Below are 121,896 nucleotides of genomic sequence, written 5' to 3'. Positions count from 1 at the left end.
CGATATTGGTCCTTTAGACCAATTTGGCAGCTTATTTGCACGTGTATGGGGGCTTCCGACGGGTCTCCCCGATAGATAGCTGGCCACGATATCGATTGGGTTCATTTTTCAACCGATTGACCCGTCAGACCCCATTGCTCCTCGCTATAATCCTAGGGCCGAACGTTCGGAATATAGGCCTGTGTTGGTGGGCATATTGGGGAAAGTTGCACTCGTTTGGCGGTCACCAAACGAGAGGATCTTATAGTGTATGGCCAGCTTAAGAATTAACTCAGATTTCCCTTTGAGATGCAATTGGCGGAGATGAAGTGATACAAATCTATGGAAACCTGGACATGCTAAATACACATCTTCTTGGGAGAGGTATTTAAAAAATGCAAAACAAATCAATTTTTTTTTTTAAATGACACATTTAATGTTTTCACCACTGAACTTCAAATCTACATTTTACAAAGTGACCAGCAAATATCTCAAATCACCATTGTCAGGTTTCACCTTTCCTCAGCCAGCCTTGGGCTCCATATTGCTTATTGTTTCCTTCTGGTGACACCTATTTCCTTACACCCAAAGTAAAAACACTCCCGTCAGGGCGTCTGTTTAAGGAGCCGCTTCATACAAAAGAATACTAAGTAATTAAGAAAAAAAAAAAAAAAAAGAAAGAAAGACTTCATATCTCTGATATTTGGAATTCAAACACACATTGGTTTTCACAGCAAAAGAAAAATGACTTCATTGAAGTTGAAAAACAAAAACTTCCCATACAATAAATCTTGAAAACAAAAAAAGGGTAAAAAATCCAATTAGGTTTAATTTATTGTCCTCCTATCTAATTCAGCTTGTTCAGGATCAAAAATAAAATATTCTTCTAGGATAAATGACAATAAGTTTAGCAGTTAATAGTACGCTACATAGACCACCAACATGTTGATTTGTTTTTCTGGGAGGGGGGGGGATCCAAAGTAATTCCTTAATAACGGTGAGAGTGATCTTCTGCCTTCTTGTGTTGCGCGAGTGGAATATGCTTTCATAGAAAAACTGGAAGGAACATTCAAGTTTCAAGTCTGCACACTGAAGCTAAAAAATAATCATTTGGAGTGAAACAAGCTGAGCTGTCAACTCCAGGAGGTAGAGGCCTTAAGTTGTGTCTGTATATACATATGCACAGGAGATTTCAGTGTTAAAAAGAAGATGGAAAGTATAGGTTTCTTTAGCTGTGACATTTCCATGTCTTCTAGCCTACACAAACATAGGTTTTCCCTCAGTTCTCAGGGTTGCCGCCTTTCCTTGCCTTTGAGCTGTCCAGTGTAGGAGGTGGTGGGGCTCGGGGTGGGGGAGTCACAAAAACCTTTTTTCTTTTTTTCAAATCTAAAATGTGCAAGCTATCTCGCCTTTATACAGCCGGACATTAAAAAGGACCTTTACAAATGGCCGATGATCAGTGGAACTATTTACACAGATGGAAACGATGCATGCCCAGGACTTCAAGGTAAGAAAAAAAAGAAGTCTAAGAAAAATAGAATATATAATTTATATATTTATACTGGGAAGGGAGAACTTCCATTCCCTCTGGTCACAGATACACTCCTCTCCGCCGAAAGCCTTCTGGTCTCAGAACATATAAATAACATGGTTTCTAGTGCAGCACTAGGAAAGGGACGTCAAGCTACAGACATTGTCAGCCCCTGGTCATTCTTCATCATGGGAAGTGCTTTGTGATTGGTCTCCAGAACACGTTCTCTTTCCGTACTCGTTGCTTGGATTAGCAGAAAATTCAGGGGGTCGTCTTATTTGGAATGGCTCAGTATAAAAATGCTTTGCACACAGCCACGCTTTAATTAAAAAAATAAATAAAATAATATTTAAAAACCTAGAACCAACCTCTACAAAAAAAAACCCATTTATTACATCATTTGGTGCAATTTGTTCTGAGCCTTAAAACATCATATATTTGATAAAATAAGCAATTCTGAGTTCGATCCATTCAGAAGAACAACCACCAACGGCAGAGCTGAAAGTCACCAGTAACCACTTTTGTCTTAAATATGATATACCTTTTTACACATAGTGGTTGGTAGATTTAACCTTAATTTGTTAGATTACAGTACAGGCGCAATCACTCTCCAGAATTGCAATTCCCAGACTCCAGTGGAAAGCTACACAATGGTCGTCAGTAGTAAGTCTTCCACTCTCACTCCCAAACCAGTGGAGATGGAGGCATCTCAGAGGGTTGAGCAACAGTGGAACTGGAAGAGAAACAGTACGTAAGTCGTAGGTACAATTCTGATGCAGTAAATCCCATACAGGGTAGCCGTGCTGCTGCTTTATTTGGGAAGGGGAACATCAGTCCTGTGCACAGATCTCTGCCTTTGCTTCCACTATCAGGAGGATTTAGGGTCAGGGCACACAGGCAGATTCGGGAGGATTAGTCGCCCGGCAACAAATCTGCTCTTCTTCGGGTCGACCAATCTCCCCAAACTGCCTTCCCTTCCTTCAAATGAATTGTTCCGAGTGCCATCCCACCGGCGATTTACATTTTAGCCGGAGGGATGGCACTCGGATCGATTTGTTTTCCAAAGTCGCCGAAGATTCCTCGTAGGGCGACTTCGGAAAATGAATTTCTCTGAGTGCCATCCCGATGGTGATTTTCATTTTAGCTGTCGGGAAGGCAGTTCGGGAGATTAGTCACCCTGAAGAGGAGATTTGACACCGGGCGACTAATCTCCCCGAATCTGCCTGTGTGCCCTGGGTGGGATCACACTGCACTGATTACAACTATCATTGTAATTTCACTTATGCCTCTAAAGTTGATTTTTGCAATGTATAGATAAAACAATCAGCTCCCGATTAGAAATCACACTGATTCAGAGTCTACATTTGCCATTATTTGCATATCTTCCCTTCACCTATTCAAATACAGGAAGGGGGTCAGTTATCCAGAAACCCATTATCCAGAAAGCTCTAAATTACAGGAAGTCCATTTCCTATAGATTCCATTTTAAGGACATTTAAAAAAAAAAAAAATTATTCTCTATAATAAAACAATATACATGATCCAAATTAAGCTTCAATTAATGCTTATTGGAGGGAAAAGCAATTGGGTTTACTTAATGTTTAACTGATATTTTAGTAGACTTAAAGAATAGAGATCAAAATTATGGAAAGATCCCTCATCCAGAAAATGCCAGGTTCATTCTGGATAACAGGTCCCATACCCAACTCATAGATTCCCAGATTGGCCTTCATAGGTAACCACATTAGGGTTAGTCCACACAAGGAGATTTGGGGAGATTTAGTCACCTGGCGACTAATCGCCTCTTCCTTCCGGGCGACCATCTCCCCATCAGCTAAAGCACACGCGACGCTTCGTTTTCTGAAGTCGCCCGAAGTTTCAACGGGCGACTAAATCTCTCCGAATCTCCTCATGTGGACTAACCCTTAGTGTAATACAGCAGCTATTGTTTACTTTGCAACTTGAAGGAGACTACTCAAATAAACAGCTGAAGCCCCACTGAGTATTTCTCATAATTCTCTCTCCTTATGTAAAACGTTCACAATAGCTTCTAGTAATTTGCCAATTACTCGCCCCAGGTTGCTAGGCACAATGTATTCTTTTGCTGCCATTGTTAAATAAGAGCATGCTGTAATGTTTCTGCATTGTTAGATGATGTTACTTTCTATCTGTTGATAGCACTGAAATTCTTATTATGGATTGATACATATGGCGGAGAGTCGCCGTACTGCTTGCCATGCCCAGGCATTGTCCGACCTCAGAAGATTCACCTCCTTTAGTTGCCTATTGATTATACGCATGTACTAGAGTCTCTTGAGTAGGTCTTCTCAGAAACAAAGAGCAGCCGTGCTTAATATTTACTAATACGGATATCGAGAGAAAGAATTTTCTGTGCATACTAGACATTGTGATATGATAATAAAAGATGAGGTCTGCTTGTAAATATGTCACAGCTTATATTTCACTGTACAGGACTTCATGTCATAGTCAGGAGTCCATTAGCAATATAGAAAAAGATGGAACACAACTGCCTCATGAAGCTATTTATTGCCAATTGACATGGCCGGATTTGTGGAAAGGCCACCATGGCCCGGGCCTAGGACGGCAGGATTTTGGGGGGCGGCATGCTGCCCAACCACACCCACATTGGTTCAAAAACACCGGGGATGCACTGGAGATACAATAATTTTTTAAACCCCCATTGCTCCAGTACAGATGATGAAAATTTGCACAAATAAAGGGGAGGAGACAGGGGCGACGAATGTCAGTGGGCCTAGGGGCGCCCACTATGTAAATCCGGCCCTGCCAATTGAGGATTTACTAGTCAAGGTGACATACCTTATAAAGCTTTTAAAAGCAGCAGACTGAGGATTGATGCACAGAGGTACTCGGTTTCCTTTCTGCTGTTCCAATATAAACTGATGAATTATTTCTGCAGCGGAACAAGAATGGGGGGGAAGAGAAGAAAAATAGATAATAGGTACAAAAGCAAGCACATTAGCAAATATTTCACAAGGCATTGCAGTTCTACACTTTAGATACACATGAGCAGTGGCGTAACTAGGGAGGAAGCAGACCCCGCAGCTGCGGGGGGGCCCGGGAGGAGAGGCGGCCCGGCCGAAATTGATGTCCTCCTGCTCGATGCAACGTCCCTGATGAATGCAGCCAGCATCGGGCAGTGTCGGACTGGCCCACTGGGAAAAGTCCCAGTGGGCCCCAGTCCTTGTGGGCCCCCACGAGGCCCGACCACACTCCTATCTATTTTTATGCCAGCGTCCGGTTTTGCAATGGGCCCCGCAGCGCTGCTACTACTTAACAAGGGCTCCTAGCTGGCAAAGGTAATGTGCGCTGCGCATGTTTCAGTGTGTGACCGTGCGCTGCGCCAGATGATGACGTCACAGACTGCGCGGCATCCAATGCGTCCTTCATGTGGGGGAAGAGAGAGGTGCGTGTGTAACGCGTCAGAGGTATTGCTGGACTGGACTGGTGCGGTGGGTGGATTCTCCTGGCTGCATTCGCTTTTGCTGCCTGCACCCTGCCTGTGCCAGGGCAAGTTAAAGTGGTGCTGATGGCTGATGACTGTGTGAGTACCTATTGCAGTCTTCTCTTTTGCCTACTCCCTGTCTGCTCTGTCAGCCTAGTTTTGTTGAACAACATACTACACACTACAGTGCTGGTGAGCAAATGGCCTTAATCACCCTGGGGGGTTAGGGGGGGCAGGGGGGGCATGGACTATGTCGGCCATAAAGGAAAACTATACCCCCAAAATTAATACTTAAGCAACAGATCATATTAAGTGGCTTATTAAATAATTTTACCAAACTGTACTATATATGTAAGTAAATATTGCTCTTGCCTTGAACCCCCATTTCGTGATGGTCTGTGTGCTGCCTCAGAAATCACCTGACCCAGTGGCGTAACTACCGAGGAAGCAGACCCCGCATTCGCCGCATCAGCAGTGCCAGATTACCCACAAGGCGCCCTAGGCTACAGCCCGCCTGGTTTTAGGGGCCCGGTCCAATGGATGGCGCTGGCAATCCGGACCTGGGTCATGCGCCATCCCGTTACCCTACAGAGCCAGAGAGTAAATGCTGTATTAGGCAGCTTTCTCTTCGTAGACTGTAAAGCTTTTCCTGGCCTCTGATCCCGTGTGTGGCATCAGGTCACGTGAATCTTTGCCAGTAGCTCAGAAGCAGGGCGAGAGAAATGCGCCAGCTGTCACATGCCCCGCCCCCTCTCCATTTTGAAACAGATAACAGATTGCGGCAAGACAAGTTTGGGAGGAGAAGGGCAGCAGAACATAGAATATGAGTGCAGAGGTAAATGAAAAACTAAAAATCAATGTGTGGGACTGTGTTGAGAAGGTTACATTAATTGTAAAAAAAATAGCAGGCACATGATAAAAAGTAAATAAGGTACATGGGGTAGAAAAGGAGACACAATGTGAAAGGCTTAATTGTCTTAATCAGAAAAGTAAGTGATTTGGAAAAGTAAGTGTGTAATGATATGGCAAAAACATCCTACTATGAGTTCTGGGGTATTTATACATGAAATTGCCTTTGTATTATCCTGCTATGAATTCTGGGGGTATTTATAAATAAAATAATCCCTGTGCCATCCTGCTATGAGTTTTGGGGTATTTATACATGAAATAATCCCTGTGCCATCCTGCTATGAGTTTTGGGGTATTTATACATGAAATAATCCCTATGCCATCCTATGAGTTTTGGGGTGTTTATACATGAAATAATCCCTATGCCATCCTGCTATGAGTTTTGGGGTGTTTATACATGAAATAATCCCTGTGCCGTCCTGCTATGAGTTCTGGAGGTATTTATACATAGAATTGTCACTGCGCCATCTTGATATGAATTCTGGGGGTATTTTACATGAAGTTGCCACTGCATTCATTCTGCTAAGTGTTTTATGGGAATTATAAATGAAATTGCATCAGTGGCTTTTTTTCAGAACAATGAGATTTTTAAGGAAGAGGTTTAGAGGAAGAGCTAAAATAGACGCCTTGCTATCTATATATTCAAAGTGGGCATGGTCTTACTTCTGCAGTAACAGCCCCTTAATTTGCTCATAGCCTTTACAGAGAGATCTGTGAAATTGACACTTTACCATCCTTCTATAGTTCTGGGGTATTTATATGTGAAATTACGACTTTGCCATCTTTCTATGACTTCTGGGGATATTATACATGAAATTCTCACACTATTTTGTGCAGAGGGGGCCCTGAAAATTTTTTTGCAGGGGGGCCCTGGCATCCGAAGTTACGCCACTGCACATGAGATGTATGCAAACATAGTGACGTGTAAATGGGCTACAGCCGGTTTTATACTGAACCCTCTTCGGGGCTATAGCACATGGGGATTTTGATCACCAGAAGAGAACAGCAAAAGACTAAGGGGGTTATTTATCAAGGTCCGAATTTATCTGAGTATTTCTAAGTTAGAAATCCAAGCAACTCCGATTGCCCGAATGGACCTTATTCATGAAGAAAAAAACCTGGAAAAATAGAGTTGGGCAAACTTTGGAGCTTTCCCTGAAAACTCCGAATCGTTCGTGGTTTCTGCACAAAAAACTCAGAAATCTACGAAAAAAATCGTAGTTTTCTAATCGGATATCAGTACGGACATCAGCGCAGACACTGGGACCTTCCCCATTGACTTATACAGGACCTCGAGAGCTTTTAGATGCCGGGGTTTCGGATTCTGAATTTTTAGACCATCGGACTACGAAAAAATCTTAGTTTTTTTTCCCTCCGAAAACCACAAATTATTCGAGGTTCGGATATTCGGACCTTGATAAATAACCCCCTAAATGTTGTCACCACTGATGGGAATGCATGAAAAGTGCTGTATTCAATGCATAGAGATTGCTCATAGGTGTAACTCGGAGACAAAATACTGTCACAGCTCCGTGTGTTTTCATTACGGGACTATTCATTCATTTTATCTGGAGTACTGACAGGAAGAGGAGGGTTTTGTCTGTCGTTTTCTGCTGTAGCAGACCAAATGCCTCGTGTGATATAATCCTAAATAAGCATCTCATGCCTTTAGAAACAGTGACCTATAAATACAAACAGTAGTAAAGGAACTCTATCAGTAAATCACACAGTATTTACAGTAGGTGCATCTTCTCATCGTCCCACATGTACTTATATTATATTCTAGAACTAGAGTGGCACCAGCATCCAACCATCTAAACTCTGAATATGCAGTCACTGTATGAATGGAGCCCAACTCCTCATTAGTGTATAGTTTAGCATTAACAGCAATTTAACACCTATTCTTGGCACTAACATGGTTTAATTCAGTTTTTTTCTCCCAAACCGTTTCTCTTGAGGCTACTGCAGCCCATGGCTTTTATAAAATGATTGTTTAAAGGGGAAACTATCGCGAAAATGAAAATTTACTATAAACTTCCTCATACTGAAATAAGAAACGTTCTAATTCTGTACAGTTTCTGAAATAATCAAGGTTTAGCTTCACTATTCCTCTCTCAGCATCTGTTTCTTTTCATTCTGTCTTCGTGCAGCATTTGGGTGTCAGATGAATGATCCAATATATGTTATAGGGGGGCTCCTTTTTCCTAGAAGATGTATTAGCGCTCACTCTATTCACCAGAAATCCTGTCTCTCTACAGAATTTGTGCAAAAGGCAGTTATTTTGTTAGATTTTGTTTGTACTGCAATCAGTTATTTGAGTGAGCTCTAATACATCTGCTAGGAAAGGAAGCCTCCCTATAAGATATATTGGATCATTCATCTGACAACCCAACTCCTGAATGAAAAGGAGAAACAGATGCTGAGGCAGGAATAGTGAAGATAAACTTGATTATTTCAGAAACAATGCAGAATTTTTAATTGATTGTATTTAGAAAGTTTCTTACTTCAGTATGAGGAAGCTTATATTAAATTTTCATTTTCGCGATAGTTCCCCTTTAAGTTATTATCAGTTATTTTACAAACATTATGAAATGATTCACTCTGGGGTGCCACCTAATAACCGTAGTCCCACGCCCCAACCTATTTATTTTACAATCTTCACTCAAGTTCTTTCCATATTATCTTCTATCCTTCGATCCATTGTTTCTACTTCTCCTCATGCAAAATAGGTAATGGCCATGGAATAGGCAATATAGTTGGGTAAGAGTGAAGGTTTATAGATACCTGGGCCCATTGGGAGTTTCTGGAACCATAGTAAGCCAGTCCGACAGTGCAATCAAAGTCAGTGTCATATATACTTTGTATATTGCCCATTGGCCCATCTAACCTGAACATTCCATTCCTGCCCGTAAACCTCACATTGGGTAATTTACTTCTAATGCTTCACCTTGAGATGTTTCGGAAAGGAATGTTAACTCCACTGCAGTAGCTGTTGCTTTTGGTTGTACTACAGTCACCATCAAATTTGGGATTATATTTCTTAAAGGGATTGTAGCCAAGAAAAAAAGTTAACTGATGAATAATGTGAAAATCAATTACTGTAATTTCCTTTTTGTCACACTTCAAACAAGATGAACGCCAAACGTTCCAGTACAACCCAGTACTTGCCTTTCACCTGCCGAACAGAACTGAGGTTCTTTTCAAAAGTGTCGTCAAATTTTGGATCTGTGATAGGCTCAAAATCACTGGTGTAGACCCTCCCGGAAGAAGTTGAAAAACAACATTTACACATGCAAGTGTGATATCGCAAGCGGCCTTCATCCAGGTATGGGTGAGCCAAGGCATCTTTAGCCGATATCCGTTTGGACTGAAATAAACGAAGAAGAAATAGTCGTCTATAATCCAAAGCAGACACGTTTATAAGGATTTGCTTCTGGGGTCATTTTTATCATTTCTGACAGTTGCATTTCTTCAAGCTCCAAAAATGTTTTCCTCACATTCAAGGGATAGGGTTACATTGACATCTTGAGCACATGGAAGTGCACAGTTGCGCATAATAAAAACTAACTTTTTAAATCTAGTCTAGTAGGTAAAATGGTCACTAGGGGGCGATAAAGACTTTAACATGATAAATCAAAACATTATAAATATATTTGAAAAGCATTTAGCCAAATGATTAGACTTTTATTGGCATTTTCTTATTACTTTTAAATACTGCTTATAAATATTACTTTTTTAAATTCGGCAGAACCAGCATTTGAATTTTATGGATGGGACACGCTGGGGTTTAGAGATGTTGTAAGCATTCTCATATGAACTGTTCATGAGCAGTTAGTTTTGTAACACTATTAGGAGCCAGTTGGCAAATAAAACACCAAGAAACACAGCGACAGAAATCCTGTACGTGACCTTTAATCTGAGTGAGTAACAGAGTAAGAACAAGCTACACGCTGTTATTTATTGAACTTTATTCTGTTTTGGTATAGTCATGCTTATGCACAGAACCCAGTGTACTGAGAGGGCTCTCATGCTTTGCTTCAGGCATGAGTAAACAAGGAACATCAGGTTTAATGCTTGAGGAAACAAATGGCATTCAAAGTACAATGCACGAAGGGGATCTGTGCCTCACGCCTCTGCTAAATCAGGAAGGTTCTATGGATTGGTTAGGTGGCCCAGAATGAACTGTGAGTGTTACAGGGCCCAACAAACGCAGCAAGCTTCTGGCACTGAATAAGATGCTGACATATTTGTGTTACTGGATGACTAGACTTTTTTTTTTATGGTAGTAGAGGGGGGAAATTACCCTGTGAATGGGGAGGTCTTACTTACTGGATCAAAGACCAGCATCCTGCAGAGTAGATGGACAGCTTCATGAGTTGCCTGGCTGGACAGTGTGTACAGGACAGGAAGAGATGGCTGTAAAGACAAAAAGAAATAATGAAGAATAAAGAAATAATGAAGAATAAAAAAAATAATGAAGAATAAAGCCTGCTGTGGCACAGATAAAAGGGTTGCTCTGTGTAACTGCTCCGGCTTAATAAGGACATTCCAACAGTCAGCAAGCACAGCACTCCTGTCATTCTGATTAAGGGAGAAGCAACGTCCTACCGCAATGAGCATTCCTCATCTCCCATTGTTCCATCTAATCGCCGTAATAACCTTTGGCACTCAGGGGGAATCAGGATTTCATGGCATACGCTGTAATATGTTTAAGTAACGACAGATGTACATAAGCGAACACTGACTTACAAAGCCACCAACGTATGTATAATTAACATAATACACCGAAACCAGGGAGATGCCAAGAGAGGTACTTTTCTAGTAGAGTAGCACAAATTGTTATAAAGGGAAACTGTCATGGCAAAACATGTTTTTTTCAAAAAACATCAGTTAACAGTGCTACTACAGCAGACTTCTGCACTGAAATCCATTTCTCAAAAGAGCAAACAGATTTTTTTATATTCAATTTTGAAATCTGACATGGGGCTAGACATATTGTCAGTTTCCCAGCTACCCCATTCATGTGACTTGTGCCTGCACTTTAGGATGGAACTAATTTCTGGCAGGCTGTTATTTTTCCTACTTAATATAACTGAATCAGTCTTGGTGGGACTTGGCTTTTACTATTGAGTGCTGTTCTTAGATCTTCCAGGGAGCTGTTATCTTGTGTTAGGGAGCTGCTATCTCGTTACCTTCCCATTGTTCTGTTAGGCTGCTGGGGGGGGGGGGGGAGAGGGTGATATCACTCCAACTTGCAGTACAGCAGTAAAGAGTGACTTAAGTTTATCAGAGCACAAGTCACATGACTGGGGGCAGCTGGGAAACTGACAATATGTCTAGCCCCATGTCAGATTTCAAAATTGAATATAACAAAATCTGTTAGCTTTTTTGAAAAATGGATTTCAGTACAGAATTCTGCTGGAGCAGCACTATTAACTGATGCGTTTTAAAAAACAAAAACATGTTTTCCATTGACAGTATCCCTTTAAGCATGGCCAACATGTCCAACAGCACTGTACAATAAATGTATGCCACTTCATTCATTTATAAGGTACAAGGAGGCCAATAAATCATGCAAAGAAGCTATAAGGCAAGCTAAAATTGATATAGAAAAGGATGTTGCAGCAAGCAGTAAAAAAAAAATCAAAAATTATTTTTTAAATATGTTAATAGTAAAAAAATTAAGCAGGAAGGGGTAGGACCCTTACTATCAGAGAGGGGTCAGCTGGTTGATGAAAACAAAATAAAAGCGCAGATTCTGAACTCATATTTTTCATCTGTCTACACAAATGAGGAACCAGTAAGTGAAGGTTTCCTTCTTAATAGTCCCAATTCTAGTAATACAACTAATGATGCATGGTTCACACATGAGGAAATTCAAAACAGACTAGAACATGTTAAGATAAACAAAGGTCCGGGGCCAGATGGTATTCATCCCAGGGTACTTAGCGAGCTTAGCTCTGTAACATAGTGACATCCATCAAGTTCAAGTTTTTGTTTTTTTTCCAATATCTGCCTAACTGCCAGTTGATCCAGAGGAAGGCAAAAAACCCATCTGAAGCCTCACCAATTTGCCTCAGAGGGGGAAAAATTCCTTCCTGACTCCAAAATAGCAATCGGACTAGTCCCTGGATCAACTTGTACCGTGAGCTATCTCCCATAATCCTGTATAATTTAATAAAGGATAAGATACTGGACTTCATAGCAAGTCATAATACTATGAGTTTGTGCCATCATGGTTTTATGCGTAATAGATCTTGCCAGACTAACTTAATTTCTTCTTATGAGAAGGTAAGTAGAGACCTCGATTCTGGGATGGCAGTGGATGTGATTTACTTAGACTTTGCTAAAGCATTTGATACAGTGCCACACAAAAGGTTACTGGTTAAATTAACGAATGTTGGCCTGGAACATAGTATTTGTACCTGGATAGAGAACTGGCTAAAAGATAGACTACAAAGAGTGGTGGTAAATGGAACATTTTCTAATTGGAAAAGTGTTGTTAGTGGAGTACCACAGGGCTCTGTACTAGGTCCCTTGCTTTCCAACTTGTTTATTAATGACCTGGAGGTGGGCATTGAAAGTACTGTTACTATTTTTTCAGATGATACTAAATTGTGCAGAACTATAGGTTCCATGCAGGATGCTGCCACTTTGCAGAGTGATTTGTCTAAGTTGGAAAACTGGGCAGCAAACTGGAAAATGAGGTTCAATGTTGATAAATTCAAGGTTATGCACTTTGTCAAAAATAATATAAATGCAAATAATACACTAAATGGCAGTGTTTTGGGAGTTTCCTTAAATGAGAAGGATCTATGGGTCTTTGTAGATAACAAGTTGTCTAATTCTGGGCAGTGTCATTCTGTGGCTACTAAAGCAAATAAAGTTCTGCCTTGCATAAAAAAGGGCATTAACTCAAGGGATGAAAACATAATTATGCCTCTTTATAGGTCCCTGGTAAGGCCTCATCTGGAGTATGCAGTGCAGTTTTGGACTCCAGTCCTTAAGAGGGATATAAATGAGCTGGAGAGAGTGCAGAGACTAAGTGCAACTAAATTGGTTAGAGGGACAGAAGACTTAAATTATGAGGGTAGACTGTCAAGGTTGGGGTTGTTTTCTCTGTAAAAAAGGCGCTTGCGAAGGGACATGATTACACTTTACAAGTACATAAGAGGACATTATAGACAAATAGCAGGGGACCTTTTTACCCATAAAGTGGATCACCGTACCAGAGGCCACCCCTTCAGACTAGAAGAAAAGAACTTTCATTTGAAGCAACGTCGGGGGTTCTTTACAGTCAGGACAGTGAGGTTGTGGAATGCACTGCCGGGTGATGTTGTGATGGCTGATTCAATTAATGCCTTTAAGAATGGCTTGGATGATTTTTTGGACAGACATAATATCAAAGGCTATTGTGATACTAAACTCTATAGTTAGTATAGGTATGGGTATATAGAATTTATGTAGAAGTAGGCAGGGGTGTGTGTATGGATGATGGGTTTTCATTTGGAGGGGTTGAACTTGATGGACGTTGTCTTTTTTCAACCCAATTTAACTATGTAACTATATGTAACTACATATAATTTATTTTTGCCAGTTTCAGAGACAACCTGTTTTGCACTGTAAAAGTCTCGTTCTTCTTTTAGCCATTCTCACCCTAATCTGAAGGATATTGGCCCACTGACACCTGGGCCTACAGGGAGTTTTCCTGGTATCCCAGTGGTCCAGTCCAACACTGCCTGGTGCAAGATATGACAGTTGTGGCATACATGTACCATACAAGCCAGAGTGCAGTAATATTTGGAGTCCATGTCAGGATTCTTGGAAAAGACAGCATCTAGTTTTATGGCTTTATAATAGCTTTATACAGCCATAATATTCTGCTTCACTTTGAAAGTGTAATAGACTCAACTGCTTTCATTGACTTCAATAATCTCCTAAAGTAACAGACAATTTCTGAGCCTCAGTGAATGTAACTGCTTTATTGAATTTCTCGTTTCTTGTGCTTACGGATTAAATTGCTGGCATTGCTCTTGTGGACATTGTGTTTCCTGCTTTAATGGTTTATATGAGCCTATTTTATTTGCTGCGGGTCTTTTTTTTATCAGTAGCTATGTGTTTTGCTGCTGAGCAGATGGGAGCTCAGGCTTAGGGTTAGTAATCCTCACTATTCCTTTGCCTCCCGGGAAACAGATTTCTCTTTTCCTTTCTATTGTTTTTATTTGTTGTACGACCCAAGTTTCATGTATGACAAGGCTGATGGTTATAGAGCAGAGATGTTGTCATTTAGGCATAAGGCCAAACGGAAGCCCTGCTTTATCTGTCCTGACTGGGAATTAATGGAGTCAGATGAATATAAATGAAAGTGACAGCATGCTGAATTCCACTGTGTGGAAAAACTGGGTCATCTAAAAAATGACTAAAATAATATTAAAATACCAGCTAGATGGGGGGTGGATCCAAGATGGCAACCTAAGCAGACGCAACAGATAGCTGCTCCGTACCTTATACTTAGATCCCGACTAATATTCTGGGCCGCATACTTATTATTTTGGGGAAATGCTCAATAAAGTACCAGCTATCATTATGGGCAAGTACGGACCCAAGGGCAGTGCCTCCCTCATGGATAAATATCTTTGTGCATCCCAGCCAGTATCGGATCTGGACACAGGCCACGAAGGAGCCGCTACTCCTCCACCTACTGCAGAAGGCAAGGGAGCGGCATCACAGGCATTGGGCCATTCCAATGCAGATCTCCTGCAAGGGAAAAAAGACACACACGCAAGTACGTCTAACCAACTAGACACAATTAAAATTGAAATATCGCATATTCGGCAAGATGTCCAGACCCTGCGAGAGTGCACCACGGAGGCAGAGAATCGTATATCTACCCTGGAGGACAAGGTGAGGTCCCTTCCTGCTGAACTTTCCCGCATGGCCAGGCAATTGGCAGAGCCCACAGCAAAATCTGCCGATCTTGAGAATCGGCTTCGCCGGAATAATCTACGGCTGATCTTCAACACACCAGGGGAAGCGGACAGATGGCTAGACGGTCGTCAGAGATGAGACCCCTCTTGCAACAATCCGCCTGAGTAGTGACCTGGGAGTTGGGAACCATTTGGTGAGTGTCAGTCAAAGTGGGAAATAATGCAGACTCTTACTTGTTTGAGCTTTTCTGTTTGCTGGCGTAACTGATCTGCCATTTTGTTACCAACTGGGCTGCACTTTGGCCAACCACCTAATACGGGCTCTCAGCCCAATACGGCACACCACTGTTAAGGCGCCATGTAACACTCTGAGCAGTCACCTAACCTCATACCCAAAAGGCGCAAGTAACTTGATCTGGTTACACGCAAAATGGGATAAAAGAAGGTTGGGACATTTTTGTAATAATATATGGGTTTTTTTATTTTTATTTTTTGTACATAAAAAGAGTCGTTGGAACTACAAATCTCTGGAGCAAAAGCTTGCGCATGCGGACTGTGGATTTGACGCATTCAAGGGTGAACATAAAGTGTTGGTCTTGGATTGCTATGCCACATTTTTACTGAAGTTTACTACTGGTGTTGAACGAGAGTCCCGATCTCACCCACATGAGATAGGCAGAGGTTTAGTCCCACCATACAAATGAAACGAATGTACTATGTGCTGTGGGGTTACACGAGGCATAAACCGGGTGGATCTGCACCATCAGTTATGGTGATGTTACAAAGATCATCAGTTATAAAAGTTATCTACGGCCTTCCAATAAAGGTACGGATGGCTAGGTTCGAGACTATCTACTTAAGCGGTCTCCGCTAAATGTTCTCCCCAGAGGAAGTTCCTGCATTCGGGGTTAAGGCTCGCCTAAGTTTGGAGGTTGGGAAACGGGTTTCAATGGGAAATGTATATCTGTTTACTGGATCTTCATTTGGATTTCCTTTTTCCTTCTTCTCGCTACTGGAATTATGCACATGTTTTTCAACGCTGCAAATTGCAAAATGGGTCTGTATCCTTACCATTGTGAAGTATTGATATTTTTTGCATATGTTTATCGGTATCTTTTCCAGACATAAAATGCAGAATAGGAAAATAATTTCCTGGAATGTCAGGGGCCTGAACAGTAAATTCAAGAGAGCTCTCCTTTTTGACTATATCAAAAAATACCATCCAGATATACTGATGCTTCAAGAAACCCACCTCATAGGCCAAAAGCTACTCTCTCTTAAAAAGCAATGGGTTGTGCATGCTTACCATGCAGCATTCTCGACTCATGCCAGGGGGGTCTCCATATTGGTCCGTAAGGGAGTGCTATTTGAATTCATAGACATTCGCTCAGACTTCTATGGTCGTTACATAGTGTTACACTGTAAACTTGACATAAGCCCTTACCTTTAGTAAATCTATACTGTCCACCCCCCTTTTTGTTAACTCTACTGGAACATATTTACAATTTACTTGCTGCATTACCGGCAGCACCACTGTGAATCTTTGGTGATTTTAATACTACCCTAGAAGCCTTGCAGGATAGATTGGGACAAATCACCGGACATAGTTCTGGACTGATCAGGGCAAAGCACAAATGGGCGCAAATCATACCCAATTTAAATGAAGAACAATGGGATTAAGCTACAGATATACTATACCAAGATCTAATTTCTATCAAAGACAAAATGATCCAGTTCAAACTGATACACCAATTATATAGTACTCCACTAAAGTTACAGAGAATGGGAGTTAGACCAGATGCTACCTGTCCCAAATGCCAAGATTAGGATGCCTCCTTTTTTTATCTTCTTTGGGAATGTCCACCAATCCAAAGATACTGGAGTGAAGTGCTCAAATACATGGTAGATAACCTAGCGTTCCCAAATGTACGTAGCCCGGAGGTATGTCTATTGAGTCTAGTAGAAGATCTCCTCCCAATGAACAAATCCAGGTCTCTGGCCAGGACATTACTCTTCTATGCAAAGAAAATAATTGTGATGAAATGGATGGGGAACAATGTGCCCAACATGGAACACTGGATTAACCAAGTAAATAAAATACTCCCTTCTATTAGGTTAACCTATGAATCTTGAGGCTCCCCTGGAAAATTTGAGAAAGTGTGGTCACCTTGGCTGGATATTCATATTATTGAGGATATAGGTAGTTAAACTTAACGGTATACAACTGCAACAGATTCAGGTAATACATAAGAGCGTTCAGAGTCCTTGTTAGTGCAATTGGATTCTATATCAAATGGTGTTGAAATGATTATCATGTGCCAATACATGTGCATTGTTTTTTCTTTCCTTTCTTTTCTTCTTTTCCTTATGTCTCATATGTTTGGTTTATAAAATGAAAAATAAAAACTTTTTCCAGTGGTAAAGTAAAAAACAAAACAAAAAACTTTTAGTGTATTATAATCACGCATCTCATAAGCATAATGATAATGGAAAAAGGAACATCAAAAAATATACTCCATCCCTACAGCTTTATTTCAGTCTGGTGTTGCCATATTAATTTCCCCCCCCCCAGCAAATTTTAATGTACCATATAGGCACTAGTGATGTGCAAATTTCTCCCACTTCGATTCGCCAAAAATATGCGAAAAATTGTAAAATCAGAAAGTTCACGAGAAAATCGCGAAATTTGAACGTTTTCACGAAAAAATTAAGCAATTCGAATGTTTTCACGAAAGAAATCGAGCAATTCGAAGGTTTTCACTTAAAAATTTAACAATTCGAAAGTTTTCACGGAAAAATCGAGCAATTCGAACACTCACTACAATCGAGCAATTTGAAAGTTTTCAGTTAAAAATTGAGCAATTTTAACGTTTTCACTGAAAAATCGAGCAATTCGAATGTTTTCACTAAAATCAAGCAATTTGAATGTTTTCACAAAAAAACGAGCAATTCGAATGGTGTCACTAAAAAATCATGCAAATTCGAACGTTTTCAGTAAAATCAAGCTATTCAAACGTTTTAACTAAAATCGAGCAATTCGAATGTTTTCACTTAAAAATCTAGCAATTCAAACATTTTCACAGAAAAATCGAGCAATTCGAATGTTTTCACAAAAAAATCGAGCAATTCGAATGGTTTCACTAAAAAAACGAGCAATTCGAATGTTTTCATGAAAAAATTGAGCAATTCAAAATTTTCTCCTGCCGCTCTGGATGGCACCCAAGTTAGGGGGTGGTTGGGGGATGCCTACATGGAGCCCCTGCTTGTCCTAATGTAGGACAAAGTTTGCGTTTTGCAAACAAGTGGCTGATTGTGACCTTTTTTGCACTGTGCCCAGTATGTCCTGCATTGTAAATGACCCATAGAATTCTGTCTCTCTGTTGGTGATGGGGATGTCACCACTAGAGTTGCCACCTTTTCTGGAAAAAAATACCGGCCTTCCTAAATATTTAGCTTTTTTCCATATTAATAACATTGGGATCAACCATCATTTTTCGACTTAATTTCGGTTGGTCTATTTGAATTTCAAAGTTTTTTCAATTCGAAAATCGACTCTTGATAAATATGCCCCTTAAAATTGCCTCCATTCACCTAAATCATATCTCCCAACTGTCCCGTTTCGAGCGGGACAGTCCCGCATTTGACAGCTCAACCCGCTGTCATGGATTTGTACTAAGTCCCAAGTTTCTCTTTGATCTGCTGCACTGAACCGCCAGAAACAGATACAAAGTTTCTAACATAATTGGGTCTTGGCAGACAGCCCAGAATAGATACTTAACATACATTCGTAACAGTTTGATAAGAACTAAGACTCACAACTTAAAGGGCAATTCACCTTCATTTGCAAAACTGTAACAATATATAAAAACCACAGAAATGTGTTCAAACTTTCATAACCTGCCAAATTATGTAAAATGAACATGGTAATTATGGGGTGTGGTCACAAAAATGGGCATAGGCAAAAATTTTTTTTCTTTTTTTGTCCCGCTTTCTGTCTCCTAAATATCGGAAGGCATGCTTAAATGATAATCATCAAGATTCTATTGGAACACTAACAGGTCAAGTTATTGCTGCCTGAGCTGCAAGTGATCTTTAGGGTGCACGCATTTACCATAAATATGCAAAGGGGAAAAACAACATTCTATCTCTTTCAAGGAAAACTATACCCCAAAATGAATACTTAAGCAACAGATAGTTTATATCATATTAAGTGGCATATTAGAGAATCTTACCAAACTGGAATATATATTTAAGTAAAAACTGCCCTTTTACATCTCTTGCCTTGAACCACCATTTTGTGATGGTGCTGCCTCAGAGATCACCTGACCAGAAACACTGCAATTCTAAGAGGCACATTTACTTAGCCCGAGTGAAGGAATAGAAGAAAAAATACTTAGAATTTCGAACTTTTTTTGGCTGCTTCGACCATCGAATTGGCTACTTCGACCACGACATTGAATTCGAACGATTCGAACTAAAAATCGTTCGACTATTCGACCATTCTATAGTCGAAGTACTGTCTCTTTAAAAAAAACTTAGACCCCCCTACTTCGCCAACTAAAACCTACCGATCATCAATGTAAGCCTATGGGGAAGGTCCCCATAGGCTTCCTAACAAATTTCTGATTGAAGTAAAATCATTCGATCAATGGATTAAAATCCTTTGAATCGTTCAAATGAAGGATCGAATCGTTCGATCGAAGTATCGAACATTCTTTGACTTCGATATTAGAAGTCGAAGGATTTTACTTCGACGGTCGAATATCGAGGGTTAATTAACCCTTGATATTCGACCATTAGTAAATGTGCCCCTAATTATAACACAAAGAAGTCTGGAAGCAAAAGACAGAACTCTGTCCATTAATTGGCTTATGTAACCTAACATGTATGGTTTGTTTGGTTTGTGTGCACCGTGAATCATAGGATCCCAGGGGGGCGGCCCTTAGTTCTTGACATTTTCTATTTAGAATTACCCAATGGCAAATACTACCATGAAAGTATATTATTATGAAAATGGTTTATTTACAAGAAGCAAGGTTTTGCATATCAGCTGTTTTATGCTATATATTTTAAAAGAGACCTACATTGTTCAGGGGTATAGTTTTCCTTTAAAACCAAAATCACTGTTGTATTAGGCATGGTGGATTTGCTGATTAAAAACGTATTCCAGTTAGTGCAAAGTAGGGATGTAGCGAACGTCGGAAAAAAAGTTCGCGAACATATTCGCGAACTTGCGCAAAAACGCGAGCGGTTCGCGAACGGTTCGCGAACCCCATAGACTTCAATGGGAAGGCGAACTTTAACATCTAAAAAAAAAATTTCTGGCCAGAAAAATGATTTTAAAGTTGTTTAAAGGGTGCAACGACCTGGACAGTGGCATGCCAGAGGGGGATCACGGGCAAAAATGTATCTGAAAAATCTGCCTGTGTGTGCTTGGAAGAGATAGTGTAGGGGGAGAGCTGTTAGTGATTTCAGGGACAGATGATAGTAAGTTTGCTGGCTAGTAATCTGCTTGATACTGCTCTGTATTGGAGGGACAGAAGTCTGCAGGGATTTGAGGGACATTTTAGCTTAGGTAGCTTTGCTGGCTAGTAATCTACTGTTCTCTTTAAACAACTGCCATACGTTGACCTTGTAGGCATTGTTTGCCCAGTTTTTTTGGACGCAGCCACTGAAGCACAGTTGCCAGAAAAAATATGCCATATAAATGCTGAAAATAGTCATTTTTCGCCATACGTTGACCTTGTAGACATTGTTTGCCCAGTTTTTTTGGTTGCAGCCACTGAAGCACAGTTGCCAGAAAAAATATGCCATATAAATGCTGAAAATAGTCATTTTTTGCCATACGTTGACCTTGTAGGCATTGTTTGCCCAGTTTTTTTGGTCGCAGCCACTGAAGCACAGTTGCCAGAAAAAATATGCCATATAAATGCTGAAAATAGTCATTTTTTGCCATATACGTTGAGTCAACGTATGGCAAAAAATGACTATTTTCAGCATTTATATGGCATATTTTTTCTGGCCTCTGTGCTTCAGTGGCTGCGGCCAAAAAAACTGGGCAAACAATGCCTACAAGGTCAACGTTGTTGACCTTGTAGGCATTGTTTGCCCAGTTTTTTTGGCCGCAGCCACTGAAGCACAGAGGCCAGAAAAAATATGCCATATAAATGCTGAAAATAGTCATTTTTTGCCATACGTTGACTCAACGTATATGGCAAAAAATGACTATTTTCAGCATTTATATGGCATATTTTTTCTGGCCTCTGTGCTTCAGTGGCTGCGGCCAAAAAAACTGGGCAAACAATGCCTACAAGGTCAACGTCGTTGACCTTGTAGGCATTGTTTGCCCAGTTTTTTTGGCCGCAGCCACTGAAGCACAGAGGCCAGAAAAAATATGCCATATAAATGCTGAAAATAGTCATTTTTTTGGTCGCAGCCACTGAAGCACAGTTGCCAGAAAAATTATGCCATATAAATGCTGAAAATATGCATTTTTTTGGTTGCAGCCACTGAAGCACAGAGGCCAGAAAAATTATGCCATATAAATGCTGAAAATATAAATTTTTTTGGTTGCAGCCACTGAAGCACAGAGGCCAGAAAAATTATGCCATATAAATGCTGAAAATATGCATTTTTTTGGTTGCAGCCACTGAAGCACAGAGGCCAGAAAAATTATGCCATATAAATGCAGAAAATATGCATTTTTTTGGACGCAGCCACTGAAGCACAGTTGCCAGAAAAAATATGCCATATAAATGCTGAAAATAGTCATTTTTTGCCATACGTTGACCTTGTAGACATTGTTTGCCCAGTTTTTTTGGTTGCAGCCACTGAAGCACAGAGGCCAGAAAAAATTAAACCAGTAGGGTTTGCACCCTAGTTTGTAACGGTGGCGGAGGGAGGAGGAGGACGCTAAAGGACAGCTGTGTGTGGAGTCATGAGGCTTGAAGAGAAGGACAGCTGCATAGAAGTCAGAACAAGTCTTCCGGCGTGCAGTAACCCTCCGAGATCCACCCCTCATTCATTTTAATAAAGGTCAGGTAATCGACACTTTTGTGACCTAGGCGAGTTCGCTTCTCAGTTACAATCCCTCCTGCTGCACTGAAGGTCCTTTCTGAGAGCACACTTGAGGCTGGGCAAGACAAGAGGTTCATGGCAAATTGTGACAGCTCTGGCCACAGATCAAGCCTGCGCACCCAGTAGTCCAGGGGTTCATCGCTCCTCAGAGTGTCGATATCTGCAGTTAATGCCAGGTAGTCCGCTACCTGCCGGTCGAGGCGTTCTTTGAGGGTGGATCCAGAAGGGTTGTGGCGCTGCCTTGGACAGAAAAACATTTGCATGTCTGACGTTACAGACTGGCCAAAGGGCTTTGTCCTTGCAGGTGTGCTCGTGGCAGGATTACTGGCACCTCTGCCCCTGGAATGTTGATGAGTTCCTGAAGTGACATCACCCTTAAAAGCATTGTACAACATGTTTTGCAGGCTGGTTTGTAAATGCCGCATCTTTTCGGACTTGTGGTATGTTGGTAACATTTCTGACACTTTATGCTTGTACCGAGGGTCTAGTAGCGTTGCGACCCAGTACAGGTCCTTCTCCTTAAGCCTCTTGATACGGGGGTCCTTCAACAGGCATGACAGCATGAAAGACCCCATTCTCACAAGGTTGGATGCAGAGCTATCCATCTCCGCTTCCTCATTATCAAGGACTGCATCATCCACGGTCTCCTCCCCCCAGCCACGTACAAGACTAGGGGTCCCCAAAAGGTCACCACTAGCCCCCTGGGAAGCCTGCTCCTGTTGGTCCTCCTCCTCCTCCTCCACAAAGCCACCTTCCTCCTCTGACTCCACTTCTGGCACCTCTCCCTGCGTTGCAGCAGGTGCCTGGGTTCGTTCTGGTGATTCCGACCAGAAATCGTGCGCTTCCAGCTCCTCGTCACGCTGGTCTACAGCCTCATCTGTCACTCGTCGCACGGCACGCTCCAGGAATAAAGCGAAGGGTATTAGGTCGCTGATGGTGCCTTCGGTGCGACTGACCATATTTGTCACCTCTTCAAAAGGTCGCATGAGCCTGCAGGCATCGCGCATAAGCACCCAGTAACGGGGGAAAAAAATCCCCAGCTGTGCAGATCCAGTCCTACCACCCAGTTCAAAAAGGTACTCGTTGACGGCCCTTTGTTGTTGCAGCAGACGTTCCAACATAAGGAGCGTTGAATTCCAGCGAGTCTGGCTGTCAGAAATCAAACGCCTGACTGGCATGTTGTAGCGCTGCTGAATGTCAGCAAGGCGTGCCATGGCTGTGTAGGAACGTCTGAAATGGGCCGACACCTTTCTGGACTGGGTGAGAACGTCCTGGAATCCTGGGTACTTGGAGACAAAACGTTGGACTATTAAATTTAACACATGTGCCATGCAGGGCACATGTGTTAAATTGCCTAGTCTCAACGCTGCCAACAGATTGCTTCCATTGTCACACACCACTTTTCCGATCTGCAGTTGGTGTGGGGTCAGCCACCGATCGGCCTGTGACTGCAGAGATGACAGGAGTACAGATCCGGTATGGTTTTTGCTTTCCAGGCACGTCATCCCCAAGACAGCGTGACAACGGCGTACCTGGCACGTCGAATAGCCTAGGGGGAGCTGGGGGTGCACAGGTGTGGAGGAGGAGAAGGAGGACCCAGCAGCAGAGTAAGAAGAAGAAGAAGACGAGGTAGAGAGCGATGGAGGAGTAGAGGTGGTGGCAGAACCGCGTGCAATCCGTGGCGGTGACACCAACTCCACTGTTGTTGTTGAGCTACCCATTCCCTGCTTCCCAGCCATTACCAAGTTCACCCAGTGGGCAGTGTAGGTGACATACCTGCCCTGACCATGCTTGGAGGACCATGCGTCAGTAGTCATATGGACCTTTGGCCCAACACTAAGTGACAGAGATGCGGTAACTTGGCTCTGCACATGTTGGTACAGGTGTGGTATTCCCTTTTTAGAAAAAAATTGCGGCTGGGTACCTTCCACTGCGGTGTCCCAATTGCTACAAATTTGCGGAAGGCCTCAGAGTCCACCAGCTGGTATGGTAAAAGCTGGCGGGCTAAGAGTGCAGACAAGCCAGCTGTCAGACGCCGGGCAAGGGGGTGACAGTCAGACATTGGCTTCTTACGCTCAAACATGGCCTTCACAGAAACTTGGCTGGTGGCAGATGACTGGGAATGGGAACAGGTGGTCAAGGTGGAAGGCGGAGTGGAGGGTGGTTCAGACGGGTCAAGGAGAGCAGAGGTAGAGCAGTAAGATGCTGGACCAGAAGGAGTGTGGCTTTTAGTTTGCCTGTTGCCTTTGAGGTGTTGCTCCCAAAGTGCTTTGTGCTTGCCGCTCATGTGCCTTCGCATAGAAGTTGTACCTATGTGGCTGTTGGGCTTACCAAGGCTCAGTTTCTGACTGCACTCATTGCAAATTACAATGCTTTTGTCAGAGGCACACACATTAAAAAATCCCACACTGCTGACTTTTTGGAAGTGTGCGATCTGGCGGTAACAGTAGAAGTTGGCGGCATTGGCGGCAATGGCGGGTGCGTTGGCCGGCTGAACACAGGTGCCGATACATGTTGTTGCCCTACTGATCCCTGCGGGCTGTCCTCCCTGCTTCTTCTAAGTCTTATTCTCCTACTGCCTCTCTGACTCTCCGTCTCTCCATCTGAACTACCCTCCTCTTGCTCTCTTCTACTAGGCACCCACAAAACATCAATCTCCTCATCATCATTCTCCTCAGATGCATCAATTTCTTCTGACACATCACAGAAGGAAGCAGCAGCGGGGACCTCCTCCTCATCACTCATTATGTCCATCTCTGTCGTGTTCTCTGCCAGAATTAAATCTGGTGTAAGGTCCTCATCTCCTTCATCTTCTTCTGGCAATAATGGTTGCGCATTACTCAGTTCAAGAAACTCATGGGAAAATAACTCCTCTGACCCCAGTGAAGAAGGGGCACCGGTGGTGGAGGAAGTGTTACGTGGGGTGGCCATAGCAGTGGAGGATGAGGAGGATGTTGTGGTACAGTTAGAAATGGTAGAGGATGGGGTGTGCTGTGTAAGCCAGTCAACTACCTCTTCAGCATTTTGGGAGTTCAGGGTCATTGGCTTTTTAAAACTGGGCAATTTGCTAGGGCCACAGGATTGCATAGCAGCACGGCCCCTAGCACGGCCTCTGCGTGGCGGCCTGCCTTTGCCTGGCATTATTTTTTAAAAAACAACAACAACAACAAAAACTCAGTTGGTTTTTCTGGAAACGATAATACACACAGCTAGATGGCGGGTTGAAGAAAACAGTGTGCAAATAATGCCTACAAGGTCAACGTATACACTACTACAGCGGTGGATACGGATTACGTAAAATATATTATGGCTGCTTGAAAAAAGTCACTCCGGTGTTTTTTCTGGAGACGGTAATATTATGGATATTTAGACAGAATGTGAACAAGGTCACACAGCTAGATGGCAGGTTGAAGAAAACAGTGTGCAAATAATGCCTACAAGGTCAACGTATACACTACTACAGCGGTGGATACGGATTACGTAAAATATATTATGGCTGCTTGAAAAAAGTCACTCCGGTGTTTTTTCTGGAGACGGTAATATTATGGATATTTAGACAGAATGTGAACAAGGTCACACAGCTAGATGGCGGGTTGAAGAAAACAGTGTGCAAATAATGCCTACAAGGTCAACGTATACACTACTACAGCGGTGGATACGGATTACGTAAAATATATTATGGCTGCTTGAAAAAAGTCACTCCGGTGTTTTTTCTGGAGACGGTAATATTATGGATATTTAGACAGAATGTGAACAAGGTCACACAGCTAGATGGCGGGTTGAAGAAAACACTGTGCAAATAATGCCTACAAGGTCAACGTATACACTACTACAGCGGTGGATACGGATTACGTAAAATATATTATGGCTGCTTGAAAAAAGTCACTCCGGTGTTTTTTCTGGAGACGGTAATATTATGGATATTTAGACAGAATGTGAACAAGGTCACACAGCTAGATGGCGGGTTGAAGAAAACACTGTGCAAATAATGCCTACAAGGTCAACGTATACACTACTACAGCGGTGGATACGGATTACGTAAAATATATTATGGCTGCTTGAAAAAAGTCACTCCGGTGTTTTTTCTGGAGACGGTAATATTATGGATATTTAGACAGAATGTGAACAAGGTCACACAGCTAGATGGCGGGTTGAAGAAAACAGTGTGCAAATAATGCCTACAAGGTCAACGTATACACTACTACAGCGGTGGATACGGATTACGTAAAATATATTATGGCTGCTTGAAAAAAGTCACTCCGGTGTTTTTTCTGGAGACGGTAATATTATGGATATTTAGACAGAATGTGAACAAGGTCACACAGCTAGATGGCGGGTTGAAGAAAACACTGTGCAAATAATGCCTACAAGGTCAACGTATACACTACTACAGCGGTGGATACGGATTACGTAAAATATATTATGGCTGCTTGAAAAAAGTCACTCCGGTGTTTTTTCTGGAGACGGTAATATTATGGATATTTAGACAGAATGTGAACAAGGTCACACAGCTAGATGGCGGGTTGAAGAAAACAGTGTGCAAATAATGCCTACAAGGTCAACGTATACACTACTACAGCGGTGGATACGGATTACGTAAAATATATTATGGCTGCTTGAAAAAAGTCACTCCGGTGTTTTTTCTGGAGACGGTAATATTATGGATATTTAGACAGAATGTGAACAAGGTCACACAGCTAGATGGCGGGTTGAAGAAAACAGTGTGCAAATAATGCCTACAAGGTCAACGTATACACTACTACAGCGGTGGATACGGATTACGTAAAATATATTATGGCTGCTTGAAAAAAGTCACTCCGGTGTTTTTTCTGGAGACGGTAATATTATGGATATTTAGACAGAATGTGAACAAGGTCACACAGCTAGATGGCGGGTTGAAGAAAACACTGTGCAAATAATGCCTACAAGGTCAACGTATACACTACTACAGCGGTGGATACGGATTACGTAAAATATATTATGGCTGCTTGAAAAAAGTCACTCCGGTGTTTTTTCTGGAGACGGTAATATTATGGATATTTAGACAGAATGTGAACAAGGTCACACAGCTAGATGGCGGGTTGAAGAAAACACTGTGCAAATAATGCCTACAGGGCAAATAATGCCTAAAAGGTCAACTTATACACTACTACAGCGGTAGTAAAATAAAAAAAAGTAAAATAAAAAAAAAAATGAATATTAAAAAAAAAAAATTAAAGTTGGTGCTGCTGAACTACTAGGAGCAGCAGATTAGCACACCAGTCCCACTCCCCAACACTGCTAGACTAATAGCACTGGGCTCTTATAGTAGTAGTAGTAGTAGTAGTAAAACAACAAAAAAATAAATAAAAGCAGTCCTTACAAGGACTACTGTTATTGCAGCAGTCAGCAGATGAGATCAGAAGCAGGACAGCTGCCCACTGCAGCTACATACAGAGCACTGCAGTAGAAGGTAGATTACTAGCCAGCAAAGCTACCTAAGCTAAAATGTCCCTCAAACCCCTGCAGACTTCTGTCCCTCCAATAACAGAGCAGTATCAAAACGATTACTAGCCAGCAAACTTTCAACTGTCCCTGAAATCACTAACAGGCAGCAGCTCTCTCCCTACACTATCTCTTCAGCACACACAGGCAGAGTGAAAAAACGCTGCAAGGCTTCGGTTTTTATAGGGAAGGGGAGTGGTCCAGGGGAGAGCTTCCTGATTGGCTGCCATGTACCTGCTGGTCTGGGGTGAGAGGGCAAAAAAAAGCGCCAACAATGGCGAACCCAAAATGGCGAACGTCGCGCGACGTTCGCGAACTTCCGGCGAGCGCGAACACCCGATGTTCGCGCGAACAAGTTCGCCGGCGAACAGTTCGCGACATCTCTAGTGCAAAGCCTACTAATTGTGAAGGCGCACACACCATCAACTTCCCACCAGGAGAAAAGAACAGCATATGTTTTCAAAACGACTAAAGCAGTTCATGTATATTTAGAACATTCTAAATCGCTTAATAATTTTACTTCTAAGACACCCAAAGGATTATTAAAAAAAAAGAATGCAACATTATTGAACATTTAAGTTTACCTCTGTGCCAGGTAACAAATAAAAAAAAAATCGAATTTAATGGCTTTAGACTTGCTATTTGCAGATGATTGAAAGGGAGATTTTTTTGGGATATAATGCGTATTAATTCTGTGTAACTGCATAGTGCACGCTTTATTATAATACCATGTGCACCCCTAGGATGGGCTGCCCACTTAGTCAAATAACACCTGGAATCTTAAAAGCAAATGCCAATTGTTATTTATAACAATCTAATACATAATTAAATGGTACGTATCAAAAACTTTTAGCTCAGCAACTGCCATCTCTGTTAAAACTATTCTTTGGGGGACTGCAGCTTTCTAGGTGTTTACCACTGTTTAGCATACAACATAAACCAGCTGCAATCTCCCAGTGTGTGCCCCCGGTTTCACTAATCATTCCCACATCACCGATTTGCTCCTTCTCTCCCAGTGACTTCTGAGGGGGTGGTTCTGGCCATGTTGCTAAGCAACAGACTACTTCAAAAGTCAACCATGGTTTCCTAGTACAAGTCCTTAAATAGCCCAATCTATAAAACGTTAACCCTTGAACAGTGTACAATGTAAAGTAAAGGTTGGCATAAGATTTAAAAAAAACTGTGTAGGTTTATTTATAACCCTCTTATTTGTTATTGCTTTGATTTTAACCCCTAATCTAAGTTTTACAATATGGTCATAATAGAGAAATACTTTAACTCAAGCAGAATATGAGGGGAAAAGGAACAATAAGCACACATTAAAATCTAGCATTGTATTAATTATATTGTTACAAATTTATAGATCAATATTGAAATATTCTTGTAGTCTATAAAAAAGGCTTTCAACTAGGGATGCACCAAATCCAGGATTCAGCCCTTTTCAGCGGGATATGGATTCGGCCCGTCTGAACCGAATCCTAATTTGCATATGCAAATTAGGGGCGGGAGGGAAACTGCGTGACTTTTTGTCACAAAACAGGGAAGTAAAAAATGTTTTCCCCTTCCCACTCCTAATTGCTTATGCCAATTAGGATTTTGTTTGGTATTCAGCCCAAATCTTTCGCGATTCTGCTGTATCCAAACTAGTGATTTCAGTGCATCCCTACTTTCAACCTATTTGTATATAGGAAGCTATGAGTGACATCTAACCTATTGCTATAAGCATCCAGCGAATAAAATCATTGGGGCTCATTTATAAACACTGGGTAAATTTGCACCTGGGCAGTAACCCATAGCAACCAATTAGTGGTTTGCCTTTTTCAACCAGCTGCAGGTTGAACTGAAAACAATCATCTGATTGGTTGCTATGGGTAACTGCCCAGGTGCAAATGACCCCCATTGTGTTATAAATATCTGTCCCCATACAGTACATTACATTTAAAAGGGTGTTCCTTTTCCATTTTAACAGCCAAAGATCTACTAATTTGTAGAGCTTATTAAAGAAATAAATCCAGAGTAGAATGCCATGAGCATCACAAGAACATGCAGCATTGGTTGCACTCATTTAGTGAGAAATGTATGTATTTAAAGCCAGGACATGTCTCGCTACACCTGTTTTTATACTATGCAACACAGACAATCACAGATGTTTTAAAGAATACAGCCTTCTTGCGAGTTTCCTAATTTCTACTATACAATTGACGAGCAACAAAACTCAATTATTGTACCTGTTTATGAGGACCCCTGAGTATGTGTGCCTTGGCTCCTTCACAAGCCGTTCTCATTGCTTCTAGTGACGGTGTACCCAACAAATCAGTGATTAAGTCCAACTGGAAGAAAACAGAAAAATATTCAAAGAATATTACTTCAAATGCAAAAGTATTTTTACTGCACAATACTAAAATGATTACTATTGCGCTTTCTCAAGCTCTTTCCTATTAGTAGTCAGGAGCAAATTACTATTGGCTCAGTTATTATCAGTTGTAACTTCACTCCTTTGTCATGCATGCCAATGTAACCTCTAAGAAAAGATCAACTCAGACATATACAGTATTTGATATTATAGCTGTAAATCCTCTTGGTTACTAGTCAGTGTATGACTTTCACTTAGGGCTCTTCTAAAATAGAGGTAAAATGATTAGGAGAAACAGTGCACAGAAGGGCTGCAGGATAAGTACAATGTTGAGGACAGGGTACTTTTGTACCTATTGTACTACAACACTACCAAACTCAAATTTATGACATTTTAGGCCAACCCCCAACTGACATGTTGAACAGTTAGGGTAAGGTCTAACTGTAGGGCTGGTCCTCACAAAGGAGCACAGTGCATTGGCTAGGTACTTAATCTGAAGGCCAGTTGGGGTGAAGTTTGGGGAGAATACATATTTGCCCTATTTTTTGGACTGAAAAACATTTCAAACTAGACCTCATATAAATACGTTATCAGTAGTAGACAAAGTGGCCCTGACCAAAAACAGAAGCCCAAAAACTATGGCTATACCCAGCAGCAACCTGTTGCACTCCTAGCCCTGGTCTCTTCCAAGAGGTGCAAATTGTGAGCATACCTATAAGCAAGGAAAGTAGTGCAATGTGGGTAATGTCATATTTCAGAGCTCTTTGGATAATGGGGTTCCAGATCATGGATCCTATATGTGTATTTATTTTGTACCATTCTCACTGATAAAGGTTCTATTCACCAGGGACAGATAAATCTCAGCCTGGACTGCCAGATGAAAGAGGGGCTGCTATAATATGACATAGGCACTCACTGTTAATTGGGCCCGTGTGTACTTGAAATGCCAGGGCCTATTCTCAATTTCAGTCTGGACCTGTCTAGTGGTATTTTACCAACAACCCAAAAACGATGGCAATGCCACTGTAAAAAATACAAGTTGCACTGCTTCCAGTATTTCTCTCTTTAATACCTCTAAATTCCACTGAAATCAGAAAGTCATAACCCATAATAAACTATATGGGTTAGATTTGTCGAAATGTGATTAGAGTTTTCAACAGAAGAATTCACTCACTCTCTATCCATTCCTATGGTATTTTTAGAAATGTATTTATCAAATGGTGAACTCTCACTCTCCCATTGATAAATTCTAAAAATCCCATAGGAATCAACATAGAGTGAGCGAATTCTTCTATTGAAAATCTAATCTCACATTTTGATAAATCTGCCCCTATCCATTGCTATATACATAGTAGCACAGCATTTAGTACTGACAGTTAGAAATAGTAATATGGGGGCACATTTACTTAGCTCGAGTGAAGGATTAGAATGAAAAATACTTCAAATTTCGAAGTATTTTTTTGGCTACTTCGACCTTCGACTACGACTGCGAATCGAACGATTCGAACTAAAAATCGTTCGACTATTCGACCATTTGATATTCGAAGTACTGTCTCTTTAAAAAAAACTTCGACTAGCTACTTCGCCAGCTAAAACCTACCGAGCACCATTGTTAGCCTATGGGGACCTTCCCCATAGGCTTTCTAAGTAATTTCTGATCGAAGGAAAATCGTTCAATCGATGGATTAAAATCCTTTGAATCGTTCGATTAGAAGGATTTAATAGTTTTCCTTTGATCATTCGATCAAATGAAATGCGGTAAATCCTTAGACTTCGAGATTCGAAGTGTTTTACTTCATTGGTCGAATATCGAGGGTTAATTAACCCTCGATATTCGACCAATAGTAAATGTGCTCCTAAGTGTATAAGCCTAAGGTGCTTTGGATGTTTAAATGGACTGTAATCTTACAGGGAAAAAGCTAAGCTCTCGCAGTAAAGTGAAATATGCAATATACGTTGTGAGTAGTCTGTAGAGGTTGCCACTGTAGCATGACATCTTATTATAACCACACAAGCAATAAAATACTTTGGTTGGTATTTTCGAAATACTTTAAAGGAAATGTATTGCTTCTTTCCTATGCAAAGCTCTCTTGCATATGTTGTTGAGCTGTTAGATGCCAGTGAATGTTGAACATTGTAGAGGTTTAAAGGAATTGTTCAGTATCAAAATAAAAACTGGGAAAATAGGCTGTGCAAAATTAAAAATTTTGTTGATCTAGGTAGTTAGCCAAAAATGTAATGTATAAAGGCTGGAGTGACTGGATGTCTAACATAATAGTCAGAACACTGCTTTTCAGCTCTCTTGGTTTCCACTGATTTGTTACCAGTCAGTAACCAATCAGTGACTTAAGGGGAGGGCACATCATGGGTTATAACTGTTGCTTTTGAATCAGAGCTGAACGCTGAGGATCAATTGCAAACTCACTGAACAGTCATTTCCCATGTGGCCCCCCCTTCAAGTTGCTGACTAAAGCTGGCCATAGACGCAAAGATCCGATCGTATCAATCGAGAAGTAGGAAGTTGTGTTCTGTTATGTTAGACATCCAGTCACTCCAGCCTTTATACATTACATTTTTGGCTAACTAACTTTATTAGAAACATGTTTTATTTTGCACAGTCTATTTACCCAGTTTTTATTTTTTAAACTGAACTGTTCCTTTAAATATCACTTCCGGTAGCATATTTCATCTGTTGTGATGGGGAAAGGCTTCTGCATAACACAAATAGCGATTCTGTTACTTTTACATCAGCCAGTAGGATAACCCCAAATGACTCTGACTGGCAGGTGCGCCACTATGCTGATGAATGGGTTAAAAAAAAAAGATCCTCTGGCAAATGTACCTGTCAGGCAAAGAAAAGGATATAATTCACCCTGTGTCATTAGAGGTTTGTGCACCTGGCCCTTGGTGCTTGCCAGAGGATTGTTGTGAATGCTGCAGCACTAATCAGAACAAAGGTTCCCCCGAGGACAATAATTGCAACAAAACTGCTCAAAGATACTTGTTCAGAACAAGTGTCACCTGGGTATCCGTGGCCTTTATAAAAGAAATAAAAATAAAATTGATAACATGGTTTTGCTTTATCGTTCCCCACAGAATCCAATCTGGAGCTTCATCTATGGATGATAAAATCCAGGTTTACAAAGTGCAACTGTCTGAACAGTGTAGGCCAAATACTATAACTTGGATTCTCAAGTGCAGACAGGCAGGGTACCTTAAATAAAGGTAATGGATGGGCATGGTGCTTATGGAGTAGGTAGCTTATTGGAAGGTAAATGACTGAAGATGAGGGATGGTAATGAGAGATTGTAAATTCAACGTACAACTTGCTCATATCCAGGCTTGGACTGGCAATCTGTGGGTTCTGGCAAATGCCAGAGGGGCTGCTGTACAAATCTATTGAAAGTTACCATATAGTGGGCAGGTAGGGGGCTGTTTGGGCCTCTGTGTGTTTGGAATGACAGGGCCTATTTTGACTCCCTGTCCAGAATTGCTCATATCAGATTATCCAAAAGTCTGGCTACAGTGGGGCTACATGCTGTGCAATTGTATCTGGGATAACCTCTCTTTTGCAGTCATTACATTTTTTTGTTGATTTTGAGGATTCTTTTTTTTACAGTATAGGGGTCCTTGTGTATTTGTTTATATTTGGGATTTTGTTCCCCAGTAGGACATGGACTGGTGACTTGAGAATATTAATACCTGAGTACACAATGCCCTCCCCTCTACAATTTCTGAAGCACTGGGGGTCGTAGTAATTATTTATTTTATATATTCCGGCTTGAACCAGGTACCAGCGTAGTAAGACCTTGTACCCCGCTCGAGTAAGGAGGTGTTGATTGAACTATGGCCTGTTGAATCCCATATTTTGAGCCATTCTTGCTCGTCTAAGGGTCTGCCCAGATCTCCTTCCCAGGCTCGAACATATGGTGATATAGGTGGGGAATAGGCTTTTATCAGTATTTGGTATAAGCGGGATAAACCCCTCTAAAGTACCCATATACTCAATTTTAAGCAAATAATTACATTTTTTTAAAAGGATTCCCTTTTTCTCTGTAGTAATTAAATTGTACCTTGTACCTGTTCTCATCTAAGGTATAATTAATCCTTATAGGAAGCAACAGGCAAACAATCCTATTGGGTTTATTTCATGTTTAAATGATGTTGTAGTAGAGTTAAGGTATAGAGATCTAAACTACAGAAAGATCCTACATTCAGAAAATTGAAGGTCCCAAGCATTCCACATGACAGGTCCCATTCCGGTATATATTACGGTTTTTTTGGTGAACATCGTCACAGTATTCATTTGAATGCACTAGTTATGAAGAAACAAGGGAAACGTCATGATATGATCTACCAGACAGATAAGAGTTGAGGATTGTGAAAGGATAGTTTCTTCCCCTGGGGTATCCCCAAAAGTGAATTCATGATAGTGAAATAACACACTATGAAAAAGGAGACTGAAAACTACTGTATGCTGCAAAAGGGTATCTGAGAGCAGTGCAAATTAAGATAAAGAGATTTTAAGGGGATATTTTATAATCTCCACACTGATGAAAACGGAAGCAAGCTAATACCTTTTATTATTATTATTTAATTATTATTATTATTATACCTTTTATTCCACGTACAGAGCCCTCCATACTATTTGGACAAAGACACATTTACTTTGATTTACCCCTCTGCTCCTCAGTGTGAAATTTTAAATCAATTAATTCAGACATGATAAAGTGCACATTCAAGACTTTAAAGTTACGTGCAAACATTTTACTGGAACTTGAGCAGATGATGTTCCTATACACCACAGAATTAATTTTGCAACTGCCATCAGCAGTTACATCATCAGTGAAGATAAGAGTTCAAGTACCTGTGGCAGTCATACATGCCCAAGCCACAACACCCCAACACCCATGTATGGTTGGTATGCTATAGATCTTGGGCAGTTCCTTTTTGTCTCTTCACTCTCCTCTTGCCATCACTCTGATACAGGTTAATCTTGGTCTTGTTTGTCAATTATACCTTTTTTCAAAATTCTGCAAGCTCTTTAACTACTTTTTCTCAAACTAATTTGGCCATCCTGTGTTTGTGGCTAACTAGTGGTTTGCATCTTGCAGTGTAGCCTCTGTTAATCTGTTCGTGAAGTCTTCTGCAGATAGTAGTCTCTGACAAAGACACACTTGCCTACTGGAGAGTGTTTCTGATCTGTTGGACAGGCGTTTGAGGATTTTTCTTTACCATAGTGAGGAATCTTCTGTCATCAGCAGTGGAGGTCTTCCTTGGCCTATCAGTCCCTTTGTGATTTTGAGTTTACCAAAATGAAGATTAATGATATTCCAGTTTCTTTTGAATTTTTTCGCCTTGTTTCGCTGAAAAAATGACGCCCATAGACTTGTATGGCATTGTGCGTCAAAATAAAAAGACGCGTGTCAAAAACATTTTGCCGCGCTAAACGGGTCAAATTCGCCCATCTCAGGTACAAGAGGGGGGTTGTGGGTGCACTCCTAAGGCCATATAAAAAATATTTAAATACAATTATCCCCTGTCTAAAAAGAGAAAAACAGGGTTTTTTGTTACAAAGTTATGATCATAAAATTGGTAAGCCGCCATACCACGTCAAGGTAAACCCCATACGGCGGTCCCTAACCTGTTTACCTGTGATCAAAATTTAAAACCTTGGTTTCAATCTGGACTAGATCCTCCCCCGCCACCTGCATATGCGGCTTTTGAAGGGGAGACTGCCCAGACCAACGCCCATTTAAAAAAAAAAAAAAAAATGTGATTGTGAAGAGACTATAATGAAGGAAAAGTAAAGTTGTATATATAAGTGCAAATTCGCCCATCCCTATTCTTGACTTCCGTTGGCATTGCTTTTCTCCTCATGTTGAACAATGACAACTACCTACTCCAAATGGTAGAAGCAAGCCTAGGTATCTTATCCCTACACTAGTGAAGCAATGCAACACATCTGAGTAATCACAAACACCTGTGAAGCTAATTGTCCCAAACATTATGGTGGCCTCAAATGAGGGGGACTATGTGTAAAAAATAGGGATGCACCGAATCCAGGATTCGGTTCGGGATTCGGCCAGGATTCGTCCTTTTTCAGCAGGATTTGGATTCGGCCGAATCCTTCTGCTTGGCCGAACCGAATCCTAATTTGCATATGCAAATTAGGGACAGGGAGGGAAATCGCTTGACTTTTTGTTACAAAACAAGGAAGTAAACAATGTTTTCCCCTTCCTAACCATAATTTGCATATGCAAATTATTGTTCGGGTTCGGCCGAATCTTTCGTGAAGGATTCGGGGGTTCGGCCGAATCCAAAATAGTGGATTCGGTGCATCCCTAGTAAAAACTATTGTAATGTCTACATGGTGAAACTGAAATGTACAAATAACTTTAAATTAAAGTCTGTGCACTTTAATCACATCTGAATTGTTTAATTTAACATTTTACACATTGAGGAGCAGAGGGGTAAATCAAAGAAAATTAGTCTTTGCCCCAAACATTGTGGAGGGCAGTGTACGTTATTTAGTCTAATAGGGTACAACAGATTATAATAAGACATTATTGGATTTTACAGATTGACTCTGTATGGAAAACTTGCCACTTCTCCACTTTTCTCTTTCAGATGTGAGGCAATTGTAATGAAATAATCTTGGAAGGTAGCAAGATACTGCTACCATGTATACAGCTGATACCATACAGTTATTTATACATGAAGTGCCCATGAGGCATGTTCTGTGCTGGAAAATCAGCTATATTGGTCAAAGTCAGATTGAATGAACAAATGAGGCATTAAAATGTTGAAAGTTCTCTGGGTTGCAACACGCACAATACTAGCGACTCCAATTTAAACAAATACAGGTATGGGACCGGTTACCCAGAATGCTCAGGACCTGGGGTTTCCAGATAATGGATCTTTCTGTAATTTGGATCTTCCTACCTTAAGTCCACTAGAAAACCATGTAAACGTTTAATAAACCCAATAGGCTGGTTTTCTTCCAATAAGGATTAATTATATCTTAGTTTGGACCAAGTACAGGGTACTGTTTTATTTTTATAGAGAATAAGGAAATATTTTTATAAATGTCAATTATTTGGATAAAATGGAGTCTATGGGAGAAGGCCTTTCTGTAATTTAGAGATTTCCAGATAACGGTTTTCCAGATAACAGATCTCATGTCTGTAATTAAAATGTTTAATACTGATTTCATTTTCTGCTGTAATAATAACAACACAGTACATTGTACCAGATATCCTTATTGAAGGAAAACCAATCCTATTTGGTTTATTTTATGGTTAAATTATTTTTAAGCAGCCTTAAAATATGTTGATCCAAATTACAGAAAGATCCCTTATCTGGAATACCCCAGGTCCTGAGCGTTCTTGATAACTGGTCCCATGACTTATGGGTCTGTTTTTACTGTGCTGGTATAGGGTAAAGGGGGTTGGATATTTTGCAATTTGACATTTTTCAGCTGGTGGAGAAGTTCCTCAACAGGCAGTGCAGCCTATCAATCACATGAATGGAATCCACCTGACACTAGCAGTAATAGAAGGGTATTGGCTTGGACCAAGCATTTGATTGTGATTTTGACATTTTTTGCACATGACAGTGGGTGCAAGTGGTATCAAAATTCAGTCACAGTAACTACTGGTGTCTAATGGCATTTTATTGTTTAATGCATTTTCAACAAATTAGATTTTTCTTCTTATTTATTTATTAAAGCCCTCATTCAATATTGTACTAGAATTGCTGGCAAGCCTTCAGTTGATAAATTCATTTGATAACACAAATTTCCATTTAGAAATGCCACAGAGTAGACTAATAAGTCACAGATCAAAAGTACTTTAGAAATCTTAGAAATTCTGCATGAAACCTTTGATCTAATTTCAAAGCTTGATATTCTGTATTTCCAAACAAGTGCATAAGGAATCACTGAACAAATACTTGACTTCCTTGATGTGATAGGTGAAGGAATGCATGGAGTGGGTCTAACACTAATGAGCAGGTTATTCAAACCTAATTACAACTTCTTTCAATATCAATATGTGACTTACCAACTTCAACTGTATTCATTCATTTTCTGGAATGTCGTATTAAAAAGTGGGTGTGAGAATGTCATATTTTATTTAGCTAAACCCTCAGGGCGGGAAGTTAATGCAAGGATGATTGTCAAAAAACACAAGTGTATGGGAACATATACAATGATCACATTCATGGCAAAAAAAAAAATCCGCCCGAAAAAAGGGTGGGGCACACAAAACATAAGGTTTGTAGTCCTGCTGACTCAGCTCTTTCTGTGCCCTCAGTCTTAAAGGAGAAGGAAAGGAAATTTAAACTTGGGGGTGCCAAAAGTTAGGAACCCCCAAGTGATGATATTTACTTACCTAAAACCCCGGGCTGGTGCTCCTATCAGCAGAAAACTGCATTGGCCCAGGGCTCCACCAATGAGCACCATGAAGCAATCCTCTTCCTGCTTCATCGGGCTTCTCGTGGCTGCACATGTGCAGTAGAGTGAAAAGACGTATATTTTGTTCTACTGCAAATTTGTCTCCCCCAGAAATTTGAAAACTGAAGAAGCATGAAGAGGATCGCTCTGCACTGGAAGAACACCGGATTTGTGCAGTTTTCTGCTCATAGGAGCACCTGCTGGGGTGTCAGTTAAGTAAATATAATCACTTGGGGGTGCCTAACTTTTGTCACACCCAAGTGTAAATTGCCTTTCCTTCTCCTTTAAAGCTGAAATGCAAATGTATGTAGTCAACATAAAAAGGTTGTCTGTGTAAGAATTTGTGCCTAATGAAATAAAATACAGATCTAAGCAACTTTCCAATATACATTATAGGTATTCTTATCTAACAAAGGGTTCTACACAAATCTTGCTTTCAGTAGCAGTTATATTTACAAATAAATAAGAATATCCTACTGTTACAATTAATACTATTTATATATTAAATGTAGGCAGAGCAAAAACTAGCAAACTCCATTTTGCTTCAGGCAGGCAAAATGGAAGACATAAAAGGAGAAATAAAGCTTAAAGGGCACTATCATCAAAACTGTTTCCCCCACCAAAGGTGTGCGAAAGTACAGCCTGCACTCTGGAAAGTGCAGAGTTGCCCTCTGCAAGTGCTATGCACTCCATGAGGGAGTTCCTGTGTGGGTAGCCATGTTGTGACGCTAAGCAAAGTGCTTTAGCCCTTGAATGTTATGCACATGACCGCCTGTCCCATGATCTCCCCAAGATTCATGTCTCGACAAATGCCCAAAATACAATGAACATGTGCATAGACATCAATAATAATGCTGAACTCTGTAAAATCAATAACATAATTAATCACCAGCACATCTGTAGATAAACACTTGAGGAGTAGTGATCATAACAGTGTCCATAGAAATTATTCAGCAGACACAGCTGTATGAAGGAAGGACAAAGACCCTACATTTTACACTTGCAGACATTCAAGCAGGATATATAATCTCTGCAGAATATTAATCAATGTGAATGCAAAGCAAAGTACAACCCACATGACCAATGAAGTATGCAAAGAAAAAAACACACAAGAAAGACCCAAAATAAAAGGGAATTGCTGAGAAGAGTAAAACAAATCCCAAATGATTTTTAAATATATTAATAGGAAAGAAAAGAAGCAAGAGGTTCTATGACAACTTATATTAAAGTCAGGATTGATTGATCAACGGAAAGAGGGGAAAGGCAGAGTATCTGAACTGCTTCCTTTCATCTGTTTACACCAATGATGAACCAATGAATAAAGGTTTCATGCTTACATTTTTTAAATACAATAAATATTAAAAAAAAGAGAACAGGTTGCCTCAAAAGAGATAATCTAAATGAAAAAAAATCCAGGATCTGATGATATTCCCCCAGGACACTAAAAAATCTTAGCTTGGTGTTGGCCAAAGCACTTTTCTTAGCCTTCCATGATTCTTTGATACCTGCCATGGTACCAAAACATTGGCAAATTGCGAATGCAATGGCATCATTCAAAAGTGGGCCCAATTCTCATACACGTGCTATGGTTTAAAATTGTGTGTATTTACCTGAATCTATCATTCCTCATGGGAGGACACAAACTTATAGATTTCCTAAAGCAGGGCATATTAAATAAATGTATGTCCATAGCAGTATTATCAGCCAACAAATGTATGGCTTCAAAGGAGGAATACAAAAAATGAAGAATACATTTATCCTCAGTAAAAATATACTATTTGTTTTTTGAAATATTTCTTGTCTCCGGTAAAACTTTGTTTAATGCAGGGATGGTTGACCAGATACTGTTAGGCTATAGCTTCCCATATGTCATTTTTGCTGATAGTTGTGACTATACAATAATTGCAAAGATACTGTTCATAGATCCAAGGTTTAATGTGAAAAATTTGAAACGTATGGTTCTTCTCCAGGTCTGAGAAGAATAATGCAAGACACTAAACAAATGTACAGCTGTATATCTGTATTGTGTGGCAAACTGTTGAAAGACTTCCAATCTACAAACCTGCATTTGAACTTCTGTTTTAACTGAATTTTTAGTAACTACATTCGGGAATAGTTATAAAGGTAATAGTATATAAATAAGTAATATATAAATAAGTATATTTTTAAAGTAACCATTTCATTTAGTTCAGGCATAAGGACAGACATAATATTTTTTGCCAATGATGAAAACACATTTACCTGTTGGATTGGACTTTGAGCTTGAAACAATATTCTTCGCCCAAGTAACTCTGCAAAAATGCATCCTACAGACCAAATGTCTATAGCATTGGTATAATGTCGACTCCCCATGAGGATTTCTGGAGCCCGATAATACTGGGTAACAACTTCCTGAGTCATATGCCGAGATTCATCAAGTTCTTCAACCCTTGCTAATCCAAAATCACAGATCTGAAAACAAAAGGATAATTTCTATTAAAAAGGTATTCTCTTTAATTTACAACAAAGCAATCATTTGCAGTATACACAATCACCTAAAAAAAAAAAAGTAATGCAAATAATATACGTGTCGTCAATTATGGTATAATGAAATGCCATTGTCACTGGACCAGATCCCACCAGGGACTCCACAGGTTTCTCCATGCTCCAAACGCCTAGTATTGATTTTCCTCTGCCTACAGTCACATCTTTACAAAGTTATTAGGACTGTTTCATTTCACGCTAAACAAAAAAAAACAAAGAAACACTATTGCAGATGCTCTGTTTTTGAGTTACTACCGTAACATTAAAACAAAACCTAAACAGCAGCCTTGTACTCGTTAGAAGCAGACAATATATTCTCTATATTTTTTTTACCTAATTGTTATAATTAAATGTAATATTTTACAGAGATATTACCTGTACTGATCAGAAAAGCAGTGCAAATCACTACTCTAAAAATAAAAAACAAAAGAACAAATTTGCGCACAAATAAGAATAAAAATTTGCAATGTAATATTCATCATTAGACTTTTTAATTGCATTGCAAATCTTGATTGCTCATTGCGAACCTTAAACACCTGCTTGAAGGTGGCTTACATTTTTGGATAAAGTGTAACAACTATTTCATTAAGAAATTTTATTACATACACTCCACACATCACAAACGATACAATTCACAATCACTATCCTACTGTTGTGTGAGAGGCAAAGTGTTCACAAAGGCAAAATTGTTCACTTTGAGAACATTTAATTGCATTGCAAACAAATTGCGAACGACTCTTACGTTAGCAAATAATATTACATTCACTCAAAAGAGTTCTTGAAATTAAATACAGTCATATGAAAAAGGGAACCCCTCTTAATTCTTTGGTGTTTTGTTTATCATTGGCTGAGCAACTTCCTTTTAATATATAACATGCCTTATGGAAACACTAGTATTTCAGCAGTGACAAAGTTTATTGGATTAAAAGAAAATATACAATATGCATCATAACAAAATTAGACAGGTGCATACATTTCTGCACCCCAACAGAGATATTACATCAATACTTAGTTGAGCAAATGTAACAGCCTCTAGACGCCTCCTATAGCCTTTGATGAGTGTCTGGATTCTGGATGGAGGTATTTTTGACCATTAGTCCAAACAAAATCTCTCCAGTTCAGTTAAATTTGATGGCTGCCGAGCATGGACAGCCTGCTTCAAATCGTCCCATAGATTTTCGGTGATATTCAAGTCGGGGGACTGTGACAGCCAGTCCATAATATTGTTCTTCTCCCTCTGTGACTGATGCTTGAAAATTATCCTGAAGAATTTGTTGATATTGGGTTGAATTCATCAGACCCTCAACTTTAACAAGGGCCCCAGTCCCTGAACTAGCCACACAGCCCCACAGCATGATGGAACCTCCACCAAATTTGACAGTAGGTAGCAGGTGTTTTTCTTGGAATGCGATGTTCTTCTTCCGCCATGCAATTGATTTTTTTTGTCTCATCAGTCCAAAGCACTTTGTTCCAAATTGACTGTCTTGTCTAAATGAGCTTTTCCATACAACAAGCGACTCTGTTTGTGACGTGAGTGCAGAAAGGGCTTCTTTCTCATCACCCTGCCCTACAGATGTTCTTTGTGCAAATTGTGATGAATTGTAGAACGCTGTACAGATACACCATCTGCAGCAAGATGTTCTTGCAGGTCTTCGGAGGTGATCTTGTCTGTAATCATTTTCACAATCATCCACATATGCCGCTCCTGTATTTTTCTTGGCCTGCCAGACCTGGGTTTTACAGCAACGGTGTCTGTGGCCTTCCATTTCCTGATTACATTCCTTGCAGTTGAAACTGACAGTTTAAAGCTCTGAGACAGCTTTTTGTAGCCTTACCCTAAGCCATGATACTGAACAACCTTTGTTTTCAGATCTTTTAAAGCGTTGCTTTGAGGACCCCATGCTGTCACTCTGCAGAGGAGAGTCAAGCTGAAGCACAACTTGCAACTGGCCCCCTTAAATACTTTTTATCATGATTGGCCACACCTGCCTATGAAGTTCAAGGCTTAATGAGCTAATCCAACCAATTTGGTGTTGCCATTAATCAGTATTGAGCAGTTAAATGCATTCAAATTAGCAAAATTACAAGGGTACACAAATTTTTGCACAGCCAGTTTTTCACATTTGATTTAATTTCAGATACAACTGAATACTGCTTCACTAAAAATCTTTGTTCAGAAAACACCCCAGTCACCAGAATGACAGACATACCACTGTTATCTTTTTTGTTGAAAGTGGAGCAAATTATGCAGGCTGAGAGGGGTTCCCAAACTTTTCATATGACTGTAATTTCAGTGTTTCAAAACATTATATGAAATACTTTCTTACTGCGTACTTTTTGAAGTGAAACATCAAATAAATACAGAAATTAATATTCGAATTCATATTTTTTTTGGATAGACAACTGAAACTAGCAAAACGTCCACAGAAACCTTTGATTCAGGGTTTCATTCCTCTTTACATACTGTATTAAGCAACAGTCAGAGAACTTGAGCAACTACAATCCTTTCATTAGGAGCAGGTTTTAGAAGAGAAAATCAGTAGGGAAGCTTTCCTGAACACTGCAAGTTGTGTCAGTGAATATGCCAAAAGTGGATACTGGTGACCCTCCCACGGACTGGCATTACCATGGGTATCTGAATGTGGTGCTGGCTTCAAACATGCAAAGATATAGACATCTATGACTTTACTACAGCTTTACTACATACATCCAAAAAAGTTTTATACGAGTTTGCTGCAGTGTGTGGACAGGCTATCAATTTACCTCATGCAGCTTTAAGAGTCAGTTCTGTTAAATTATAACTTTACTATGCTCTACAACTGCTTTCCTCCAGCCCAGTGCTCTCTTTACTGAAAAAACACTTATATTATAGTAGTTCTGCCATCTTGTTTCTCTGGAATCTTTGCTGTGGTCCTTGGCTGTGTGTGTGATATTCAGATTTTTAAGCCTAAATTCTGATTTTAGTCTACTGCACATGTGTAAAGCCCAGGGCAGCCGCACGAGATGGACATTATATCAGCATGACTCTCACTAGAAGAGCATCAGCCCATGGTAAGAGGTAAGCGATTATAATCACTGGGGGATGCTAACAAATTGGCAACCACAATGATTAACAATTTCCTTTTTCTGTAATATGAGGTATTCTAGAAGGGCTTTGCACTAGATGTTGGAACACTGGAATTTGCTTCCACTCAAACAAAAGAGGTTGGGCACTGATGGTGGGTGATTGGGCCTGGCTCCCCAATCATCATTACAATTAATCCCATAGGTGTTCATTATCATTCTAAATAATCCCATAAGCATTCATTTAGGTTGGGGTTAGGGCACTGTGCAGGACAGTCCCACCTCTAAAACATCATTCTATATGGGCCTTACTTTATGCATAGGTTTATTATTCTGCTTAAACATGAAAGGAATTTCATTGTATGGGATCCATTATCTGGAAACCTGTTATCTAGAAGATCCAAATTAGGGAAAGGCCACAGATTCCATTTTATCCAAATAATCCAATTGTTTCAAAAAGATTTCCTTTTTCTCTGTAAGAAGAGATCAATACCTTGTACATGATACAAACCAAGATAATATCAGAAGCAGAACTAGCCTATTGGGTTTACTTAATGTTTACATGATTTTCCAGTAGACTTAAGGTATGAAGAACCAAATTATGGTAAGATCCATTATTCGGAAAGCCCCAAGTCCCAAGCTTTCTGGATAACGGGTCCCATACCTGTAGTTGCACCTGTTGGCATTGATAAGTGTAACAGAATAGCCAATTTATGAATGTGTATATTTGTATGTATATGTATGAATATGTATGTGTGTATGTGTATATATATATATATATATAGAATCCATATTTCGAGCGCACTCCGTACATAAATTGCAGAACCCAGGTGCTACCTAAAGATATATGTATATATATATATATATATATATATATATATATATATATATATATATATATATATATATACGCACACACATACATACATCCACTAACCCACACTAGATAAAAGCTTACTTCAATAACTACAATTGAATTCATTTTGATTATGGTCTTATATTATATTTAACAACTCCAAAAAAAATTACCTTAAGAACGCAGTTGCTGTTCACAAGAAGATTCCCTGGTTTAATATCTCGATGTAAAATGCCAGCTGAATGCAAATACTTCAGACCTTAACATTAATGAGAGAAATGAAGAAAATAAATTGAAACATAATGGATGTCACGTACAACATGCAGGCTAAAATAAAAGCGAATAGCTCAAATGTAAATAACAATTAATTATCTGTGTATGAATATAAAAGGGGAAGCAAGAATACTGGTGTAAACAAACAATAGGGCAAGAAGACAATGTCTGGAGCCAGTTGCAGAATTTCCACTAGTCTGATAAAACGTATACTAATCCCGATAACAGGCATGCCTCTAAAATCATGAAAAATGTCAGGAACACATGCAAATTGAATAATGACATTAATGAAATGCCTAGCTGAACAGTAACTTGATGCCAGTTGAAGCTGAATACTTAGCAGACAATCATAAGAAATCATATAAGTGCAGAGAAAATTGTAGCATCAAAAACAATTTTTCCATCAACAAGATTTCTATACAGAGATTTTATCTAAACCCAAGCCCTGCCATTTGGAGTCAGTAACACCAACAAATGCAGTGAGTTGATATGTAGCTATAGGGACTCCCTTTCAAGTTGGGGCCACCATGGCATGTTATAATAAAAAGACTTATGGTTTCCGTTGCTCCAGGGGAAACCTGCAGTGGTTTTAAGTGATATACAAGAACTCTATACAGTATACACCACAGCTTTTTCAGATGGCCTGAACTGATTTTGATATACTCTCATAAACGCATCTGGTTATGTATGGTATGGTATGAACACTCGACCTCCATCCCATTATTATTCAGTTTAGCAAGAAGAAGAACAAGAAGATGTGCACAACTGACCCGCTATGTCTATAGCCAAACAGATCATAGATCAACTATGTCATGTCAGATACGCCTTTAGGGTTCAAGCCAGGAAAATTTTGCTGCTTTAATGGAGAATTAAACCCCCCGCCGTACCAAAAAGCCCCCTAAACTTCCTGGCATTGCCACCCTCCCCTATCCTTCCCTACAATGTGCATTATTTAAAAAAAACCTTTAATAAAATCTGACCCTTAAAGGGAATGTAAAGGCAAAAAAATAAAATCCAATTTTTACTTTCTTTAATGACAAAGAAACCTACAGTTGGGCCCATAAATTTTTGGACAGAGACAACTATTTTTCTAATTTTGGTTCTGTACATTATAATAATGAATTTTAAATGAAACAACTCAGATGCAGTTGGACTGCAGACTTTCAACTTTAATTCAGTGGGTTGAACAAAAAGATTGCATAAAAATGTGAGTAACTGAAGCCTTTTTTTTTAACACAATCACTTCATTTCAGGAGCTCATAAGTAATTGGACAAATTAAAAACTGAAAATAAAATGTTAATTTCTAATACTTGTTTGAAAACCCTTTGCTGGCAACTCATGGACATCACCAGATTCTGGGTTTCCTCCTTTTTAATGCTCTGCCAGGCATTTACTGCAGTGGCTTTCAGTTGCTGTTTGTTTGTGGGTCTTTCTGTTTGAAGTTTAGTCACAACAAGTGAAATGCATGATTAATTGGGTTCCGATCAAGTGACTGACTTAGCCATTCAAGAATATTACACTTCTTTGCTTTCAAAAACCCCTGGGTTGCTTTGGCTGTATGTTTTGGGTCACTATTAACGCCTCCAATCAATTTGACTGCATTTAGCTGGATTTGAGCAGACAGTGCCATTCGTCTGCTTCTGTCCTTTTTCAGATCATGGATAAACATTAGTGTCCCAGTGCCACTGGCAGCCCTGCACGCCCAAGCCATCACACTGCCTCCGCCATGTTTTATAGCAATGTGGTATGCTTTGGATCATGAGTTGTTCCACACCTACTTCATACTTTTTTCTTGCCATCATTCTGGTAGAGGTTGATCTTGATTTCATCTCTCCAAAGAATGTTTTTCCAGAACTGTGCTGACTTTTTCTAGATGTTTTTTTAGCAAAGTCCAATCTAGCCTTTCTATTCTTGATGCTTACCTTGCAGTGCTCCCTCTGTATTTACTTTCATGTAGTCTTCTCTTTGTCGTAGACTTCGATACGCCTACCTCCTGAAGAGTGTTGTTCACTTGTTTGGCTGTTGTGAAGAAATTATTCTGCAATCATTCACCACTGTTGTCTTCCATGGATGTCCAGGTCTTTTTGCATTGCTGAGTTCATCAGTGCTTTCTTTCTTTCTTCCTTTCTTTCTCAGGATGTACCAAACTGTAGATTTTGCCACTTCTAATATTGTAGCTATTTCTCAGATTTTTTTTTTTTTTTTGCAGCTTAAGGATGGCTTGTTTCATCTGCATGGAGAGCTCCTTTGACCGCATGTTGTCATCAACATACAACATACAAGGCTTTTTAGTCAACGGTCCAAATTTCTTTTGAGCCCCTGAAATTAAGTGATTGTGTTAAAAAAAGGTTTTAGTGCCTCACATTTTTATGCATTCTTTTTGTTCAACCCATCGAATTAAAGCTGAAAGTCTGCAGTTCAACTGCATCTGAGTTGTTTCACTTAAAATTCATGTACAGAGCCAAAATTAGAAAAAGGTTGTCTCTGATTTATGGGCCTAACTGTATCTCCAATATACTTTAATTAAAAAATGCATTTTTATAGGAAAAACTGACTGTATTCAGTGAAATTCCCTCTTTGTTTTACTTGCTCTGACTGCTGCAGATAAGAAACCTCAGACTGTCCCACAGATCGTACTTTCAAACAGCAGGGGGGACCCCCACAAACCTTACTTCCCACATCCCAGAACTCGAGCAGTTGTGTTTGTTTCTCTGTAGAGCAGTCAGCGACTGTGTAGAGATTTGTATTGGATTTTAGTTTTGCATTTACATCCCCTTTAATGTTTCAAACTTCAGTGGCAGGAACAAAGATCATAAAGCCAGATTTAAACAGATAAACTGGGATTCTCATTGAAGGATTATTTTGTTGCAGCCACTGGTTCTGCGGAGTTGGCAAAAATTTGTATTAATCAATACAAAAAGTATAATATCCACATTAGATTACAACACAGGAGCCAGTGCAGTCTGCATATTCTTTTTATTAATCAGTCTTGCTGTATCAGCTTCTATGGCAGAAATAATTTGACTTGTGCTGTTTTGATCATTTATGACAATACCTAAACTTAATCTCCCAACTGAAGCCAAGACTACACTGAGCATGTGCATGGTCTTGGTCTTGCAAAGATGTTTAACAAAGTTACAATATGATGACCCCATGCAGCCAACTTTGAAACCATAAATCATTTCTTTAATTGTGCAGTAAGTTCATGTTTATGTTTAGTATACAAAATGTATGTAGAAATTGAGCAGGCACCTCTAGGAACCAATCTTCCAAGCAGACTTTTCAATTAAAAAAGTATTTATTTATTGAAGAGCACTAGGACACAGCCTGACGTGTTTCATATCAACAGGATACTTAATCATAGTATACAAAATACAGCATTTCTTCCATTATTCTATTTTAGATTTTAGTTTCCGTTGCTTCCTATTGTCTTCGGGTCTCATCGCGACACAAAGCCTACAGGACCAAGTCAGGAATCGGCAACCGAAATACAAAAGACAATACGAAGTATACTAATACACATTGTGGAGAGGGGGCGCAATGTCAGGAAATTTAGGGGTGCTTTTGGTACGGGGAGTGGGGCTAGTTCTCCTTTAAGATGGTTAATAAAGGTTTCGATTTGACCATGGTACTTATAAGTGCAATATTGTAAAATCTTGAAATAGGTACCGGCAACACTATCAACACCACACAATTTCTGTCCACTGCATCCTTCCCCTGAAGTCTGTTTTTGTATATTATGTATTTTCGAATGAAATCTCATATTAAACCTGATCATATGTGAGCAATACAAATGTTCTTCATGAATAATGTGGTCACTGTGTTCAAGATAATAGAAAGAAGAACATAGAAGAGTGAGACCACTTGAAAAGAAACTCTCTACAGCTATAAAACTCTCAATAAAGATATATGCTTGATTGTCTAGTGGATCATATTATTTTCTGTGAAATTGTTGAGGAAGTGTTGCAAGAAAAGGTTTAAAGTAGGAAGCATAAATTACCCAGATAATAACTGGAGAAGTGATACTGGAAACACACAAAGGGAATATATACCATATTTTGAGATGAGTTCATTCAGTTGGGCTAATGTAGAAGGGGGTCACCGAGCCCCTCCTCTACCATGTAAAAACAGAGATCGGCAGTGGCTAAGACTCTTCAGGAAAGACAGAGCTGGCTTTAAGCCCTGCAGCACTTGCCCAGACCCGACATCATTGAATGGCAGGCAGGCAGTAATAATATTAGCAAAGTACAATTGAAGGCGTGCAGTCCATGAGTGGTATGAAACAATGCTGCGTTATACTTCATCATATCTGGGAAATACGCTATAAAAACACACCTTGCTTTTGTCACATACTTTTAGAAGAAATATCCTCAGGCAGATATGGTCTATGAATAATTTCCAATGAAATAACCCATGTCTTCTGGTTTTTAGTTAAGAATGACAGAGGTTTCCCCTGGTGCTGTTCCTACAGCAAACATAGATCTTTGTGCTAACATCTAACCTCTCTACAGCAGGTGGAAGAGACATCCTACAAATTACATCCCCAGACGAATTCCTACTTGCAGTGGCAAGTGATAATGTTCTGAGGAACAAAACCAGAACCTTAAAACACTTACACTAGGACAAAATAAGTGGTTAAATTACAAAAGCACCATGCTTTAGAGGCCTTGCTAGACATAGAAAAGCCTAGCCATACTTGGACTTGATCACAGTGCTAAAGTCAAAATATCATTTCTCTTCTGTTTAATGTCTTCAGGTGTCTGAAGTCAATGAAGGGAATGTGGCTTTGGCTGAACATTCAGCTTTTTATGGTTTTTGTCATGGATTTATTATACTGTATATTTACAAATATTTGTAAAACAGGTATAAATTGCGAGAACCAGTAAATTTTTCAGCAATTTACATTTTCCTGAACTTAAATTTTATTCTGCACTTACAGAATAAAATTCTGCTTACAATCACATTTATTATAAAACCAGTTGGTGTCAGTATACCCCTTTTTCAACATTAGTTTAATAAACAGGAGGTGTGTTAAGCAACCGAGACCCGGCTATGTCCCTATTATTATTACATGTATATAAACAAAAAGGTACTGCACACTGTAAGCTCTTTGTACAGATCACTGAAAAAATATTTATTCCACTATCAATGTTCTGGTCAACAACCTGCCGAGCAAAGAACAGGGATGTTTAAGTTTTTTAAAAAAATACAGCTAAGGCTTATGACACCCTATCTCCACAGGCATAAAAACGCTGCATATTCTGGTCAAAATCTGCTGCATATATGTATTTAATCTGCTTGCATTTTCACACTGACCGTGAAAAAGCAATGAGTGCCACAGGCCTAACCTCTAATATTGTACTTTTAAATATATTTATAGGACACATGTGAAATCACTAAATACCATTTACAAGCATCTTCCAGGGTATTTATGGCTTGTGACATTTTAAATACTGTACTATATTTAATGACTATGGTAAAAAAAAATGTTATGGCGATGTCCTCAATATAAGAAGACAAGTATACCAAATACATATATGGGATATTTTATCTGGAAACCAAAGAATTAGAGGAAAGCCGTCTCCCATAAAATCTCTTAAGAAAATAATTTTTTTAATATTTCCTTTTTCTCTTTATTAATACCTTGTACTTGATTGCAACAACATTGCATAAATCCATATTAGTGTCAAAAGCATTTAGTTTATTTAAAGGAACAGTAACACAAAAAAAATCAAGTGTATCAAAATAATTAAAGTAGAATGTACTGTTGTACTGCACAGGTTAAAGTTCTGTGTTTGCTTCAGTTTTTATATAGTTTATATGAACAAGCTGCTGTGTAACCACGAGAGCTGCCATTCAAGCTAGGAAAAAGGAGAAAAGTCACAGGTTAAATAGCAGATGACAGATAAGTACTGTAGAATAAAATGGTGCTTTAACAGGCTTATCTGCTATGTATCCTGTGCCTTTTCTCGCTTGGACGGCTGCCCCATGGCTACACATCACCTTCTTTATGGAGATTAAAATTACAGAAAAAATGCACATCCAAAACACCCCACGTCTCAAGCTTTCTAGATAATAGATCCTATACCAATGTTCTTTCTAAGCTGTGTGCTTAGAGTGCAAATTTCAAGGCCAATGCACACAACAAATTGTGGTGAGCACAAAGAATTTTGTGTGAAAACAGAAAATTTAGCATTCAGTCTGCCCTGCACACAGTTTTTTAAAAATGCACACACAAGTTTAAAATGTACACACAAAATACTTTTTTTGCGCACATAGCCGGGAAGGAATCAGAGGGAACATTGTCCCACCTGTATTTCTAAAGAAAAACTATATATAAAACACAACTTACCTCTTAAAATCTGATACAAAAAAACCTTGACATGATCTGAACTGAGAGGCTGAGGAGAGACAATGATCTTATGAAGGTCACTCTGCATTAATTCCGTGACAACATATCTGAGGCTTGTGTTAAAGAAAATGTTTAGAGAAAAATGTTATGCCCATCATCTCTTGTCTAACAATGTCTGTTCTAAGAATTCCAAGTGATACAGCATAACTTTCATGTAAAGAAAAGCAAACCTAAAATGCAAATATTTTATGTGTTTAAACAGACGGTACCCTTACACAACTCGTGATATAATGTATTGAAATACAAGTATTGCTTAATGCTGTTATTATTTTTATCCTTTATTTACAAACAGCCATATGTGCACACACATGTCAATGTCATTGTCATATTCATAATTTACCCTGAGTACTCTATATGCATATGAAAAAGAGAAAACACCTGTTCCTAGTAGCTGCTCATAGACATAACGGATGTCGCCACAGCCCAGCATGCAGTCTAATGACCCGATATAACACATGATGTATTTTCAAATAAATACTGTACATTGTACCAAGTGGTGGAATATATTTTGTGACAATAAAGGTCAGCAAACACTGCAGGAAAGAACAAGGTTAAAACCAATGTATAAATACTCAAAAAGCTATTTTTTTAAACATTTCAAACAACTTAAAAATCATCAAAATAATATAAGCACTGGGGGGAGAAACATGGATGTTTCATGGCTCAAATTGATTAAGTTTGTAGTTTGGTTTAATCAAAGACCAAAAGTTAGCAATCATTTTCGAGTAAAAATGCAAGCAAAACATTATACATGGCACACTGATTTTTTGGTTTAGTAGGTCAGACAAATGCCCTGCAGAAAGAAGCTTTCACAGCAAAAAAGCAATTCTATGGGAGTAATGGCTGATTTTAAAATAAAGCCAAGTATTATTTAAATTCATTTCATCCACTGGCAATTTCACCAATTTTTTTTTTAGCTGAACTCTATGCATTCGGAAAAGCCAAATTCATTACTGTGCACTTTGCAATGAGGCTTCCATTTAGTCATTTTGAATATCCTCCCAAATCAGTATTTCTTGTATAATGTCTCCCATATGCCTCTGTTTGTTGCCAGGCCAACCAAATCAGCTTAAATTAAATGAGGGTCTAAAATGGCACCTGCACTACTCCAGGTCTGTTGTGCATTAACCAGAGCTCACTTGAAAGGGACTCAAAGGTGCTATTAACTTGAAAAGAAGCTTTCTGATTATTGTCTCTGGGTAATTTAATGAGGGCATCAAAATAGGAGTGAATACAGAGCGTGTTTGATGTTCTCATTGCCTGCAAATGTGGCCGCCTCTTCAACAGATGGTGCCCAAGAGGGTTAAAGCCTCTATTCAGATCCAAAATATGCAGAAGGGGGAAATGTGGTTCTGCTCTATCATTGTAAATTGCATTTTCCTTATATTAAAGCAACAGGTGATATGTGGCTATTTATAAACATGTTTCATTAGTTACAGCTTCAGAAAAATCACAATTTATAAGGGTTATCTGGATATTTTTCAGTAATATGGTGCACAACACCTAAACTCTAACAAAACACATTCAAACAGCAGAATGTACAGTTGATTTGCCCTTAAATGCATATATGTTTAAATATGTATGCAGTGCTATTTATGACTAGTGAAAGCTGTTCTTATTTAAGGGGACAGAGATGTTAACGTGCAGAATCATAGAATCCAGAACCTTCTTTAATTTGTTGCTTATTATTTCAAATTTTTCCCGACAGGAAAACAAAGGAAATATTATAGAACAGTTGGTCACTGTTTTATTGCAAGTGTGTTTTGATGAAGCAGAATGACTAGCCATTAATATAAATATGCAAATAAAATATGCATAAACAGATGTCCTCACAAGATGTGCCCTATATTACATATCTATTCCATGTATGTGGACAAGAGCTTGGAGCAAATAGCCAGTGCTGGAGTAGAAAGCAAGTATTGTATACTTATATACAGTATTTGAGGAGATCCTCTTGTATATACAGTAGATCAGTGATCCCCAACCAGTAGCTCATGAGCAACATGCTGCTCCCCAACCCCTTGGATGTTGCTCTCAGTGGCCTCAAAGCAGGTGATTACTTTTAAATTCCTGGCTTGGAGACACATTTTGGTTGTATAACCACATTAGGGCTACCAAATAGCCAATCACAGTTCTTTTTGTCATCTACAGGAACTTTTTCATGCTTGTGTTGCTCCCCAAATCTTTTTGCATTTGAATGTGGCTCACTGGTAAAAAAAAGTTTGGGGACCCCTGCAGTAGATTATCCGACCTGTACCTTTCATCGTATCAGCTCTGTGGTATCACAACATCTTTACTTGAATCAAATACACATATTCTCATCTGTTCTGCTCACTCCCTGTAATCCACATCAGTTATCAGGGACCAGGAGCTATACCCCTGTTGTCAGATCTCCTCCATGCTTCTTCCTTCATCATATATCAGTCCTCCTCACCCTAACCTAGCACTAAAACCCTAATGTTGGTATTGGAATTAGGGTAAGAGTTAGGGTGGATGATGTAGGACAGCTGACACAGTGCATGGAGGAGGGAGGACCATTCACAGCAGATCCAAGTTACAGTGAGCAGAAAAGATGAAACCGTGAAGAGACAGGAATAAGTGAAAGAGGGAGCTGGAGAACTGTTTAGAACATAGGTTTAAAGAGCCATTTTGGCAAAGGCCCATGAAGTTGTAAAGGAGACAAAGGCACAAGGTGCTGAGTTACTTTGCTTTAGGGCGCCCTAAAATTAACACCATAAGCTAGATCTTGCCAGTCCCTTACACAATTCTACAGATATGGCATGGAAAAGCACCGTGTAGGCCTTTTGTATATGTAAGTGTCAGTAACTCTTAAAGGAGCAAAGCAGATCTCTATAACAATATATTGCATAAAACAGCTCATATGTAAAACCTTGCTGAATGTACATTAACCATGTTCATAAAAATATACTTCTTTAGTAGTGCGTGCCATTGGGTAATGCTAAACAGAAAAGTGCCATTTTTAGAATTACAGGCCACCCCCTGGGATCGTATGATTCACAGTGGACACAAACAAACCATACATGTTAGGTCACACAAACTTTTTCCTTGCTGCTGTATTTCTGGTCACGTGATCTCTGAGGCAACACACAGACCATCACAAAATGGGGCAAAAGATGTAAAAGGGCAATATTTACTTAAAGGGAAGGTAAAGGCAAAAAAAAAAAAAATCCCATTTTTACTTTCTTTAATAAAAAAAAGAAATCTCCAATTTACTTTAATTAAAACATGTGTACTGTTTTATAAGAAACCTGACTGTATGCAGTGAATTCTGCAGAGTTGGAGAAAGGTTGTGTAAAACAATACAAAAACTATAAAATCCACATTAGACCCAGGACCCAGGGCAGTCTGCCTATTCAGACTTGCTGTATCGGCTTCTGGCAGATATTATTTGACTTGTGCTGTTTTGATAATTTATGACTATCCCTAAGCAGCCCAGATCACACTGAGCATCTGCACAGCCTTGGTCTTGCATTTAGCAAAGTTAAGATTGTGACCCCCTGTGACCAACTCTCAAAGCATAAATCATTTGTTTTATTAGACTTGTGGTGCCATATGTTCATGTTTATGTTAAGTATACAAAATACAGCATTTCTAGCATTATTCTATTTTAGACTTTAGTTCCCCTTTAAATATATATTCCAGTTTGGTAAGATTCTAAATGTAATATGATATAAACTGTTGCTTAAGTATTCATTTTGAGGGTGCAGTTTTCATTTAAATAACCAGATCTTTCTTACAGTGTAAACCAGATACACTTACACAAACTCAATGTATATAATGTTTATTGATTTTATTCTATAGTCTTTGCAGGACTGAATCTGCCATCTTCATTTTCCCTCAGAAATGGTGCGATAAGCTCAGATGTGAAGTACATTATTTGGCAGTAGCTGGAAATCAGGCTGTGTTCCCAATACAAGTTATGGAGGTAGGCCAGTGCTATACATTGTGTGGACAGTGACAGTCTTATTAACATTAACTCTGATTTAGACTCTCTAAAGCAAAGATTAGCAGTGTAAAAAAACAAAGAAAATTAAATAAAAGGAAGAATAACAGGAAGACTAGGATTTGCTTCCTTGTTTGTTCCTAAAAGCTTGAGAGTCACAATATATGTTATTATCTTTCGATGTTGTGTGTTGGGGGTTTATTGTAGCCTGCTGCGGTCTTCATAGCAACATGAAACAAAATAAAATATCACAGAGATTCAAAGAAAGAACTACAATCAAGTGTTACTGAAATATTAAAAGCCTGAAGCAAGAGTAGTGCCTGCTGTCTGTGTAAGCACTACAAACTCCCTAAAACATAATGTCATTTAGCCTTGCACCTGAGCCTTTGCAATACCGTCACTGACTTAAAGGGGTTGTTCACCTTCCAAACATTCTTTTCAGTTCAGTTATCAATTTGTTCACCATAAACAAAGTTTTTTCAATTGCTTTCCATTTTTTTTTTTTTTTTCTGTTTTCCCAATATTTAAGTTTAAAGTTTAATGTTCGTGTCTCTGGTGTTTCAGTGGTCCGGCTCAGTGATCCAGTAGCATCTGAACTGTTACAATTTGCTACATTTAGTAAATAAATTTTTTAGCAGCATTTGTGGAATATTAGCAATTATTGTATCAATTCCGTGTATCAATTCAGAACAATTAAAGAGTCAGCGACCCCCCCCCCGAGCTGTTTTAGAAGGTGAAAAATGAAACTTTACACTTCAATATAAGAAAAATGGTCACAAACAGAAAATATAAAGTGAACAATCTGAAGTACACATAAACAGTCTAAACACAAGTAAAAAAAAACTTAAGTATGTAGGCAATAATGAGTAATAAAACTGTGCTGATTTTACTCTGGGCTAAAATAAATATAATCTTCAAGACTGGCCCTTTTTTGTAGCTCCCTATAGATCTGCTATGGTACCTGTCCGTGTTTCAAATGAGAGGTAGGTGTGTTCTAACAGTCCCTGTTGGAGGTAGATAGCCATAGATCACAGCCCTGCAGTTACATCAGCAAATACAGGTTTTAGTTCCCTATCAGGTCAGCCTAGCTGCTGATTGGTTCCTATCCTAAAATGCAGTGTGTTGAGTGTTGCTGGTTCCCCTGCACACTCTTGGAAAATAGGCAGTAGGAACTGGAACATATGGGCAGGACCTTGCAGGGTTTTTGCAAAATTTTTCAATAAATCAGGCAGAAACACAACTTTTTTCTATGTTTAAAAGTGTATAATGCTTTTGCACTTTTTAAACTGTTGCAGCAAAGCAGTCTAGCAGACCCACATGCATGTCAAGAAGAAAATAAAGCATCACCAGGTAAGGAAGGATGGTAACATGGAAACAGAAGATGTTTTTCCCATTAGATTGCTATACATTTAATGGCAGAGAGCAGCCCTATGCACTAAACCAAACAGCAAGAAATGAAAACATGATGCCGCTTAGCTTTCAGCCTAACATTTTGAATTAAAAAGCAAATGACAATACTGTAGTTCAGATACTCAGCTTGAAGCTTGTTGGTCCTTGTGATCTGGTGCTTTGAAATGCACTAGTCTCCTTGATCTAGCAGCAATCTTGTCAATTCACAAAAGTTCCCATTCTACAAAATGTTATTTTTTCAAATAAAATAATTTCCTTGCTTTTTTACTAATATTGTATGTGTCATAGCCTCTGTTTTCTAAGCTCAGAAGTGAGTCTGTTGCTACTTGCACATCTTGCAGCCCATAGAAAATTGCTGCATTTACATTTAGAGTGCTTATTTATTTTAGTAAAATTTTCAGTATTCTTTACCAAAAGTGTCTTTGAAAAGTGTACCTCTCACACAACCAGTTCTGCGTTCAAATGCACTGGTGGATATACGGATTGGAAGATTTGTATAAACAAACACAAGACTTTTATTCCAGCACAAAGGATAAACATAGTCATTACAGGTCAGCAAAAAAGAGACTGTCACATTTATTGAACCAAATATTGTGCTAACAACACATACGTATATTGGGAGGGAGGGTTAGGGAAATCATGTGCTTTCCTTGCTAATTGCCTTACCTTTATTTATTCTGGGTTAGTTGACTCACATGATATTTGTGCTTGATGGTAGGTGACAGTGGGTAAATACAGTGTCAAGCAATTCTGGTAACAATTTTGCGAGGTCTTGGGATTACATTTTAACATCAAGAAAAATGAATGCAAATAAGTTGTCAAAGATTAAGTAGGCAGCTGGAATATTAGCAAAGGTTAGAGGTTGTGTTAAGTGTTGGTGGATCAGAGGTTTTCAGACTTTTTTGGTTCGAGGTGCCGAGTTTGTTCAGGACCAATCACAAAGTTACATATATATGGAAACACAACTTTATTAGAAATCAGTAACATCTAAAATGCTAAATTGCCTTCAAGTTGGGCTTCTAAGGCTATACTCCTTCTGGCTGAAGTGGAAGGAAATCATCAGAGAAAGAAATAAAAAGTTAACTCAGCTTAGTTTCTCTTAGCAAAACCTTATTGTGGACTCTATATACAGTTACAAATATCATCCAGAAATAATTCCATCAGCCATACATTACATTCATATTTATAAGTAGAAAGACTATGGGGCCAATTCATTAACTTCAAGTGAAGGAATAGAAGAAAAAAAACTTCGAATTTCAAAGTGTTTTTTTTGGCTACTTCGACCATCGAATGGGCTTTGAATCGAAGGATTCGAACTAAAAATCGTCCCCATAGGCTTAGCTAAGTTTTTTTGGTCGAAGGATAATCCTTCGATCGTTGGATTCAAATCCTTCGATTCGAAGGATTTAATCGTTCGATCGAACGATTATTCCTTCGACCATTCGATCGCAGTATTTGCGCAAAATCCTTCGACTTCAATATTCGAAGTCGAAGGATTTTCATTCCCAGTCGAATATCGAGGGTTAATTAACCCTCGATATTCGACCCTTGATGAATTTGCCCCTATATGTATACAGCGTTCCTCACAGAACTATTACAATTCTTACTAATGTTTTATTTTCAGTGGTTTCTGAGATATTTGCAATTTTAGACTGCTAATGGAAGGCTTTTGACTCAACAGCTCTCTCGGATGAGCAACCCTAACTATTTATGCACTTCCTGGATTCAGTTAGCACTAGGGTTAAAGACCTACATCTACCACAAGCACCCTCCCTTTTACTCCTGCCCATAAAATGCCTGTGTAGGGTGAGTAGGATCACGGGTAACAAGATGTATATATATCTATGAGAATGTTAAAACGGCTATATGGGAATTATGTCACCACTTGTCAATAATGTATTGTGGGAGGCAGATTTTGTACCAACAGACAAGCTATGGGATCACCAATATAGATTTCCTAACAGCCTTATTGTGACTAATACATTTAAGAATGCTGCATGGTTATAAGCAACAAAGCATTAGGAGCTGAAACAAAAACCTGCTCTGAATGAGCTGTGTGTCTAAATTTCTAAATAAACAGCACTGCAGAATATGTTGATGTTTTATAAATACTTCAAGTGGATGTTTACACCCATCACATTCACTAAACAGTCAATTATGAGCAGAAAAAGACTGCAAAGTTTAACAATCGATTGTCTAACAAGCAATCAGATTTAGGTTTGTGCAAGGCAAAGCAACCTAGCAAAGGCAGAAAATTCAGCCTAAAATTAATAAAAATTAAAAACAGCAAAAATATGGAATTTTGTTTGAGCTCTCCCGCGTATTTTGGCTTGAAGGGACAGTAACACCAAAAAAGGAATGACAATATAATGTTGTGCTGTCCTGGACTGGTAAAACTGGTGTGTTTGCTTCAGAAACACAACTATAGTTTATATAAACAAGATGCTGTGTAGCCATGGGGGCAGCCATTGAAGGACAGGATACCCAGTAGATAACAGATAAATTCTGAATAATTCCATTGTATTCTACAGCGCTTATCTGTTATCTGCTGTGTATTCTGTGCCTTTTTTTTTTTCTTTTTCAGCTTTGAATGACTGCCTCCGTAGCTACACAAGTTTGTTTGTTTAAACTATAGTTGTGTTTCTGAATCAAATACACCAGTTTTAGCACTGCAGGGTAACAGTACATTATATTGTCATTCCTTTCAAACACTTCCATTTTTTGCAGTTACTGTTCCTTTAATATTTGTTAATGTGTCTCTTTTATCTAAACAGTGTGGTGCTATGAAGCTAGGAGAAGTGCATGGGAAGTTCTGTACAAGGATGGCTTGTACTGTTCTGCTACCATGTGCCAGTACTATATAAACAATGATGCTTATTATTCATAAGAAAAATTATCATCAGACCTTCTCACAAGATATAATCCTAAAGCTTCTCAACACACTTGTTCAGAATGGATCTAATACTGTATGTAGCCGTTTGCTGATGTTCTTTTCAGTGAACTATTTTTATTTTATTTTCTTATTTTATTTTCAAGCGCATCTAAACCCCAAAAATGTAAAATGTGTAAAAACTTTTTTGGTTTATTGTACAGTGTTACAGAATATATTGGAGGTTTTTAAAGATGTATTAATAATAATAGTGATAGTAAATATTAATTGAGATCATTATTTAGACTTTTTTGTGCAGCTCTCACGCTAGGCACTGCTACCTGGTTAGTAGAGTATCACAACCCAAGCAATAGATTAAATGACACAGTGAAAGAGAAAAATAAAACAAAAGATATAGAGCTAAAGGGATGGTTGACCTTTAGGGTTTAAGCACACGGGCAGATTCGGGGATATTTAGTCGCCTGGCGACTAATCGCCTCTTCTGCGGGGTGACAATCTCCCCGAATTGCCTTCCCCCTGCCTGCTGCCTTCTATAATGACAAAATGCCAGCACCAATGCACTCGCAGCGATTCGATTTCCAAAGTAGCATGAAGTTGCCTCACGAAGAAACTTTGGGCGACTTTGGAAATCGAAGTGCCGCGAGTGCATTGGCGCTGGTGTTTTGTCATTATAGCAGGCGGCAGGCAGGGGGAAGGCAGGTTGGGTCGCCCCGCAGAAGAGGCGATTAGTCGCCAGGCGACTAAATCTCCCCGAATCTGCCCATGTGCTTGAACCCTTAAATTATAGTATGTTATAGAATGGCCAGTTCTAAGCAGCATTGCATTTGGTCTTCACTATTTATTTATTTTTTACAGTTTTTCAATTATTTGCTTTTTTCCTCTGAGAGACAGGAACATCATGGGGCACATTTACTTAGGGTCGAATATCGAGGGTTAATTAACCCTTGATATTCGACTGTCGAAGTTAAATCCTTCGACTTCGAATATTTAAGTCGAAGGATTTACCGCAATTCGTTTGATCAAACGATCAAGGAAAAAATCGCTCTATCGAACGATTAAATCCTTCGAAACAAACGTTTCGAAGGATTTTAATCCATTGATCGAACGAAATTCCTTCGATCAAAAAAAGCTTAGAAAGCCTATGGGGACCTTCCCCATAGGCTAACATTGAGGTTCAGTAGGTTTTAGGTGGTGAAGTAGGGGGTCAGAGTTTTTTTTTAAAGAGACAGTACTTCAACTATCGAATGGTCGATTTAATCGAACGATTTTTAGTTTGAATTGTTCGATTCGAAGTCGTAGTCGAAGGTCGAAGTAGCCAATTCGATGGTCGAAGTAGCCAACAAAAACATTCAAAATTCGAACTATTTTTTATTCTATTCCTTCACTCGAGCTAAGTAAATGTGCCCCTACACTTTAAACTTACATTTTGGGAAAACGGTAAAAATAAAAAATGGAAAGCAATTGAAAAAAATATTTGTTTATGGAGAATAATCTGATTAACTGAAAAAAGTGTTTGGAAGGTGAACAACCCTTTTAGAATAGAATTTACGATATAAAATCAGTTTGGGAATCACATTTTTTTCCCCCTTGAAATATACACTGCATAATATTCATAATATTTTTCCCCAATCACAATCCTTCCTTTGCTCTCTGTGGACTAGAAACATATAATTTATGGTTTCCCCAGACAGCAACGTTTTCAATAATTGGTGAACATGCTTTTTGCCCCTGTAATAAAATACTGGGAAGGATCACTTGACTACACTGAGAATAGCATTCCTTTTGATTAAGCATCAAATCCAGCATATCCAATGGAATTTTACAGATCATCATTCCTGAGAATCTCTTCTTTTAAATCAGCAGTGGCAAGTCAATGTCAAATACTGAACTAATTACAAAACAAGAGATTGACGATAGTACTGAGCTATGTGGCAGAAGAGAAGCAAGGATAAAAAAATACTGCATAATTGTAACTGAAGAACAGCAATCCCATTTCTTACAGTCTGTGATATCATTTCATAGATATTGCAACAGATTTAACAGTGAAAGTATATCATGCAAGATGTCAGAGCATGTAAGTAGTCTAAAAAAAGAATACATGAATTAGCAAGAGTATTTGCTGTCATGATTATTAAAAGCAGCCACAATAGAGGGTAACCAAGAGTATACGGATTCCCTCTTTATAGGAACAATAGAAAAGTCTGCAGGTCTATATATTCCTAGAAGTATAAAGAAAGTAAAGACATTTGGCTATAAAGCATAGCAGGGCTGCTACTGTGTATAAGAAGGGAAGGAGGCCCATCTATATTAATTAAAGGAAATATACTAACTAACCCTGTTGAAGTACAAAAATGACTATATTTTCTATACTATGTTCTATGTTAATCTAAGTTATAGAGGAATGAAAACAATTGTCATTATGTATTAATAAAGTGATTACATATTCCTCAGCACTTTACAGTAGAGAGACACATCAACAATTACATGACACAGGAGGTAAAGAGAGCACTGCTCAATAGTTAATATCTCAAAGGTGATAGTATTAATATTGGGGCAATTTTTAAAGCCTTTAAAAGGGGATGTTCACCTTTAAATTACCTTTTGGTATGACGTAGAGAGTGATATTTTAAGCCACTACAATTGGTCTTCTTTTTTAATGGTGTGTGTTTTTTTATTTGTTTATATTTTTGTTCAGCTGATTTTTAATGGAATTTCAGTAGCTATCTAGTTTCAAGGGTCCAAATTACCCTAACAGCCAGGCAGTGGTTTGAATGACAGACTAAAATATAAATAGTATAGAACCTGAATAAAAAGAGAAGTGATAAAAATAATCATTTTAGCCTCACAGAGCAATAGTTTATGGGCTACTGGGGTCAGTGACCCCTGGTAGAAAGCTGGAAAGAGTCAGAGCCATTCTATAACAAACGTAAAGGTGAGCTACCCCTTTAACACACAATTCTGATTGTATTCAAAAAACAGACCGATTGCTTTCATGAAGGTTGCCTCTAAAAACAATTTTTTTGGTAATAATGATTTTGCACCTTGCTTTAAATTTACTTCATAAAACTAGAAAAGAGAAACGGTATATGTCAAAGATATAAGGAATAAAAACAGTAAAAAGTGACGTTTTTCCCACGTAATAAATCTATCAAATAATTTTTGAAACTAATTAAACGTTTTAGCGGAAAAAATGTCTAAAAAATTTTCAATTCAAATATTGCTAAATCAGCAAAGACTCTCCCCAAACCCTCATGCAAAACAGAACAAGAAATTACTCTGAAAATGATTATATGAAACATAACACACAGAACAGTGTGATTAGTGAACAATATTGAATATAAGCACATGTAACAGCTCAGTGTGATATTCTATGTTGCTAAATACTTTTATTTAAAATATTACTGTATATTATAAGCCATATTGGATAAGATGGAAACGAAAACATTATTGTAACATTTTTATATATTATTTCAAAATGACCAAAGTTACCAATAGATTGTTCTGTTCTGAGTGGGGGGCGGGGGAAACAAATGATTTATAGATTATTTTGTGACAGATAACAAGTAAAATAATTTTATTACTAATAAATACATTTTAAAAAAAAAAAGACTCAAGAAATTCAATTATCCCTTGCAAATAATCACACTTACTCCAAACCAGACAAATGTGTAGGATACATTTCTTCAAAATAATCAATATGAGGTGGCTGGAGAATATCAAGTGCTGAGAGTACCTGCAGAGGAGAAAATATAAAGTCACTCAGCTGTCAGGCAGATGTAAAGCTTACTGGCCGGTACTAACTTTATGATGTAGTGAATGGTTTATACATTGGATTTATCTTGTACAGAAAGAACAGTTGTTGTGCAGATTTATAGCAGTGGAATTTAGCACTCTATGTCCTTACAAAGTTAAGTAATCAATGGTATATGTAGCAGAAAGTACTGTATATGTGAAAAAATGCTGAAATACACAAAATGCAACTCATTTTTTTAAGAACATGGAAGATTTAAAGGAGAACTACAGGCAAACTTTAACCAGACATTCCCATGCACTGTCCTCTAACAATGCTGAGTGGAGTAGGGTGGTTGGCCTCTTTTATGACTTCTGATCCTCTACTCTCTGATGGCAATTTTATCAGTAGCATTTGAAAATGAAACCAAGGTGTGCAAGAGCTCGCCTCTTATGGCTCATGCGCACTGGGGAAACTTTATTCTGCTCTGTGCACAGGATTGAAAATGAATGATGCCCAAATTAGGGGGCGGAAGAAGGGAAATTTAAGTGCAGACAGCACTCTAGTCAAGAGGATGGCTGTTGGTCTTTGAGCTGAACACAGAGAAATAAAATTCATAAAAGGCTAAACACAGCATGAAAAGTGCAAAAAAAAATGCAGTAAAGACATACGACCATTTGGCAAAGGCAGAATGCAGTGTACAATGTACTGGTATGGGATCTGTTATCCGGAAACCTGTTATCCAGAAAGCTCCAAGTTACAGAAAGGCGTAAACCCTTACAATCAAATAATATAGTAGTTTCTATGAAATCATTATGGGTCCTGCAGACTGGTGAGTATGGTATTCTATTTGGTTCAACTCAATGAACAACTCAACTTTTTAAGATAGGCGCGTAGACAGCAGTGACTTTTTAATAAGTATTTATATGTGTCTAGTTTTTTTTGGCAAATTAGGGGGCAGATGAAGGGAGATCTAAGTGCAGACAGCACTCTAGTCAAGAGGATGGCTGTTGGTCTCTGAGCCGAACACAGAGAAATGCAGCCATTAATAAAAGGCTAAAAAAAAGTGCAAAAAAAATGCAGTAAAGACATACAATCATTTGGCAAAGGCAGAATGCAGTGTACAATGTAATGGTTTGGGATCTGTTATCCGGAAACCTGTTATCCAGAAAGCTCCAAGTTACAGAAAGGCTGAAACCCTTACAATCAAATAATCTAGTAGTTTCTATGAAATCATTATGGGTCCTGCAGACTGGTGAGTATGGTATTGCATTTGGTTCAACTCAAAGAACAACAAAGTTAGGCGCGCAGAGAGAGCAGTAACTTTTTTAATAAGTATTTATATTTGTACATATGTTTATAGGTTTTCTTGATAACCAGGTCACTGAACGATCACGTGAAGCCCCGAAACGTTTGTAATGCAGCCTCGCTGAACGCTTCAATAAATTCCTGCAGAGGTAGTTTTGCACCAGCAAATGCGCAAGTTATTTCTAGTTCTTTGCTTTATGTTGGTATTTACTGCCGACAGCCACGGCATCCTGGTGTGTATTCAATCCGCTAGAGACTGTTCTTTTAAGTGCACATTAATTGTGTCTATTTGCATATAATTAATTCTTATTGGAGGCAAAACCAGCTTATTGGGTTTATTTAATGTTCTCATAATTTTCTAGAAGATTCGGAAAAACCCCAGGTCTAGAGCATTCTGGATAACAGGTCCCATGCCTAATGGCTAATTGCTGCATTTTTATGCACTTTGCATAGAAAATTACGCTTTTGACTTCAGCCCAGTTACAGCCCTGGCCCTTTACCGCTAACTGCTATGCCTGTAGCTGCCTGTTTCAGAGGATTTCAAAGTGTGCTTTTGTGCCTTTTTTTGTATGTAAATCATTTTCTCTTTTATTTATGTTCAAGTTACAATACAAACATACAGGGGCAGATTTATCAAAAGTTTAGATTTTAATAAACGAAAACTCCCCAATGTTCTATTCATTCCTTTGGGATTTTTAGAATTGTATTTATTCATGGGTGAAAGTTACAACTCACATTTTGATAAATACGGTTCAAAAAACTCCTAGGGATTTATTTATTAAGGTCTAAACCAACGTTTTGATAAATCTGCCCCACAGTGTTCAGTGGAATCAGTATGAAAGAATGTTAGAGTTTCAAGGGGTGGGGAATCTCAATACGGGAGGTCAAGGAATTACAGATTTACAAATTTCGTGCCTTTTAATGGTGGTGGGTCGCTAACATTCAGGTGAAAATCACAGGAAGATTGTGCCTGGGCTCCTGTGGGAGGGTTTATCAAAGTAACTACCAAAGAACCTGCACACGAAGGATCATGACCTATAGTATAGAGATGAAACTGTACACCATTTAAATGGAAATATACAATAACCATGATGTATAGTACGTGAAAATTGTATGTTGTCTATACATGACTTGCACCTTCCACAGAAATGTAAGGTAAGCTGTAGAGGATGCATGGATCCTACACCAAATAAAAGGGACAATGGATTGATATCATCCTTTGTGTAGTGAACACTGCCTATGCGCCCAATAAATAAAATGGGGCTACAGTATTAACCTTTCTTACAAGAGGTGATTGTTCTTCCCTTACTAAAAAGGCTTAAGTTGCTTAAATAAAATCAGTGTTTTCTCTCCTCAAAGAAAATGTGGATGCCAACATCAATACTGAATATGTGAGAGCATGGCAATCAATGAGGGGCAGGTCATATTCATTGAGGTATTAAGGGTGGAAAGAAGTTTACTGGAAAAAAAAAAAAGCAATGGTAGATAAAGTCACAATTAGTGTAAATATTAAGCATCGGTTGGGTATGTCCTTTGATCACTTATAACTGGTGTGAAATGTGATTTTTCTTGCAGCATCCTTTTCTTGATGTAACTGATCTCGTAAAGTCTCTTGGGTTTTCCCCTTAAGCTGGGTTAGTCTGGCTTCTTCTAAGTATTTCATCACAATGTCTTATCAGACCACTCCTGATCCCATGAGAACAGTTAGACCAGGAAGAGAATGCGGAAATGTGAAATGTTTTACACATCAGTTATAGACCCTCTGGGAAGGGGGGGGGGAGAACCTGGAGGACTGCCAAAATGACTGGCTTATTCATGTGTAAAGTGATATTAAGTAGTAAACTATTCCCTATGCAACAGCAGTTGTTTGAACTCTGTATTGGTATATCCTCCCACTGATATGCAATCTTTTAACAATATTATGAACAATATTTTTTATCATTATTATTCATATTTGTATTGTATTATTTTAAGTATTAGCAAGCTTCAGAAATAAAACCACTATATGGAAAATTTTGGCTCGTTCTTTAGAAGGGGCCAATATGGCACATCCATACACAATCGGTACTTTATGAAGTTCCACTAATTTGAAAATAGGATTGTCTTGGCTTATTGCCCTTTAAGTGTTTGATATCCAGTCTTCACAAGGCAAATGTACTTCAAAAACTATTTCTACGATTACTACTGTTCTCTGGGGAACTAAAATATTTATGGCCCATGGCACTAGCTATTCTGCAGTCGCCATACTTTTATACAGGCCATGGAACTCTGAAGGGACTTCTCATATAATAATATTTTTTTAAAAACATTCTGCATATATTTTAAATTTCAGTGAGTGATGTGATATGAGTGGACTCACTAAGCTTCAATCTATTATGACTTAATATCATCAAGCGTAGAAAGTTTTATTATATACATGCATATTCGGATGAAGCTGTACAACGTCTCTCATTATTAATAGGGTGGTCCCCAGAAAAACTTCTTTGCACAATGACAAAAAATGCACAGAAGATACATCAAGGATGAGAAGCAGGAAAAACAGTATTAAGCATGTAGGTAGAGTAAGGAGACTGGGCAAAACCGGTGGCATGTACCCAACATGAGTAGAGATGAGAAGGGCTGATTTGAGGACAGCCGTGTGTGCACAAAGGTAGTCCAAGGTAGTAGAGCCAAAAGCACATGTGTAAGTATACATGAAGTGTGGAAGTGTCCATCATAATAAATGGAAATGGTTGACATGAAGGCAGCAGGGACAAAGGAGAGTGAACATGCGAACCCATGTGCTAAATGCATTCCAGAAGAGCCTGTGAAGGGAACAGTGCAAGTGAAAGCATATTATGACACCAGTTAGCAAAAAACGGGGTATGAGCTACTCCTTTTGCTGAAAAATGAGAAAACAGGATTGAAAGCACAGTAACAAAGTTTTCAATGGCAGTCATATACAGAGAATAAACGTTAAAATCGTGGTAAGATAACTGGGGGGAGGGTAGAAAGGTTGAAAAGGTGTGTAGTATATTTGAAGAATATTGTATTCCATCACTCACATTGTCATGCTTAAAAAAACACAACATCTTCAATTCTCGGAAGACCCTCTTGCAAGAGACTAGATTCTGGAAGACGTTGGGCATCTTTTTCAGAGCAACTCTTTTCCCATCTCTTGGATCTGTTACTGACCTAAAAGACAAAAGAAAAAGAATAAAAATAATTATAAATCTAAAGATATATAAAGAAACAAATTAAGGTTTTTCATTATATAATGATACTGTCGGGGAAAGGCAACCTTTAATACAAGACCAGAGTCCCAGGATCCTTCTCTACATAAGATCAAAGAGATCGGGTTTGCCCTGCAATTTACAGTATGACAGTTTATTTAAAGATCATGTTGTTCTGTGTAAAAGTGGCCATACACAGGCCAATAAAAACTGCTAACTTATTCCCTTCAGACCAAGTCTTATGATTATGGGCCCACTGTGCATGGGATCTTCCAACAGCTTGCCCAACCAATATCTGACTGAAAATTGGCCAGATATCAATTCAAAGAGGTTTGAAAATCCTGTTACACAAAGACCACATAGGTATGTTGATGTGGTCCTATGTAGGCCTAGTGAATTAACTGATTATTATCCCTAGGGTCAACAATAGGATCATCTCATTGTGACCATGCCAAATTGGACACAGATCCTCTTATTGAGTGACCCCCTTTAGTCATTCACCAAAACAGTAAAAATACTAATTAATAAATTAAGTGGAACCTTTTATTAGTTGCTTTAGTAGTAGTGCACTTTTCTGGCTTGGTATAATTAAAGATTATACACTAACTGAAGAAGCTAATTAAGATGACCTTACACCTGAAGATCTGCTTTTTTGGCAAGGTCACCAAACAAGCAGATCTTTCAATAATATCTGAAAGAAACAAGCTTGCAGCTTCAATCAGCCCATGTATGGTCACCTTAAATTAGCCAATAACAGGAAATCACTTAATCGAATTAAGAATGAAATAAACTTTAACAGAGGATAAAAGGGAATTTACTGTACATTTAAAGATATATTTACTTTGTTGAACTCTACACAAATAACCTTTGTCTTAAAGGGCATTTAGACCATGTTCTTCTATTGCAAAGTACAAAGACAGTAAAAAAACTGTTGCTCATTTAAGAGATAATAGAAGATGTGTTCTTATTCAGCTTGTTTAAGGATTCTTGAACTCAGATTAACATACTTCATTTAATACATTTCCTTCTCAACAGCTGCCACAATAAACACACATTGAAATAGCTCCAGTAAAGCCATATAAAAACAAACATAAAATGCAACTATTTGACAGCAATTACTAATATTTGTTGAACCGTATATACATCACATTAAAGTAACCAAGGAAAAATCTAAGTGTCTGTGCTTAGAGGTAAGAACCAAAACATAGCAAGTATGTGTGCCAAAATAAACCTGGGTTTGGATTTCATCTTAAATGCTACAACGGAGATCCTTTCACAGAAGCTGCCATACAGTTTTAAATGATACTGAAAATAAACCTTGGTTAGGAATGTTACAACTACAAGCATGGACCTATTATACAGAATACTCGAGACCTAGAGTTTTCTGGATAAGGGGGCAGTAATTTCTGTAAATTGGATCACCATACCTTAAGTCTACTAAAAGTAAAATATTTCAAATTTAAATATTAAAGCCAATAAAATTGTTTTGCCTCCAATTAGGATTATTCATATCTTAGCAAGGATCAGGTACTGTTTCATTATTAAAAAATTATAAAAAAAAATCAATTACTTGATAAAAACAGCAGAATAACTGATCCCATGTCTGTATATTAACTATACAGGGACAGTTCATAAGAGCCATAATCTGTTCTATGTGTACAGAAGATTTTGTGCAACACACAATGCACGGAATAACATGAAATACAGAACAGGTTCATGCTATTTAACCATTTCACTCTTTACATCACCAAGCTAAATCCAGACACATTGCAAAACAATTGGATATGGCATTGTATGGCCACCTTTAGTCATTGATAAAATTAGGAATATATAGATTACAGATAAAGGGAAACCTTTTATTATCTGAAGTAGTAGAAGCTCAGGTTCCTTTCTATGGCTTGGTATAATTAAAAATGATATCGCAAATCTGGAGACTCAGCCTGCTTTGGCTTTCCCAAGAGATGGTCTACCAAGCCAACTCAACTCCAAACCCCTTGAAGAATACTGGGATAAAATTCCACTGATATAGTCTGGGATGCTTCTAAGCTACCATCAGGGAAATTTTAATTGGGGCCATAGCCAAGGTGAAAAAGGCATCAAATGAAAAAGTAACCAATGCCGAACAAGGCCTCATGATAGCGGAACAACAACATATTTTACACCCACAACCTCACAGATGAGACACTTAAGCAGTTCTAAGTGAAGCACACAAAGCTTGACAAAACACAACTCAAAACCACCAGGAAAAGGCTATGCCATGCAGAAAACTTTTGAAAAAGGGGAAAAGAACAGAAGGATCTTATCCTACCTCTAAAATTGAAAACCTGCAAACGTGTATAGCCACGGTTACCTAGGGTACAGGAGAAACCACTACATGCCCCAGGCAAACATCTAAATTCTATTTAGATAATATAGATACAGTTGTGTTCAGAATAATAGCATTCTGACATCGCTAACCTGATCAACCTCTGTTTATGGTAGAAATTATACATCTACATGGCAAATTATTTACTAGTAGGTGTAGAAGATAAAAAACCAACAGACTCAACAGTCATGAAATGAATGCTGCTGAGTGGCTTGTTCCAAATAATAGCAGTGTTCAAAATCATAATAGCTTGTTTCAAAAAATAGCAGTGTGGAGTTCAATTAGTGAGCTCATTCATTCTGTGAAAAAACTGGTGTCAATTACGGCCCTTATTTAAGGAAGGAAGGCAGCAAATGTTGTGCATGCTGGTTATACTGCATTTCTCTATGAAAATATGAGTAAAATGGGTTTTTCCAGACATTGTTCAGAAGAACAGCGTACTTTGATTAAAAAGTTAATAAAGGGGAAGTCATATGAAGAAGTGCAGAAAATGATAGGCTGCTCAGCTAAAATGATCTCAAATGCTTTAAAATGGCAACCAAAACCAAAAGATGTGGAAGAAAACGTTAAACTACCAAATGGATATAAGAATAGCCAAAAAAAAGCTATGACCAAATCAAACTGGCCAAACCTGAAAACCCAACAACATTTTTTGCCTACCTGCAACTACGACATGCATTTCATCAACAATTCTAGCAACAGCAGTTGAACTATGTACCACCTGGGGTAGAGAGCATTCTCTGGGCTGTTGACTAGCACAGCTGGTGGCTAGGTAACACCGGAGTGCAACTGCAATAAAACCACCCCCCTTCAAAGCATCTTTTAAAAAATGGAAAGCAATTGTGCCTAGTCTGAATTCAGAGGCTTGGGACGAGGCCACAACCAAAGCATACAATTACCTTTTCTCATCCAGAGACAGGTTAACACAGTTTAAAATCTCACATCAACTATACTACTATGATTAGCCACAATTCGACATGGGAACAGGGTGAACTGCCCAAGATTCCAGGGACCCAGAGCCCGATTCTTTCACATTATATGGTCATGCCCCAACATTCAACACTAGTGGTGGGAAATTGTGTGTGAACTACATTCCAATATCAATTTCCCCCAAGTTGTTTCCCCTAAGGTTTGTCTGATGGGAATTATTGATGATATTTTTCCCTATAATAATCAAAGAGCTATGTTAACACTTCTATACTATGCAAAAAAATCGATAATCCCCAACACTTATAAAGCAATAAAGGGAAATGCTAGCAAAAGTACTACTGTTATTAAACGTACTTACTGGCCCGTAGGCTGCTCCCAAAAGTATGAAAGTATCTGGCAAACATGGTAAGACGCCTATACATAAGGTACCAGAGACCATAAACCCCAACACTCACACTCCATTGAGATTAATATGTGGTTAAACAAACTGTGAATGTGACCCTGAATTTATGCTTCTATGACCTATGTACTCTTCTACCTCACCAATCTGTACTTTATGATATGTAATTACATGTAACATGTAATTACATCTTCCTTGTTTTCTTTTCATTACTTATTGTTTAAAGAAAGCCTTAAAAAATTATACACTGACTGAAGAAGTGACTTAAGCTGACTATACACCTGAGTTATGGAGAGAGGATCGCTGGGCGATATCGGGCTGATCCGGTCATTCAGCACTTGGGCCATGGGAAAATCAAATCTGTCTGATTGAAACACTAAAGGACCGAGGTAAAGACTGGGATGAAATCTGTTTTCATTGAAGACAACAGATAAAGCAAAGTTACCTTGCGGCCTCTGCAGGCATTAAACTACTCTCGGATTCTTTCCATGGATTTGCACTTCACCTAAGCCCAAGACATACAATCTTAAACATTTGGTACTTGCCACAAGGCCACTGGAGGGGAAGAGGTACTACTAGGTTTGTTGACTAAAAGCACAAACACATTTTTGTGCACATGAAGACTGAGTGACTGGCTCAAGTGAGTGAGGGAAAACAAACTGATGGAATAAAGACTGCTCAAAGCAACCACTGGAAAAAAGCTATTTTCTTCCACAGGATTTCACAATCATAAAGGCAAATTTAAAAGGGCGTCACGCCATGTACTAACAGTGCTCCTTGTACCTTGACTTTAAGCCCAGCCAGGGAACATTGTATGTAGAATTTTGTTCTCTCTGAGTTTGTCTGCATGCATCTGGTCGGTGTGTCTGTGTACTCAGTTTTCTCACAAAATGGTGGGTTACTGGCTTCTGATGAATTTGCGCCTTTTGTGTGACTATGGCAGGGAATTAGATTGCACGATCCATTGGCTCAGGAACGGATGTGGATAATAATATATTAGTAATGTATGATACAGGATAATACTAAAGTGCACATAAGCTTGTTAATGCTGATTCATTGCAATCCTTGAGGCTCATTATTTGCATTGTCAAGCACTTATTCTTTCAACATAACAAGAAGGTTTAATACATATATCTCCTAACTTTAGGACAAGATTCATATAATATAAAATAGTAGTTACAATTGCTTTGGATTTTAAGTAAAGGAGAAGGAAAGTCTAACCCACTGGGCGTGCCAATTGTATTTCCGGTAAATTGCACCTATAGCTAAAGTATGTTTGTCCTGCATCAAATTATTATGTAACCATAGAACATAGAAAGGTAGAATGCTAAGGAAAATGAATTGCTTTGTTCCATTTCTAAACATAATTAAAAGATATGTATTTAAATTAAGAAAAAAACAAGCTAAAAACTCAGCATAAAACTTAGTACGTAAAGGACAGAGAAAATCAAATGGATCATCTGCTGTTTAAAGGGCAATGGTAAATCCTTGCAGTCAAGTGAAAAACCAAAAATACACAGTGTGACCACTGCCTAAAGAAGATTGTGTTCCACTACAGCAATTTGTTTGCTTTGCTATAGACTCAGCTGAAAAATGCAAATTCTTGGTTGGGCTCCATCACAGTGTAGCGATATAGCTGAATCTGCTGTTGTATATGACATGAGGCATTATGTCTAGATTTGAACTGTGAAGTGATAAATAAAATTCATGTAAAGCAAAACAAAGGTCACTGAAAACATGACAAGGGTTTGTATAATCAAACGCCCACTCACTCTTTGTGCTTTAGGGTGAAGCCACACAGAGCTACTGGTAGCAGCTACTTGTGGTGGCTACGAAATGCCAAAAAATATCCTGCCAATACGAAGAATTGCCTCTGCTAAAACATGCAGAGTGTCTTAGCAAATCCAATTATTACTATTATTGTCTATATTGTAAAAATACAATAGGGCTCAGCTGCATGGGAGATTTTGGTCCAACATTATATCTGTCCTAAAAAACCTTGTCATGCAACTGCATGAGAGTTTGTGGGGTGCTACAATATCTGATCCTCCAATGTAATGTCAAATATCATAAGATAAAGGTTTCATAATATCTTGCATCTATGTCAGACAGTCAGTGTATCTGAATGAGATCCAAAAGTCTATCATTAGAGGCGTCTCCTTCAGTCATGTCGGATGGCATATACTTCATATATTTTATAGTTTTTAACAATAATTACATTTGTTTTTTAAACATGTGTAACAACATCAGACTTGACTTGTACTTCTGCCCTTACTTTGTGCATTCAACAAGCAACTTTAAGTGCACCTAAACAAATCAGTTAATTTATTTAATTATACAGGTATGGGCCTTGTTATCTAGAATGCTTGGACTTGTTTATACATTTTAAATAGAGAGGTGAGAGGTGAATTCACAAAAGAAAACATTTGTAACGGTCGGCACCCAACACCAGAACAAACGCCAAGCACCCTGGTCTCAGCTCATGCTTCACCTGTAGTGTGACTGCCTTTGGCCTCGGGAGGAGCCCTCAGCTACTTGGATGCCACCAGGACTTAAAGAAGAAGGAAACCCCCCCCTCCCCTGTGTTGCCCCTCCTCCCCCCTGGCCTACCTGTCCCCCTGGGCAAATGCCCCTAACTTGTTACTCACCCCTCTGCGCAGGTCCTGTCCACGGAGTTCACAGTCACCATCTTCTCCCACACGCGTCTTCTTCCTGCTTTGACCGGCGTCTTCTGGCGCATGCGCAGTAGGAACAGTTACCAGTACGGCTCTACTGCGCATGCGCCGAGCGTCACAAAGTGAAATCGGAAAACTTTGTGACATTCGGCGCATGCGCAGTAGAGCCGTACCGGTAAATGTTCCTACTGCGCATGCGCCAGAAGATGCCGGTCAAAGCAGGAAGAAGATGCGCGTGGGAGAAGATGGCGACTGTGAACTCCGTGGACAGGACCTGCGCAGAGGGGTGAGTAACAAGTTAGGGGCATTTGCCCAGGGGAGAGGAGGGAGCAACACAGGGGAAGGGTTTTGCGCCAAGGGAGTTTCCTTCTCCTTTAAACGAGAGGTGCAAGGCAATAGGTTCTGGATAGACAGAGGGGCACGACTGTAAAGCAAAGTCTTTGGGCAGAAGGTCGTAGTACAAGGTGTTTAGGCAAAAGAGTAGTCAGATCAGGCCGGGTCGAGGCAGGCAGAGAATAAACGTAGTCAGGCAGGCAAGGGTCAAACCAGGAAGTCAATCAGAGGGTTAAGCAGAAGAGGTAGTCGGTATTCAGGCATGGGTCAGGATCCAGAAGTCAGAATAGTCAAAAGCCAGGCAGGGGTCACGACAGGAATCAAACAGGTTCAAAACAGGAATAGCTAAAGCTCAGGAAGCACCAGGAACAAACTCCTATAACGGGCAATGTGATAAAAGAAAATGTATCTTTAAGTACTTTTAAATTTTGCGCCATTGCCCGTCATATTTGGAGGGCCTGGTGCACATACGGATTTCAGCAAGCGCGTCTGCATATACTGTCCCCCGCCTGCGCCTTTAAGACGCAAGGAGGTGCGCCGCGCGCTCCCTAGGAACCAGCGCGGAACATCAAGGTGGGTGCCTCCGCCGACCCCCACCGGGGTAAGATTTTATTACAACATTGAATTTAAGAGAATGCATATACATGAAATTAATGCACATTCCATGCACTCAGAATACATTTTTAGATGCACCAAAGAATGCAGGTGATGCAGGTGTAAGGGCTGAACTTTTGCCACAGCAACTTTGGTAGATTGGCATTGTGCAACCATAAGAGCTCTTACACATGGGTAGTATTTAATGGGCTTTGATGCACATTTGAGACACAGGTTTGAGCACTTCTAAATGAATCAGCTATTTGATTTCATTATAGTCTGCTTGGCTGTACTTCAGAGTTGCAGTTTATGGCATTTATGTTTAATAAGAGTTTTTTAGACTCCACATGCTGCATTTTATTGAGCTTCGCATGCATTCAGAAGATAATAAAATAGGCAATTAAAAAAAAAATGCATGTAAATGCAATGTTTTTATGCACTCATCATGCACTCATCATGCATTTAGAAACTCAGGGGCGTAACAACAGTGTTCCGGGCCCCCCGCCAGGGGATTTCAAGACTGTAGAGGAAGCAGACCCTGCAATTCGGGTCGCCTGTGGGATCTGCTTCCTCTATAGATACGCCAGTGGTGTAAGGGGTCTTACACACAGGCATTTTGCCCTGCACTCCCCTGTGTTCAGCCACAGGGGAGAGCAGAACAAAACACAGGGGACACTTGCTTATGGACACATAGGCACATGTAAGGGTAGCACTACACGGACAGTTTCCGTGCACTTCTGTCGGATCCGACGCTGGCCGACAAAACGCCCACGTCAAGTCTGATGCGACGGGAAACAAGTAAGTAATACAAAAGTCTGAAAAGTTCGTCCGACGCGACACGACTTACCTTGTTTCCCGTCGCATCCGACTTGAAGAGGGCGTTTTGTCGTCCAGCGTCTAATCCGACAGAAGCGCATGGAAACCATCCGTGCAGTGCTACCCTTAGTGCCAAATGCAGGTGGAACGCAGCATGTTGCATTCCACCTGCCTTTGGCGCTTACTCATTTCCCTATAAGTACAGTCCCCTTTAAAATATGTTTCACCTGCGCTCCCCTGAGGTTGAGTGCATTAAAACTGAACACAAGGAAGCATGGGGCAAAAGGTCCGATGTGTAAGCCAGATTTGCAAAGCACAAACCAAGTAATTACTGAGCCACATATAATCAGTTAACTTTATATTAACCCCTTAACTGCAAACATAGCCATCATTTGGGCCCACAAATCTGACAACTAAACATATGTAGCTATTAAGGGAAACAGTATACTTTTTAGAATATTTGCATACATACAGGGTACAAATGAGTAGAATGCACTTACTGTTTAAGCATATACAGTCTCACAGATAGCAACAAAACACCAATATTTTCTTTGAAATAGCACATTTACTAGCACATGTATATGTCTGTTTTAGGTTGCTCTGGGATACTGCACTTATTCAATTTAGCCCCTTTCTTAGTAAATGAATACCACCATTTTGTTCTCTTATAAAAGTTGCACAATTTGTATATTTACAAATAGAAACACAAATCACTGTAGAAAGTTGCAATAAGAACAACGCTGTCTACTAGAAATAACAATAATCATTTCATTGTTCAGCTTCTAAATGCTTACAATATAAATATGCTTTCTGTACAGTAGTCAGCTAAAATTCAGCCAAGTGCTAGCCTAATCTCATGCAGCCAATGCTGATGTTAGGAGAATTACTTTTATTTCTGAGATATTTTATCCTTCTAAGTAGAAGAATTCCTTTTATTTCTGAGACCTTTTATCATTCTCATTTACCTTTAAGACATAATAAAAATAATTCCTGCAAGTTCTAAAAAAAGAAGGAAGCTTTTGTGCTCAAATACACAAATATATACAGAATTATAAATGAACCTAATGTTGTCATTCCTTTAAACATTCTGTTTTATTTCAGAGAATAGCTGGTATTTCCTTTAAGGCTTTTTTTTTAAAAGCCTATGATAATGGATTCTATTTATTCTCCAAAATAGGTGACAAATATATTTCTTGGTATGCCCTTAAATAACTGTACAAATAATGTATATTACAGTGATCTTTGCAATAACTGTACAGATATATAGTGATCAAGAGTTTTCTATTCACAACAAGTTGGCAGAGAAATATATTAAAGGGATACTATCATAGGAAAACATGTTTTTTTTTTTCAAAACACATCAGTTAATAGTGCTACTTCAGCAGAATTCTGCACTGAAATCCATTTCTCAAAAGAGCAAACAGTTTTTTTTTATTTAATTTTGAAATCTGACATGGAGCTAGACATATTGTCAGTTTCCCAGCTGCCCCCAGTCATGTGACTTCTGCTCTGATAAACTTCAGTCACTCTTTACTGCTGTACTGCAAGTTGGAGTGATATCAACCCCCCCAGCAGCCTAACAACAGAACAATGGGAAGGTAATGAAATATCAGCTCATTAATTGGGCCACATAAATGTGCAGATGCAGTTCTTGATCCATTAGGAAAATCCAACTCTCCTATCAATATATACCTGTTTTTTGCACATATATCAGGCAGGCTCTTCAGATGACACCATACACATGCTGTAAGAATCAGTCCGTACGGTCTGAGTCAATAGATTTATTGGGCTGTCTCTGGCTACCTTGTTTTTTTGGTACATTGATCTACCGTTTATCTAACACACCATCAAAGTATGTTTGAGAAGCAGCAATTACACTACAACAAATTCGAAAGAAAAGACTAGAGATCCACTTGTTTGGCAAGGTCGTCAAACAAAAGCATCTCTCCCCAATATGCACACCTTGAGGTGGGAAATATTGGGCTGATCCAATCGTGAGCCCTAGGGCCCAGCGAACCCAAGCAGAATACAGGCAGTTGGTTCGAGGAACACATTAACGATACCAATTCATTCCTTGATCTGACAGGAAGTTTGATCAACATCTGCCTGACTTTTGGCAAGATATTGATCAGGGATCCACCATACACTGCTGATTTAATCTGTTGACAGCTTATATTGGCCCGTGTATGGGGACCTTTACAGGGACATCCCTTGAGATTTTCATAAGCAGTCTCATAGTGCTGCAGTCTACAGCCAAAGGTGGGCCTGTTCACTGAGGCAGTGGCTAATATGATTAAATGCTTTGTAGAGAACTGCGTAATATATTGGTGCTATATAAATAAAGTATATAACTATTTAAATACTGACTACTACTACTGCTACCGACTAAAGAGTTGACTCCTGATACAATGTTGCAAAGATACCAGAAGTCAGGGAAAGAAGAGGAGTTAATGTAAGACATATAGAAACTGCTATTAATTGTGACTTCATGTACAGTTGGCTTTAGTTACATTTTTAATTAACGTTTAATGAAAAACTTAGATTAAGAAAATAAGACCCTGTTTTTGAACAGGCATTCCATTTAAATGAACCTGGTCCAGTTGCATGATATCAGCAGACTAGTTTTCCTTGCTGTTCAGGGGAGCCAGGCGCTGGGCAGTGTGCAATGCAAGATGCAAAACCATTAGAGATCAGGCCTGAAACACAACTAGGTTCGACACATGACCGGCCTAGCCAGTAAAATTATGCTTCATGACAAAGTTATTAATAGTGAAAATTAAATTAAAATATAGGAAGGCCCGTACTTTTTTTCAGAAAAGGCGTCAACCATAAACACAACTGGGGTCAGTCCATGGCTATCAGTCCACCAAGGAGAGTTCACAGCACCAAAAGTTTGAGGAGCTAAGGAAAGTAGGGAAGAGGGAAACATTTTTACATCCAGAATCAATTAGTGCCTTGCAAAGAGGAGCCTCCTGAGAAACCCACACCCCTTTCCCTGTGTCCACTTGAACCATTTTCCACTCCTCCAGAGTCTTACCTTTGGGAAGTCTCCTGTCAGGTTGGCCATCTTCCTAACAACAGACTGCTTGTGGAGATTTCTGCGCACTGTTCAAGCTGGCTGGTGCAGAGGAGGAGATCTTGCCAGCATTACTTGTCGGCCCACCCTGCTGGCACTGTTACTACTGCAACAACAGGACACTCTGGTGCCAGTGCTTCAGAGCTAACAGGGTCTCAAAATGTAGCCTCCCCGTGTATTAGGTTTGTGCCCTAATAAATCTTGCTAAATCTCTTGTGCTGTTTACATGCAGTCCTGGTTTCATCAAGTTGACTAAATACTGACAAATGGATCCATTCCAAACATATTATGCTCTCTTATACCATGATATTCTTTTTCTTGTAAAAAAAAAAAAGCTTTGTCCTACATAATCATATATACACAATATCCAAATCCTATTCAACGTTGTTTTTATCATATCTCTGCTTTTTAATTGCTTTTCTTTTTTTTCTGTGTTATCTTTTATACACTGATCTTAGGTTTGTATGCACAACATTACAATGCAGTAATGCAGTAGAGGCAAGTAAATTACTGCTCGATTTCATTAAAGAAATAAAAAAGAGATTTGTATCTTATATAAAAGATTGAAATTATGAACCTTTACTAAACAAAGGGCCCTAAAGTACTGCTGCTGCTAAATTAATCTGCAATATGAAAAACTGGGATTTGTTTTATTATCCCGTAGGAATAGACAAAGCATAAAACTGGCTAAAGGTGGCCATAGACACACAGATAATATTGTACAAAACTAATTTTCACACAATATTTGGTGCATGTATGGTGGGAAAAGAGCCAACCGATTTCAGAAGAAGATATTGTTTGGCTCGTCAATCGGGCTGGAGGTAGAATTTTATGGTTTCTAAAACAATAAAATTGTTTCTACCTGTATATCTACCTGTATATGTGACAATTCAGCTCTACATGTGTGTATTAAAACAAACAATCTTTTTTGGAAAGATCTTTTCCAAGAAAGATCGTAATTGTTACGTCTATGGCCACCTTAAGATAATGTAGAATATTCACATCTATATGTGCTGCTAAGGTATACTAAAACTATTAAGACAGAGACAATATAAACAGAGGGCTGAGGCAACTGTTCAAGCAGTTTGGAATGTGTCCATCAATGATCTTTTATTAGATAATTATTACCAGCGTGTTTTATTATTAAATTATGAGGTGTTGGGGAGAAATAATATGACACACTGCTGAGGCAGATGAATTACTCCAGAGCCAAAGAAATCAATTATGTTCCTTGTGAGAAGCTAGCTCTTAAGTTCTTTTACTAAAAATTTCATTCAATACACAAACCAAAACTTCCCCGAGAAAAAGGCTTGTTAACCAGGCAATTTGCAAAATGTTTAAAGGACGGAAACAGGAGTTATAGTTACTCAAATAGGTATGTGCAAAAATTTGAAGTTTGAAGTCTCTGAACAAGAAATGCACTTCAAAAGATTTTTATTGTGGCCTCAATTACCTGCTTAAGTCAACAGACAGGACTCACCTGAGAGAAACATCAATATCAAAGTTTCACCTAAAGCAACTTGGACCTGAAAAAATTACTATTGCAGTTTGAAAAAAGCTGCAAAGGGAAGGCAATTTCCTATACAGTCCATTTTTGGCAAATCATTTTAATTTTGAAAAATTATTTGTTATTCTTTGTAATAATAAAACAGTACCTGCTACTTTGAGAGCCCAACTAAGATACAATTAATGCTTATTGGAGGCAAAACAATCCTACTGGGTTTAATTAATGTTTAAATGATCTTTAGTAGGCTTAATGTATGGTGACCCCAAGTACAGAAAGATCATTTTGCCTGGTCATGTGCTTTCAGAAAGAGCCAGCACTAGGATGGAACTGCTTTCTGGCAGGCTGTTGTGTCTCCTAATCAATGCAACTGAATGTATCGCAGTGGGACCTGGATTTTACTATTGAGTGCTGTTCTTAGATCTACCAGGCATCTGTTATCTTGTGCTAGGGAGATGCTATCTGGTTACCTTCCCATTGTTCGGTTGTTAGGCTGCTGGGGAAAAGGGAGGGAGATGATATCACTCCAACTTGCAGTACAGCAGTAAAGAGTGACTGAAGTTTATCCGAGCACAAGTCACATGACTGGGGCAGCTGGGAAACTGACAATATGTCTAACCACATGTCAGGTTTCAAAATTAAATGTTAAAAAATCTGTTTGCTCTTTTGAGAAATGGATTTCAGTGCAGAATTCTGCTGGAGCCGCACTATTAACTGATGGGTTTTGGTAAAAAAAAAAATCTCCCATGACAGTATCCCTTTAAACAATGATAAATCTACCCCATAGAGAAGTGTCACACTTTGGATTTCCTCTCCTGGTAATGTACAGGAAAAGGCTAGAATAAAATTTTTTACAAAATAAACAAGTTTTAAGTTGAAATGTCTTCAACATTACTGTTTACATAATGGAAAACATAAACCTAACTTGTGAACAGCGTTAGAGATGTGCCGGTCGAGAAAAACTCGATCCGCATCCGACCCTATCCCGCGCACTCACGGATCACGCCTGCCAACACCTGACTTCCGCTTACCTTTTATCACCAGCGCTGCCCCGCCAATGATGTCACTAAAGGGGAGGACAGGCATACGACTATAAACCCGGAATCCGCAATTCAGCAGTTTAAGGTCGCTCAACCCAAACCCGTCCAAGACCTACAAATGGTGGAGCGAGGTCGCCTGAACCCACCCAACCCGTGGGTATCGACCCAGCTCGCACATCACTAAACAGTGTATATTTTCCCTTTAGTATTTGTGGATAAAAAATGTTGCACTGGAACTGCTTTGAAACATTAATTATTATCTCTTCTGGGTACTTCTGACTGAGCTTGGCTGCTGACTCCCATTTATCACGTGCACACCACACACACACACAAAACACCTCCTTAATGTTCAGAGAATGGAAAATATCTGAAATGAAGCCAGATATAAAAAGGGCAAGTAGTAATACAGGACAAACACATTTGTCGTTTTATAGTTTAGGTACAAATAACATTATAAATGGGAAGAGCTGAGCATAAATACGAGTGTATTAAGCAAAGGTTTTCTAACAAGTGAAAGATGCACATTGCCATGAAATTAAAAACCGTACTGGCATCAGGCAACAAAAGCTGCTAAACTGCTGCACTATAAAAATTAGGGACGCACCGAATCCAGGATTCGGTTCGGGATTCGGTCAGGATTCAGCCTTTTTCAGCAGGATTCGGATTCGGTCTAATCCTTGTGCCCAGCTGAACCGAATCCTAATTTGCATATGCAAATTAGGGATGGCGAGGGAAATTGCATAACTTTTTGTCACAAAACAAGGAAGTAAAAAATGTTTCCATCTCCAATTTGCATATGCAAATTAGGATTCGGAGGTTCCGCTGAATCCAAAATAGTGGATTCAGTGCATCCCTAATAAAAATACAATGAAAACCACATGCCAAGTGCAATAAGAAATCCAGACAGAATGTGATAATGTATACACATAAAATGTGAATCTGTAGATAGTGTAAAAGTGTCAATTGCGCCTACCTGACTAACTGCCGCCTAACCGCGCCATGAATGAGACTAAAAAGATTCCATTTACTGATTAATATGTGATCACAGACTGATTGAGTCTAATAGGAAATTCAACTGGTGGAGACTGACACTGGCCTGTACAAGCAGTCTATAGCTGAATGCAATGCAATTTCATATCAGGTGCTTACAGTTTTTATGAAAACAGACCCGGAAGCAAATACATTTCTTTAAAAAATCTGAAATTCCAAAATGAACATACACTACAATTACAATTACTTTTTTTGGTATAAAGATAATGAATTATTTTCTTTGCAACAAAGTAATCTTGTGGATTGTTGGCTTAATGGCTTTTTGCATTTGCAGATGTTAATCATTTCATATAAAGGCATATATAAATACAGCAGGGACAGCATAAAAATAAATGTTATTAACATAATTAGCTTCATGCTTAAGGATGCAATACACAAGAAAATGATTCACTAAACTGACAAATGTTTCAAAGAGCAGCAGCTGAATAATGTTTTAACTAATATTCTCCTCCTTATTCCTAGAATAATGGGGCAGGCGAGGTATAAAGGAGAGAAAGCGAATGCCAGCAATAGACGTTTTCCCCGCAGTCTCCGATGACAGAGCAAATAAATGTCAATTTCATCTGAACTGCAAGAAGAAATCCTTGAAGGAATGCTGCCAAGGCTATGCCTGTTTCACTAGAAAGCTATTAAAATATTTCTTAAGATCAGTGAAAAATATAAGGAATCGTACTGTACAGTTTTTATATGTAAAACCCTTCTGGCTATATAAAGAAGCAGACTAAAGCTGGCCATAGACCTGCAGATTTTATTCATTTATACGCCAAACAATCATTCATTGCAATTTACTGACCTACCATTCAGATTAAATAAATAAAGTAGTAAAATAACAAATCAGACAATGTGCTGGCTATTAATTGACAGCAATCATACAAAAGTTATATCCAGCAAATAGAAGTGACAATCACCTGTTGATATTGTTAAATACATGCAAAGATATTATTAGTCAAACGAATTCTTCTAACCTGTCCAATCGACATGGTATGAAAAATGTCCACAAACGGTCCGAAAATCGTACAAACCTTTGATTCATACAACTTTATCTTTGCATCTAGCATACCTGATTTGAGCGGGACAGTCCCGCTTTTAACAGCTCAACCCGCAGTCCCTGATTTGAACTAAAATATCCCAAGTTTCGCTTTGATCTGCTGCACTGAACAGCCAGAAAAGGATTCCAAGTATCTAACTTAATTGGCTCTTGGCAGAGAGCCCAGAATAGATACTTAAGATACTTTGTAACAGTTTTAGATAAGAAATAAAACTTAAAGGGATTAAGGGCAGATTAAAGGGCAATTCATCTTCATTAGCAAAACTGTAATAACATATAAAAACCATAGAAATGCGTTGAAACTTTCATAACCTGCCAAATTTTGTACCCCTTATTAACTAAATGCCTACTGGAAGCAACTGGGAATGTCCATAAAATAATGTTGCCAGTCACAAAACCACAAGCAACACTTTAGGGTATAACTGAAACACAATCATTTTTCGTCGGATTGACGCCCGGCAACAAAACGCACACAACAAGTCGGATGGAGTCGCACGCTTCAAGATATAATTGGACTGAATGAAAAGTCGGAGGTAACAACTACACGGTCCGACTGTCGGATGAAGACGCTGCTTTCCGAGTCCACATCCGATAGTCGTATCGCGTCGGATGTAATGTAGTTTTTACCGGAGACTTTTCATTCAGTCCAATTAGAATCCTGCGTCTCCATCCAACCTGCATGGATTTTTGTCGCCAGGCGTCGATTCGGAGAAAAATGCTTGTGGAGTTCTACCCTTAGTGATTTTGACTTGTGAGCCCTTATACATAATATTGGACCCCACCAGACAGATTGACAGATTTGCAACTTGCCATAAAGTCACATGGACTAAGGCATGTGCACCAGAATACTATAAAAAAATGAAACAATTTGGAAATGACTGCTTAGAATTGTTTTTTGAAAAAAAGTAGCTTTTCAAATCCACATACATGCACGAAGCAGTCAACATGTGTCTTTGATGATAAGGTTTTGGGACGTACTGAAAATCAGCTTGAAAAAAATGAAATGCTTTCACATTGACAAGGGAAACACCATCTGTTACATTTCGCTGCAGTGACCTTTGTTTTACGGAGAAGCCTACCGATAACAATCCCCAAGTCACTGCTATCATTATCTGCTGGGTGCCATTATAAACCATTCAATGCAGGGAATTAAAAAGGAAACAAGTAAATGGGACACAACATGCAATGTACTACAAAGCCAGTGGATTGTCCATTACTCTAAAGACTGCAACAACATTTGCAAGGACAGGTATGGGATCCATTATCCAGAAACCCTTTATCAAGAAAGCTCGAAATTACAGGATGGCCATCTCCCATAGACTTCATTATAATCAAATAATTCCAGTTTGTAAATACGATTTCCTTTTTCTATGTAATAATAAAACCGTGTACTTGATCTCTTGATCCCAACTAAAATATAATTAATCCTTATTGAAGGAGAAACAATCCTACTGGGTGTATTTAACGTTTGAATTATTTTTTAGACTTAAGGTACGGAGAGTCAAAAAACAGAAAGATCCTTTAAGCAGAAAATCTCAAGTCCCAACTACTTTTTAAAGGGGACCTGACACCCTAAGAAATAATTCAAACTTCTTCTACTATATCCTGTTTGTTGAGCAAAAAAACACTTTACTCACACTATATTTATTATTTCAATTTTGTTTCCTTCAGTCTTGGAAGTCACAATCATAGTAAGCAGGCAGGTGCCATTTTGTGACAAGGAAAGGTGTGTATCACCCCAAAATCTTGTGTATGCACCAGAATGGGGGACCTAATGCCCATGCATGGTACCCTACAAAATTAGAGAGTGTGAGGAGGGAGGGGAAATGTGAGGAGAGCAGTGGCATCTAGGAAGTACTGAATGGAAAATGGAGGGGCAGGAAAAATATGATTGACAGCTCAGATAGTTAAACACCTTTATAACAGGTATGGATGTTTTAAAGAAAAAAATAATTTGGTTTCATGTTAATTTGCCAAGGACTTTCGTTATATAGCTTTTTATGTATGGGTGACAGGTCTACTTTAAGGAAGTAATTCTAATTATTAAAAATTATTTCCTTTTTCTCTGTAAACCGTAACTTGTATCCCAGCTAAGATTTACAGTAATTAATCCTTATAGAAGGCAAAACAACCCTATTGGATTTATTTAATTTTGATTTTTTTCTTTCAGTAGACAAAGTACAGCAAGCCAAATAATGGGTACCTTATCAGCATTCTGGATAACACGTCTTATACATGTAGTAGTCTTTGTACCTACCACAGAGCCATTACAGTCTCCAAATGAGTTTTTGGACAATATACCCAAAACATTATTTATAAGAGGATCTAAGTTTGGAACATACAGTTTCTATATAAGCCCAATATTCACACCTTGGTAAGGTTGCTGTTAACATGCAAGTTTCTAAACAACATTACAGCAAACAGATTATGTGAAAGGCCAAACAATGCCCCGAACTCCATATAGGTACATTCATAAAAATCTGTTTAATGAATACTTTTATGATGAAATCAAAATATTAAACTTTTACCATGAGCAAAAAAAGTGAATCTTTTACTGTACTACCAGTAAAGCCTTGGAACACACTGGAGATGGAAACAGTGATAAGGGATTAATCCATTTCGTTCAAAATGTGCTTGGATTTATTTCATGGTATTTGTCAGATGAGATATGTTCTACACTTTAGAAGATCAATGACTTATTGGATCTGTAGTTTGTTTTGAGTATTTCAGTCCAGTTATGGTAATCTGGTATGATCAAGTCTTTGACTGTAAGTTAAAAGTATTCTCTAAATTTGAAGTAATACATAAAGTACCTGTAAGTCTTGCAGATACTGAATAAATTGATATGTCTCTAGAATTTACCCTCTTTAGCCTAGTTCCTCTAAGCTCCCTACCCACTCCATCATCTAAAGTGTTTCCAACCAGCCTGCCGCTTACAGAGCTCATACCTGTCAGAATCATAATTTCTTAGTGTAATTAGTGTTCTGAAGACTACCCACTCCTTATGTAACTTTTCAGTTGTAGGCAAAATGATAGCTCTGCAGCTAGTGCACTGAAGTTATAATGCTCATATAAGTTAATATTTGACTTAATATTTGACTGTACAAAGGCATCTGCTATACTAGCACAACATGTTAAAGGAGAAGGAAAGGTCTTTTAAAGTTAGGCACCCCCAAGTGATCGCATGTACTTACCTGAAACCCCGGGCCAGTTCTCCTATCAGAAGAAAACTGCACCCGGGATTCTTCCAGCGAGCACCATGGAGCGATTGTCTTCGGCTTTCCCAGGGCAGACGCATGCTCGATAGAATGAAATAGCCACCTTTTTTCTTTTTCTTTTAAATTTGTCTTTTCGCACTACTGCACATGGTCAGCCTCAAGAAAACAGAAGTCAGAAGACGATCGCTCCATGGTGCTCGGGGTTTCGGTTAAGTACATGCGATCACTTGGGGGTGCCTAACTTTTGGCACCCCAAGTTAAAAGACCTTTCCTTCTACTTTACACACCAGGTGACAAAACACCAGTGTTTCAGAGCCCATAGAGTACTTATATACAGAGATTTTGTGTTTCAACAGCAATTTAAATTGAGCAAAGTATGAAAGAATGGTTAAAGAACTTAAAGCGATTAAAACAAATTAAAGCTGTAAAAGTTTTGATAATTATGGACAACATACAATAAGCAGTCATTATATAAAAGCAAATGTATGCAATGAATAGCCCAAAATGCTATGATGATAGAAAGAAGCTTAAGAGAAGCTGTAAAGACATGGGTTATTGAGGGCAGGTCAGATTAGTAAAAGCTGTAATTAACTAATAAAAAAAAAGAGAAGCAAGTCACATAATACAGACCAAACACAGCAAAGGACAAGAAGAGAAGAGCCTTACAGAACGAATTCAATTAAAAAAAAAAAATTAGCTGGAGAGTAACACGTTATAATATGAGGTGCCTCTTTCAGGCATACCACTAAAACAGACACACACAACTTTCCATAGATGCTCTACTGCAATCCACCACTTAAAAATGTTTTTAATGTTGAAACTTTAGTTGGCGTGTGTACCAACCTGATTGTTACAGACTGTATAATAAGGAAGCCCATAGACTGCTAGTAGCAAGTTGTTCAAATTTCAAACAATTTTTTCAGTTCCGTTGTTTTCAGGTAGTTTGCCAGAAATAGACTTTTATTTCAACTACTTGTAATATTTAACCAACATTAAAGCTTCATTTTTCTGAAGCAGCTCTGGTAGGAGGGTCGCTGACTGTTGAAACTGAAAATATCAATTCATACATTTCTCATCTTTGTCCCTGCTGAGCAGAATCCCTGAATTCCATTAAAGGAAGTGGTTACAAATTGATACAATAGTTGCCAATACGCAACAGAGGCTGCTGAGAAATGTATCTAATAATATAACAAATTGTAACAGTTGAGAATCTGTACCTGGATTACTGAGCTGCCAGTCAAACATAACAAAAGGAAAGCAATTGAAAAAAAGTCTTTGTTTTCTTGTGAACAATCTAGCTTCAAGCCTAACTGCTAGTTGATCCAAATCTTCTGAAAGTGAAAAACCCTTTAAGGGTCAGGGCACACACTCAGATTCGGGGAGATTAGTCGCCCGGCGACAAATCTCCTCTTCTTCGGGGCAACTAATCTCCCCGAACTGCCTCCCGCCGGCTAGAATGTAAATCGTCAGCGGGATGGCACTCGGAGCGCTTCGTTTTCTGAAGTCGCCCAAAGTTTCCTTGCGCGTTTGATGCAAAAATCAGCCTTTAAAAGACGACAGAGCATTGCAGACTTGCCCAGATTATACTGTCAGGGCCTGAAGGCTCCGCTCAGCAGAGCAGAGTTAAGTAGGAAGAACACAGAAAACTTGCAGAGCAGAGAGAGAGGCAGCTGATGAGACTATTTGCAATCTGTGTGTATAAAAAGGTGAGTGATGTCATTGGGTAGTTGGGTTTGAGGTGATGCATTTAGGTGTGTAGTGATTTGCTTTGTGTCAATGATGTATTGGCTTCATATGTAAATTGCAGAATGTTACCATGCCTTTTCTAAAACTAAGCCCTATAGACCTACAATAAATACGTTTGCAGAGTGATCGATGTAAGCATCAATGGAATATGTTTTCAACCCACACATCAGTCTTCAGGCACAACCGACACGTGTTTCACTATAAATTTCACATTCCTAGGAGGTCAAACTAGTGTTTATGAAGTTCGCTGTCTATCTTTTAGATATACAGATCAATAATGTTTAAATTAAAGAGAATGCAAGGAATTTTAAAAAAACAAACCTCGAAACCCCTTTATTACCTCTTTGCTGTTTATGTAACAATAAACCAAATCCAGGCACCAAAACATATAGCATATATTATAGGGAATGCAAGGAATCCAAAAAAAAAAAACTTTAATCCACTTGCTCTTCACCGATACCTAAACACCAAAAGACTAGTGTTTTTTTGGTAGATATGTATGAATACCGGCTTTGGATTTAAACAAAATTAGAGCACATCAGAGAGAGAAGTTTGCCAAACAGCCAGTTATAATAGTATCACAGCAAATAGAAAACAATGTAATTCCACAGCAAATTATCTATAGGAAATTATATACGAGACCAAAAGTTAACACAAGCCCATACTTTTGGCGCCTTAAATAGGCCTCATTTGGCGCCAAACGAGCGTGATAATGTCATGACGCTGCGTCCATTCTGACGCTGGCGTCTGAACAAGCAGCGTGGACTCCCTGGGCGCCACCATCTTGGGAAGGCAGGAGGAAGCGGCAGTAGCAGCGCCAGAGGTAAGTATTCCTTACACAACCATGGTATTATTATCCTTTTCTGTAATGTGAAACTACATTCTCATTAACACAAACCTGCTCACCTATCTTCAACTGGACATAACATTACATCTACCCATAATTACTAAAGCTACAAAACTGACTGCACATATATACATGCATGTACAGAGAGGCATTGCTATATTACAGGTACTGGTATGGGATCTGTTATCTGGCAACTCATTGGTGGCAAAACAATCCTATTGGGTTTAATTAACGTTTAAATAATTTTTAGAAGACTTAAGGTATGGAAATCCAAATAAAAGACATACTCCTTATCCGGAAACCCCCAGGTTCTGAGTATTCTGCATAAAAGGTCCAATACATGTTTTATCATACTACTTGTTAATAAGGTTTTAATGATTAGTTTAAAGTTTTAAGAGTACTAGTGAGTGTCTGTATGCAACAAAGAATGTTAAAAAGTGATCTTCCGGTTTCATTAGAATGGATGCTGGCCTCTGAGTATATTAATGATAAACTGTACATTTTTGGAGGCACCTCTGAATTTTATAACCTACATTAGCTTATCTAAAACAGATCGTTAAACGGATGCATAAAGTAATGCCATGGAAACATTAAAGCTCTATAATTACAGGCCTACTATTAGTAGGACTTTAATAGTATGCAACTAAGGATCTACAAATGCAACAGACACATGATTGAAGCCTAATAATAGAAAACACTGGGGATCACTATAATGACATGTAAAACCCACTTAGACCTCAAAACACTAGGAACTCAAATAATAGTTTGTGATTTAATCCTGAAGTCCAAGAATATCAGTACAATGTAACATTGTATATGCATTAAAGCCATGGATGGATTATATCAATTCTGATGCTGAAATAAATGTTAGGAACAGATACTGGGAAGCACAGATCACAATCTCAGCTTGATCAGTGTAGCCAACAGGCAATGTTCCTTTAGATTTACTACTCAAGCTGGGATCACGATAAGTGAATTAACTTATGCCGTGTGACCATCTGTAGAAATTCAGTGAAATTTCACATCCCGATTTGACGTTTTACCTCGTTTTGCAACATTTTTGTGTGGTCGCACACACACGTACACACATATACCCCTTAGATTGTGGCTGGGCTGTATGCAGTCTCTAAAATCTTTCTGTCCTAGAACCAGGCTTTTGTGGCCTCCCCACAAATCTGGGTCGGATGGGGGTTCTACTGCACATTTAAAACCAAAATGATGAATCACACACATTCTATACAAACATCTATACACAAATGAAGCCAGCTTAACTTGCATTCTTAATGTAATAATTACATGACACTCATTTTGGAAAATCAAAGATGGAAGCTGCAACAACTGCCATGATGACAAACTAAGGCAGCTCTATGTAGCTGTATAAGTGGAGACAGTTTAGACTTCTTAAAATATGATGTTTTGTTTACAATGTGGGCAAAAGATGGGGAGTATAAATTAATCCTTTATTTGCATTTATTGTTGATATACTGTATTGTAGCATCATTCAACCGCGCTTTTCCCCGTTCATATTTTCTATGTTTCCAAATGAAATTTAATGAATCTGACCAAATGTCAGGAAAAATGACTGATAGCTGGCAAAGCAATAAGTAACAGGCTGTCATCACAGCAGACTCTTGAGCAGCTGCTTATGACTGAAGAAGGGATACTCTGCCAAGCAGGTCATGAATATTCAAGGAAAAGGGCAGGAATTAAAATGAAGGCTGCAAGGATAGCAGCTGCCATAGAGAAAAAGAAAAAACAAAAAGAAAAGAAATACCCCCCTAATAAATCTGAATATAGAGGAACGGTTGGACAGAAACCCACCACTGATTTATAAAAAAAAATTTGTTAAATCAGTGAACAAAAAAAGACCAAGTACTGGAGATAATTTCAGTTCAGTGGTATGAAAGGGGCCCACCTGTGAATCATAGATAAGGCCAATTTATTTCGCAGTGCTAATGTGCTTCTAGCTATTATCTGAAGCTAAGGGGCAATTATGCATGTAATCATGACAAATCACAATCATAATAATAATCATTGTAATCACGGTCACAGCAACCTATAATGATTCAAATAAGAAAGTAGCTCCACTTACAGGGGACAATATTTGGTCCGCTGGTTTCAAGTCATTTTCTTTGGTGCTTAACAAACTGTTCAACCAGCTGGGGGTGTTCATTGTATTTGAGGGTTCTTGGGCAAAATAGCCATGAGGAATCCAATTGCTTCTAATCCAGCTGTTCCTGAAGTACAACTCCCACTCCCAGCAATCAGCTATGATGCTAGAAATTGTACTTCACTGACTGGAGGCTGCACTGGCATAAAGTACAGGTATGGGACCTGTTATCCAGAATGCTCGGTACTTGGGGCTTTTTGGATAATGGATCATTCTGTAATGTGGAGCTTCATACCTTGGGTCTATTAGAAAATCATATAAACATTTAATAAACCCAATAGGCTGTTTTTTCTTCCAATAAGGATTAATTATATCTTAGGTCTTCTTCTCAAAAGAGCAAACAGATTTTTTTATATTCAGTTTTGAAATCTGACATGGGGCTAGACATTTTGTCAATTTCCCAGCTGCCCCTGGTCATGTGACTTGTGCTTGCACTTTAGGAGAGAAATGCTTTCTGGCAGGCTGCTGTTTTTTCTTCTCAATGTAATTGAATGTGTCTCAGTGAGACATGGGTTTTTACTATTGAGTGTTGTTCTTAGATCTACCAGGCAGCTGTTATCTTGTGTTAGGCAGCTGTTATCTGGTTACCTTCCCATTGTTCTTTTGTTTGGCTGCTGGGGGGAAAAGGGAGGGGGGTGATATCACTCCAACTTGCAGTACAGCAGTAAAGAGTGATTGGTGTTTATCAGAGCACAAGTCACATGACTTGGGGCAGCTGGGAAATTGACAATATGTCTAGCCCCATGTCAGATTTCAAAATTGAATATAAAAAATTTGAGAATTTTTTTGCTCTTTTGAGAATTGTATTTCAGTGCAGAATTCTGCTGAAGCAGCACTATTAACTGATTCATTTTGAAAAATTTTTTTTTCCCATGACAGTATCCCTTTAAGATCCAAGTTCAGTTTACCATGGCTTACAAGATAATTTTATAACATTTTCGGTAGCTATTCACAAATAAAAGGAGCGTATAAAGCATAGATGCCGCATTTCCTCCATAACCTTGTCAAAATAGAAAACAGTAAAATAGTTCATCACCCTTTATTTAAAATAAGATAAACAGTGTCACGCTAACAAAATGATTCTGAAGAAATGCTTGTCACATAAACAGTGATGGTTCTGACTGGGGAATGATATAGGTTTTGTGGATATATTGCCTCTGCTTCTACAGAGACAATTATGTTTAGGACTGCCCAATGATAACAGACACCAAGAAAAATATGCCTCCCTATACAGATGAATCAAAAAAAAAAGAAAGCTTTTAATGAAAGCTTTACGGTAGTTATGTACAGGGAACACAAATGATATCCTCAAATTTGCCACTCCAGTAAACGGAGCAATAACTTTGCTTATTTGAGTACAGAACATATAGCACATTTCAGATGGTTTATAGCTAAAATAAGTCATGAGCTAATGGGAATAGAGGTGCTGATGGGCCACGTAGCATTATAAATAGAGTTGTATTTTAAATCAAGTTTAATTATATGTAGTGCCATTGTAACAAACCGTGTGTGTGTGTGCGCGCGTGTGTGCGCGCACAGGAAATGTGTATTTAAACCACCTTTGTATCACTAGCACTTTATCCTTGATAAAGGCCCACAGTGGGCCGAAACGTTGGATGCACGAGTGATGAATAAATAAAAGCCTTTTTTTCACATGAATTTGGAGTGGGGGTCCATCTATAAGAATTATACATTTGAATTTGACCCAGCACCCACAAACAGAAGCACACACACACACACATATATATAAATAATCCTATTCCATAGGCACTCTCCATTCCACAGATTATGGGGTGCTCCCCATTATAATACAGTCCAATCCACGAAAGCACTCACAGCTCTTTTCCAAAGGTTGGAAAAAAGGTTTATTATTCCACACTCATATCTACGTTTTTCGATACAGACAGGATCGTCATCAGGATTTTGTAAGATTAAGTCTCATGCCTGTGTCTCATTTTGTTTGGCAATATTCCACTTAAATATATCACAGATGTCTGCTGCAAAAGATATGTACATAAAGTATCTCTTATCTTTTTATAAAGCCCTGACAAATATCCCTCTGGGAGCTAGCTCAAACTGTGGAAACAATTGCAGTGTTAACACCAATGTTCAGATCAGTGGCATTTCATCTAGTTCTAGGGATGCTGTGCAGGTATTGCATGGCTGACTTTATTACTCCTTTTTTCTTTCTTTTAAGCATTAAAAATACATTGGCCTACTCCAAACTCGATTTATTTCAAAGAATAAAAGAGTTCAAATCCAACAGACTGACTTAAACAGATGATGAATACTGTATCTAAATATTTAGTAGAACTCAGGCTCAGGTTAAACAGGAATATTGCCATGAAACCAATAAAGGTATTAGCTCAAGATTCACTTAGTGCAAGTTAGTTGGATCCAAGCCACTATGTGAATCATAGGTCTAGCCCGCCACCAATTACGGAGTTCCCTAATATCCTTGCAAGTAAATGTGTAAAATTCATAATAGTAAACTGAACAGGAAGGTACATTGATGATCTCTGCATGTTGCTAAAAAAACTTCTCATATACCAATTATCAGTACAGGTATGGGATCCATTATCTGGAAGCCCGTTATATAGCTCTGAAATACAGAAAGGCCACCTCCATTATAATCAAATAATTCAAATTTAAAAAAACAAAAAACAATTCCTTTTCCCTCTGTAATAATAAAACAGTAGCTTGTACTTGATCCAAACTAAGATATAATTAATCCTTACACTTGAAAAAGGGCATATGTTGCCCGAAACATGTCGTGTGGACAATAAATTTGGACAATAAATTTGCAGATTAGCAGTAAATCTGCTCCAGCGTCCTTCTGTTCTCAATTTCTGTGAAAATATAATTAATCCTTATTGGAAACAAAACCAGTTTATTGGGTTTATTCAATGTTTACATTATTTTCTAGTAGACTTAAAGGGGTTGTCCACCTTATAAACACTTTTTTTCAGTTGAGTTCTTTTCAGATTTTCAGATTGTGCTTCAGAAACACTTTTTTCAGTTGTTTTCCATATATTATTTTCTACTGTTTTTCCAAAATCTAAGTTTAAAGTTGAATGTCCCTGTCTCTGGTGTTTGAGTCTAGAAGCAGATGCAGACTCTGAACTGTTACAACATTAAGGGGCACATTTACTTAGCTCGAGTGAAGGAATAGAATAAAAAAAACTTCGAATTTCCAATGGTTTTTTTGGCTGCTTCGACTACAACTTCGAATCGAAAGATTCGAACTAAAAATCGTTCGACTATTCGACCATTCGATAGTCGAAGTTCTGTCTCTTTAAAAAAAACTTCGACCCCCTACTTCGCCATCTAAAACCTAGCGAACCTCAATGTTAGCCTATGGGGAAGGTCCATTTTTTTTGGTCGAGGAAAAATCGTTCGATTGATGGCTTAAAATCCTTCGATCCCTCAATCGAACGAATTGCGGTAAATCCTTCGACTTCGATATTCAAAGGTTTTAACTTCGGCAGTTGAATATCGAGGGTTAATTAACACTCGATGTTCGACCCTATGTAAATCTGCCCCTTCGTTTCTCAGCTGCATCTCTGGAGTATTTGCAAATATTGTATCAATTCTAACAGCTGCCTTTAAAGGAGAATTCAACCCTTAACTAAAAAAAAACTCCTACCCTACGTAGACCCCCCTCTCTCGTCCCCCCAACCTAGCTGCCCCCCCCCGGGAAATGCCCCCAACTTTTTACTTACCACTCGGTGCAGATTCAAGGATCGCAGTTTATGGCAGCCATCTTCCAGGTCTTCGGTAATCTGAGACTGAGACCAGCGAAGCAGCGCATGCGCAGTTGGAGCAATTTCCCAGTTTGTGACAACTGCGCATGCACCGAAATAGACGGAAATTTCCAAAGCGCCGGAAGAAGACACAAAGACCTGGAAGATGGCTGCAGTGAACTGCGATCCCTGAATCTGCAAAAGTTAGGGGCATTTCAAAGAGGGGGGCGTCTATGTAGGGTGGGGGGAGAGCTTTAGAAGGTGAAAAATTAGACTTACATTTCAATATTAGAAAAACAGTCACACATTGAAAATAGAAAGTAATTGGTAATAGTCTTCATTTTGAAACCAACTTAACTGAAAAAAGTGTTGAAAGGTGAAGGCCCTTTAAGGTATGGAGATCCAAATTACAGAAAGATCTGTTATCTGGAAAGCCCCAGTTCTGTAATTGATAGTGGGTTCTTTAAAGTGGACCTGTCATCCAGACACAAAAATTTGTATAATAAAAGTATAATTCAAATGAAACATGAAATCCAATTTCTATTTTTTATTAAAGCATCCATAGCTGTTGTAAGCTCATTTAAACATCTCAGCTGTCAATCAAATATTGTCTGCCACTCCTCTATGCCCTGGGAATAGCGGTGGACCAGACAATTACTTTCACTTTCCATTCAGCACTTCCTAGATGTCACTGCTCTCCACACATTCCCAGTTCTCTTTACCATTTAATTGTGTAGCCAGGGCATGGGGATGGACATCAGGTCCCCCATTCTGGTGCACAAACAAGATTCTGAGATGACGCAAGGCTTGCCTTAATAACAGTGTCCACAAAATGTCTGCTTCCTGCTTGCTATAATTTTGAAATCCCAGACTGAAGGAATCAAAATTCAAATAATGTATATAGTGTAATTAAAGTTCATTTTGCGTGATTAATGTGAAAGGATTTTGAATAATTTTTTTGGGTGACGGGTCCCCTTTAACAATGAATGCAGAATCTCATACTTCATTTGTGCTGCTAGCCATTTTACATTCTGTAAGGGGAAATAAAGGCAATATATTCCCTTGGTCAATATGAGTTCAATTAATCAAACTTTTGCTTTACAAGGACCATGCATGGACAATGAAAAGAAATTCCATAATTAAAACAGGCAAAAAGAATGGAATACTGCCCCTTTAGAAGCCACCTCTCCACAAAACTGCAATATATGTAAAATGTATGTTACGAGCTATAAAAGTTGAGAAAATCTGTAAATTGAACTGTATCATTTTATCAAAGCACATTCATCATATTTCTATTCTGTCATATTTTAGAACACACTGCCCCATCACTGACTATTGGGCCAGTGTGTGCTGGTAAATATAAGCTCAAGCAGTTAACAAGGACAACCAGAGACGAGAGAATTTCCTTTGAGGCTCAGACAGAATTTATTATATTGATTCCCTCAGACAAGCAAATAGCATTGTATGTTAAGGTATTATTTTATCCTCTAACAAGCAACAGTGGAAACATATCAATGGTAGTTGCAGCTCTGTAACAATTAATCTTTTTTCCTCTCTCGATCTAGGAAAGGTGACCAAGGATCACATGAATAATTAAACATGCCAGAAGATTTCAGAGTATAATAACTTTTGAAGAAATTAACCGAGGAGTTCAAACAATAAGATTTGACATAAATGATTCATTGACTGATTTGGTGAGTGAATAATATTTCTATTGGTTTATAGTGGTTAAAAAGGGTAGAACTTCATTCCATTTAAACAATCTTTCCTGTTTAGGAATAACACATTCGTTGGGGAGACAGTTTATTAAAAAAAAAAAAAAAAAAAAAAAAAGTAGTCAGTCATCTGGCCAGTCCTACGCTCAATTTTCATTTGATTCATTAAGAATTCTATTGCTTCATTATACATTTTACAAAGGGACTTATTTTACCTGCAACTCACTAGCTGCTTTCAAAGTAAAACTCCCAAACTTGGCTGCCCTTTTATTAGACACCAATGGGATCACCTGACTATAGCTGGGAAGGGTGGGGGCTACAACATGGAGCTGGTCACTGCTCCTGTATAACTATAACAAACAAGAGAAAGTTGTGCTCACCACTAATTTTTAAAATTGGCCAGCTTAAATATATTGCAATATATGGACAAACAATCCCTGTTTTGTTTAAAGGGTAAGGCATTTTTCAGTAGCAGTATGCACAAACATATTGATAATGGGTTGAGTGCAGAGGACTCTTGTATTTGTCTATAAGTATTTTGTAGTCACAGCCTCATTGCACCCCCGCCTAATGGTTTTAAAAATTAGTGGTGAGCACAACTTTCCCTTGTTTGTTATAGTTATACAGGAGCAGTGACCAGCTCCATGTTGTAGCTAAAAACGTTTTATTGTGGGCACAGAAACGGACGTTTCGTCTGGATCTTTGATCTTTCTGTGCCCACAATAAAAAGTTTCAACCAGGTAAGTCAATAAAGTGTGAGGTTTATTGTGTACAACTTTTCAGTTCCTTACAGGAACTTTCATTATCTTTTCCCTGATGAAAGTTCCTGTAAGGAACTGAAACATTGGACACTTAATTATTAAGACATTGTTTGCACTAGATCATGTTCATTTAGTAGCACGACATTAAAATAGGCCAGACAATTAGAGGATCTCATCATTCTTTATCTTTATATAAGAAAGAACCGTAGCTCTCACATTATAGAACCAGCTCTTAATTTAAAATCAGTTCTTTTTCGGCTGAATTAACGTGAATGAATAGAAAATGTCAGAATCCTTCCCATTGTTCTGTATTTACATCAGAATTTAATTTTGTTTCTCCAGAACAGAGAAATTATTTTAATGAGAAACAAAGCTGCTTATCAGAAAAAGTTGGAACGCCAGATTCATAGCACCAATGAAAGCAGAACTTCACGGGTTCTATTTGTAATGCGGTAATAGAATGACCTCAGCTATTGTTGATTTATGTCACAATAGTCATCTGACAAAGAATTTTAATGTGGGCAAATGACCAAAAGAAAAAAAAAAAAAGATGTTAGAATTGCCAGATGAAAGTCAAAAACAAAGATATGCAATTTCATCTAATTGTAAGATCCTTCACTGTTTGTTAAAGACATTTTAGGGGGGGGCAAATCTCATATTTAGTAAAGAGCTCTAAAGAACCTAAATGACCATTAGAAAAAGAAAGCCACAATACAAGGAAAAAGCGCTAGTTTTGATAATGCACAAAGACAAGTTTGTTTTTTTACTTCCAAAGAAGTATCAGTTGCTCAGTGGCCTCAAAAGACCATATCATTTAAGTGCAGTGAGGACTGATCTAATAAACAAAATACATTTCTAAACGCTTGCTGTGGAAAATTAGTTACTGCTCCAAACTGATTAAAAAGAAAATCTTCAGCTAAATCTCAATTTTTATTCCATATGAGATAAAGGTATGGTTACTTGGTTAGTCATTTTGTAGGCATTGTGACTATAGAAGAAAAGTAGCCTAGTAATATACGTTTTTAAGATCAAATTAAGTAGCGGTATGGGATCCATTATCTGGAACGCTCCGAATTATGGAATGGCCGTCTTCCATAGACTCCATTTTATCCAAATAATCCAAATTTTTAAAAAAGATTTCCTTTTTCTATATAGTAATAAAACAGTAATTTGTATTTGATTCAAACTAAGATATATTTAATCCTTCTTTGAAGCAAATCCATCTAATTGGGCTTATTTAATGTTTAAATGATTTTCTAGTAGACTTAAGGTATGAATATCCAAATTACGGAAAGATCCGTTATCTGGAAAACCCCAGGTCCCGAGCATTCTGGATAACAGGTCTCATACCTGTACAGATATTACATAGTAACATAGTAAGTAAGGTTGAAAAAAAGACACATGTCCATCGACGCTCGACGCAGAAGTGTGAGCTGAGACCAGGAACTTGGGGTTTGTTCTGGGTTTTGGGATACCATAAGTTACACATGCACAGAAAACTCCATATAATTGCTTGTTTGTGGCTTGCCCTTTTTACTTACACCCCTTGACAGGTCATGCATCCAGATTCCAATAGAGAGACTCAATGCTGTTGGAGTACACGGTTTCATCTTGGTACTGAAACATCTCTCACCATGAGCATATATAAACTTTAAAGAAAATTTAAAGAATTTTTTAACGGGTTATAAAAATATCATATAACCTAAGTACAAAGCACTGTTGTGAAACTAAACTGCCACCATATTTATAAGACCTGTAATCATGTATATTTAATACTTATACATCTGTGAAGTTCTTTGATTGTAGGAGTGTAAAAGGAAAATACTTGTAGAATAAATCTGTATGTATAATAAAAGGGCAAGCCTTTGAAAACTATACAAACACATTCTGAATTATGAAATACTGAATTATCAAAAGAAATAATGCTTTGCTCAGCTGTACTGGTAAAATGTCATATACATGAGAAGAACACTGTGTCCATTTAGTCTAACAACTTCAAAGCCTCTTAAGTAATGACCTTGCAGATAAATCATCTGATTAAGGCACTAGTCTTGAATGGTTATGAAACCAACAACTTCAGAAAAGGTTATACTGAATACTTGAATGATATCTTTTTTTTCCACCTAAAAAACAAATGTTTATTTAATAGGTAGGTAATCTATATAACAAGAAGCTTTTAATGAATGTTGAATACAAGTTCATATATCCCTTAATAGTGATTATGCTTAATTGCTAAACCACAACTAAAAGCACAGTTTGTTTATGACCCTGTTATCCATCATTTGGTCAACAAGAATCCTAGTGTCCACCCAATGAATTATAAACAGTCTTAATTCATTCCTAATTAAAGTCACATATGTGGAAAAGCTACTAAAAAAAGAGTAAAAAAATGATGCTTCTTACTGACCTGTAATTTTGAACATAATATCAAAGTATTTAAATATTTTTGGCCATTTGCAAATAAGATTTTACAGAATAAGACTAACATTATAACTAGCAAGCAATAAATGATATAGCACTTCAATGTATGGTCTAAGGTTTTATCATCATAATCGCAAAAATTCAGTAAAATTTGATCTTCTAATCACCATGTTAAAAAATGGAACAAGCTTAAAACCTACAACACAAACTAAAAAGGAACCCCATCCCATTTCAGGAAATGAAACCGAATGCACTTTAATTTGGCTTGCTTTCCTCCCCAGCAGGCTTCATATCTCTCTCGCTAAGCCTCCTCTATGGGAGTACATGGACTGACGTCAACCTTGGCTTGTGAAAACAGACCTAGTGTTGTTTAAAAAGCCTATGGTGACATAGCTTAAAGCACTGAAACCCTCTGTTATAACAGCACATGATATCATGTCATTTATTTTTCTTTATAGGACAGAAAAGCATTTAAATATATTAGCTTAAATACAAATAACACTTCTACTAGAGGATTTGAAATTTAGGGTAAATATGTACAGGATTTTTACCCAAGCCTATATGCAGCAGTCACAGCAGTAAATTGAAAATGGAAAGGGAACACACTTTATCTGACATACTCGTATTTCAATGTATCTTGACAGTTCACACTTCGTACCCTTGAAACTTTCAGCTCCCAGTCACATAAAGCTGCAGAGTTGCAGAGCAGAGTTCAAGGGTGTGATCTTCCCCTGTTGACCAATGAAGATCTTGTGAGAGCGTGCACAGTTAAATCAGATTTCGGACACGCATGCTTCTGTAAGATTTGTGGCCGTTACAGTTGGATCAGAAGACAGAGGAACATGATATGACTACTCTAAACTCCAATGTGTATCTCTGCACAGGTTTCCAGTTTTATTCTTTAATGGGATAACATACCCTTGAACATTAAAAACATGTACCCAGAAGCCAAAACAAATCTAGCCCACTTCTTTAGCTTTTTCCTTTAAAAAAAAAAAAAAAAAAAAAAACACTACTTTTGTGGTATCAGTTTCCCTTACAAACTCTTAAGATCCACTAAATGCAGAATTTGAGGAATCCGGGAACATTGGCCCTTTATTTGTATAAACTCTATATTAGACAGCCTGGTAAGGTTATTAACACTACAGTTTACCAAAGAAGATTTCACTACATGCAAGGGTGAATTATTTTGTTATAATGGAGTTTATGGGAGATGGCCTGTCTGGGTTCGGAATAACAGATCCTGTACCTGTATGCAACATAAATTGTTCTTTAAACTGTAAACTAGAAATGATAACCACTAGTCTTGGTGTTAGAGTCCTGCACGAGTCCATTTTTTGGAACCCATACCCGACTCATACTTGCGACCTACAATCCGCAACACAGACCCGCAACCCGCATTCTTACCTGCTTAAACCCGCTAACCGACCTGACCCGCAAGTACCTTATCCGCAAACCTGGACCTGCTGACCATCAAAAATCCGGAAGTGCCGTCATTGTAAACCGGAAAGACAACATCGGAAGTAGACGTGATCAGAAAAAAGGGAGTAAAACAGGAAGTGCTGTCATTGTAAACCGGAAGTGACATCATCGAAAGTAGACGTGATCAGAAAAAAAGAGTGAAAATCACTATTGAGATAACCCGTGGCCTGAGCCGCAGCCCACCAACCCACAGAACCACCGACCCGCGTCTATACCCACACCCGCAACTTCTACCCGCAACCTGCAGGGTACCGCAGGTTTTTGCGGGTAACCTGTGGGTACCCGACCCGCTGCAGAGCTCTACTTGGTGTAACAGATCAGATGGTACCTTTCTCTAAGCTTTTCAGATAACAACTTAATATTAATGCCAAATGGTCTCTTGCAAGTAAGATCAAGTGATTGGTTAATATACTTTTGAATACAGCTTAGCAAATACCACTAAAAATACACCCAACTATGCTTTTAAGATGCACATTTTAAATCTCTTAATTATGTGCCAATACACAGTACTAACAAACGAAAAGAAGTCCTGCTGTGTCACGAGAATAACTTTGCTTTACTATTAAGTCATTTTGTTCCATCTGAAGATTTATTTATAATGCTGCAAAAATGAGTGCTGCTTACACCATGTCATTGCCGACTTTACACATACGTTAGATCAATGTGTTTCCAAGATTTATTACACTGCAAACATCTACAACAGCAATGGAAAATGTATAAAATGAACAGAAGCCCGGCACATAAATATTTTTAACAACCATGAAAAATAAAAGGAGGCAGCAGAAGTATTTCATGGACACCTAACCCCTAGGATCAGGGGCCACCAGCCTCCAGCCTAGATTGTCCTGCAGCTACAGTTAAAGTGGACCTGTCACCCAGACACAAACATCTGTATAATAAAAGTCCTTTTCAAATTAAACATGAAATCCAATTTCTATTTTTTATTAAAGCATTCATAGCTGTTGTAAGCTCATTTAAACATCTCAGCTGTCAATCATATATTGTCTGCCCCTCCTCTATGCCCTGGGCATAGAGGCGGGGCAGACAATTACTTTCACTTTCCATTCAGCACTTCCTAGATGTCACTGCTCTTCCCACATTCCCCCGTTGTCTTTACCATTTAATTGTGTAGCCAGGGCAAGGAAATGGACATTGGGTCCCCCATTCTGGTGCACAAACAAGATTCTGAGATGATGCAAGGCTTTTCTTAAAAACAGTGTCCACAAAATGGCTGCTGCCTGCTTGCTATCATTTTGAATTCCCAGACTGAAGGAAACAAGATTCAAATAATTTATATAGTGTAATTAAAGTTAATTTTGCTTGACTAATGTGATAAAATAGGATTTTGAATAATTTTTTTGGGTGACGGGTCCCCTTTAAAGATGGGGATATGGAACACAGATATCCATAGTTGTATTATATCACTATACTAATCATAAATTCAAGCTTGCTTTTAAAAGAGGATCTTTGCACATAATCCATTTCTTTTACATAATTAAAACCAAAATGCAATTGTTTATCACTTTCTGTTCTCTTGAAACAATGTAGCAGAAGTCATCTATCTTATTCTAGGTAAGTATATAACTACTTTTGAGATAACTTTTAGTATGATGTGGAGAGTGATATTCTGAGACCATTTGCAATTTGTTTTCATTTTTTTGAAGGTTTTTGAGTTATCCTGGACCCTGGCTGAGGATAAGGCTGATGAATGAGGGGGCCAAGGCTGAGGGAGGAGATCAAAGCGGACACATGAAGGCAGGAGGGGGGAGATCTGAGTGAAATATGCTGCCAGAATGGAGAGTTCAGTGACAGGAGGGGTAGATCTGAGTGAGATATGCAGCCAGGACGGAGGAGTGAATAGAGCCTTATTTGAAGGTTAAGGAACATACCAGAAGAAGCTTCATTCCATGTGCCAAGGGCTGAGGGGGTTTGGAGAAAATGATTAAAGGAGAAGAAAAGGTACCAAAACAGTTTATTGTCTATAGATTAGCAACAATAGTGCAAGCTATAACACTATTTATTCTGTAGAATGCTTTACCATACCTGAATAAACAGCTCTAGAAGTTCTCTGTTTGTTTAGGATAGCAGCTGCCATATTCACTTGGTGTGACATCACATCCAGCCTGAGTTTTCCTGCTCATTCATAGCTCTGGGATCAGATTACAGCAGTGAGGGGAGGAGGGGGGGGAGGAGCAAACTGAGCATGCTCAAGTCCAAGCCCTGGACTTATGCTGAAAGCAGGAAGTATCATACAGAAAGAAGCCCATGTGTGCACAATAGAAGGAAAGAAATGCTGTGTGTTTCTTTTGACAGAGGACTCAGATCAGCATTACTCTGAGGGTTTACTGGTGTATTTATATAGACCTTTCTTAAAAAGCTTACTTAGTTTGAGCCTTTCCTTCTCCTTTAAATCAGGAAAGCTGAGAGGTAAAGGCTGAGTAGCATGACAGGAGGGGGAGATCTGAGTGACATATGATAGTCATGCATGAGAGAAGGAGGGAAAAAAGTTGCTCATGCACACACTGGCTCTTGCTTTCTCTCTTCTGTCAGGCATGCCCAGAAGGCTCATTTCTCCGACTAGTGAGTAGTTGAAGAGATTAAAAAGAGCTCAGTAAGCAAAGGGACGGGGCTTCACTCTGTACAAGGAAGTAGGGGAAACCAGCTGTTGATTTTAACATATACCCCAAAACAAAAACTGTGGTACCGTGTTAGCCAGTAGCAAAAATAACAAATAAAAAAACAAATAAATACAAAAAGTATTGTAGAAGTGATACCTAGGAGCACCAAGGCCCCTTCGTCAGGCAAAATACAATTGAAAGCTGGAAAGGCACAGCACATATACTGTTAGATCAGCGAATTCATGGGCAATAAATGAGGACGTTACAGATAGATAGAGATCAAATGTAGAGAATACAATGAATTAGGGTGGGTTGTAAATAGTCCAGGAGTCTGGATTCAGTCAGGTCACATAGTGTGACATGAAACCTGACCTAAATAAAGGCCCTCCTGTCGGCGCTTGATTTCTCCTCCCTGCCATCTATAGGAGATAGCCAGGGAGGAGAAATTGAGCGCTGCACGATGGATCGTTGCCCTGTCGCCGTTTTTTGAAGAGGAGTGCATGCAGAGAATCGGTAAGTAATTTCTTAATTAAAGCTTTGCGAATTAAAAGTTTAAACTGTCTTGGTGTTGTTTTTTTTCGTTAAAAATAAACAAAATTTTTTTATGTTACTGGTCCTTTAAAGGCAGCTGTTAGAATTGATACAATAGTTGATAATTCCACAAATGTTGCTGAGCAATGTATCAACTAAATGTAGCAAATTGTAACAATTCACATACTGGATCACTGAGCTGCCAAAATGAGACAAACATTAAACTTTAAACTTCAATTTTGGGAAAACTGTAAAAAATAAAAGATGGAAAGCAACTGAATAAAAAGTCTTTATGGTGAACAATCTGAAAACAACTCAACTGAAGGTGAACAACCCCTTTAATACCAGAGAAAAAAACTTTAGTCATTTTGTTGCCCATGGCAGTGCCGATTTTCAGCATGTGACAAGGTGTCCCATGTGCCAGTACCCTAAACTGTCATACTGCATATAAAGTAGCTTAGAAGGAGATGTTACTTTAAATACTGCAAGGTCTAAACAGCAGAGTGAAAATATAATGGTTTGTGGCTTACCAAGAGGCTTGTTTGATGCCATTATCAATACAGATCCATATTTGTGGAAAGGCCACGGAGGCCCAGGCCTAGTGAGTTTTTAATGGCAGCATGACACTCTGCGGACTGCGAATAGTCATAGAAGGGAGAATGGAGCCAAACTGGGCAAAACAGGATTTGACAGCCCACCTGCCCAGTCTACAGTGAAGTTCAGATCTGATTTTGTGATTTTGTGAAGAGTGGCTGGCTTCAGGTGAAGGGGGGGGTTAGGTGGGAGGGGGGGTGTTAGGTGGGAGGGGGGGTACAGTCACAAGAATGAACGGTTTCCTTCACCAGCCTAGGGGTCAACGCCTATGGCAATAGAGCAAATAGAAACCAAAAATAATGCAGTGGGTTAAGTATTGCAACAGCACCCTTTGTAAAAAATTGCACATTTAAGTGTGCTTCCCCTTTAAAACTTTTCTTTACATTCCATCCGTTACCACCACCATTTAGCTAAATTTCCCACTCAAAAGCTGAAAAATTGATATATTGCCCTTGGTATTAGCAGATCTCACTCTCCTCCTGGGCCCGCACTTGTGCTCCAATGGAGGGAAAAACAAATCCAAAATAGTGTAACACCATTTATTAAGTTAAAATATTTTAAAACAAATTGCACTCACGTTTAGGTGTTTGAAGTGAATCACGCACATGTATAAATCTCACAGGCTGTTAACTCAAATAGGGGCACCCTGGCAACGTGTGTATTTCCCTCGTGGCTTTCCCTGCGATCGCGTATGATGATACTTCCTGCCTGACGCGTTTTGCCGAACCAATCGGCTTCCTCAGAGGCATGCTGTTCAAACGATTTGTTCCCCTTTTGAGAACCGGTCCCAATTGGTTGCACTAGTAACCACTAGCACTCAAAACTATTGCGCTTCAGAGCTGCGTTCCAATCTTACTCTATGTCACTTCCGGATCTTCGTGACTTTGGTCCCTCATATAGCACTGGTTTCCATGGTAACCATTTGTCACTGAGCTTTAAAAATGTTCTCGAATCGCAATACTTAAACCCATTGCACTATTTTTGGTTTCTGTTTTCTCTATCGCTAAAAAACACTGATCTATATACATTTTTTTGGATACTTTCGATACAGCTGAGAGACTGTGGCAAGATCGGCAAGAGGGAAACCTAAAAGACAGACTTTTTCCTAAATTTTCTTAACCAGCCTCGGCGTACATCATTTTCAAATCTGGTCCTGTATACATTCCCCTTATAAAAAGTTAAGATACGCAGCTTTGTTTGTTCCAGAAATGCCGTTTACTTAGGTGAATTAACAGATATTCAGTACTGGTACAGAATGTATAAAAAATCTTTGATAAAATATTATGGTGAACAAATGAATTTCACAGGTGGAATTCTCTCCCTGAATCAGTTGTACAGGCTGATACATTAGATAGCTTTAAGAAGGGGTTGGATAGCTTTTTAGCAAGTGAGGGAATACAGGGTTATGGGAAAAAGCTCATAGTCCAAGTTGATCCAGGGACTAGTCCGATTTTGGATTCAGGAAGGAATTTTTCCCCCTCTAAGGCAAATTGGAGAGGCTTCAGATGGGTTTTTTTGCCTTCCTCTGGATCAACTGGCAGATAGGTAGTTAATAAAAAAAAAAAAGGTTGAACTAGATGGACATGTGTCTTTTTTCAACCTTACTTACTTACTATGTATATTGCTAACAGTTATACAATATTATTGTTTTAAAAGTTGGATCACCTTTAAGATAATGGTTAGTATGTTACAAAGGCACCAAATATAAGCAACTTGTCCTTTTTTTTTAAAAAAAAAAAAAACAAATGTTTTTGAATTATATTCCTTCCTCTTTTGACTCTTCTCAGTCTTCAAATGTGGGTCACTGACCTCGCCTGAAAACAAATGCTCTGGAAGGCTACACATATTTATTGTTATTGCTAGTTTTTATTACTCATCTTTTTATTCAGGTCTCTCCTATTCATATTCCAGTCTCTTATTCAAATCAATGCATGGTTGCTAGGTTCTAGGGTAATTTGGACCCTAGCATTTCGGATTGCGGAAATTGCAAACTGGAAAGCTGCTAAATAAAAAGCTTAGTAACTCAAAAAACATAAATAACCAAAAAAATTGCAAATTGACTCAGAGTATCACTCTACATTATACTAAAAGGTGAGCAACTCATTAAAAATATACAGGTATAATCCCCCTTTTAAGTAAGTACAGGTATGGGACCTGTTATCCAGAATACTCGGGACCTGGTGTTTTCCGGATAATGGATCTTTCTGTAATTTGGATCTTCATACCTTAAGTATACTAGAAAATCATGCAAACATTAAATAAACTGGTTTTGCTTCCAATAAGGATTAATTATATCTTAGTTGGGATCAAGTACACGCTACTGTTTAATTATTACAGAGAAAAAGGGAGTCTAAGGGAGACAGGCATTCAGTAATTCGGAGGTTTCTGGATAACGAGTTTCCGGATAACGGATCCCATACCTGTACTTAGAAAATCTCAGTCTGGCTTTCTGGAGATGGATGAGGAAACCAGTAGCATGCCACTATACCGATATCTGTAAGAGGTAGACTGGAAAACAATACTGTATATTTATTTAACAATACTGTCATTAACCACATGAACTGTCAATGTATAAGTCTTCTGGGACAAATTCATGCCCTAAGTGGTTCATCTAGTTTATGAGGTTTGGACTTGTCTTGTGCTGGAGGATTAGAGAAGGAATGTAATTTTTTTCCAAAAGAAACAATTTTAATTGATTCAATTAGTTTTGCTAAACTATAACTCCCATCATGCCCCACAATCAGCTGCTGAAGTTTTAACCAGCACTGGAAAGCTAGAGGTTTAAAACTCCTGCAGAATCTAAATGTATACTGAAGGTACATTACAATTATTGTTCTTGGAAAAGTGTGATATATAGCCCTACACCTACTGATTAAAATAAAACAGTTCAGCAATTTATGCAAGATGATTTATTCAATGGTTATAACACCTTGCTGCAATCAGCGGAAAATGCACTACAATATATTACTGCCTTTAATTTACTTCTACATAATATAAGAACAGACAAATGTATGCTTGCCTGGACATTAGGAAAGGCTCTGTTTAATGCAAATAGTCGTTTGAGGTCAGAGTTTCTACAAACTGGCTGTCAGAAGGAGTCATTCAAAATAACAGTGTGATAATTCGTTACTCAGAATTCAAGGTGACTGATATTGAAATATCAATGTAGAGCTTTAATATCAATATCTATAACAATAAAGGTCAAATAGATACATCAAGCAGTTTAATGCACAAAGGAATTAAATGTCAGGAATAAAGCATTTCCACTTTTAACTGTTAAGGAAAGAAGATTTTGGAACTTTACCTTTTGAGGACAACTTTAGTTAGAACAAAACTGAACAAATTGGTGGCTATCAATTAGCAGGAGCAAAAGTGCAGCCAAATTGAGCAACTTCTGCTTTATGATGGGGGTACCGTTTTTTGTTCTTTAAAGGAGACATATAGGATAAATGAAAAAACCCTAATTTTGTAGGCAATTATAAATAATATATGGTGTTGCTTTTACATGGTGCTAAAAATTTATATCTTTAAAAATAGCCCCTTTACTGGAGCTCCCTATAGATGTTCTCTGGTCCCTGTCTGTGTTTCAAATGAGGGGTGGGCGTGTCCTAACGGTCCCTGCCAGAAGCACAGTAGGAAGGGGACAGCCAATCACAGCCCTGCAGTCACACAAGCACAGACAGGCTTCAGTTCCCTATCAGGTCCTGCTAGCTGCTGATTGGTTCCTGTCCTACAATGCAGTGAGCTGAGAGCCGCCGGCTCCACTGCACAGCCAGAGAATTCATGGAGCAGGAAGTGGAAGAGGAGGAAGGGATTATTAGAGGTTTTGCAGAAATAGTCAATAAATCAGCCTGAAACACTACTTTTTTAAGTGCAATTCTTCTATATCTAAATGAGTATAACACACTGGTACATTCTTATTTTTAACACAAAAATGTCTCCTTTAATTACAACGAAAAAACAAATTGCCTTTATTATATTCTATAAAAAATAGCACATTGTCAGTTTTTATCTCAGGTCTTGCAACAACTATTAAAGAAACACACCATCTTACAGAGAAAACAGCTTTCACATGGTAACAAAATGTAGCTGACCAATAAAATGAGGCACTGCTCTTTTATGAGCTAGAGTCCCTGTGTAGGATTGACCTCATTTGCTGAATTAGATGTACTTCGCAAAGCAAGATTACTTGTACAGCTAGTATCTGTGCAGATAAACCAGAAAGGAAAAAAAAAAAAAAGGTTGTTTTGTCTTGTAGTCACCTGCGATTTTTTAATTCCTCTGCATTGCCGGTAATTGAAATTGTTGGCGGTATATCCAACTGATCACTTAATCACCCGATGTTTCCTCTGGAGGCATCTTCGTGCGATTTAGCGATCAGTTAGGCATACTGCCAGGGATTTCAATTACCGCCAATGGAGAGGCATTTTTGCGAGATTTGTCGCCCGCAGCCATGTGTAAAAACTCACGGGCGACAAATCTTCATGTGTGCCACTGCCCTAATACTTCCATAAAAATAAGGGGGGAAAAGGGACCATTTCATACCAGACTATGTTTGCAAAATTAATTTCTCAGCTTCATAGATAAGCTTACAACATTGTATTTTAATAATATAGAATTTTATTATGTCAAGGTGATCCACAGGAGGAGAAAAAAAATACGCCTTCATGAAAATGGAAAGGGAACTGGCTCTCTTTCCAGTTAGCAGAAATGAGCTAAGTAACCTTCCAAAATGTGCTGAGCGGTTTCATTAAATAGCAATGAAACATTATTCAGTTCAGACAGCAACAACATTGCCTCAAAAAACCACTCGCTCATTAAGTCTTTAGTGCACAGGCTGCACGCACAGACTCCAAAAATCAAACTAATGCACCTTCTCTTGTTTATACCATTATAGAACAATGAATTGTATATTGTAACCTAGTGTCTGCTTACAATCAGAACAAATACAACCCTTTTAATATTTAAAATCAACATATTCCTAACCACAAAAAATAATACACCGACCAAACAGGAATAATATTTGCTAAGAAGCAGCAGAGGGAAAAAGGCCATTATAAATGGTAATACTGTATCCAACAATTAGTCTGACAGTTTATGTTCCATATCAAAATTCCAGCTTGAATGACATCTTTCAGGAATAAAGATCTTTCTCCAGCAACAGGACAGATTTATAAGGTGTTGCCAGGGACTGAGGAGAAATTTTAAAGCACAATACAGAACAATTCCATTAATCTACTAAGGTAAATTGCCTTTTAAAGGAAAACTAAACCCTAAAAATTAACATTTTATAAATATATGTCACTTTTAAAGGGATCCTGTCATCGGAAAACAAGTTTTTTTTAAAATGCATCAGTTAATAGTGCTACTCCAGCAGAATTCTGCACTGAATCCATTTCTCAAAAGAACAAATAGATTTTTTTATATTCAATTTTGAAATCTGACATGGGGCTAGACATTTTGTCAATTTCCCAGCTGCCCCTGGTCATGTGACTTGTGCCTGCACTTTAGGAGAGAAATGCTTTCTGGCAGGCTGCTGTTTTTCAGTCTCAATGTAACTGAAGGAGTCTCAGTGGGACATGGGTTTTTACTATTGAGTGTTATTCTTAGATCTACCAGGCAGCTGTTATCTTGTGTTAGGGAGCTGTTATCTGGTTACCTTCCTATTGTTCTTTTGTTTGGCTGCTGGGGGGGGGGGAAAGGGAGGGCGAGATAGCACTCCAACTTGCAGTACAGCAGTAAAGAGTGATTGAAGTATATCAGAGCACAAGTCACATGACTTGGGGCAGCTGGGAAATTGACAGTATGTCTAGCCCCATGTCAGATTTCAAAATTGAATATAAAAAAATCTGTTTGCTCTTTTGAGAAATGGATTTCAGTGCAGAATTCTGCTGGAGCGGCCCTATTATCTGGTTCATTTTGAAAAAAAAATTTTTTCCCATGACAGTATTCCTTTGAAGAGGGAAGAGGGAACTATTTTCCAAATAGTTTTTCAATTGAGTTGTTTTCAGATTGTTCGCCAGAAATAAAGACTTTTTCCAATTGCTTTCCATTTTTTATTTTTTACTGTTTTTCCAAAATCTTAATTTTAAAGGGAACTCAACACAAACATAACTTAAGCTTTTTGATAAGTAAACATCATTTCATGCAACTTTGTAATATACATCAAAAAATATGCAGACGTTTCATGATTTTTAATGGTGTGAAACAGTTCCCTAAGCCTAGCCCCTTGCTCTTCTGCTGATCTGTTTGACTACTTTGCTGAGCTGGCTGACTACTGTTACTTTGTATCAACAACCATCTGTCCTCAGCCTGCATCCTCCAAACCCCACAATTCCCAGCACACATGAACATCATAGTACAATGCATCGTGGGTTATGTAGTCCCTGCATGCTGTCTCTGAGGAGAAGGAGAACAATTTATAACATCAGTGTTTAGTCCCTCCTTCCCTGCCAGGATTTCAAATGATGCAGAAAGAGAAGAACTGTTAAACAGCTGGATTTCAGCATCTATTCATACTTTTTAAAGAAACAGCTGACTGTGATGGATATATTAGGGGCTTTGGGTTATTGGGCCTCTTTATCAAATTTTGGTTTGGAAGCCGGATTTCCTGTCTCTGGTGTTTGAGTCTGGCAACTCAGTAATTCAGGTGCAGATTCTGAACAGTTACAATTTTGCAACATTTAGTTGATACATTTTTTTGGGAGCATTAGCAACTATTGTATCAATTCTAACACCTGCCTGTAATGAATCTCAGGGATTCTGCTCAGCAGTGACAGATATGAAATGTATCAACTAAATGTTTCAATTTAGATCAGTTTAGAGGGTCGGCGACCCTCTTTCCCAGAGCAGCTTTAGAAAGTTGAAAAACAAGACTTACACTTCAATATTAGAAAAATCGCCATAGACAATAAAAAGCAATTGGAAAAAGTCTTTATTTCTGGAGAACAATCCGAAACCAACTGAACTGAAAAAAAGTGTTGGAAGGTGAACAACCCCTTTAAGTATAATGGCCTGTAGTTTTATGCATTTATATGTAAACTCTACTGTGATATCGGATGCCTTTATAGTTTACACTGGGTGTATATATTCCCTCTTTTTCTGAATAAGTAACAGTCATACAATTAATCTAAACCTATTAAGGAATGTAAGCAAAATAAGATATGTTCAACCTAGTGTTTCCCATCTGTTGCTCAACATCTGGAGAATTGCGTGTTGGCCACAATGGTCTAAGGTTACTGCTAGAATCCCTTAATATGCATGAAAGAGGGCACCACAGAAGTCGGACATAGTAAATATTATGATTCCTTTGCTGAAACCAATGTTCATGTATTATAAAATACAGCGCAACCGTCTAAAAAAATAAAGGAACATCAACATGGGGTTTTGTAGCTTGTATAAAAGCACTTAATTCTGCCCTGAAATAGTCAATAGGGGTGGATGATGACATTTTATTGTATAGACTAAGCTATCAGGTTAAAGGGACTGTTCACAGTCAGGTTAATGTTTAGTATGTTATACAATTCTTAATTCTAAGCAACATTTCAATTGGCCTGCATTTTTTATTTTTGTATAGTTTTTGAATGGCTAAAAAAACAAAAGAAATGTTCTATAAGATGACAAATGGACCGTTATGGCTACTTTTTTTTTTTTATTACTCGTCTTTCTATTAAGGCCATCTCCTATTCATATTACAGTCTCTCACTCAAATCAATGCATAGTTGCTAGGGTAGTTTGGACTGGATACTAAATAAAAAGCTAAATAACTAAAAAAAAAAAAAAAAAAAAAAAGCAAATAATAAAAAAAATTAATCCAATAGCTAATTATCCCCGAAGATCACACTCAACATCATACTAAAAGCTAATTTAAAGGTAAGCAACCCCTTTAAGCAACCCCTTTAAACACCTTCCGCCCCCCCAAGAACCAAGAAACCACTATAGCATGGTTCATGTTATCTGGATAGCTCTTGGCCACATACTGCATTTTGAAAGCAATCAAGCAACACAAGCAATTTCTCTTAGAGAACTCTTTAGAAATCAAACTATGAATGAAAACATTCTGTTTGTCTATGCTTAGGCAGAAATAGGTCAGACAATTTTAGCTTCTTTATAACTTCCTACAGATCTCAATATTAATGGTAAAAGAAGGCTATTAATATACCATATATTATTAGATGGGACTCAAGTTGTCGTCTGAAAAAAGTGCATTATGTTGCATAATACATTGATATAATAGGGTAATATTGGTTGCTGTAAGTGAGAAATGGTTTTATCTGAAGGTTATTTTGCTCCAACGTGGGGAAAAAGTTGTTTGTTTGTTTGTTTGTGAATGGCAACCATTTGGCTGCTAAATAACCCAAGCATGCCAGCCATTGTCTAAACATATATTAGATGGAGGAGTGGTATTATACAGGCCAGAGAAACCAAGGTGATTTATTATATAACTGGATACATGTGACACCCCTATGCACAAGGACAAATTCCATGTGCTTTTTATACAGGTCAAGGAACTCTGAGGCGACTTCTAATCTCCTCGTATTTTACAACAGGTGGTACATTACATGTTAAAATACACAGGTTTCAGTGAGTCATGTGACAGAAATTACATTACTGAATAGAGATGGAATCACCGAGCACTGTTTAAGTAGCTATAATTATCAGGATATCTATGGCTTGTGTATAATATAGTGCATAATGTCCTCCCTGTTGTAAAATATAAGGTTATTATAAGTAAACTGGGAGTTCCATGGCCATATAAAATGCACGAGAATGAAAGCAGAGGGTACATATTTATATTGTAATACCCAAGTTACAATCAGTCATAAGACATCATTGAGCATTGTTTATAAATATAATACACAAAAGCCATGAATAGCTTGTAAATTATATCCTTATAAACGTTGACTAGTGATGGCATCGGTTATAAACGGTGAGTAGTGGTGTCATTTTTGTCACATGACTCTACAACTTGTGTATTATAATAAATAAAGTATCCCTTGTTGGAAAATATGAGGATATTAGAAGTCACCTCAGATTTCCATGATCTTCGGCCTCGTGCTTTTATATGGTCATAGAACTCCTCAGTGATTTATAATATCCTTATATTTTACAAAAGGGGGTACTTTATTCACTATATAATGTACAGAATATTCAGTTTAAAGGAGAAGGAAAGGTTAAAACTAAGTAAGCCTTATCAGAAAGGTCCACCTAAATATACCAGTAAATCCTCAAAGTAATGCTGCTCTGAGTCCCCTGTCAAAAGAAACACTGTATTTCCTACTATTGTGAACACATGGGCTTCTGTATCAGACTTCCTGTCTTCAGCTTAAACCTCCTTGCGCCGTGGGTGAGCATGCTCAGTTTGCTACTCTCCCCCCCCCTGCTGTAATCTGAGCCCAGAGCTATAAATCAGCAGGGAAAGACTCAGGCAGGAAGTGATGTCACACAAAGCTAATACTGCAGCTGCTATAAACAAACAGAGAGCTTCTAGAGATTTTACTCAAATATGGTAAAACATTCTACAGAATAAATATAGCATTCTAGCTTGCACTATTGCAGCTAATCTATTGGCAATAAAATGCCTCTGTAGCGTTCCTTCTCCTTTTAGACTATATTTTATACTTGAAATGCCAGGGCCGATTCTCAATCGCAGTCCAGGCCTGGTCACCCATGGCTTTTGTGTAATATTTAAAGTAACTTTCCAATACACATGAACTGATATCAATGGTTCTAAGTTACTTATAAATACAATTGCTATATGTGTCTATTCACCGCACTCTGGTGGAGGACCTGGAGGAAAAAAGACTACGGTTATACTGTTTTTAGTATCGGACCCAGAGAACAGACCAGAATAAACGATTGCAATTACTTTAAAACCAATAAAATTTGTCATGCATATTGGAAAGTTGATTTATATTTGATATCATGACACAGAAAATGAATACAGATGGATGAATACAATTTATGTTTATTACAGATTATTTTTGGAGGTCATCTTCAGTCACTTACCAGACAACTCCAAATGCGCCATAACCAATGGGACGATCAGGTTCAATATCCAGTTGCTGGGCATGATGAGAGTGCTGATGATGATGATGAGCCTTTACAGCAGCAGCCTGCAATTGGGCAGGGGCTACTGCTGCTGCAGGACCTGGAGCTTGCCCTGGAGCTGGAGATGGAAAGTATGACTGAGCCTGTCCTGGATTCAGCATTGCTGCTGCTGCCGCCGCTGCTGCAGCAGCGGCGGCAGCGGAGGAAGACGAAGCTGATGAAGAGGAAGCATGTTGCTGAACAGGGTGTACAGCTGCTGCTGAGCCTGGGTGCATATGATGCTGAGGATGGAGGTGGTGATGATGATGTAGGTGGGGAGGGGGCAAATGGGCCAGGTGATGGTGATGATGATGGTGGTGACCCCCAGCTGCTGTTGATGTGCCCCCATTATATGCCGCCATCATATTTGCATTGGAAGATGTGCTGCAAAGAGACATTCACTGAAATGCCCTCCAATGTACTTGACTAATGATCAACCTGTCACTATAACAGGGGTCATCCTATAGCAGTCCCTCACCAACTTGCAACACTAGTCGGACCCCTCTCTAAAAACTTTATTTCACTCTATCCGTGTTCCCAAACCCTCCCACCCCCCCCCAAAAAACCTCAAAGATATAATAAATACTAGAACGCCATCCTTATTCTACTCCGGTTTGTTACAAAAATAGGCCACCTTCTCCTTCCACACTCCTGCAACGGAAATCCCCACAAGGCAAGATCTAAAAAGTGAATGGAATCCTGGTCCTTCCATCCCACATCCTCCTCCTCCAGCCTGGGAGCAAGACAGCCAGTGGAGCAGTGGCAGCTGCAAGGCACCCTGCCAATAAATTCATATACACTGTGGCTGGAGGAAATACAAACAAACAAACCCCCCTACAAGTTCCCTGTCAGCTCACTGGGGAAATGAAAGGGCAGCGGAGCTGCTTCTCTTTTCTCTTGGGGGGCAAGTAAAGTGTGAGTGAATGGGAGGAGGGCGAGGAGAGGGGCAGCCAGAGCAGCAGTAAGAGGAGGAGGTTTTGACAGCTGCCCAGGCCAAGCGCACAGTCCCCAAACTGACAACAAGAGGGGATGGGAGGATAAGAGAGATGAGAGAGGTGAGGGAAGGAGTCTGCCTAGTGACAGCCGGGCGGAAGAAGGGCACACAGGGAGACACACTCAGGCAGGGTTAAGCTGGCCAGGTCATGCCTATGACAGGCGACAGGAGGTATCCCGGTTGTTCCTTGCTTCCTCTCCTCCTCAGGCGGCTCCGGCTCTCAGTATCCGTCCTTAAAATCCACCAAACTACCGAAAACAGGGAAAAACCAACGCTGCTTTACTCGGTGCATACAATCCAAAGAATCGCCGGCCAGTCCCAGGCTGCCTTAACTGAGCCAAGCAGAGGCTGTTAGACGCGGGCAGCCCAGCCACCTGACGCTGAGTCTGAGTGACAGCGAGCTGCAGCCAATCACAATAGTGTCTTCGCTTGACGGCCGGCGAATAGCTTTACAAGCTGATGGACATTGGAGGCTGGCGCCCCCTGTGGCAACACAAGAAGAGGGCGGGGAAAATGAAACCCCCCCCCCAAAAAACAAGCCAATGAACTCTAGAGGGGCCGTACCTGAAAAAGCAATTTCTGTTGAATGACAGCGGCGGGGATCAATGGGAACTGAGTGACTTCTACCCTAGACGAACGCCCACTGTGACCTGCAAGGGAAGGTAAAGCTTTTAACTACTCCGGCGCCGGAAGCGGATTTGTGAAAAAACGCGCTGCTTTCCTGTATCGTTTTGGGGTCGTTCGGCATCGGTGGAGTTAAACTTCTTTCCATTATTACTTATAGTATTACCTGCTGCTCACCAGCTGTCCTGCGACACTCCCGGCTCTGTCTCTGCGCCAGTAACAGCGCATTCTCATGGGGTGACGCTTTGCCTGGCCTTTTGCCTGTTAAATTGGATTGTTCCTTTTTCCTTTTGGGAATTATTTTATTGCACATCCATGACATCGGCAGAGAACGTGCCATAATGATATATATATAATACACAAAAGCCATGAATATCTTGTAAATGATATCCTTATAAACGGTGAGTTCTGATGTCATTTCTGTCAAATGACTCACTGAAACTTGTGTATTATAATAAATAAAGTACCCCCAGTTGCAAAATATGAGGATATTAGAAGTTACCTCGGAGTTGCATGACCTGTATAAAAGCCTTTGGCCTAGTGTTTTTATATGGTCATGAAACTCCTTGGTAACTTATAATTAGGGATGCAGCGAATCCACTATTTTGGATTCGGCTGAACCCCCGAATCCTTCACGAAAGATTCAGCCGAATCCGAATTTGCATATGAAAATTAGGGGTGGGAAGGGGAAAACATTTTTTACTTGTTTTGTGACAAAAAGTCACGTGATTTCCCTCCCCACCCCTAATTTGCATATGCAAATTCGGATTTGGTTCTGCCAGGAAGAAGGATTCGGCCGAATCCTGCTGAAAAAGGCCGAATCCTGGATTCTGTGCATCCCTACTTATAATATCCTTTAATTTACAAGAGGGGGTACTTTATTTACTAAATAAATACACCTTCTCTATATCAGAAGCCACAACTCTCAGCACTCCCTTTAACCCTATCCTAAACAGTAGTTTCCCAAACTGTGGCTATCCCCCCCTCCCCAGAAGTTGTGGGGGCTAAGCCTGAAGGCAAGGTAGAAATAGGATGAAAAAAATGGCCACTGGCTCTTCCACATAAACCCAGAAAGCCCAGTACCAGCTTGAAGGTCAGTTAGGGTGAGATTTGGGATGAATATGTTTTTGCTGCTCTAGATATTCTACAAATTATTCTACTACTTTACAGATATATTCCTAATAGTGATGTGCAGGCCGGCCCGATACCTGCAGGACCCGCAGGTTCGGGCCGACTTCGCTCCCCCATTTGCGGGACGGGTCCAGGTTGAACTCTTCTGCCTGCTCTCCCCGCCCGAGACCTTACAGTTCCGACTTCCGGTTTTATAGACGCCTGCCTTAGGGTTGCCACCTGTCGGGCTTTGACCTGGACAGCCCGGTATTTTGGAAAACCGGGCAGGATTCCCTTGATTGACACAGCGAACGGCCGATCTCGACGTCATAGCCCCTCCACCTGACGTCACTTCCATCTATGTCACGGCCCCACCCCCTGATGTCACATCCCCAGTGCCGGGCCAAGCCGACCGGGCGACCTAGGCAACCCAACCGACAAGCTCGCTACCTCTGCGCGCACACGTGTAAACGTGAGCGTGCCCGAACGCGCGCATGCCCATTAGCTGAGGGGAGAGCGCCTGATGGGAGGGGAGAGCCACGGAAGGGAGAGCGCAACACAGGGCAGTGAACAGGGACTAGAGGTAGGCAGAAGATTGTTTTAAAGGTACTTGTCTGGCGCCCCTGTTGCTGCGCCCTAGGCAGGTGCCTCTTCTGCCCACCCATAGTTCTGGCCCTGCATGTCCCTGCCCCCTGCCTGACTGGTAAAAATGATGCTTCATCCCAATGTTATTAATAAGGAAAAAATCTAAATATATAGGAAAGCCGGTATTTTTTTCCAAAAAAGGTCAGTTTAAATAAAGTAGTAAAAGAACAAATCATACAATTTTCTGCCTGACGAAAGTATGAAAGTTTATGACAAAAGCTGGTGACAGTCTCCCACTGAAAATCGTCAGATCAGCAATACATGCAGACATATTATTGTCAGCCGACCTGTCCGATCGACTGAACGACCGACCACCATGGCCATTGATTATTCGTACGATTATATCTGTACATCTATGGCCAGCTTCATTCCTATATCTCTACTCATTATGTGAGCTACAGTACATGAGGCCCTGGCCAAATGTGGACATTCAATACGGGACTAGGGTTACCACTTTTTCTGAAAAAAATGGCCTTCTTATAGTTTTCCCTGTTAATAACATTGGCATCAGGTAACATTTTTACTGGCCAGACCAATCAGGTGGCAACCCTATAAGGGGCCCTGACCAAAGGTTGGACCTTCAAGAAAGATTTAAAGTTCACCTTAGTTGCTTAGAATAGCCAATTCTAAACAAGTTTTCAATTGGTCTTCATTATTTATTTTGTATAGTTTTTTTTTAATTATTTGCCTTTTTCTTCTGACTCTTTCCAGCTTTCAGGGGTCACTGACCCTATCTAAAATAAAAAAAAAACAAATGTTCCATAAGACTGCTAATGTATTGTTACTTTTGTTACTCATCTTTCTATTCAGATTCTCTCCTATTCATATCTCTTTTTCTAAATCTTTACATGCAATTTTGCTGTTACTGCCATTTAAAGGGCAAATTTACATTTGAATTACATTATAGATTGCAAGAAACATTTAATTTGTTTTTTATTATTCCGAGTAAACCTCATTCCAGTCATAGCAAATGTTGTCTGGGAGTCAGGGTTTACTGACCTCATCAACTAAAAAATTAGATTTTCTGTGACAAGCAAAATTGTTCTGTATTGTTTATCTTTCTATTCACACAGATTTGTCAACTCTCCTAGAGTAGAGTTTTGTGGCTCCTGTCAGCGTACATAGTTCCATTGGGTTTTCTAGTTTCTCAGCTGGATCCAATGTGCACATGAGTAGTAAGCTGTAGTGATATTGGATGAGCTTGTGCACATTCACAGTGAGCTTTTAGCTGCTTTAGATAGAAGAGTGTGAGCAATGATGTCACTTCCGGTGATGACATCACTCCCAGGGAGGATATACAGTTCCCTGGCTTCAGAATGGTCAGAGATGACATTTCTGTTTCAGTCCCTCACTATTCATATTCTCTCCTGACTTTTTAAACTACTGCCTGGTTTGGTGGTGTAATTAAGCCTTAGAAACCAGATCCCAGTTAAAAATCAGGCCTGGAGATTTGAAATGCCACAAACACCTAGGATACAAATTTTATAGGGGTGGCATGGCACCCTCCGGAAACATAGTGGATAAGAAAAACAAGAGACTTGCACTGATGACTGGGCAGGATTTTAAAACAGCTGTCAAATCCCCTGCCTGATCAGTCTGCAATGCAGCTCCTTTCCTTCTTAAAGGGATTCTGTCATGAGTTTTATGATGTCGTTTTTATTTCTAAATTACACTGTTTACACAGTAAATAATTCACTATGCAATTTAAAATTTAATTCCTGAACCAGCAAGTGTATTTTTTTAGTTGTAATATTGGTGTGTAGGAGCCATCTCAGGTCATTTTGCCTGGTCATGTTCTTTCAGAAAGAGCCAGCACTTTAGGATGGAACTGCTTTCTGGCAGGCTGTTGTTTCTCCTACTCAATGTAACTGAATGTGTCACAGTGGGACCTGGATTTTACTATTGAGTGCTGTACTTATTATCTACCAGCTTTTATATTGTGTTAGGGAGCTGCTATCTGATTTCCTTCCAATTGTTCTGTTGTTAGGCTGCTGGGGGGGGGGGGGATATCACTCCAACTAGCAGCACATCAGTAAAGAGTGACTAAAGTTTATCAGAGCACAAGTTACATGACTGGGGCAGCTGGGAAACTGACAATATGTCTAGCCCCATGTCAGATTTCAAAATTAAATATAAAAAAATCTGTTTGCTCTTTTGAGAAATTAATTTTAGTGCAGAATTCTGCTGGAACAGCACTATTAACTGATGCATTTTGAAAAAATTTTTCCATAACAGTATCCCTTTAAGGTAAGGGCAGGGGGTGATATGTGAGAAGGTTTCTGGCTGGTCTGATATATAAGCAGAGGGGGAACAGCAGTACAAGAGTTCTCGGGCCTGGGCGCACTACCAATCAAAATCATAAAGATACCACCTTTCCAACAAGTTATTTTGTCAAATTTCTGTCATGCTAGAGTTGCCCTTGTCAAATGTAAGTGCTATTATAAAGAAGTGGTTACGAGTAAGAGCAAAAACAGGGGTGGAAAGCAACCAGCCAAGTGTTAAATGAACAGTAACATCAAAAAATTAAGTATAAAAAAATAATGCAGTGTTGCCCTGCACTGGCAAAACTGCTGTTTTGCTTCAGAAATACTACTCTTGTTTCCAGGGCAGGGGGGGACAGGGGGGAGAGTTGTATGGGGCCTCGAGGGTAAGGGGGGCCCCGGCCACACCACACTTACTTGATTAGCCGGGCCCCCATCTTTCTGAGAGCTGCTGACTTCGGGAAGGCATGGACGTTTAAGGGGCCCTGGCCACCAATTTTCTTATAATGTGGGGGGGGGCCTGGCCACCAATATTTTTTAATTGGGGGACCCTGGCCACAAATGTTTTTTTTATGGGGGGCCCTGACCACCAATATCTTTTTATTTTTTATTAAGATGTGGGAACCCTAGCCACCAATATTTTTTTTGTTTTTTT

The 121,896-nt window shown here is 38.9% G+C and overlaps 1 protein-coding gene across 1 annotated transcript; it reads right to left on the bottom strand.

Annotated features, from left to right (window-relative positions):
* Nucleotides 1-390: 390 nt before the first annotated feature.
* Nucleotides 391-116,378, bottom strand: nlk.S (nemo-like kinase S homeolog). Its single transcript, XM_018249108.2, has 11 exons — nucleotides 115,527-116,378; nucleotides 67,674-67,803; nucleotides 63,269-63,324; nucleotides 51,268-51,374; nucleotides 44,815-44,900; nucleotides 40,441-40,650; nucleotides 29,620-29,721; nucleotides 10,233-10,319; nucleotides 9,072-9,270; nucleotides 4,349-4,442; nucleotides 391-2,243 (listed from the first exon to the last, which is right to left on the bottom strand). The coding sequence occupies exons 1-11, from the start codon at nucleotides 116,003-116,005 to the stop codon at nucleotides 2,189-2,191; spliced, it is 1,605 nt and encodes a 534-aa protein (XP_018104597.1). The 5' UTR covers nucleotides 116,006-116,378; the 3' UTR covers nucleotides 391-2,188.
* Between the last annotated feature and the right edge of the window lie 5,518 nt (nucleotides 116,379-121,896).

Source organism: Xenopus laevis, chromosome 2S (assembly GCF_017654675.1).
Source record: "Xenopus laevis strain J_2021 chromosome 2S, Xenopus_laevis_v10.1, whole genome shotgun sequence".
NCBI classification, from domain to species: domain Eukaryota; kingdom Metazoa; phylum Chordata; class Amphibia; order Anura; family Pipidae; genus Xenopus; species Xenopus laevis.
The sequence above is the reverse complement of the archived record's forward strand: the minus strand, read 5'-3'. Positions and strand labels throughout refer to the sequence as shown.

Bases quoted from the DNA above. Each gene is read 5' to 3' on its own strand.
- nlk.S (XM_018249108.2), bottom strand. From the start codon at position 116,005: ATGTCTCTTTGCAGCACATCTTCCAATGCAAATATGATGGCGGCATAT. The intron at 29,722-40,440 runs GTAAATGTGTTT...GTTTTCTTCCAG, and splicing joins CTCAAAGTCCAATCCAACAG to TTGGACTTAATCACTGATTT. The intron at 9,271-10,232 runs GTAAGTAAGACC...CGTTTATTTCAG, and splicing joins GGATGCTGGTCTTTGATCCA to TCCAAACGGATATCGGCTAA.